The sequence below is a fragment of the Mytilus edulis genome, chromosome 10 (assembly GCF_963676685.1).
Source record: "Mytilus edulis chromosome 10, xbMytEdul2.2, whole genome shotgun sequence".
Taxonomy (NCBI): Eukaryota; Metazoa; Mollusca; class Bivalvia; order Mytilida; family Mytilidae; genus Mytilus; species Mytilus edulis.
This window is the reverse complement of record NC_092353.1, coordinates 21491096-21635274: the sequence shown is the minus strand read 5'-3', so window position 1 is coordinate 21635274 and position 144179 is coordinate 21491096. Positions and strand designations below refer to the sequence as shown.

The 144179-nt window shown below is 31.3% G+C and overlaps 6 protein-coding genes and 1 long non-coding RNA gene across 7 annotated transcripts in view; 3 read left to right on the top strand and 4 right to left on the bottom strand.

Annotated features, from left to right (window-relative positions):
• Positions 1–18138, top strand: part of LOC139490624 (isobutyryl-CoA dehydrogenase, mitochondrial-like) — a 26567-nt gene extending 8429 nt beyond the window's left edge. The window contains exons 2-11 of the mRNA XM_071277517.1: positions 230–330; positions 1728–1897; positions 4573–4682; positions 7361–7437; positions 8257–8394; positions 9584–9719; positions 14063–14160; positions 14472–14624; positions 15116–15218; positions 16710–18138. Coding sequence (XP_071133618.1) covers positions 230–330; positions 1728–1897; positions 4573–4682; positions 7361–7437; positions 8257–8394; positions 9584–9719; positions 14063–14160; positions 14472–14624; positions 15116–15218; positions 16710–16780 — 1157 coding nt within the window. The 3' untranslated portion in view covers positions 16781–18138. The remainder of the gene's footprint in view (positions 1–229; positions 331–1727; positions 1898–4572; positions 4683–7360; positions 7438–8256; positions 8395–9583; positions 9720–14062; positions 14161–14471; positions 14625–15115; positions 15219–16709) is intronic.
• Positions 18139–23013: 4875 nt separating this feature from the next.
• On the top strand, positions 23014–37084 carry LOC139490623 (uncharacterized). The gene is made up of 12 exons (XM_071277516.1): positions 23014–23094; positions 23751–23885; positions 25433–25506; positions 28582–28653; positions 29225–29342; positions 29853–29975; positions 31537–31619; positions 32147–32221; positions 32929–33127; positions 33552–33640; positions 36256–36346; positions 36824–37084. The coding sequence occupies exons 1-12, from the start codon at positions 23061–23063 to the stop codon at positions 37045–37047; spliced, it is 1317 nt and encodes a 438-aa protein (XP_071133617.1). The 5' UTR covers positions 23014–23060; the 3' UTR covers positions 37048–37084.
• A 2110-nt stretch (positions 37085–39194) lies between these two features.
• Positions 39195–42734, top strand: LOC139490622 (uncharacterized). Its single transcript, XR_011656369.1, has 3 exons — positions 39195–39308; positions 41900–41990; positions 42476–42734. It is a non-coding gene; the product is annotated as an uncharacterized lncRNA (long non-coding RNA).
• Positions 42735–46771: 4037 nt separating this feature from the next.
• On the bottom strand, positions 46772–69538 carry LOC139490621 (von Willebrand factor D and EGF domain-containing protein-like). The gene is made up of 12 exons (XM_071277515.1): positions 69295–69538; positions 67361–67458; positions 65795–65858; positions 61399–61590; positions 60421–60620; positions 59497–59767; positions 58983–59132; positions 57170–57365; positions 52814–53007; positions 52079–52342; positions 50958–51133; positions 46772–50339 (listed from the first exon to the last, which is right to left on the bottom strand). Exons 1-12 carry the CDS (start codon positions 69505–69507, stop codon positions 50192–50194), a joined length of 2166 nt encoding a protein of 721 aa, XP_071133616.1. The 5' UTR covers positions 69508–69538; the 3' UTR covers positions 46772–50191.
• LOC139490620 (uncharacterized) lies at positions 69527–84779 on the bottom strand. Its single transcript, XM_071277513.1, has 11 exons — positions 84621–84779; positions 83470–83679; positions 82954–83118; positions 82247–82486; positions 81860–82033; positions 80677–80874; positions 79082–79246; positions 76302–77261; positions 74774–75066; positions 73011–73088; positions 69527–69666 (listed from the first exon to the last, which is right to left on the bottom strand). The coding sequence occupies exons 1-11, from the start codon at positions 84766–84768 to the stop codon at positions 69544–69546; spliced, it is 2754 nt and encodes a 917-aa protein (XP_071133614.1). The 5' UTR covers positions 84769–84779; the 3' UTR covers positions 69527–69543.
• Positions 84780–85009: 230 nt separating this feature from the next.
• Positions 85010–125831, bottom strand: LOC139492635 (uncharacterized). Its single transcript, XM_071280788.1, has 53 exons — positions 125602–125831; positions 125215–125388; positions 124032–124229; positions 122993–123157; positions 122206–122457; positions 121812–121985; positions 120661–120870; positions 120145–120309; positions 119438–119677; positions 119051–119224; positions 117868–118065; positions 116830–116994; positions 116043–116294; positions 115649–115822; positions 114498–114707; positions 113982–114146; positions 113275–113514; positions 112888–113061; positions 111705–111902; positions 110667–110831; positions 109880–110131; positions 109486–109659; positions 108334–108543; positions 107818–107982; positions 107111–107350; positions 106724–106897; positions 105541–105738; positions 104503–104667; positions 103716–103967; positions 103322–103495; positions 102171–102380; positions 101655–101819; positions 100947–101186; positions 100560–100733; positions 99377–99574; positions 98339–98503; positions 97552–97803; positions 97158–97331; positions 96007–96216; positions 95491–95655; positions 94784–95023; positions 94397–94570; positions 93214–93411; positions 91965–92129; positions 91178–91429; positions 90784–90957; positions 89633–89842; positions 89117–89281; positions 88410–88649; positions 88023–88196; positions 86840–87037; positions 85802–85966; positions 85010–85266 (listed from the first exon to the last, which is right to left on the bottom strand). Exons 1-53 carry the CDS (start codon positions 125801–125803, stop codon positions 85010–85012), a joined length of 10464 nt encoding a protein of 3487 aa, XP_071136889.1. The 5' UTR covers positions 125804–125831.
• Positions 125832–126566: 735 nt separating this feature from the next.
• Positions 126567–140423, bottom strand: LOC139490619 (uncharacterized). Its single transcript, XM_071277512.1, has 4 exons — positions 140359–140423; positions 129134–129394; positions 128794–128970; positions 126567–126770 (listed from the first exon to the last, which is right to left on the bottom strand). The coding sequence occupies exons 1-4, from the start codon at positions 140399–140401 to the stop codon at positions 126589–126591; spliced, it is 663 nt and encodes a 220-aa protein (XP_071133613.1). The 5' UTR covers positions 140402–140423; the 3' UTR covers positions 126567–126588.
• Between the last annotated feature and the right edge of the window lie 3756 nt (positions 140424–144179).

The window sequence follows — 144179 nt, the reverse complement described above, 5'->3', positions numbered from 1 at the left end:
TATTTTACTTATTGACAAAGTTAAAGCTATGGTAAAAAATATTTTGTTGATAATATTTACTTATTTCTTTGTTTCTTATTAACATAGTTGTTATGAAAGGCCAATGCAATTTTCTTTATTGAATCCCATTTTATAATATACCATGTAAACTGTGCACATGTCCCTGGATTAGACTGTATTAGCTGTAGGTATTTTCAGCATTCATAATGCAAATAACATATTTTTACAGCTGCAATTGGTTTATCAGAAGAACAAATACAAATTCAGCAGTTGGCAACAGATTTCGCTAAGAATGAATTATTTCCCAACATGGCACAGTGGGATCAGCAGGTATGGTACATATATATAAATGTTTTTGAAGTATTTGTTATTTATGTGTTATCTCAAGCATATGTGACTGTCCAATCTCATTTGACTGTGGCAACTCCTCCACTACAGTACTGCTATTCCTATATTAATGTGTTACACATGAAATTAAATACATGTACATTTTAGCTTGTAGAAATGTATGAATTTAAGATTTATAAGAAATTTTGCGAAAAATTTATGAATGAGTATGAAGCTAAGACGTCAAGGTAAAACAAATTTCATACCATTTGAACACTTCAACCTGAAGGGAATTTCTTTACTTTTTTTATTTAGATTTGGATAATATCTCATTAAAATGATGTTTTTGAGGTCAGTGTTGTTTAATTTTGATTATCATGATTATGTTGTATTTTAAAAATCGACATTTGTGATTCAATTTGGCAGCTCAAGACATGTCAATTATTGATTTGATGGTTAAAATGTTAGCCAATGAAGAAATAATTTACATGCAAATTGCATTAGAACTATGTTGAACCAAGATTTTAGATTCTATCATCCACATTTACAATTATTTAATACCCAAAATTCACTAACAATACAGACTTGTATTTATGAATAACCTTTTGTGTATAATACACCTTCTTGATTAAGAAACATGTACATGTATAGATATATTATTAATTTTACTTTGACTTCACATGGGAAGATATACTTAGATTATATTTAGAATATTGATTACTGTAACACTAAATTTGATAAAATCTTATGCTTATTTCATGAAAACTGTAAATAATAACTGTCATTAATTACAAAAAATACTTTTGAATGAATGAATGAATCTTATCGTGTTTATTGCATAAACATAAACATGCTATGGAAAAATTAGCAACAAATATTACTTAATATGAAACATAGATAAACAGCAGAGAACAACAATAGAACACAATGACACATGTAAACCTGGTAAATTACAATTTTTGTCTCGCTTGACATAGATAAAAGCGAGACATAGGTATGCTGTTTTCCGGCGTCAGCGTTGGCTGTGTCAACAATGTATAAGTTTGTGATCAATAACATCTTCAATAACACACAAGCATCTACAGCAACTATTTTTTCTAGGAATGTTATTGAAAAGAATGTTAACCAGCTTCAACAATGACTTAAATATTCCGCTATGTCACTTAGTTAACAAATGAACACTACTGTTACAACTGAGATATTTTTTAATACAAAAGATTTATTTTGATCTACAATAAAAAGGAGGTTTATTAAATTTTTGATTTGTATACTCTCTTATTATTAAATTTCATATTTTTCTATTCACAGTTGTCTAGCTCAATTATAAGACTTGGAGATTGGAAAACTGGATAATTTTGTGTAAGAAGTGAGAGGAAAATGTAACTTCTTTTTTTTTACAGGAAATATTCCCAAAAGATGTCCTGAAGAAGGCCGGTCAACTTGGTTTTGGTGCTGCATATTGTAGGGAGGATTGTGGTGGAACTGGCTTGTCACGCTTGGATTCATCTCTTATATTCGAAGCTTTATCCCAGGGTTGTACAAGTACAACAGCCTTCATCAGTATACATAAGTAGGTGTGCATTTAGTGTAAGTTATGACAGACTTAGACACACATTTCTATCTATAGTTGTCACTTGAATGTAGAACACTCAGCAGTATCTACAAAAAATGGTGTATCCCCTCCCTGAAAAAAGGAGGTAAACTGATTTACCTTTAACTATCCATCTGTATGTCTGTACCAGGAACTTTGTGTAACATATTTGTCAAGAATACAAATCCTAGCTTTCAGAATTTGTCATCAGGCTTCATGTGAACATGCTATGATGTTTTCAGATTTATCCATAATCAACTTCCGGTTTACAAACACTTATACATTTAAATGCATAATCGCCATGTATGAAGGAGGGAAGGGACTTCCTGAAATGTTTTTTCATGCTTCATTTAAATATGCTTGGCTGAGAAACAATAAATACCAGTTTTACAATGGAAAAAAATAAGTTCTTTGCAATGTAGTAACTACTTGTTCAGATGTCATCTTTGCTACATGTTATATGTTTCAGAATATTCGCGATATAAAATCTTACATTGCAGTTCAAATGTTGAAAATGCAGTTTTCTTATAATGTTATATTTTCTCTCAATTGCTAATTCCTTAAAATTCCATAGTTATGCCCCATTTATGGGCACTATGTTTTTTTGTCAGTGCGTCTGTTATACTCTGTCTGTCTAGGTTCAGGTTGAAGTTTGTGGTCCAAGTAGTTTTTGAGGAAGTTGAAGTCTAATTTACTTGAAACTTAGTACACATGTTCCTTATGATATGATCTTTTTAATTTAATTTAACACTATTTTCATGGTCCACTGAACATAGAAAATGAAAGTGTGAGTGGGGCATTCGTGTACTATGGACACATTCTTGTTTTCTTTTGCAATTAGACTCTATGACTAATATCAGTCATGTATTCTATCTGCGGGTTTGGAATTTTGAACTTCCTCCTCATAATTGTTCATATTGAAGCTGTTTTACAAACCATGGTTTAAAGAATTGCTTCTTTACTTTATATTTTTTCACAGTGTGCAGCGATTAATCTTCTTTTCTTCAGTTATACAACAAAACTTCAGAATACTGAAGATTACTTGTCGTTGCGCATGCGTGGTAAAATTAAATTTTCTTTTAAATGCCAAAGAAAAAATATATACAATTTTGACAATTTGTGCATGTATATTACAAAAGACAAAAGTGAGGCTTAAATTAAAATATTGTTTGTTTGCCCTTTACCGACCGACCCTATCAATTTGTTCTGACTGAAAATCTTTTATTTGTATTTACCAGCAATTTTTTTTATTTTTTTTCCGTTCCTACTGAAAATCTTATATATGTATTTCCCGCTCAAAACTTTTTAACCGGAATCCTTGGGTTTTATCTTCCCCGTATAAGGTCAAGTCCGTTTGGTATCATGTGAGTGTTTGGCATGAACACTTGCATTTAGAGATTCAAAGCATTTGATTGAAGTCGATGTTAAAAGTATGAACATGGCTCTTTTACTTGAAGAGCAGGGTTTATTCAAAAAGGTTCGTCCAATACAAAATTATCAACGTGTGTACAAAATATTTTGTTAACGGACGTTGTTTCCTATGTAGGGATGGCCTTTGGTGATTCGTAGATCAGGATGATTATGTCAACGCTGCCTTCGACCAGCTTTGACAATTTATTTATATCTGACATGAACCAAAGTCCTGTAAATTGGAGAATAGTTGGCAGTAAAATTGCCAAGTTTTCCTTACTGACCATTTATAAATGTGATGTAAAATACATGACAATTGAGTTTCAAGTCTTTTAGATTTTTATTGATAACACTGGGACACACGAAAATTTAAACACAAATGCTTAGTTTTCGCTGTTTTAACTGGTTGCATGATGATGCTGGTGGGAAATGCACTGCCCGGCAGTGGCTTTATATTCTAGTCAATTATTATTTTTATTTCACAGATATCATCTCTGATAATTTAAGTTCAAATTTTGATAAAATTGGTAGAATTTCGGAATAAAACATGCTATAGATTGTATTGTACAGCTGTTTCATAAATCATGCTAAAGAGATATATGATATAATAATCCTTTCGGTCGAGTTAAGCGTACATGTAGTACATAGTACAGAATATCAGTGCAAGTTAAAACTCTTAAAAATACCTGGCATATAAATTTTGAAAATATGCTGCAGAGCACTATATTTTGGTATTTGAAAACAAAATAGTAGTGCATATGAATTAACTTGACATTCAACATGATATTTTTTTTTCATAACTTCCTGGGACTATTATACTAATAGTCCCAGAAACTTTAATAATTGTAAAGATCAGTAAAATCATACCTAAAACGAAAGCAAAGTTGACAAAAATGATATCATGCAGATTTTGTATCTATCAAATAAAATATTATACCTACCTAGCTACCCATGACAAAAAATGTACCAAGCCAAGTTATGTTTTGGGAAAGAAAAATAAAACATATTACCTACCTACCCTGTTTCAAAAAATAGGGTCGGAAAAGGGCAAAGAAGCAATATTTTAATTTAGGCCTGATTAAAAAAATTATATACAAAAATTTATTGTCTTGATTAAATCTGTTGACAGAGAACACCTTGTGTAAGGTGTGCTCTGAAACTGTCAACTGTGGTTGTTTAATTCTGTAATTAAAATAAAAAACTTTATCACTTCTGTTTTGTTATGGTGGTCATTTGTTTTGCAGTATGTGTGCATGGATGATTGATGAGTTTGCCAATGATAATTTGAGACAAAAATGGATACCACAGCTAGCTGGCATGGAGAAATTAGCATCATATTGTTTAACAGAACCAGGTATGTACTTTAATGACTTGTAATTACTTGTTTCTTTATTAATTTGAATGTTGATATAGATGTGATATGCAAGTCAGAGTAAGTACTTTTATATAGATAATAGATAATTGATTGATTTGACAATCATGAATCAGAACCTTATTTTCCATTATCACAGCAGATGAAATTTTGAATATATATCTCTACTGAAGTGTGGATTTGATGTGTTAAATTTTGTCCTCCCATCTGTAGCCAGGTGGGGTTATGGGTTTTTGCAATTGTAGATTAAACTCAAATGTCATGTTCCAAAATAACCCTCTCCAGAGACACCTTAGCTTACAAACTCCTATATATATATAAACTAATCTCAAGTGTTTTATTGTTGAATGAGTTACACAGGTTGAACAAAGGTTAACCTATATAAAAGAAGTAATCAAACATGTATTAGATACAATACAAAGGCAACAAAAAACAGGCCGGTAACAACCATCGGCGGATAGTTTTTGTGCACGAGTAGTCACATGCAGAAAAACTACAGCAGGTTGTTTCCTGCTTGTTTTTTTGTTACTTTTGTTTTGTATCTGACTTGTACCACATTTCAACAGAGTAGCAGGGTTTCCGCTGGCGGTCGCCATTTTCGCAATTTGCGAAAAAATAATAATTGTGGCGATAAAAATTCATCATTTGCGAAAGAATTTGGCGAAAGAAATATATAAACCGATTTATTTTCCTCCATCTTGTTTATTTACTTTTTTTTCGAGTTTCTCGGACTTTTTCATTTACGATGGTCAAGAAAAGAAAACTGTCGTTATGAAAAAATCTATCCAAAAGGCTGGGAACAACCCCTCGAATGAGAGTAACCCTTCAATGTAATGACTACACATGAAATGAGGGATCAATTTCATGTGATAAAAGCTTTTGTTTTGTTGTAAAAATTACTTCTTAGTACAAAAGGGCACAACAGGAAAAATATATTTATGTTACTTGGTGAAAAAAATAATAAAGTGGCGAAAAATATATTGTTTTGGCGCAAGAGGTGGCGAAAAAAATAATTGACCCAGGGGAAACCCTGGAGTAGTAGTACAATTTGCAAGACTGAACATTTGAGAAACTTAAATAAAGCAGTAAATGTAAGTTATAGTTTAAACACATGTTTTTTTCATTTCCCTTCAGTCAAGAGTCTTTTCTGGAAAAAAAATATCAAGAAACTCATAATTTGATAAAAAAAAAGAAAAAAAAAAATTATTTCAAGTAAAAGATGAATGTTGTACACATTTGAGACTTTTAAAAATGCAATTTCATAAAAAAAAGTAATATATTAAAGAAAGATTTCTGTGGAGAGTAAGCTAACGTTTGAAATTTATTTTAAATTACCAGGCTTGATCTTTATTTTGTTGAAAAAATGCAGGATGTGTCATACCCTCCCCCCCCCCCCCCCCTTCCAATACATGACTTTAATATTCAGTGGTGGAATGGGGGGCGAGGTTCAAGGGGTTGGACCCCCTTTTTTGCGACGATCAATGCATTTGAATGGGGGCATTTAGTTAGACCCCCCCTTTTGTCCTAGGTAAGAAATCCCTTTTTTTTAAATCGTTGGATCCGCCCCTGATGTATTTGAATTCAACTTATATATAAATTCAATATCAATATAAATGTATTAAAAGAATAAATTTCCTACTTTATTAGTAAATGAAATGTTTTGAAAATTGGATTTTGTCTTGAAGTTATTAAATATATACTTCGATTTTTTTTTAAAATCATGCTCGTCTCTGCAAGTGTTGATTGGGATTAAACACGCGTTACTATATGATTCAATCGCAGCTTAGCGTTCAAAATTGATCACTATTTGGACATGTATTACACGGACACTTTTTATTTATAGGCTTCATTGTGCAATGGTGAGTTGATAGGGATTTTATCTTTTGATAAGATTTGTTTTTATTTACATATTTCCTGTCTTTTTATTGAAATATAAACGTAGGTATCATCACATTTCTTTACTTTTGGCATTGTCCAAAATAAAATTCATGTCTATATATTGAAAAAAATGCATTTATTGGCCGATTATTTTGCTTCATCAAGGGCGGTATGTTCTTTTGAGTATGAAAATTATTTAGTTTTATAACCCCATCACTCAAATATATATATATTTTTTAAAATAAATACTATTATATATACGGTATTCGGAAAATCAGAAATCATGCAGAAGATTAATTTGTAATCTGATTGACCACAGTAAATTTTTTTGACCCGAAGGAGACCCGACCCCCCCCCCCCTTTTTCTTTTTTTAAAGTTAAATGGCTAATCCCTTCGTGTACTGATATGAATAGTATTTTACTGGATTAAAAAAAAATAATATTGATTCTAATGTACATATTTTATTTAAAAAAAGACAGGAAATATGTCGGTGAACCAAAAAAATTCAAATCTAATTGAAATTTAAAGTGCCCATGAACTCACTGATCATGCACGAGTGATTCTATTCATAAAATGTGTCCGTGTAACAACTAAAAAGAGTCTGTGTATCATCTAAAAAGAGTCCATGTAACACCCATTAATGTACTGTTTTTCTATAGATCTGCTGGGGGCAAAGTTGTACAATTTTAAATTCTTACTCTGACAAAGGAAATTTACGGGATAGTGTACAATTTGAAAGTGGTCTATAAGGACCTGCATTATCTGTAGAATTTTCTTTTAGATAATGGTAGTGATGCTGGTAATATAAAGACTTCTGCAAAATTACATGGAGACAAATATATTCTGAATGGTACAAAGGTAAGGCATAAAAATCAAACAAATACAAAGGTTGTTGACAGTTATAGAATAACTAACTGGGGAAAAATTTTCAACGAGTGTCCTAACAACACATTTTAAAAATCACGAATGCGCATATAACCTGTGTTATTTATTTATGTGGTTTGGTCACAAATTGAATAATTTATATTCTTTGTTATTTGAATTCTTTGATTATTTATTCTTTTTATCACATTGACAATGAGGTTTTTTTAATGAAAATAAAGTATAGAATACGAGGAACTATATTTATTTCAATACATAACCAATTTCTTTTGAGGCAAGTCATCAACATTGTCTTGACAAACAGGTATTGTTGTATTACATTTGAGGAGTGAAATTGTCTTTTATATAATAATGTTATTTATCAAGGATGAAAGAAAAGAGATTTTTATGTTTCTTGATAACTATAAATTCAGTAATTTATGTCATCTTTGCTGCAGAATACTTGTGATCTAAGTTATCTATCTTACCTATATTTTTATGCCCCACCTACGATAGTAGAGGGGCATTATGTTTTCTGGTCTGTGCGTCCGTTCGTCCGTTCGTCCGTCTGTCCCACTTCAGGTTAAAGTTTTTGGTCAAGGTAGTTTTTGATGAAGTTGAAGTCCAATCGACTTCAAACTTAGTACACATGTTCCCTATGATATGATCTTTCTAATTTTAATGCCAAATTAGAGTTTTTACCCCAATTTCACGGTCCACTGAACATGGAAAATGATAGTGCGAGTGGGGCATTCGTGTACTGAGGACACATTCTTGTTATTTATTAGTTCAAAGTTCAACACCTATATTTTTCAGGTATTTATAAGTGGAGGAGGGGACACAGATGTGTATGTAGTCATGTGTAGGACAGGTGAGGCTGGACCCAAAGGTATCACATGTATGCTAGTAGAAAAAGAATCACCAGGGCTGGCATTTGGCCAAAAGGAGAAAAAGGTATAAAGTTTAACATTAATGATTAATAAACAATTTCAATGTATAATGATACAAAATCAATGAAATGAAAAACATTGCAAAAAGTTTCAGTATTTGAGACAAGGGTATAAAAAGGTATAAAGTTAAACATTGACTTAAGGTTTATGACCCCGTCTGTAGCCATTTTTGTACGAACTTTTGAAACTTCAATTGTATTAGAACTACAGATATAATGAATAATAGAGATATGCCATTTTGTACATATACCAAGGGGAAACTTGATGCAAAGCATTATTATTTACTGTTTCATTGCGTTAAATAGAAAAAGAGTACTTTGTGGCAAATATAGAAAATCCACAGCCACAAAGATTTTTGTTATAAAATTTGAAACATAGATTACTCACTTGCTTTTCTATGATGTGCTAGTGTTTATTTTTTTACAAAAAGTTCTAATTAACCTGTAAATTCCAAAATACCTTGTGCTGAGTCACTAAAGTTGAGTGCACTCTAAAAGGTGTACTTGATTTGGTCCATATTTTTATTTGTTTTAACCAATAACTACATCAATAATATAAAAAAGAAGATGTGGTATGATTGCCAGTGAGACAACTATCCACAAAAGACCAAATAAATATGTAACACATAAACAAACGACAACCACTGAATTACAGGCTCCTGAACTTGTTTTAAGGAAATCAATACTAGCACTGCATGCAGTAATCCTATACCTATCAGTCATCAAATTGCCAAATATGAGAGTACAAGGATAAAGGCTGTGGATTTTCTATAAAATTTCCATATATTTAGCGTTGAATCAACACAAGGGTACATAATCCTTAAAGAAAAAAATATTTCATTGTTTGCTCATTTTAATGTATATTGATACAAAATTGATTTCAGTATTTAAGACACACTTTCATAATACCTTTAAACTCTAAATGCTACCATATCTACATATAGAGGTCATCATATCTGTATATATATAAGATAGTTAGAACCTTAAACCACTGAGTAAGCATGGTTTGTGGAAAAAATCTTGAATTCCGTACTGAGGAGATACGCTAATAAGTAAGCAAACCAATGACACAAAAAGATAAAAGAACCTAGATGTCAATAGTGGTTAATTAATTTACTTTTTTTTATTTCTAAGTATACAATGAAATTTCCCCCATCTTTATCAAAAACATTTTCTTACGTATCACTCTTTCAGCTAGGATGGAACTCCCAACCAACTAGATCCGTGATCTTTGAAGATTGTCAGGTGCCTGTATCAAATGTGGTGGGAAACTTAGGAGATGGCTTTAAAATTGCTATGAGAGGTTTGAATGGTGGAAGAATTAATGTAGGTTTGTATTGAATACTGTGTACATTTACTATTTTAACAGTCATCAATGTTCTTCATTCACTATGATTTTAGCAATGAAAAAGTGTGTTCATTGAAAACTGAAACAACAGTGCCAATATTCAGTGATGCGTGTGGACGTGCCCCCTGAGCCTATAGCGCATATCCATAGAAGTAGTAAATAAGCAGCCTGGTGAATCTCATTCCAAGTTTGTACGATCACGAAAAATAAATGAATTAAATTGGATTAAAAAATTACAGACAGTCTACCCTCTCGGTCTTAATGATAATATCATGGGAATTGGCAATATATCAAGAACCGATTCTGTTAACATTTTGGATATAGTTTCTAAAACTGTTCGTAAAAATCGTTCTCATGGACGCAGAAAAAATCACAATCAAAGAAAATTTCGGACCAACCATACAAATATTTCGGACCTAATTTCCATTTCAAAAAACAACGGCAGACATTATCTGTTAACCAAGCTTTGTTCTTTACCTATAAATAAATTAAATAAAATTTTAGAGGATTGCAACACAATTTCATATTACAGTCCTAAGTATGAAATTGTCCAAATTATAATGGCATATTGTTATTCTAAACTGTTTCCAAAAATTGATCGACCTGAAGATCATAAAAAACATTTTATTAAAATAAAGTATGTCAATAAAGGTTTTGATTTTGTAAATATTGCCGGTATTTTTAACGACCATTCTGTTAAAGACCAAATTCCTGGATATTTTGATAATACTGAACTCCCTCTCATTTGTTATATTTACAAGAAATCTACCCGAAAATATGTGTTTAATTATAGCCAATTGTGTAAAGATGTAAATATCACTGAAAATACACCTATGTCGTGTAATTGCAGTAATTCAGAATACACCTATGGACCAATTTCCCATGTTATAACAGGAGACCTTAACATCGTTCGCGACCGAGAGTTAAAATCATTCCTCAGTAAAGGACCTAAATATCGTCCCCCGTCAACTATTAACTGGAATGAGTGTCGTAATATCATCAACGACTCACTCCGCGCCTACTGTTTGAAATGGGTAAAACGGGAAAAAGCTGACAAAAAATCTTTGGACTCTTTTATTAATTCAGTAATGAAGATAGTTGATATTCGAATACAACATTTTAAAGAACATTTTACCCTCAACAAAAACTATAAAAACCCTATTTCGCGTATCAAAAATAAACTAACAGAACTAGCCAAGGAATTTGTTTTTGTCCCGGCTGATAAAGCTGCTAATAATATCATTATTGTTTGACGTAAATTTTATATAGAGGTTCTGCAAAAGGAAATCACGAATTCACCAACATTCCAACTGACTTCATTTTCAGAAAACGACATCTGTAACAAACATAAACTTTTAGCTACTTCTTTACAAGCAGAACCAAACACAATGAAAGTCCCAACTATGTACTGGCTTCCGAAGCTGCACAAAAAACCTTACAAATATAGATTTATTTCATCTTCCAGCCATTGTTCAACTACTAAATTGTCTGTTTTACTTACTAGTACACTTGGTACAATAAAAAACCTGATAATAAATTGTTCAAATAAGGCCTTTGAAAATAGTGGAATTAATTACTTTTGGAGTGTCAAAAACTCGTTGGAAGTACTTGATAAATTGCATGCATATATTGGTGATTTTGAATCTGTTCAAAGTTTTGATTTTTCTACCCTATATACCACTTTGCCTCATATTCTTATTAAGAAAAAATTCACATCCCTAATTAACTGGGCATTTAAAAAGTCGGAATGCGAGTACATATGTTCAAACTCTTTTAGATCATTTTTTAGTAGCAATAAACAAAAGAACTATGTCAATTGGACATGCTTTGATACTATTTATGCACTTGAATTTTTACTTGATAACATTTTTGTTCGCTTTGGAGATTCCGTATATCGTCAAGTTATTGGAATTCCAATGGGGACTAACTGTGCACCACTTATTGCGGACCTGTTTTTGTATTGTTATGAGTTACAATTTATGACTAAAATTAGCAAAGACCCATCAAAACAACATTTGATACAAAAATTTAACAATACTTTTAGATATTTGGATGATATATTGGCTCTAAATAATGACGACTTCAGTATGTATACTAAAGAAATTTATCCTGTAGAACTTACTTTAAATAAAGCTAATGATAACAATGACCACTGCCCTTTCCTCGATCTTGATATCTATATCATAAACGGGAAGCTTAATACAAAAATTTATGATAAAAGAGATGATTTTTCATTTCCTATTGTTAATTATCCATTTTTAGATGGTGACGTTCCCTTGTCACCATCTTATGGTGTTTATATATCTCAACTTGTACGATTCGCTCGTGTATGTAACAATGTATTAGATTTTAGCGAGAGAAATTTATGTATTACTGAAAAATTATTACACCAGGGTTTTCGATATCACAAACTGGTCAAAACATTTACTAAATTTTATCACCGGTATAAGGAAATAATTCGTAAATATAACTCAACATGCAGACATCTTATACGTTCAGGTATTTCACATCCAAAATTTTATGGAAATATTCTTTATAAAGCACAAAAATGTCAGTATTCTCCTCAGAAACTAACAAAACCTTTAAATAGACTTATTAAAAGGGGATATAGTTACGATACTGTTGTCAGGTCATTAAAGATTGCATATTTTGGCTTTAACATTGATTCACTGATAGGGTCTTTGCATCGGAACTAAACACATTTACTTCTAAAAAAAAACAGTTGTTGGCATGACACGGGTTATGTTCTTCTCATATATTTTATGATAGTATGATACTAAACCCCTAACGGGAGGGATTGTACCTGATATTCATATGATGAAGACATAATCTTTCAATCAGTTTAATTGAGGTCTGGAGCTGGCATGTCAGTTAACTGCTAGTAGTCTGTTGTTATTTATGTATTATTGTCATTTTATTTATTTTCTTTTGTAACATCTTTTGACATCAGACTCGGACTTCTCTTGAACTGAATTTTAATGTGCGTATTGTTATTCTTTTACTTTTCTACATTGGCTAGAGGTATAGGGGGAGGGTTGAGATCTCATAAACATGTTTAACCCCGCCGCAATTTTGCGCCTGTCCCAAGTCAGGAGCCTCTGGCCTTTGTTAGTCTTGTATGATTTTAAATTTTAGTTTCTTGTGTATAATTCGGAGTTTAGTATGACGTCCATTATCACTGTACTATTATGCATATTTTAGGGGCCAGCTGAAGGACACCTACGGGTGCGGGAATTCTCGCTACATTGAAGACCCATTGGTTGCCTTCGGCTGTTGTTTGCTCTATGGTCGGGTGGTTGTCGCTTTGACATATTCACCATTTCCTTTCTCAATTTTATAGACAACTATGTAATGTTCCTCCAATGATAGGAGCACCTATATATTTTTGGGATGTCTCGGGTGTTTTCCTATTGTAATAGAACCATGCGGTTTAACGTCTCGGGTGTTTTTTTATGGTAATAATAGAACCATGCGGTTTAACTGATTACTCAAAAAACCATCATTCATGATATATTTTTTTTATAAACAACTTTAAATTTGTGAAATTTGGCTAGTACAGACGAGATTTAACTAATAATAATCTCATTTAGTTTAGCTTGCTATTATTTCGATTGGAGAACCCCAAAGACTTTGTAGGAATATAGTTTTTGTCTCTTAAGTTAACTGTCCTTGTCATTTTTTGTAAACATGACTTCAGCGAATTGTTGTTTTGTTCTATCAATTAATGATACTCTCTACTGTTAGTCTTGTCATTGTCATGAAGTAATAATAATACAAGAAGTGCAGAGGAAATGCCAGAAATGTCCTCTGATACAGAACGTCTGGAATAAAGTATGGTTTCGACGAAGACCCAAATTTAATGTACAAAAAAAAACATGTGTACAAGGCATCAAAACTAGTTTGAATATTGTAAATAGAGGTAATCTTAAATATTGTCCGGTTTGGAGAAAGTTAAAATAACGTATTGTATATTCATTGAAATTGAAATTACAAAATCACAGGAACAATATCCATGATATAATTCAAAATCATAAAGGTAAGTACCACCACCTCTTTGCACCAATAGACTGATACTTTTTTTTTTCTTTTTTTTTTTTTACAGTTGTCAATTTTTATGACCCACTCATTTGACAACATGGCCCATTGAATTTATTTTTGGGGGGCCCTTGGCCCATAGTGAAAAAATCCTTCCAGATCACTGAATATATGCACCAAACTTAGTGAGAGATGTAAATTCCATAAGTAGGAAAAATGGAGTATCAACTGAAATGCATACATTATAAGGGTCAAATGAACAAGTATTATAACAGTTTATCTTATTTCAGGGTCATGTTCATTAGGAGCTGCACAAAACAGTCTACAGTTAACTAGAGATTATTTAAAAGTTCGTAAACAGTTTGGAAAAACATTAGACAATTTTCAGGTAAAATGAATACAAGGCAATACTTTACAATATAAGAAATTCATAGAGATGTTGTAATTGATGATTCTACATTTTTAGTATATAAATAATTTTTATTTCTTTAAAATAGAAAAAATGCAGTGTTGTCAGTTCCTTGTAAGCAAGGCATGACCAGTATTTTAATCAGATTGCATTAATATTGGAATTGTTTTAATATTACAATGTATACAATAATTAAGTGCAAATATATCATATCACTTAGTTATTGCTTAAACATTCAATAACCTTATATATTTCAAGTATTTATAGTGAAATACATTATTTCATTTCAGTATTTACAGTTTAAGTTAGCAGAGATGGCCACAAAGTTAGTAGTATCAAGAAACATCATAAGAACAGCAGCTATATCACTAGACAATAATTGGCCAAACAAAGTCCCTCTATGTTCTATGGCAAAGTTCTTTGCTACAGAAGAATGTTCAAAAGTAAGTCAATTATATTTCAAATCAACAACTTGAAATTGATTTAAAACAATTTTCACTTCTAAAACTTAAATATAAATGTTACATTTTTTCCCTCCTTCTTCCAGTCTGCTTTCTCTGTGTGCAAATTTATAATTGTCAATTTTATGTTTTCACATTTACTGAAAATAACATGCAAAATATGCTCCCCAAATTGATTCACATACACTTTGAATGTATCTCAATGCAATACCAACAGCACAAGCTTAATGGGTGTTCTGAATTAAATCTTGACATGGTTATATCTGTATGTTGAAGTGTACACACCAGTTTTTAAGCTAAAAGATTTGAATATCAAAATACGAACACTATATAATCTGATTGTTTTTTAATGCTATATCATATATGACCTACACATGTGTCATGGTTATTTTTGAAGTGAATTATTCTATAAATTGATAAACTTGTTTTCTAGGGTGTGCATTATTCTGTAAGTTGATACATTTGTTTTGTAGGTATGCAATGATGCCTTACAGTTACATGGTGGATATGGCTACCTCAAAGATTATGCTATAGAACAATACCTCAGAGACACAAGAGTACACCAAATATTAGAAGGTAATTTCTTTACTGTAGACTCTTTATACGCCAATTTACAGGATGTACTATGGTATACTGTTGTCTGTCCTGATTTAACCAGGCTTAAAATTGAAATTCCCTGATCTGCTGATTAACAGATAAGGCCTAAATTTATATATTGTTTGTTTCCCCAATCCCGACCCTGCCAAGCCAGGTGTGGGTAGGTAGGTAGGGAAATAATTTTATTTTTTCCAAAAAGCTGGAACAATTTTGGTCGATACAGCAAGCCTAAAAATCAGATATGAATAAAACAATATTTCACTTAATTTGAAAATAAAGTTTTATGAGTCTGACTGTTTTTGCAGGGTCGGTCGGGATTGTAGAAACAAACAGTATTTTATTTTAGGCCTAATGAAGGGCAATAGTAAATGCTCATTTTAAAATAATGTGACTGGTTTATTGTTTTTTCTTTGAATTGTGAAACTATTTATTATAGGATTAAACACATTTTTTCTAGAGGTTATTGATGTGTAAACCGGGGCGATTTACTCACAAACTGAATAAAAGTCCGAAGGACTTTTATGTAAAGTTTGTGAGTAAGAGACCCGGTTTACACATCAATAACCTCTAGAAAAAATGTGTTTAATCCTTATAATTCTTCAGCCAAACATACGCCATTATTAATTTACATTATTTGGTTGACGGCAACTATATTTACCATCAAAAGCACAATGGCATGTCGTAACTAAGCAGTACGCCGTCATCTTGACTTTCTAAAAACCATAAATGTCCGATAAATGCAACAGAATCTAAAATGAAATAGCACCTACCTCAAAAACGTCATTTTAATTAGATATTATCCGAATTTGAAGCGTACACGTTACGAAATAATCTTTCCCTTGAAAACTTTCATCCGTGTGACGTCGTGTTTTGCCATGACGTAAATTCGCCAAATCCTTCATGAAATTTCGCGGAATTTTATTAAAATTTTATTTTTATACATTTTCGAAGCTTAAGGGCATTTATTTTATTTCTTTTTCTTTGGTTATATATGTATTAGAATAGAAACAACTGGTATGCAATTGTTTTATAATCTCAATTTGCTGAAAATCCCAGTATCCTAGCAAGAATGTGTATCGCGCATGAATAGATTACGAAAGTAGTTTCGGAAACATGGTTTATCGAAGTGTAAACCAAGAGAAAAACTCTTAAGTGACCAATCCAATTCAAGTATTTATAAATATGCAAATGATATAAGAATTATTAGTTCATAAACAGATTGATTTTTCTAAAAGTTGGAGAACATCTCTCAAGAAAGTGATTGCTATTTACCATGTGAAAATCTCAAACATTTTGAGAATTATATGTTAAAATTTAGGGATAAGGCAACAATGTCTTAAACAATTGACGTTGTATCACTGGCAAACAATATCTTCACTTTGATGTTTTGAGGATTAACTTTTCCATTTTTGATTTAAAAATGGGGAAATAAATGTATAATATTTGATGTTTATATTTGATGTTTTATAGGTACCAATGAGGTGATGAGAATGTTAATCTCAAGAGATATACTGACAGATGAAGAAAGAAAATATGTATGATGAAAATAAAAGATGTAGGAACTATTGTATCTGTGATATTGTCATCTGACCTCAATCATCTGTCATTGAAGTTTGTGCATGAAAAGAAATCTTATCAACCATGTCAACACAAACTGAACCTTTAAAAGTGAAACAAGAAAAAGAATGAACTGCATCATTATCTGGGATTCTGCAACACAAGACCCAAGTTTTAGCAGTATTTGATGTGTTTTGATGTCAAACAACAATCACTGTTGCACTGCAGTGTCGTAACATTTTTATGTGAAATGTCACAATTTACAAGAATATCAGTAGTATTGAATAACGACTGCCAAATAGTGATAATAACATTAACTGTACCAATTTTCTGCACCAGATGCCCATTTTGACAATTTATAACTCGACAGTGATGCTCAAGGCCATAACATTCGAAAATCTAAATCTTGTTAAAAAATAACAAGATTATAAGCCAAAAAGGACAAAAGTATAGCCTAAGAAAGGCAAGGATTCAGAGCTTTGCATGAGAGAGATATGTTCCTTAATTTAAAATAGTTTCCAAAATTTTGTTACATCACATTTTAATAGCACAATATTTGTATTTTCATGCTAGTTAGTAGTATAAAAGTAAGAACTGCTTACTGGGCTTGAGATACCCCAGTTGTAGTAATAACATTGAAAGCAGTACACATTTTTCTGCACTATAGTTACAGTGTACAATTTTCAGTAATTAAAATACATTTTGATATATTAGCAATACAATTCCATGAGGTCTATCAATAAAAAGTAAAATCACAAATGTACTTAACTCTGAGGAAATTTAAAAAGGAAAGTCCCTAATCAAATGGCAAAATCAAACACTCATACACATCAAACTGAATTCTTACAGGTATTTTATTATGTAGAAAATGGTGGAACATCAACAGATGTTTTATGGTAAACCAGTTTATACAGTGAAAGCTCCAGGTTTTCCATTGTTTATTTATTTTATCACAATAAAATGTGTATTGAATTAATCATGAATTGTTTCTACTATTTGAAATGCTTTGATAGTAGTCAAAAGAATCATGTTTTTGTTATTTGAAAATGAAATACTCTATTATACATAAGATATTTTTTTATCATTCATTTTGAAGCTTATGTGAAAAGTGAATTTTGCTAGGTTTATGTATTTATACAAACAAGACTGAAATTCACCCAACATACTGTTTGTATTTTTTTTTACGTAAATGCTGTACACCAGTTTATACATTACTATATTCATACACTTATTTGTTCAAATTTTCAAGGGTTATATATGTGAAAGCTGTAAATCTAGCTAGTTTTTTGGCAACAATTTATAAAAGTTTGCTCTTTACTGGCAAAAAAAACATGAATTTTTGTTATTCTGATTATTTATAGCAGGTCCACATCCTGCTACAACACCCTAATATTCAGGTTTCTAATTTTGATTACCTTTACAAATTGTATCATCAATAATTCCAGAAGTTATTGGGTGTATTTATTAATGCACTTTGTGAAGAATGTACGAAAATGACCGATCAATAATTATGATTTCAGGAAATGCTCCAAACAGATCTATGCATCAAATATCAAAATCCAAGTGTTTTATTGTGATTCCTAGTCAGTTACATTATTCTTATTAAGAAAAACCTCACAATAATATCTGAATTTACTGTAATCTAAGATACGAAACATGGAAAAATTCATAATATCATAAAATTGAGGATGTCTCTCTGCTATTTACATCAAAGTAGTTACTATTTAAGGAAAACCAAGATCTACTAAATGAAAACCTAATGAAGATGAATAAAAGTGAATTTATGAAATGGAAAGTTGACATTTTGGGATGTCAAAGGAAGAAAAAAACATTGATTGTGGTTTAAACAGTTTAAATGAATTGTTTGCATTCAGATTAAATTTTTTTGGTCATCAGTAAATCATTGAGAAATCAGTTAAAATCATTAGTACAACACCAGAGGTAAAAAAAACTGTGTTTATCAATTGACTGAATTAATTTTTCAAGCTCTAGATAATTCTTAGTAAAACATCAGTCATTACTTATGAAATGTAAAACAGTAACTAATTAAGAACATTTTAATTAATCAAACAGAAATTGAGGCATTCTGTTGGAAATTATTTTGCAACTTTTCGACCAATGTGCTTGTGTTTGGAGTGATTTTTTTTTGCTTTCCTATATTGCTAAAATAGAAGTATTCTTTAGGAATAATTTTGTATAATGTTTTAACAGTTTTGAATTTGGAAAGATATATTGAGGCTGGCTGAGGTGTCCAATATTTTGAAAAATTAAGTTTTGCATTTTTCATCCAATATTAGTCGTTTAAAGTTAAAGTGGCATAACTCCGATCTAAACAGTCATATAAAATAGAAAAATTTACTGACCTTGGAATATTTCTTTCTTGTTTCAACTTTTGATAATCTCATATACATGTAAAGACATGCTTAAATGAAAGAATACACAAGGATACAAATCAATATTTTGTACATCAAGTTATATGATTGTTTCTCTGAATACATTGAGTTGAGATAAAAGTTACTTTTTTGGACTAAAATGTTTTATAAGTGTTGAACAGTTATATAGTATGCAGGAACTATTTTCTCCTTAGCTAAACTAAGGATTTTAACTACAAATCCTTTGCTAAATCTTTTTACATGACTTTACTTTTAATTCTATGGAAAACATGATTTCAAGAATTTCAATTTTCAAATGATAATATAAACATTTGAAAACGGGAAAAAAATTGATACGAACATTAATAGGGGTCTAAAACTATTCTCGTATCTGATTTACATGTGAGGCAAACAATGTATCTTATCTTCTCAGAAGCTGAAAAACACGACAGATAAACTCATACATACCGAGATTAAAATTTTGTACCTAGACATCAATTTGGCTACAGTTAAGAATTTGTTTCAGTTACTATAAATATGATTTTCACAATTTGTTATTGGTCACATCGCTGTCACTTATATCGTTAAGACATATAACTCCTATATGTTTGCTAAGAATCGATGTATCAAAAGCTTCATTGACCCCATCCTTTGATAATTTCATGAGCATTTTCGTTTTAATCCTGTCCGTTTACCATTCCTGTACACTGCTGCCCTCTTTTTTGTTACAGTCTTCACATGTTAATTGCTCTTTGCATTACTAAATTTTTTATGTTCTGACATTTTATAGAGTGTCTGAATTCTACTGATGTTAGACCGATTCACAAGCTGTTATAAGTATCCCGATATTTTTGAGTGCCTCCTTTTTCTTTATGGTCTTTAATTGAGAAAGAAAGGAGGAATCCTGACATAGAACTTCTTGTGGTTATTGTTGAAGACTTGTTCGATATTTTGAGTTCATCAGTTGCAGGTTTTGCTGAATAAATTTTGATATAAACACATAACTGTTAGGAGGATCTAGCGATGATTGACTGTGTTGCTTGTCCTCATCTGATGATTATATTGCCTTTATTGAGCTGATATCAAATGATTCAAATGGTTTTGTAAATAAAGGCAACAGTAGTATACCGCTGTTTGTAAGAGTTAGGTTATTTCTGAGAGGAATCATTACTTTTATCCGGATGACAAATTATCTTTCCCATCTCTTCTGAAGTTTGCCATCATACAGTTTGAGATTCAGCTGCTCCATCATTTGTTGCTGTGTCCAAAGTAGAAGTATGAGAGGTGTTATACCACTAAATCGTAGTACGTCACATCCGGTTGCATACGACAGAGGGTAGAAAAAAATATTCCCTTGAATTTGATAGTTGTAAGAAATTAATCATACATTTTATTTTAGTAAAACAAATCTGGGTCATAAGCATATATCTTGAATGTTTCAAAGCAACATTATTTTTTTATTTAGTGTTTCTATAGAAAAATTCTAAACTTGAGGTTACATGGTTACTAAAACTTGTACACAGTTACAAAAGGGGTAAACAGTTGATATGTTATTTCCTTATATGCAATGAAATGTTATGTGACATTTTGCCGTCTATTGTACTGGACATCATAAAACTTGACTCAAACCATTTCTTAATTTGAAACAAAGATAAGTTCTGCACATTATTTTTTTAAAGTACAAAAAAAAAGTAAAATCACAAAAATACTGAATTCGGAAGAAAATTCTAAAAGGAAAGTCCCTAATCAAATGGCAATATCAAAAGTTCATGCACATCAAACGACTGGATAACAACTGTCATCTTCCTGACTTGATACAGGCATTTTTTCTTATGTAGGAAATGGTGGATTAAACCTGGTTTTAAAGCTGGCTTATCCTCTGACTTGTATGACAGTTGCATCGAATTCCGTTATATTGTCAACGATTTGTGAAAAAAAACCCAAACAGACATAATAAGTAAAAGAGTCAAAAATGGGAGAACAGCAGTCAACATTGTGTTATAATCTAAATCACTATAAAAACAAACAAATATGAACAAAGAAGCACATAAACGCACATAGACATATATAAGAATATTAGCAGAAAATAAAGACAAGAATACAAAAATTACCACAGCACAATAACGCAATGACAGAGTACAGAACCATGCCATATGTATCAAAGAAACACAAAAAGACATTTAGACCAAGCACATTATCAAAAATGACAGATAATAGTACAAAATATTTTACAGTTGCGGAATAATTAAGCACATTTAACAAAATGGGAAATCAATGGTGGTACACAAATGTATTACACCTGAGAAACTTCGCTTAAATCAAGAGCTTTCAGGTTAAACGGATATATTCCATTTAATAATGAGATGAAGCTAGAAACTGTATGCATATGTTGACTGGTAGGTCGAACAAGATCATAGTCTGATTTTTAATAATTCTTAATTCTATACCTAGGGTTTCTACCAATTAACAGCCTCCATGTTGTAGCTTGCCTTTAGCATGTTTAGTGGTTCAAAACAATTACATATCTTTTATATAAGCTTTGGATTTCAAATATTTTGGCCACGAGTATCACTGAAGAGACATGTATTGGTACCGTTAATGTTATTACATCTTGTGGCTGAAACAGTGTTTGAAATGCACTGGAAGTATAAAAAAGATACTGTTCTTAGATTAGTTTTGGATCATGGCCATTAAGAAAGATAAGTAGAGGGTATCGAGCTTTCATGAAAAGGAAATGATTTCCAAGGTTATTCCTAAAGACCACCCATAATTAAATTATAGACCATTTGAAACCTCGGGAGAACAATTATTGTAGTTGGTAATTGTCTCATGAAAGAATAATTTGATAGGCAGTTGCTATTTTGCCGGCTCTAATTAAAATATCACTTTCAAGCCGGCAAAATAGCATATTTCTATAGAAATTGCTATTTTACCGGCACAAGAAATATAGTGAATTTGTTAATTTGTAGTTTTTTTGTTAAGAGTGAACTTTGATATTTACCTTTGAAAAGTATTTTGACAAATGTGCACTGTCAACATAAGAGAATAAAAAAATACTGATATACCAGTAGCTAGTTAAGTAAACAGCTAACAATATTTGAGACACATATAATCGTTTAAAAACATTTATCAGTCAAAGCATAAATAACTATTAAGAATGTATGACAAGAAAAAAACTAAATAAATATATTGAGCATCCATTTGCCGGCAAAATAGTCACTGCCTAATTTGATTTATTACTCACAATGTCTTCCTCCAGTATTCTTTTTTCCATAAAGTTGGCTAAACAAATCTCTTCTGGAATATTTGAATTTTGTTAAAGAACTTTTTTTTGTATTTATGTTTTTTTCCCGGAAAAATCTTGTTTCTAATATTAAAACATTTAACCTCATATTAAGAGAATTTGGATGGGAACATAGTATATTGAGGAAGTCTTTCATGATTAAATCATCTGTAAGGAAATTAACTAACGTTTACTTAATTTGATATTTGATTTAGTCATAAAAGATAATAAAAGAAAACCCTTAGACATCAATACATATCATGCCATGAAATTTTTTTATTGACATATTTTGATTTTGATGAAATTTTAGGTTGGGGGGGGGGGGGGAACTTGATCTATTTATTATTAACTGAATATGGACTTTCAGTAACTGCAAGGTTTCTTTGGTAGCTGGTTTCATTATATTTAAGAAATGATTCTTTCATGCACTGCTCTATGCTTATTTCAAAGTTACCAAAAAGCGAGAACATAAATCTTGGTATTGTGTGACATGTGCGAACTACAATTTGTGGTTATGTGGGATTATAATAAGATACGATAAAGTCAATACCTAGTACTTTTGTCCGCTAGCGTATAGATAAGACTTCGATTTGTACTAGTCAACAGAAAATGGAGTCATTCCGTCTTGTATTATCTGTCATTGGTAAGATCATTGAAATATTATATGTTGTAATGGTACACTACGTGAATACTGTTGGAACAAAAAACACACGAAATTATTTTAAAATCCATATATTCTTAATAGGATTTAGTAATAGTAACTTAAAAAAAATAATTTCTGTACAGTAAATACAGTACAGGGTAATACAATTTATGAATCGCAGGAGGAACGAGAACTCTTTGTCGAACGGACAAAATCTACAGGAAGTCCAAAAGATATTACACCGAAAACCAACAATTCCGGAGATGAACACAGATGATAAGTAGTTCTTGTTCAATTGTTGCATAATTATTACATATGTGTGATATTCAGTGATATGCAATTACACGAAATGATAAAAGATTTTTGGCTATGACCAATACACGATATTCAATTAATCAAACTTTTCCTGTGAAAATATTTTCACTTCACAATTCTTTTGAAGCGTTTGTTATGAATGACACAAGGTCAACCAACTTCATTTAAAACACAAAAATGGGGAAACTCGTCAATAGATCTTAAAACATAATGGCGTTGTTTAGAAATACTCAGACTTTATATTAGAGGCACTTCAAAGCATAAACAGCTTATATTTGTGTTGAAATTTTGAACCGTTAGAGGATCTTAGATTACTGTGATTGGTTTATTTATATATTTAGTAAGTTTGGCTCACCTCGGACTACCAGTACTAAGTGATGCAAAGTTATGTGACTATGCCTTCAAGGATAATCCATATGCCTGTCAGTATCCACATGTATACAAAAAATGTCAACACGAATGTGATGACAGACAATGTAAGTCGTACAGAATATACAAGGTTACAACAAATCTGCATACATCAGTGTCATGTTGTATAACTCTTACTTCGATACACGCTTTAATATTATAGAAAATTGAAAATCCGATTTTATACAAGTCATTGGAAAGTATAAATAAAGGGTAAAGACATTTTGCAACCAGTCTATTGTAAAAGTTAACCAGTAAACAAGACAAAATAATAATATTCACAGTACCAATTTTGCTGAATCAGTAGCACATTTCGACAGTTTAACATATTTTTCTCTTTACTGATACTAGAGACAAGACGGTGACGAACTGATAAAACAGTAAAAAGGACCAAAAGTAAATCCAAACTCGAATAAAATTGACAGCTATGCACAAGGGAGATACAAAAGGCAAGACACTCTTTGCGAGATCAATTGAGAAAAAAAAACCCCGAGAGAAACACATTAACTATAAGAGGAAAACAACGGAACAACAGTAACACTGAAGTGCAACACAAACAAACGCCAACATACATAGAATTGGATTATTTGATAACAATTGCCTTATTTCTGACTTGGTACAGGATATTTTAAGAAAAAAAGGTGGATTGAACCTTGTTTTATTGCTAACCATAGACAGACACCTTAGACGTTTTAATATAACAATTTCGACTTGAACTGTTACCTTATAAAGATAACTAAGCTATTAATATGTTTAGTTTTCACAACAGCTTTGACTGACACCGAAGACGAAGGGCGTAGCATGAAAAGCAGAAGATACTTACCCTTTATCCTAACTTAAGGACAATTGAAATAATCCGATTTTGAGCATTAATTTTCGTCTATCGTTTACACGTGCGCATATAGTTGTATTTGTATTAACGAAAATCAAGATCCTTTTACTATTCAAAATCAAAATATTTTAATCCTCCTTAGTAAAACATAGCCACTCGAGTATTTTTTTAACACAATTTTTATTTTCAAAAGGTATGCCTTAAAACGTTGATATTTAATAGTTTCATTCCTCTACTGAAATTTGTGATTTGCAACTATCAAACATATCGCAATGTTTAAAATGATATTTATGGAATACAGATGAACAGCTTTTTAAAACCATTGAATCTTTTTATATCATAAAATCTAAGAAATTATTTTTTTGTTTGTTTCAGGTCTCTTTAATGTGCATTTTCCAGCTAACTTACACAATATTCAAATATTCTTTAAAAATAAACATGTACCAATGAGCCTGTAAGTGTTTCGGTTCTCGTATCAAACTAGACATCGATTACTTTTAATTACTATGTTGTGATATATAATGCTGCCTAAACTCTACTTTTAAGTTTTTAAATATTTTTCTGAAAAAAATACATTAAAAAAGGACATTGTTATCGAATTTGAGGGTTTATTTTCAAGATTGGTATCTGCAACTTGCACGGACCAATGGATATTTTCAGACTATTAAGGAAACAACGGGAAAAGCTGTTTACTACAGTTCATTTGAAATATAATACTAGGGTACATAAAGTCAATTTGATGCATTAACTAATGATGCTAACAATGTCAATATCATCTTACAGTAAACTGCTTTAAATGTTCATCCGTTGAAGACCCAAGTCATTGTCAAACGACTACTACATGTGGACCATCTCAGGTTTGTTAAATTTAACTTTATTAGGAAATAATCGTCGAAACTTGAATTCAACATCTACATAAAATATAAATGTCTAAAACACAATTAATTTAATGTTCTATTAGGAATACCCTTTGAACAGACCACAACAATTAATACCATGTTTTATTGTGAACACGTTCATGTATAAGTTTCATTCGCACAGTAAAGGTAATATATTATTATTATTTCAGATTCAAATTCTTTATAATGTTTGATATCATATATATAGTAGTTTTTGATGCATGATTTTTCTGATTAGGAGCTTAATCATAACATGTGTAAGATAAATTGAAGCTACAGTAATGTATCTATATGTTCATTTTTCCCTACATTACATTAATTGTCCCGAATAACTGTTCAAATAACACATATGAGCAATTAAGTGGAAAGAAGTCATGCATAATGCCCGAAGCTTTATATCACTGTTTTATTAGATTTCTTATATACCTAATTAGTCAAGTTAATGACCATCTTTTTATATTTTTCACTATTAATTTGTAATATCTTCGAAAACACCGCGAAATTAAAAAAAATTTCAGCAATGCTTATTTTGTGAAAATAAAAATACATATACAGTAATTTATCGATGTTCTAACCACATAAATTGATTCAAAATATTCAAATGTTGATAACAAACAAAACCGAGGGTAATCTCATATATCCAATAAAGTAATAAAACTTCGTCGACGTCTGGTGCTATGATTACATAATCTACCATGCGAATTCAAACTCGATCAAAATGTCACAAATTGCTGATAGGACTCCATTAGTCAACTATAAATCCAGATTCAATCCACCATTTTCTACATAAGAAAATGCCTGTGACAAGTCAGGAACATGACAGTTGTTAACCATTCATTTGATGAGTATGAGCTTTTGATTTAGCCATTTGATTAGGGACATTCCGTTTTGAATTTTCCTCTGAGTTCTTAACTCGGTTTCACAAAATAACTTACGACTAAGATTAATCGTAAATCATGAACAATTCAGTATACTTACGATAAATCTCAATCGTAGGTTATTTGGTGGAACCGACTCGTATTTTTGTGATTTAATTTTTAAATTATAGATCGAAACGATTATGCTATACTAAGAGTATCTAAAGATTTGTCGATTGTTCTTTTAGACACATCGTATCGGTCAAGCATTTACAAAATTTCAGCAGGTTTTTTTTTGTAAGGTTCAAACAAAAGTTAACGAATTTTGAATACTATGAACATACACTCGGATAACATATAAATGAGTTAGGTATACGCCATGCAACGAAATAGGCGATACGTTACTAATGAGAAATGTGAAGTTGACAATTGAAAGTTGAATCGTAGATTTTAGTTCAAGTCGCACGTCTGCATAATATGATGAATAAAGGCAACAGTAGTATACCGCTGTTCAAAACTCATAAATCCATGGACAAAAAACAAAATCGGGATAACAAACTAAAACCGAAGGAAACGCATTAAATATAAGAGGAGAACAACGACATAACACTAAAATGTAACACATATAGACAAAATCCCACGAGAATAACAAATATAACATATATATAACATCAAAACCAAATACATGAATTTGGGATAGACAAGTACCGTGACACGTCTTATCGCAATGTGAATTTACACTCAAAAATAAGAGAAAACAAACGACACAACGTTATAATGTACTACACACAGAAACGAACTATAATATAACAATGACCATATTCCTGACTTGGTACAGGGCATTTTTAAAGGAAAAGTGGGTTGAACCTGGTTTTGTGGCATGCCAAACCTCGCACTTTTATGGCCATGTGAAATATAACATCAAAATGACAACACAGGACTACAATATAAATAAATTGGAGAACACAATTGACAAAGAATCACACGAACAACAGCCAACAAAAGGCAACAAGTTCAAAATTTTAATACGTGTCATTTTATGCCAGGACACGCTGAAGAGGGGTGAACGATACCAGAGGGACAGTCAAACTCATAGATCAAACAAACTGACAACTCCCTGGCTAAAAATGAAAAAGACAAACAGACAAATAATAGTACACATGACACAACATAGAAAATATAGCTTATCACAGCCATATATTATCAAAGCCGTATTTGGCACAACTTTTTGGAATTTTGGTTCGTCAATGCTCTTCAACCTCTATACTTCTTTTTTGATCTGATCGTTACTAATGAGTCTTATGTAGATGTAATGCGCGTCTGATTTTTTCAAATTATAAGCCTGGTACCTTTGATAACTATTGTGAGACAAGACATCCCTAATTGATACCCAAAATTTAAGTTTTCAAGTTGCCTTTTATTTGTGCCTTTTAGATAGATTGTATTTGTTCTACTTTATATGAGTACAAAAACAAGTCGGCAGTTCGGGGTGCACAATTAATTCCCATTTTCATGAGGAATGAATCCAAAATAAACTGTGATCATAAAGGATAAGAATGCCTTTCATATTTAAAGGCATAGTGTTTACGATATAAAGATGACTTTGGGAGCAGACACTCACACTTAAGATAAAGATGTAGAATAACATCAATGAAACAGAAATCAGACAATACCGAAACACAAAGAATCAACTCATAGATAATTCAAAATACGATCGTAAACAAAATACAACTTTAATTGTTTATACATAATATGATGCTCGCAATTATTTGATAAACAATACCCACTCGAAATGTCACAAATCAATGCATTCGAAAGAGTTTGAACCTCTGACAAATGCATTACCAAATGAACGTTTGTTTGTTCATATAGGTCAGTTTGTTTGTTCATATAGGTCAGTTTGTTTGTTCATATAGGTCAGTTTGTTTCAATTATCCAATTTTCTCAACAGATTCTTGATTCTAAGATAAAACTCAGCACGAACGGTAGATAATTGACAACCTAAAGCTCATACTAGTATATGATAAAAAAAATTAAGAAAGAAATAACAAAAAAGTTAGAATTAGGAAAGGTTTACTTGAATACTCCAGACAATGTTGATCAGCATTTCGTATGGTAAAAATAACAATAGTATCATTATTAAAGTGTTATCTCTATTTGTATTTTGTATGCATAGGCGTGCTCAATGACAGGGTTTATAGACCAAAGTTTTCATAAAAGATATGCTCTAGGATGTGCTAATACAACGGTAAGTTATCAAAATAATTTGTTTCATTAATTACTCGGTGAATAATTTTATCTCGGAATACTCAGAAATTGTATGGAAGTTAAAAATGTCTTAACAGAGCAAGAACATTGACAATTTTATATTCTCTGTTAATGAACAAAGAAACTAATGTCCCAACCCCTTTAGACAATGTTGACCTAAATGAATTTGACTATTTTTGTAAGTCCCTTTTGGTTATACACTTTCTAAATCGAAAACATCTCTTTGAATGGGACAATTATATCCTTATCTTCTTCTTAAATTAGGAAACCTTATTTAGTGAGGATAAAGAAGCAAAAGATACAAAGGTTATATTCGAAACTCTAAAGCTCTCGAGCTAAAATAAAAATGCCATGGAATAATTAAAAAATGATGAAAAGACAACAACAGATTACAAAATACTACAAAGAAAACTTAAGACAGAACACCATTAACCATGTGTAGTGATATAAACTGCACTGGCACATTAGGAAGATCCTGCGACTCATGTGGTATTTAATTTGCATCACATGCTATCATTTCTTCAATATTGTAAATTGTTTTATTTATACAGCAATGCAATATTTTCCATGAATCGCGACACACAAGGAACGAATTACATATGCCTGGATACTGCTGCAAACAAGATAAATGTAATTCCAATCTGGTCAAATCAACAGATCCCCTGTCAGGTAACTCAGCATTAGAATAATTTTGTCAAATTTGTAAACGAGGTGTCTGTACAGTTTACTTTAAAACTAAAGGAATCTTAGTACATGTTAATCAAAATTTCATTGCGTCCAAATTTACAGCAAATTAATTATGTTTTTTATACACACCTTGCTCACGCTTAGAAAAGATAAAAGTTTTAACATGGTTTTTGTAAGTGAAACAATAGAGGTATCAAATATTAGAAATAAGAAGAACTACTGAACGGTTTATCAGATGTAAACCTGAGATGTGAGACTGCCTAAATCTCTCGAAATTCAAGGCCGCTCAATATAATGACAAGTTTAATACATGAGAACCAACATTCATTTTTAATATTGATGTCCAAATATTTATTTACTAGTCAAACAACTAATTGAGGCAAATAATAAACTGGTTATATTTTCCGATGTCTACTGCTTAACATTTGTGCAAGACATATTGCAATAAAGAACATGACAGATACTCAAAGATTCTCTCGTCATCATTTTCAGTCTCTAAAGAATGCCGAGATGCGACACCATATGCATGTCAATATATGTTAGATAAAAACCAGAATATATGCGACCATCACGCTACAGCTCGCGAAATATGTGCAGCCATGTGTGGAGAGTGTCGTATGTACTATATATTATTTAGTTTTTCATATCATATTTGAAGTACCTCTTTTACGTATTATTTCGTATGATTAAGTAGAATTGATCATTATGACTATTTGTCTTTAGATTTTATAATATCCTATATATTAATTTGATACTATTAGTCTTTTGAATTATAGACCAAGATCACTCGTTCCCGTTCACCATATCGGACGATTGTGTGAATCTCAGAAAAAAATTACAAATTCTGAAAATTATGACAACATCCTGTTACTGAGTTAACGCTTAAGTTTTTTTTTTAGACATTTGGAAATGAGTTTTGAAAAATGAATATTTGCTGTCAATGTATTGTACCAAAACCAAAATGCCTTTGATCTAATATCTTGAAAAGTTTCTGGATCCGTACTCGTCTTCTTTTACATTAGCAAACACATACAAACAATCTGGCATATGAATCCTTAGTTAATTGCATTGTGTTTGTGGCATTGTTTTAATTGATTTCCTTTTGTCAATATGATTTTTCGGGGAATTTCTATAAGCCAAATATTGATTATTCCAAGTTTTGCAATAAATGTTGTACAATTTTCATAACTAATTGAATCGAGTTACAAAAGTTCTCAGAGCTGGTTTGCAGTAGTACGGATGATAAGAACATGAATGAGAGTCAATGAGACTTCAAATCGACTACAAAAGTCAGCAAAAAGAGTTACAAGCATTTGCTAACCCATGTCAACGTTTTTACTGTGATTGTGATATAGAGAACAGCAATAAAAGCACTGGACACTTAGGTGTTAAGGGAGTGTATCAATTTTGTGTATTACTTTGTGTCGTGAATTTATAAAAAATAAAAAATATCTTTCCTCTTTATGTTACTCAGTGTTTAAAAAGACTGATAAATACATTTTAAAATTAAAGTTTGATCTCTGGGCGGAGGGAATTTCAGTACATTAGAAGGATGATTTTCATCCTCCAGCATGTCGGACACACTGACAGAAATTTAAACTAGAATTGATACTTTTGTGGCTACGGTTGGTGAAAGTTGCTTCCGACTTCAAATGACCTTGACTTGTAAATCAATCTGCATGAATCTTTTCGGTTTATCTGTTTCTTCTGATTAAACCGTAATAACATACTTCGCGGTGTCCAAACATTTTATTGACGTTATGATAGGATTGTTGTATAATTGGTTATACATAAGTAAGTAAAACATCTCCATCATTGAAGATGGGGGTGTACAATGAAACCTCTCAGCTCTCTTGGATGCTCCGATAAACTACGGGATTTCAGTACATAACTTTTATTACTTTCTTTTTCTGTATTGCTTTAATTGTATGTTTTTCTATATACCAGTCAAGTGATATTGTAATTCCCTAATGAAAAGGTGTTACTATGAATCTATTGAATATCATTAGTTTTTCAAGGTAATGTTGCTTATGAATTTTCATTGCTTGGATAATATAAAAATGTCATATTCTTTGCGTTTTTTGTAAAACTTTTATAATTTGTTATGCTATTTGGTATGCTTATATTTTGAGTTGTTTTTTTAAATACTAGTTGACATGATTTGTTATATTTACAGATGGTCCACTGAGTTGTCTAAACTGCACTGATCTTGGTGAGAATGAGATATGCAAGACATTTGAGTCATGTGATAATGGCAAGGTTTGTGACATACAAATAATCTGTCTCGTTCACAATATGCTACTTAAGTCATGTCCCGTTTAAATAAGAAAGTTGATACGTGTTACGATTTCATCTGATTTCGGAGATAATTAATACTAGTGACATAAAAGATGTAGGTCATCTAATTATCCTGTAAAACATGATTTTGGTTCATTCCAATCTTCGTGGCCATAAAAAATGAGAGTTCGCAATTAATGGAGGGAAACTAGGACGGTAATAATGTTGGCCCTGTTGTCATAAACTGTTAAAAAGGTGTGTATGAAAATGAAAATAAACGTTCCAGACAAAGAGCCAGGGTAACGACTTACAGACACAACCAATAATGTAAAATATAAAAGACATACAGGCACATTTCCAACTCATTTAAGAAGGAGTGCATTGTTTCACTACAAATAAATACTAAAACAGGTATGCTTATGTCATATTTCATGTTTGTTTCGCCATTCATTTGTTTTGTGGTCCGCCAGACACTAAATTTAACCAATTTTTGCACATTTTACTTTCAGAAGTGCATTATTAACCGAGAAGTAGACATTCAGACTCTTGCAGTTAGATACAGGATGGGATGTTCCACTGAAAATGTAACCATTATTTAATAGCAATTCATTTAAACCGTCATATCTAGTGATTGATATACACTTTTTTGTGCTTTAAAAACATATAATTCTGTAATGCCATGTTGTTTGCTGATTTTAACCTGTGTATGAATAATATTTGTTAATATCTTTATACCCAGAGTAATCAAAGGAAGAGCATCACTTTATAATAATGCTTTCTCGAAATGTTTTTTTTTATATCGCCAACAAATTCACTGTTTACATACTACATTGAACTATTTATGATTTGTGCAAATGACGTTTAATTTTTATCCCAGGCATAGATTACCTTAGCCGTATTTGGCATAACTTTTTGGAATTTTGGGTCCTCGATGCTCTTCAACTTTGTACTTGTTTGGCTTAATTACTAATCTGATCTGAGCGTCACTGATGAGTCTAGTGTAGAAGAAAAGCGCGTCTGTCGTATTAAATTATAAGCCTGATAACTATGTGATTTTATGTTTTAGTGTAATTTCCTTACAAAAATGAAAGCAACACGAATGGATTTAATTCGTCTGATGCGCTTTTCTTGATTACCTTCACAAGGAGCTCTCAAACCCGATAGTTTAAAAGCCAAGGATGTCTAAAAACTATATAAAATAAAGAGTTACGCAAAAATTCTAGAGAAAAAACAACACACTTTTTTGTAACTTTTTTAAATGTGAATTTAAAGAATGAAATTCCTTTAATAGGTTTGTTCTGCAATGGCGAATGCTCATGACGCGGTTTGTTGCAATACGAATTCATGTAACAACCAAGTTTTGCTGCTGTCAAATCTGTCTGCTAAGACAACAGTTCCAAGTACGATAACAACAACACCAACAACGACAACACAGCCAACCACGACAACTCAGCCAACAACAACAACAATCAGAGTGACTTACCCAGCGCGTATGATATATACTTATTTTCTATTGATATCTTTCCTGATGTTCTGTAGGAAGTGTTTTCCTCCCATCGAATATTTTCAGTAAAGGTGAAATCATTCGAAATTTTGGGTTCTTAATGCTCTACATCTTCAAACGCTATTTTGCCTTTTTTACATTTTGTATTCGAGCATCACTGATAAATCTGTGTAATCGCAATGGGTACCTGACGAACACAAACACATATTTTTATCTGTATTAAATCCTTTACATCTTAATTGTAAACCTTTCCTTAGATGAAATTGAAAAAAGATTGACTGCAGTCTTTTTCTATTGAACAGTTATACATAACTATGGTTCTAAACATCTTTCATTCCTTAAAGTAAAATAAGCGATCATTTCTTATAAATAAGAGTAACCTGTTTGTTTAGCTATCTTTATATTTTCAGTGAACTGTGGAGTAGATTTTGTCCAAGTTGGTGGGACATGTTATTATCTAAATCCGGAAGGCAGGACAGAGATATGGGAAGATGCAAAGGTATAAATTGTATGGTTATTGATCTGGAATACTATGTTTGTCTTGTTATATCAAAGGCAAATAATAAATGTGTATCAATGCAATGAAAAAGGTTATGGTGAAATTTGGTTGCCCGAAACATGTTTTAAGAAGAGCGGAAGATACCACAGGGATATTCAAACTCATAGATAAAAAAATAAACTGACAACGCTATGGCTAGAAAAGAAAAAGACAAACAGAAATTTATATACAGTATCCAAGAACACAACATAGAAAATAAAAACAAATATGCCACATTCGATGTGTGTCTACTCAAAGGCAGAAGCATGTAAAAAGATGATGACACAACCGGTGGACCTTTCATCCCTAATCAAGGGTGTCACCGGATATATACACGTAGTAGGCATTTAGGTGTAAAAGTGAAATATATTTAACGCGTTCGTTTTTTATTTGGCTGTTTATGAATTGTTGAGCAATGATTTTCTAATACTAGGTATACATGGACAGTATTATTTGGTGTATCGATTTGTAGTGGTATGATCTATCCAGAATGTTTTAAAACTTCAGATTTTTTATGGCATTGTAAATGTGTCGATTTGAGCACCAAAGACGACTCTTCCGTTGACGAAACGCACGATCGGCGTACTTAAATATACGCCTTGTATATCTGATGAGTATTGACAAACCCTGGGTCGAGGCCACTGCTAGTGGAAGTTTCGTTCATGAAAATATTATCAGCCAAGATTTTAGTACTTCTGGGTTGAGATAAAATATTACTGATACATTCATTTTTGGAAAATGTAATGTTCATAAAATGTTGAATTATTCGAAGCATTTATATTTTTCTATCTCTAAGCCTTATATGAATTTTGTCAGATTTGTTTTAATTTTTGTTTCAACGACCTTCAATTGTATACTTGTTTTGGCTTTACAACATTCGAGCTAAATGCAAGTGCGACATAAGACTATGAAAATATATAAAACCAGGTTTAATCCATTGTTTACATAAGGGAATGCATGTAACAAGTCAGGAATATGACTACTGTTATCCATTCGTTTGATGTGTCTGAGCTTTCGACTTTGCTATTTGATAAGGAACTTTTCGTACTGAATATTCCGTGGAGTTCGGTGTTTTTGTTATCTAATTTTGCCATTATGTGCAGTTATTCTTGTAAATATTTATTGTGTGCACTTAGTTCTATTTTTTTTTCGTCTTATGTGTATTTTTACCAGTTGCGTCACATTCTCGATGGTGAGATAATGACTGAATGTGAATTCGGATGGCGGGTGATTCGTGTGTTACATAGGACACTTACCCTTTCGAAACATCGGGTGCACTCCTTTTGAAGTTTTATGTAATTCCCTCATTCCGTATTTGTTTATTAGTTTTGGTATTTCCTAATTTGTAGTATTTGTCAAAAATGTATTTTATATCACTTGTTCTTAGTTGTTTTATTTTGTACAGATTAAAAATAATAGGATAATTTTTGTTGTAAAAAAAGAAAACTAAACGATAGAATTTTGATATTAGAGAAAACAAGAAAGCTCTAATAATACGCTTTCAGAAAAAAAGGAAATATTGGGTTTGGGGTCTTGTCTTACAGGTTCACAGTCCTGTATATCTGAGTTAGTTTACCTTTTAGGGCTAAGTTGGGCAAAAATTGAGTCAAACAAATAATATTTCTTTTTTTTTAAAACGGCGGTAGCAATAAGAACATGATATTTACATATTTAGAAAAAATTTACTCTAAGGATAAAAGTTATAGAACGATTTTTTTTCTGCATTTTTTCAATTCAAGATTGCAGAAAACACCAAATCTACATTTAGTTAAAAAAAACAAAGTGGAATACACTGGTGCGGTAGCGTGAAATAACACTTTATGGTGGTACAAAACACCTACACTAAAATTAATTTGGCTCGTTTAATTTTTATGAAAATTTGGAAAACAAAATATTTTGTCCATATGACAAAAATATAAAAATGTCAAAAGACTTGAATCGCACACTTTTATCGGAAATTTTTCGTTGGACAAATAGCAGTGATTAAAACAATGAACTGATTTTTTTTCAGAGTTATCTCCCTGTAGTGTTATGTACCATCTTTATCATTTCTACGAATGAATAAATGCAAACACCCTTACATCCTGTTTACTCTTTAAGACCGTATATTGAACTCTAGGTGTCTTTTGGGTATCTTTTATCGGATTCCTGCTTCATTGAGTATACCCAGCATTTCCTTTCAGTTTTGTATACTTAAGACTTTTCTTAAGAAAACAATAACAATCAAAACCAAGGAGTAAACAAAGACTCATAAAACCAAAGGAGATTTACATCAACCGTTATAAATAATAAATAAGAAACAACACGAACTCCACTAAAAACCGGGAGTGAAATCAGGTGCTGCGGAAGGGTAAACATTCATATGTCTCTTGTTTCCATTCGTTTGATATATTTGAGCTTTGAATTTTTAACTTTGTTATTTGTAAAGAGACTGTGCGTTTTCAATTTACTTTGGTGTTCAGATTTTTTTGCTATTTCACTTTTTTTGGTAACAAGAATACGAAAATTTTCATGATACTTCTGTCTTTTTTGTATGGCAGTTTTCATTAAATCTCTTCTGGAATTTCTTTTTTCAGGTTATCTGCATGGCGTTAGATAGTCAGCTGGTAGAATTTGAGACAGAAAGAGAATTAATGGAAATGAAAAATTATCTTATATCCAAACACGGTACAGTTTGATTATAAAAGTTACAGTTACATAACAATAGCCATAGTAGGCAAATATCTAGAATTCACTTCACAATATAAATTTTACATGACATGATGAGCAGCTAGAATTTTCATATTCAAATGTAAAACTCTATTAAAAAATAAAAGTTCTTTGTGAGAAAATCCACGTACAATTATAAAAGTTTAAATGAAAATAAAACACCATTTGTATCAAGTGATATAGCTTAAACAGTTATTAAACCAATATTCTATAAAGTAACCATTCGAAAAATGTCATCGACAATTTTTTTTAACTAAATGCAAAAGTAAATTTATAAAATTTCCGAAAAGTGCCTAAAATATTCAGGAAATATCAAAATCTTAAGAACAGACAGCATTTAAAGGCAAGGTGAGATCTAGTGGTCCCTTTTTTGTTGATATTCTCATTGACACGATTAATTTTTATTTTTAATTCACGATGGTGATATTTTTACAGGTTATGACCGACATTATTCATATTGGATTGGTGGGAAGAAAAACCCTCAATCATCAAGCTGGGAATGGGATTCTAGTAATTCACCTATTTTAACAACTGCATGGTTCGGAGACAAAGACAGTAACACACAAGGAGAATGTTTAGAATACGGAGCAATGTATGATTTTAAGTGGTATGGTGGACGTTGTCACCTTCAATCTAATTTCATCTGTGAAAAGAAATAATTCTCCGTTTCGGCATAATAAAATACAGTAAAACTTTGGGATTTTTGTTTGATGAAAATACAAGTACAATTAGCTGTTTGATGCATGGTTACTTTGTGACTTGACTAGTTCAGATACATCCCTTACTATACACTACTGTTTCAAGTAAAAGTCAAGGTTGTTATCTATTTAAACGTTTAAACCTGCTGCATTTGTTTACACCTGTCCTAAGTCAGGAACCTGATGTTCATTGGTTGTCGTTTGTTGATGTGGTTTATAATTTCTCGTTTCTCGTTTTTATATAGACTAGACCGTTTGAATGGTTTTACACATGTCTTTTGTGATGCCTTTTATAACTTGTTGCTCCGTGTGAACCAATGACCCGTGTTGAAGAACGTACTTTGAACTATAAGGGTTTAGTTTTACATACAAATTGTGACTTTGATGATGAGATCTTCTTATATATAAAAAAAATCATAATTTTCTTCCTTGAAAATTGCCTATAACAAGTCAGGAATATGACAGTTGTTATCCATTCGTTTGATGTGGTTGAACTTTTGATTTTTTCATTTGCTAGGACTTTCCGTTTTAAACTTTTTTAACAACCAATTCTGTTTTGGATTCTTAGACTTGTTTGTTAGTTTTGAGTTTTTTTTTCTTGTGTGTTGTTAAGCTATCCTTTTGATATCCTTCTCCTGTTGACCTCTAAATAGTCAAACGTCTAGAAAAGTTGTGAATAAAATAAACAAAATCTACCAAAGTCCCGTATTCAACACCCGATTCTTTAAGACTATGACATATAACAAATCCGAAACAAGTTTTTAGCTTTAATCAGGTAAATCATCATGTGACTGGATATCACAATCTATTCACTTTTTCAATCTTGATTCATTTTTTGATAAGTAGTTATCTCATTGACAACCATCTCAAATTCAGGTCTTCAATACTCTTCAACTGCGTACTATATTTGAATTTATATTTTTTTGTAAACAAAACGTGTTGCTGGAGTACGAAAATTTCCACCAGGTATCTCTAATGAAGTTTTTTGAAGGTTGTTAATAAACAATGACGTTACATCGTTTGGAAGTTTGCGTTTTTTTTTATTAAAGGATTATGGCTATATAATGAAGACAAAATATATCTTCAAATTGTACAAGCTCGACTTATCAGACCGACATTCCAAGCTTAATATTTCACGTTCTAGCTTTAAATGCAGATCCAGTTCACATGACATACAATGCTATATAAAGGTAACAGTAGTATACCGCTGTTCAAAACTCGTAAATCCATGGACAAAAAACAAAATCGGGGTAACAAACTAAAACCGAGGGAAACGCATTAAACATAAGAGGAGAACAACGACACAACACTAAAATGTAACACACACAGAAACGGACCAAGCATCAGACAAAATCCCACGAGAATAACAAATATAACATCGAAACCAAATACATGAATTTGGGATAGACAAGTACCGTGACACGTCTTATCGCAATGTAAAATTACACTCAAAATAAGAGAAAACAAACGACGCAACGTTAAAATGTTACACACACAGAAACGAACAATAATATAACAATGGCCATATTCCTGACTTGGTACAGGACATTTTTAAAGGAAAAAATGGTGAGTTGAACCTGGTTTTGTGGCATGCCAAACCTCGCACTTTAATGGCAATGTTAAATATAACATTTAAATTACAACATAATATTACAGGACTACAATACAAATAAATAGGAGAACGCACTAGACAAAGAAACACATGATTAATGGATAACAAAAAGCATCAGGTTTAAAATTCAATACGCCAAAGACGCGCCTCGTCCACACTAGACTCACCAGTTACGCCCAGATATAAAAGATCGAAAGTGAAAAAAGTACAAAGTTGAACAGCACTGAAGATCAAAAGTTGAAAAAGGTTGTGTTAAATACGGCTATGTTTTTTTTTATAAATTATCTCTATAATTTGCAACAGGCCACTAAAGGATCTCTATACACGGTATTAAATCCTTTACACCTTAATTGTAAACCTTTCCTTAGATGAAATTGAAAAAAAATTGACTGCAGTCTTTTTCTATTGAACAGTTATACATAATTATGGTTCTAAACATCTTTCATTCCTTAAAGTAAAATAAGCGATCATTTCTTATAAATAAGAGTAACCTGTTTGTTTAGCTATCTTTATATTTTCAGTGAACTGTGGAGTAGATTTTGTCCAAGTTGGTGGGACATGTTATTATCTAAATCCGGAAGGCAGGACAGAGATATGGGAAGATGCAAAGGTATAAATTGTATGGTTATTGATCTGGAATACTATGTTTGTCTTGTTATATCAAAGGCAAATGATAAATGTGTATCAATGCAATGAAAAAGGTTATGGTGAAATTTGGTTGCCCGAAAACATGTTTTAAGAGGAGCGGAAGATACCAGAGGGATATTCAAACTCATAGATAATGAATAAACTGACAGCGCCATTGCTACAAAAGAAAAAGACAAACAAACAAACAACAGTACACACAACACAACATAGAAAATAAAAACAAATATGCCACATTCGATGTGTGTCTACTCAAAGGCAGAAGCATGTAAAAAGATGATGACACAACCGGTACACGTAGTAGGCATTTATGTGTAAAAATGAAATATATTTAACGCGTTCGTTTTTTATTTGGCTGTTTATGAATTGTTGAGCAATGATTTTCTAATACTAGGTATACATGGACAGTTATATTTGGTGTATCGATTTGTAGTGGTATGATCTATCCAGAATGTTTTAAAACTTCAGATTTTTTATGGCATTGTAAATGTGTCGATTTGAGCACCAAAGACGACTCTTCCATTGACGAAACGCACGATCGGCGTACTTAAATATACGCCTTGTATATCTGATGAGTATTGACAAACCCGGGGTCGAGGCCACTGCTAGTGGAAGTTTCGTTCATGAAAATATTATCAGCCAAGATTTTAGTACTTCTGGGTTGAGATAAAATATTACTGATACATTCATTTTTAGAAAATGTAATGTTCATAAAATGTTGAATTATTCGAAGCATTTATATTTTTCTATCTCTAAGCATATATGGCCTTATATGAATTTTGTCAGATTTGTTTTAATTTTTTTTTCAACGCTCTTCAATTTTATACTTGTTTTGGCTTTACAACATTCGAGCTAAATGCAAGTGCGACATAAGACTATGAAAATATATAAAACCAGGTTTAATCCATTGTTTACATAAGGGAATGCATGTAACAAGTCAGGAGTAGGACTGTTGTTATCCATTCGTTTGATGTGTCTGAGCTTTTGACTTTGATATTTGATAAGGGACTTTTCGTACTGAATATTCCGTGGAGTTCGGTGTTTTTGTTATCTAATTTTACCATTATGTGCAGTTATTCTTGTAAATATTTATTGTGTGCACTTAGTTCTATTTTTTTTGTCGTCTAATGTGTATTTTTACCAGTTGCGTCACATTCTCGATGGTGAGATAATGACTGAATGTGAATTCGGATGGCGGGTGATTCGTGTGTTACATAGGACACTTACCCTTTCGAAACATCGGGTGCACTCCTTTTGAAGTTTTATGCAATTCCCTCATTCCGTATTTATTAGTTAGTTTTGGTATTTCCTAATTTGTAGTATTTGTCAAAAATGTATTTTATATCACTTTTTTTAAACCTTCAGGTTGTTCTTGGTTGTTTTATTTTGTACAGATTAAAAATAATAGGATAATTTTTGTTGTAAAAAAAAAAACTAAACGATAGAATTTTGATATTAGAGAAAACAAGAAAGCTCTAATAATACGCTTTCAGAAAAAAAAAGAAATATTGGGTTTGGGGTCTTGTCTTACAGGTTCACAGTTCTGTATATCTGAGTTATTTTACCTTTTAGGGCTAAGTTGGGCAAAAATTGAATCAAACAAATAATATATTTTTTTTTTTAAACGGCGGTAGCAATAAGATAAAACATAATATTTACATATTTAGAAAAAATTTACTCTAAGGATAAAAGTTATCTGCTTTTTTTCAATTCAAGATTGCAGAAAACACCAAATCTACATTGAGTTAAAAAAAAACAAAGTGGAGTACACTGGTGCGGTAGCGTGAAATAACACTTTATGGTGGTACCAAACACCTACACTAAAATTAATTTGTCTCGTTTAATTTTTATAAAAATTTGGAAAACAAAATATTTTGTCCATATGACAAAAATATAAAAATGTCAAAAGACTTGAATCGCACACTTTTATCGGAAACTTTTCGTTGGACAAATAGCAGTAATTAAAACAATGAACTGATTTTTTTTCAGAGTTATCTCCCTGTAGTGTTATGTACCATCTTTATCATTTCTACGAATGAATAAATGCAAACACCCTTACATCCTGTTTACTCTTTAAGACCGTATATTGAACTCTAGGTGTCTTTTGGGTATCTTTTATCGGATTGCTGCTTCATTCACGTATACCCAGCATTTCCTTTCAGTTTTGTATACTTAAGACTTTTCTTAACAAGACAATAACAATCAAAACCAAGGAGTAAACAAAGACTCATAAAACCAAAGGAGATTTACATCAACAGTTATAAATAATAAATAAGAAACAACACGAACTCCACTAAAAACCGGGAGTGAAATCAGGTGCTGCGGAAGGGTAAACATTCATATGTCCCTTGTTTCCATTCGTTTGATATGTTTGAGCTTTGAATTTTTAACTTTGTTATTTGTAAAGAGACTGTGCGTTTTCAATTTACTTTGGTGTTCAGATTGTTTTGCTATTTTACTTTTTTTGGTAACAAGAATACGAAAATTTTCATGATACTTCTGTCTTTTTTGTATGGCATTTTTCATTAAATCTCTTCTGGAATTTCTTTTTTTCAGGTTATCTGCATGGCGTTAGATAGTCAGCTGGTAGAATTTGAGACAGAAAGAGAATTAATGGAAATGAAAAATTATCTTATATCCAAACACGGTACAGTTTGATTATAAAAGTTACAGTTACATAACAATAGTCATAGTGGGCAAATATCTAGAATTCACGTCACAATGTAAATTTTACATGACATGATGAGCAGCTAGAATTTTCATATTCAAATGTAAAACTCTATTAAAAAATAAAGTTCTTTGTGAGAAAATCCACGTACAATTATAAAAGTTTAAATGAAAATAAAACACCATTTGTATCAAGTGATATAGCTGAAACAGTTATTAAACCAATATTCTATAAAGTAACCATTAGAAAAATGTTACCGACAATGTTTTAACTAAATGCAAAAGTAAATTTATAAAATTTCCGAAAAGTGCCTAAAATATTCAGGCAATATCAAGTAACTATCAAAATCTTAAGAACAGACAGCATTTAAACGCAAGGTGAGATCTAGTGGTCTCTTTTTTGTTGATATTCTCATTGACACGATTAATTTTTATTTTTAATTCATGATGGTGATATTTTTACAGGTTATGACCGACATTATTCATATTGGATTGGTGGGAAGAAAAACCCTCAATCATCAAGCTGGGAATGGGATTCTAGTAATTCACCTATTTTAACAACTGCATGGTTCGGAGACAAAGACAGTAACACACAAGGAGAATGTTTAGAATACGGAGCAATGTATGATTTTAAGTGGTATGGTGGACGATGTCACCTTCAATCTAATTTCATCTGTGAAAAGAAATAATTCTCCGTTTCGGCATAATAAATACAGTAAAACTTTGGGATTTTTGTTTGATGAAAATACAAATACAAATAGCTGTTTGCATTGATGCATGGTTACTTTGTGACTCGACTAGTTCAGATACATCCCTTACTATACACTACTGTTTCAGGTAAAAGTCAAGGTTGTTATCTATTTAAACGTTTAAACCTTCTGCATTTGTTTACACCTGTCCTAAGTCAGGAACCTGATGTTCATTGGTTGTCGTTTGTTGATGTGGTTTATAATTATTTCTCGTTTCTCGTTTTTATATAGACTAGACCGTTGGTTTTCCCATTTGAATGGTTTTACACATGTCTTTTGTGATGCCTTTTATAACTTGTTGCTCCGTGTGAACCAATGATCCGTGTTGAAGACCGTACTTTGACCTATAAGGGTTTAGTTTTACATACAAATTGTGACTTTGATGATGAGATCTTCTTATATATATAAACAAAAATCATAATTTTCTTCCTTGAAAATTGCCTATAACAAGTCAGGAATATGACAGTTGTTATCCATTCGTTTGATGTGGTTGAACTTTTGATTTTTTCATTTGCTAGGAATTTCCGTTTTAAACTTTTTTAACAACCAATTCTGTTTGGGATTCCTAGAAATGTTCATCAGTTTTGAGTTTTTTTTTCTTGTGTGTTGTTAAGCTATCCTTTTGATACCCTTCTCTTGTTGACCTCTAAATAGTCAAACGTCTAGAAAAGCTTTAATCAGGTAAATCATCATGTGACTGGATATCACAATCTATACACTTTTTCAATCTTGATTCATTTTTTGATAAGTAGTTATCTCATTGGCAACCATCTCAAATTCAGGTCTTCAATACTCTTCAACTGCGTTCTATATTTGAATTTATATTTTTTTGTAGACAAAACGTGCTGTTGGAGTACGAAAATTTCCACCAGGTATCTCTAATGAAGTTTTTTGAAGGTTGTTAATAAACAATGACGTTACATCGTTTGGAAGTTTGCATTTTTTTTTATAAAAGGATTATGGCTATATAATGGAGACAAAATATATCTTCAAATTGTACCAGCTCGACCTATCAGACCGACATTCCAAGCTTAATATTTCACGTTCTAGCTTTAAATGCAGATCCAGTTCCCATGATATACAATGCTATATAAAGGTAACAGTAGTATACCGCTGTTCAAACCTCGTAAATCCATGGACAAAAAATCAAAATCGGGGTAACAAACTAAAACCGAGGGAAACGCATTAAATATAAGAGGAGAACAACTACACAACACTAAAATGTAACACACACAGAAACGGACCAAGCATCAGACAAAATCCCACGAGAATAACAAATATAACATCAAAACCAAATACATGAATTTGGGATAGACAAGTACCGTGACACGTCTTATCGCAACGTGAAATTACACTCAAAATAAGAGAAAACAAACGACGCAACGTTAAAATGTTACACACACAGCAACGAACAATAATATAACAATGGCCATATTCCTGACTTGGTACAGGACATTTTTAAAGGACAAAATGGTGGGTTGAACCTGGTTTTGTGGCATGCCAAACCTCGCACTTTAATGGCAATGTTAAATATAACATTGAAATTACAACATAATATTACAGGACTACAATACAAATAAATAGGAGAACGCACTAGACAAAGAAACACATGATTAATGGATAACAAAACGCATCAGGTTTAAAATTCAATACGACAAAGACGCGCCTCCTCCACACAAGACTCACCAGTGACGCCCAGATATAAAAGATCGAAAGTGAAAAAAAGTATAAAGTTGTACAGCACTGAAGATCAAAAGTTGAAAAAGGTTGTGTCAAATACGGCAATGTTTTTCATAAATTATCTCTATAATTTGCAACAGGCCACTAAAGGATCTCTATACACGGATATAATATTTTGACTCCGAGCCAGTTAGTTTTTATTGTTATTCATAGTGATCCGTTTTAATCGTACATGACAATCATTGATTGATGATTGATTCTTGGTCGGTTGTTTAATGTCTGGTGGCAAATATTTGATACCTGTTTAGAACGAGAACAAATTAATAATTAAAACAATAGGTAGGTTTTGTAAAAAAAGTCTTGTGAGGGGATTTGTACTGCCTTTAAAAATTCAGGTTATGTAGAGAGGGACAGACATTTTGCCTTGCAACAGGCCACCAAAGGATCTCTAAATGAGTTGTTTCAAGGTTTTTACGAGCAAAGATCTGATGTATTTTATTTCGTTTGAAATTGTTTTTTTTTCCCGTTTGCTATTTGTAGTAATCATTTATAGATGGGAACTAGTTCTGATACTGGTTCAGCCAGAGTTTGTACTATTTATAAATGTTTTGTTAGGTGCATAAGGCACGAGGAAAGTTTTGGCGGTTTCTACGGGTGAGGTTTAATGGTACTATATAAAGTTTGGCATTTAAATGTACTAGTTTCGAAGGTGATCGCAGTTACGTCGAATTGAAGTTGGTCACACTGGTATATATGCAGTTGCTGCTATGTTTATTGTACGTACAGGCGTTGGAGGTATTAGCAGAGAAAAAAGAAACGATGCGAAAGAGGAACAATGTTATATGTCATGTATTTATATGTTGTTTCAATCAGAGAAATCTGTACAATAAAGTAAAATAAAATATTGTATCGCAAGAGAAAATGACATGTTTCTGCGAGCAACTAATCCTATATCGTGTTTGTCTTGTTTGTAGCCTTTTGAATTTAGAGATAAAATACTTTAAATTCGGGCGACGAGGCGAGAGAGAATTTAACACACTTTCTTTACACCAAGGCGTTGATTTAATGGCATTAAGAATCATTCCAGTGTAAAGGTCTTTTAATAGGGGTGTTTTATGATTATTAAGACTGCCTCTGTGAATTCAGTTATACCAGAGAGGGACAGACAGTGTGCCTTGCAACAGGCCAATAAAGGACCCCTCAAGAAGATGATTTAAGGTTTTTATGTTTCTAAAGATAAAAACACGCGGATTTGAGAAAACGATTTGGAATATCTCTTCACAAAGATTTTTTTTATTTGTATAACAATCCTAATAAACTTTTATCAAATGTTCATGATTTTCGAACAAAAAACAGTAATTTTTGCAGTTTATTTAATTATATCTAATTAAAAATAATCAACGGTTATTTCTTCATAAAATTAGAATTAATTATCGTCATACATTACCAAGCAAAACGACATGATCAAAAAGAGAGGTTCATGAATTCGTTTTAAAGTAAGGATCTGAATCACTCAAAAACGCAAGTTTTCCCGATATGTCGCACTTACCAAACGAAAGAAATAACGGATGAAGATTGAGAGTATATATATATATATATATTTCAATTTAGAATCGTATATATAAATATTGTATATGGCCTTCCAAATACCGTTTCGATCTCTAACATCACTGAAGAGACATTTATTGTCGAAATCCGGATCTGGTGTACTAAAAATATATTGACACCGTATGTGTGTGGCATAACATCGTGACCACAAGTTAAAAAATGTTCTGTTTAGTATTAAATTTATATTAAGATCCATTTTGTTACATCTTGTGATCAATTTTATTTGGCAATCGCCAATGGCAGTCAGCAGGGTTAAAGAACATCAGTTGTTCGACCTGTTAGTCAAATGCGTTTTGTTTAAATATACTTTTTCACTTTTTTGGTCTTTTGAAATATGTTGTTTGTGCTGTTTTTAGACCCTTCTACAACGAAATTTGTTTTACATGCACACGTATAAAAAATGCGGTTTTTATCCAACGCAATCATAGGTTTGAACGTAGTTTTCAATTTTTTTCGTTTGGGCTTATATCATATTTTCCCTTCGGTTTATATGATCCGTTCATCCTATATTGACTCTTAAAATTCAAGAGTTTATCTAAAAATGAGGGTACTTTTTTTCTAAAAATGAGGGTACTTTCACTTTCAAATGGACGTCAAGTTACGAGAGAGTTCGTGGTCTCGAGACTCAAAATATGCAAATATTTATATTTTTCACCTCCTTTATAGGAGATCGATGATTCACATTTAGAAACAAACCATGATTTTGCACCTCCTTTACAGGAAATCGGTATGAAGCATTTAGTTCCGACCATGTTACAATCGGAAGCTCTCGGACATTAAGATAACTTGCATCATAAATGAACGAGGTGTTACATTATGGTCATTTGCATAAATCATCACTGTTTTCTCGTGGTCATGTGATAATCTTTGAAAATGAAAGGCAAAATGCCGAAATCGATGGGTCACTGTGAAAACTGTCTAATGACGAGAAAATAAAGGTTTGCAGGTAGGTGAAACTTACATAAATGAAGAGATAAATGAAAAATGAACAGATTGATGCCCGATTTATATAATTCCAAGGCCGTCAGTCGGCACCAGAAGCGACGAAGCAGCGCATCTATTTTGGGTGGGCAAATATCCACTTTTTGATATGGGACGAGCTCTGACGTCCCACGGACCCAGCTTGTCTGGCAAAACAGCCGTTGGGCGTTGGTATGTTGACTTATTGACAGTTGAATAACAAAAAACGAACTCCAAGGAAAATTTAAACAAAATTCCTTTATCAAATGACAAATTCAAAAGCTCGAATACATCAAACGAATAGAAAACAACAGTCGTATTTCTGACTAGGGTCATGCGTTTCATTTTGTAGTTATTTTTCGCAGGTATGTTATAGTTAATCTCAACAATTGTTTCAAAACAAGTTTATATAATATAAAAACTAAATATAACCCTTATATATATTAAAAAAGATCGTTTAAGGACAATATTTGAGGACAACTATAGTAGAATAGAAATCCCAAATTGTTTTAGCAGAAAAATAGGAATAGGTTAGTTAATCAGGTCTGTTGTACTGTCTAATATATTTGTAAATTCATTAGAATTTGATGTCATATGTTTTCATTAAAGGTTTCTGATATCGAAAATAAATTTATTCTCAAATACACTCTAAATCTCTTAATACACAATTATCTTTTTTTTACAGAACTTTTTACTCATATACATATTGTTATTTATTGCAGGTATATAATAACAAATTTTCAGCAATTATTTCAAAACAAATTAATAAAAATATAAAAACAAAATATGATACTGTTTTATGTTAAGTAAAAAAAAAACATTTCGGGTCAACTGTCAATAAAAACATTTTAAATAAATCAAATAAAAACATATTGTTTTAACAGTAAATTATAATACAAACTGATCCATGGACGCTTTGAGACATTTTTTTTAAAGAATTTACTAATTTACAGAAGATAGATAAGGTATAAATAAATACTTGAATTTACTGTTAAAAAAATCCAGTGTAAAAATACAATCATACAGCTAAATTGAATAAGGAATTAAGCAAGGATTATTTGCACTATATTTGAAATAAAAATCATATCTTACATTAACTTGTCTATGTTGTATTTTTCGTTGCTCTTATTAATAACTAATTTACCGAAATAAACACAACAGTAAAACACCGGTGTTGCAAAGTCATAGCTCGATTGAGAGAAAACAGATATAAATGTAGTTTTTCTCTGCTCCTGAGATGATCTTGGATCAAATTTAACAAAGCCAACATTCACAATTTGCGTAACATCTTTTCAAGAATCAAACCATCGTATAAAAAGTTCTTATTTTTGGAGTTGATGCAACATCCAATTTCAATTCTTTGCCAAAAGTTCTAAAATATTATTAATAAACCAAGCTATTATCTTTTAACATTAAAAATTGAAACAATGTTGAAATTAAATCTTTATCGTTATAAAATATCATTAAACTAGCATGACCAGTCAAAAACCGAAGAAGATTAGATACAACACCGGAAATAGTTTCAGAGAGGTCGTATTTGCTCTGTAAACAACACACACTCTTCTTTTATCGGATAACCTCGTGGATATTTGGAGGATGACAGAATAATCACACAGATGTTATACACTTCTATACAAAGTCATTAGTTCTGACATAGATTTTCACAGATTTCACAGTTAAGGTGGTACCTAACACTTTCACTAAAATTAATTAGGCTCGTTTAATTTTCATGAAACTTTGACAAAGTATTTACTTTGACCCTTTGACAAAAATATAAAAAAAAATCAAAATATTTTAACCAACCAATTTATCAGAAAAAATACACTGGTACATACCAGTTTGACAAACACTAATTTTGATCATTGAGAAGTTTAATATTACCTTAATAACTCGACGTAATTTAAACGTTTAGCTGATTTTACAGAGTTATCTCCCTGTAGTGTTAGGTACCACCTTAATTATTAATCAATACATGTATATATAGGTACACTACAAAAACATATCATTGCAAATAGAATATCACTCACTACAAAAGACACAAATAAAGGTTGGTAATAGTAACGGTAGCTGCGATATAACTACTTTACAAAGAAAAATATAAAGGAATTATTAAACTATCAGTTTGCTTGCGGACTGTTTTACGTCATTACTAATTTATAGATAATAAAACTAAATGCTAGCAATATTCTACAGCATGTAAATATAAACAAAAAACACATTCTGTTTCGCACTTAGGACGAATTAGATCTTTAATTATCATTTATATGCAATTTATCAGTTTTAATACTAAACAGTTTTTACAGTTTAGGAACAGTCGGTTTATATTTAGATATGTACACAACTAAAAGTGCACATTTGATACCACTAATTGAAATCACATTTTTATAGTTCGAGGACAATATTTGAGGACAATTTTTTTTAACAAAAGACCTGCTTTACAGAAACAAAATATTGATAAAACTACAAATTTTAAAATAAAAAGAGTAGGTATGATTGCCAATGAGACAACTCTCTCAATCAAAGACCAATCTGCATATAATTAAACAACTATACGTCATAGTGTGTTCACTGAAGAAATGCAATTAAGAATAAAATCATGCAACCATTTCTGATTCTCATATATATACATTGTGTAAGACAATTAGTTACGTTTATGGTAAAATCCTAAAAACTCTTATTGTAGGCATATCTTTAACGTGTTAGATAATTGAAAAAGTAAAGGCTGGCAAAGTTAACAAGTAATCAGTAGGTGCTTTGGTGTCAATTGCTACTTTTAAAATTTCACAATAAAATGTCTTATATGAAAAAAAGTGTCAGTAAACAAGAAAAGAATAAAACAATTATCCCATTTCCCTTTTATCAAAGTTAAAACACACAACCAGGCAGCATGAACATAATATTAATCACAAAGACACATGTATATATTCCTGTAATTCAACATTCGATTATCATATGCACAAAATTAAATTACACGGACAACTTATTTTAGCATAGCATTACTTGTTGAGATTCAATTGTAGCTGCATCTTTAAACTTTAACATAGGTAAATTATTTCTAATTGCTTTTTTTTAACAATAAATCGTAAAATATTGTAACAAACATCTATAAATTTATATATCGCTACTATAAAAAAAAATATATATTAATAAAAAAAAACAGATATAAAAGGGAATGTCGATACTTTTACCATGGCTTAACATCTATTTCGACGGGATTTGGAAGATCTTTTCTGTTTGGGCAACTGCTATGTCCTTGACTGAATGTGCTATCCTGATTGGAATACATTTCAGTTTGTTCGTCTGTGTAGTAATCTAGTGGTGCAACTGATCTCCTAAAATAAATCCATCAGATGCAATATATAATATATATTTATATATTTGTAGATTATGATATTAAAATAATAAATTATCTTAATAAGTCGATTAAGAAAATGCAAAGCAAAACCACTCACGGAACTAAACAAAACAAAAACGGAGCGAGATTAATTGCTGCCACAAGGTTTGTTCTCCTGCTATCCAGGAATGGTAGAATACATCTTGTTTATTACTCATTTCTAAGTCAGCAATTGACTAAAATTGTACAATGAATTATGTGTTATATACACCTAACCCACAATGTTCATTTTCAAATCATTTTGTATACGCCTCTTGCGTGATTATGTTGAGGGAGGGTTCTTGATACGTCAAAATACCAAAGATAGCTAACCAAAAGACTCAAAGATTTGGTTTGCGATTTAGATATGTCTTGAATTTAATATTTGTTTCTTGACGTGTAAAACCAATTTATCATCATCAGCGCCTTTTAAATTTTTCTCTCATATCCTTGGTGAGCTGTCCTCTTTTTTTTGGAGTACCACATATTTTTTCTGTTTAACAATAATAAAGATAATAATTTCAGTTTTGAAAAATGTAACTTCTAGATTTTAAACTTAGTTTTATGTATTGCTTACTTGTTCTTTCCACACCATTTGATCATTAAGAGGAAAATAATAATCAGAAGAAGAACGCTGATAACTACTCCAATGATCCAGAGTTTTGATGCATCAGAATTTGAAGTATCGGAACTAACATTACATTGTGAGCTGCTTTCGGAATAGCATGCCCCGTTCAGAACACACACATCAGACTACAGGAAAGAAAAGGTTTATATATTATGTAGAAAATGTATTGAATAAATATATATATATATATCTAGTCATTATTATATCATATTTAAGCTTTAAAATTCCGAATGTCAATTGATATTCACAATTTAATTTGCTGCATTCTCCGTGTCATTTATCAGTATGAGGCGTCCACAAGGCTATCCATATTTGCTTTTTGGTGCCGCGTTGAAGGCTGATACAAGGTTCGATTTTGTCATTGAGGGTAGTCTACCTCTCACTAAAATAGCTTGCCGAAGTAACATCAGATGTTTGAAGATTGTTTAGCGTCATGCACGTTTACATTTCATTTTGTAGATTGTGAAAAGAAAAGACCAAAGTCACCAAAACTGCATTTTTCAACTTAAGCTTATTTTCTGTATAAAGGCACCAGCATTTTTTCGCATGATTTTGTCCCATTCTAACTATTTTTTTATGATCCATTTCGTTGATTGATTGGCGGTTAACGCCAATTTTAACACTAATGTGCTATTTCGTGGCGATAAAATTTTAGTCGTTTGGGAAGCTTATTGCCCGGAAAAAACAACCGACTTTCGGTAAGAAAACTAACAATCTTAGTCAATTAAGATGGAAGTCGACTGCTCTTTCCCCGTGTCGGATTCGAACACAAAACTGTTGACTGGCTAGTGAACTGCTTAAAACTCTCGGCAACCGATGCCCTTGTAGATAATTGATGTATAAAAAAGAAGATGTGGTATGATTGTTAATGAGACAACTCTCCAAAAGAGACCAAAATGACACAGATATTACAACTATAGGTCACCGTACAGCCTTCAACAATGAGCAAAGCCCATACTGCATAGTCAGCTATAAAAGGCCCCTCAATGACAATGTAAAACAATTCAAACGTGAAAATTAACAGCCTTTTCTATATAAAAAAATTAATTCTATGAACTTATTGTACCTACCCGTAACTGACAAAATACATATGTATCCGTTGTGGTACAAGTATTGCAAGTTGAATCAAACATTACCACTGGAACCGAATCACTGAAATCAACGCCGTTGTTTGTGACTGATACTAGGTAGACATTGATGCTTGTTGTACTTGTTGTCGACCTCTTTCGTCGTCGTCGATTGGCTGTCGTAGAACATCTTATTTCTCCCATATTTTCCATTATAGCAGTTGTCAAAACATGTGAACCAGAGGATGTTATCGAATTGTCTATGATCTGAAAATCATGATAAAATGAAAACCATAAGTATATTGAAGGTTTTCCTCCTTTTTTCTTTTATACTAAACCGACATGTTTAAAGCTCGAACATCTTCAGTTCGGGATAAAGTTTTACACTATCAATTAAGATACCTACCTTGTATCAATTGCATTCTTCTACATAATTAAAAAAAGTGGTATGATTGCAAATGAGACGGAAGCCACGTATTGAGCAAGAATTAACTACCTTTTCTTAACACTTGCTCTGTCAAATATTCAGTTGAGTTAGTGTTGCTTAGTCTCTTATTTTCTATATTGGATGTTTTACTGTTATTTGTCTGTTTGTTGTTTTACTTCTTTTATCATGACATTGTGAATCTGTGTCTCGGAAAAAGATTTTCCAAAATAAAAACGACTAAAAGATTAACCCTGGGCCTATATTTTTATACCTCTATATTTTGAAAAGGTCAATGTTTGTAAAATGTTTACCTCAGCATTTTCTATCCGACATTTCGTATCGTTTGATATATAGAAATTTTCTCCAAACACTGATATGTAGTTACAGGCTCGGCTTCCAGTATCACACAATGAATCATTAGACATTTCTGTAGCAACAACAGGCGGTGCAGTCATGTTAACACGGCAATCTTCTCCAGTAAAGCCAGTATAGCAATTACAAAAACCTGTACCATGCAAAATATAAAACAAAGCAATCAGAAAGTAGATTGTATCTTTATAGTTCCATTTCAAAAGAGGAGATTTGATATAGCCGTTATTTTGCCATTGATTTCAATTATGATAATATTATACAATCCTTACAAAAGTATTTTAATTAAAGTCATAAGAAACCTCAAATTAAAAAAATAATGCATATGTTTTTTTATAACTCAATAGATAGTTTTTATTATTAAACCAAGGACAGTTGTGATATCATTATGACGTCATTTACATTTTGAATATGACACACTTAACCTAAATTTACCATTTAACGTACACTAGTAATGCATAGTTATTGTTGTCAAAATCAAATAGTAGTCAAGACTACACAATGTTATTTCTAAATTATATACAAGAAGGAAAACGACAGATAGAAAGGGATATTGCAGAGTTATTTCTAAATTATATACAAGAAGGAAAACGACAGATAGAAAGGGATATTGCAGAGTTATTTCTAAATTATATACAAGAAGGAAAACGACAGATAGAAAGGGATATTGCAGAGTTATGTCTACGTTAACGTCTGTAATGAAAACACCGTGCAGCAAATTTTGATTAGGCCTTGGTCGATCTAAATTGTTATGACAAAATTGACTTTTGCATTTTGCGATACAAAAAGAATTCTTTAATTAAACATTCATAAAAAGACAAGTGATACACGTCTGTCTCCAAAGATTTAAAATCAATGTAGTTTGATAGATCTGTAATACTCTTTAATTTTTGTTTTTAAGGGGCAAAAATGGTATTATAATCGCTTCTCCTTTATGCATTGAATCTTTTATAAATTGTTATGTAAGTAAGATTTGTCTTTAAAACTGTCTGAATTGATAAATCTAGATATAAGCTTTTGGGCTCTGGGTCAGTACACGGAAAACAAAAATTAGGCTCCAAACATCAAATCCGGTGTTTTGATTGGTTTATGTGGATTGAATATTTTTACATCTGTTTATCAATTATATGCCTTTCTACGACATAGTTTTATAATCATTTAAATGTATTAAAAAGTTAACTCTTAACTATCCTACTGCCTTTCGATACTTTATTTGGCATTGCACAAGACTTGTCTACGTTGACTGTCCATGCCATCAAAGCACCAAATCCCAGGGATTTGTTTTAGTTGATCAAGTCTCTGATGCATGCTTCCTTATCATTAATGGCTTCGAGCTTTCAGTAAATGTGAGTACTCTCAAATCGTACTTTCGTTTATTTTGATATGTTGATACAATTTGTAATGCATTTTTGTTATTGACTGTTAACTTATTTAAATAAACAAGTCTCACTATTTTTAAAATTTTCTAGATTTGATACGTGTTCGGTATGACGATAAATTTTTACTTCTGTTCTCGTACTATGAACAACTAAATTATATATTTTTAAATATTTATTTTCGTACTCTAGTGATACCTTACTGTACAATTATTTGTATTAACCTATTAAAGTTATTTTCATTTGCGGTATTTTGTCCAAGGTTGTGGCTGTCTTTTTTATATTGTTTTATTTATTATGTATTTATATTGTGTGATTGATCAAATTTTCGTTCAGAATATGTTGACTCGTTTTCGTTAATATGTCTTTAGATTGAGTAAACCCATTTGAAAATTTCAACAGAAGTTCAACTGGACTTCAGCTGGACTTGAGACGTATTCCAGTCTGACTTTGAAAAGTCCAGTCTGACATGAGCCGTACACGTACTTTTTCTTATACTTCGGTTATTTGCCAGCCGGTATTTTCTTAAAAGTCCAACCGCACTTTTTGTAATTCTGACAAGAAAATAAACACGGCTGGACTTTTGAGGGCAATTATTCTTTCTGTAGAATGATCAGCAGGATGTTTGTCTTAGAAAATTTTACAGTCATTTATGAGCAGGAATTAAGACTTAGAAAATTTTCATCAGCCAAATCTGCCCTTACAGAAATAAAAACGTTTGTCACTAGGATTCTGTTCTTTGAAAGGAACAATTTCATTCAAAATGGAAAAGAGTTATAAATCAAAATTTGCAAGTTATAATAATGATATCATATTTTTTACAATATACTCTAAGATCAAACTATAAGATGTGATCTTTTCCCCTAAATTTTTCAATTCCATTATAAAATATTTAAGATAGACTGTAAATGGAAAGTTTAAATTTAATATAGGACATAATTTTGATTGAATTATATCCCAGTTAATATGTTTTCAACAATTATTTAACATTTTTACTTTTACATGAAATAAAACCCCCGGCAAAATTACATCTATTAATAGGTTAAATTTATACATTTTCTAGTATTTATATTTAATAAGATGAATGCATAAAATAAATAAATTATCATCATTCTTTAATATCATTAGAAACTTGAGCCATTAACAGTGATTTAATAGCAGTAGTCTTGTAGAGAGTGCCATCTGTTTTCAATAAACCTCAGTCTGGACAGGTCACAGGAAGTAGCATCTACACAGAGGTTGATCATGAGGCCATTTGAAGGAAAACACATTTCTAAATACATATATCTGCAATAACTATCACTTTTATTAAACATTTCATTACTGAAGAAATTAATAATTGATTTTCTTTTTTCTAATATATCACATATTCAAAATTAAGACATATGCAAGAAGTCATAAGATAAAAACTTTTCACAGCTCCTCAAACAACCTCATTTATTGCAATACAACAAAATTTGAATTTGGAAATAAACAGGAAGATGTGTCTTCTTTCTTTAACAAAATGAGAATTTAACTTTGGATGTAAAGCAAATGTTTGGAAGTAGTTCTTTTCACATTAAATAGAGAAGATTGATCCTTATGACTGGTATCCATGGCAATTTAGGAAGATTGCTGTTTGCTTGTAGTTTGGATTGCATATTCTGATAAGTACAATCTGATATGCTCTTTTTTCTTCAACATATTGATGAAATGATTACAACATTATAAATAGCTTAATTTTTATTTTTGAAGAGTAAAAAGAATTAAAAAAACTACATTAAATACTTAATTATGCAAAATATTTCAGTTTGAGTGATTTTCAAAGCTTTACTTTATTTTATGCACTTTAAATTTATTTAGTCTAAAATATATTCATTATAATTATAACCACACATTTTTAGGAGTAAGCATTTGATTAGCTTCACAATTCCCCGTTTCTTGATTTTGCCAGTAAGACAGTAGAAAAAAGAAAAAGAAATAAGCAGAATATGCATAATGCCATCTGTTTTATTTTTATTTTCAGATTATAACAAGGGATGCATATCAAATCAGAAGAATCCACCATCTGAAGAAAAACTAAGCAGTAGTAATCAAGAGGGAGGCTTCTGCAGGGATGGAACCCCCCTAATTTTTTGTGGATCAGCCCCTGCTGAGATGATCGTTAAAGGTCAAACAGAACTTTTTGAAGTCCAGCTGAACTTTTATGAATTCAGCCGGACTTTGTAAAGTCCAGCTGAACTTTATAGAGGCCAAATTTTTGACAGAAATGCCGGCTGGATTTTTTCAGACGTACTTTTATGAAAGTCCAGCTGGACTTTCTGAACCGGACTCCTGCTAATTTAAATATTTCGAGCCGGTTTATGGCTAATTTTGCTGAAAGTCCAGCCGGGTTATCCATTATAAGACATTCAAAGAAAAGTCAAAATGATTATTATAAGTACGGTTCTCAGTACGACTACTGTCCAACTGGAGTACGTGTCATGTTTTTCGTACGGGAAGCCTTTTCAATAGATTTTTTTATAGTTCGTCTTTCTATGTTGTGATGTTACTCTATTGTATCAGGTTTGACCGAAAGTTGGAGCATATTAAAAGTTTAAACCATTTGTTTTCAAGTGTACTAAGTCAGGAACCTGATGTTCAAATTTTGTCATTTTTGGATGTGGTTTATTAGTAATTATCGTTCTCGTTTTTATATAGATTAGACCGTTGTTTTTCCTGTTTAAATAAATTTACACTAGTCATTTTTTGTGCCCTTAATAGCTTTCTGTTGTGTGAGCCAACGGTCCGGTCCGTCTTGAAGGAGGTACTTTACCCTATAATGGTTAACTTAAATTACAAATTGTGACTAAGATGGAGAGTTGTCTCATTGGCACTCATACCACATCTTCTTAAATCTATATAATATTGAAAACAAATTTAAGATATTTGTCTGAAACGTACCTTCTACACAGTCTCCATTTTTCACACCATTGTATTTACATTCAAATGGACAATCGTTTTCAGTGATCAGTTGAGCAATACTAGTTCCATTAGCACTCATTTCTGAATATAGGCTATTGTTAGTACGGACCTCGTTTATACATTGAGTCTTAAACAATTCAAAGGAATCAGCCATATATTCATCTGTTCCAGCAATCTAAAAAATGGAATCATTTTCTTATTATTAATGTTATTTTTTTAAATATCGGAACTGTAATGAATGGTACTGTCGGTTATTTTGTATTAGATATGAGACATATTTAACTAATTTCTTTCTCACAGTCAGCACGAATATTCCACTCAAATATTTCCCTAAATAATCTTAATTTCACAGACAATAATCTCTAAACGAAATTCGAATTAAGGCTAGTATATATTCATGCTACTAGCTTCAGTGCATGTACAATTCATACGGCAGTTTGTTAAGTAATCTACATAAGTTTAAAGGTCGTTACCATTAATTAGTTGACATATATTATGTGTCATGTTCAGCTGATGAAAGACATTATTTCGCCATCTGATATCTTAAGTAACATGGACATAATGAGACGCTTTCTCTGTCAATAAACCTAATCTATGTCCGTTTTTAGTAAATACCATTCCTGAAATAGTTATCTTTTGATTTGTTAATTCCGGATGGATTTGTGCAATGGTATTCTACTTTTACCGCTGACGTTGTTTTTATATAAAAAAAAAATATCTATGTACTTTCAGGAATTGTAGCTTTCATTATTACATTGTAGTAACAATGACATGTTTTCCATTTCTCCAATGTCAACCGTCACATGCTCGAGTAGTAACACATCCTCAGCTTTTGTTTTGTTGTATTTGTTTCTCAAGGACTAATACCTCCATGAATTTATCCAAAAATAAGCCGATATCAATAATTTTGAAGATTTCTAAATCACGTGACTTATTGATACATAAGGCCAGATTTATGATTTTTATAGAAAAATGAATATGACAGATAGAAAAGGATATTGCAGAGTTATTTCTAAATTATATACAAGAAGGAAAACAACAGAAAGAAAGGATATTGCAGAGTTATTTCTAAATTCTATACAAGAAGAAAAACGACAGATAGAAAGGGATATTGCAGAGTTATTTCTAAATTATATACAAGAAGGAAAACGACAGAAAGAAAGGGATATTGCAGAGTTATTTCTAAATTATATACAAGAAGGAAAACGACAGGAAGAAAGGGATATTGCAGAGTTATTTCTAAATTATATAGAAATGGAAATTTGAAACATGCAGTACCTCTATATATATTTCATGTGTACGGATAAAAATGATTTAGCAATTATAGTCTTTGTATGAGGATGATATGAGGTTGATACGAGGATATATATTAACATGAAAAAGTATATACCCCGATTTGATCTGTAGTCAATATACTACTCTCTGTTGTTGATATATTCTCGTATCGACCTCATACAAAGGCTATGATCGTATAATGAATATTGGTTTGATCTTATAAACGAAGAGAAAAAATAATGAGGGGCATGACCTTTTTCGGGACGTCCGGATCGGGTAATTTTGAGCTCGGGATTTCGGGAATGATCCTTTCGGGATCCGGGATTTTTTTTTCGATTTATGGATGTCGGGATATAAGGTTTTTTAAATTCGGGACCTCGAAATTTCATGTTTTTAAGCCTAGGATTTCGGGATCAGGACCCTCCGACCTTCTCCCCCTTCAATAATCACTGAAGAGACATTTAATGTCAATATACACATCTAGTTCAGAAAAAAATGGAACTATTAATGTTATTACCTTAATATTCACAAAACAATTCAAAATTGCAGATGAAACATTGACATTAGATAAAGATGAACAGGCATCAAATAGAATAGAATCGGTGAAGAGACTGTTACAGGCATCTTCAGCGAGTGTTTCATTCCAACCATTCTTCCAACCTGGGTCCTGTAAATCAATAAACATTGCTTTCATATGCTTTTAACTCTATAGGTTGTAACTTGTCTTCATGTGTGACATTTTACAGCACATCATCATTGATTTGATTATAGCGTTAAAGGAATCGACAACATAAATGACGACAAACGTTATTGGTCAAATGTACAATAGAAATGTCGTTTATGAGTAGATTAGTTTGGTGCAATATTGTACAAGCATGTATCATTGTATATTTTGTAAACCTTTTAAAAATGTTCGATTTTCAATGATCTTCCACATCGTTATGCAGACGAAACGTACGTCTTTTGTTCTAAATTATAAACCTGGGATCTTTGTTGAGTTTTTAACTCATGGTCTATATGATTGTACTTACTACTACTGGTTCTTCAATATATGCTACAATGTCTGGTGAAACATCAATTGTGACATCATCATCATCGTCTGCGGAGCGTTTGCTTCGAATGGAGCATGGTTCTCTTCCCCAATTTAACGGCGGACAGGTCGGCATAGTTTCTTTCCAAGAACAATCTACATTTGGCGACAGTCCATCTTGGGTTGAGTTCATACAGGAGCAATACATAAAAGACTGACTTAGTTTTTCTGTTCTTTTTTTCTCAATAAATAAACTGTCATTTGCAGGAACACTGTAACAAAATCATATTGAAGAATCAATAATTTTGTCTGAAGGCATACCATTAAAGAAATTAATCACCATACATAGAAATGAACCAAATTCAAACAAAAAACATTCAAAAGTTACATAAGCCAGTTGGTTTTGACTTTGAAAAAAACGCAACATTGCAGAGGGGTTAAAGATATTTACCAATAAACAAACGCACAGCATTTCACGATAGAAAATTTAACAGAAGAAACTACGCATAATGATAATGATACACAAATTGACAAACTTAAGGACTATTGGCACTTACTAGACTAATAAATGAAAATAAACCTGTTATAAATATCATGTGTCCGAAGCGATTTCTGAATTTTCCTTCATCACAGACGCGCAAACCAAAACATTGAAATCTAAGGCTGTATATTTACATAGCACTCGAAGAGATAGAGGGAATATAAGAAATATTACAAATAATTAAATGGAACAGCCAAAAGCTCAAACACATCAAATGAATAGATAACCACAGGCATATTCCTGACTTGGTAAAGTTATCGTTTGGTTTTATATTTAAAAGTTCAAAATCTGTTCTGTGTTTATATCCATCTCATAGGGCATTTCTTCCAAGATTTTTTTGGTACTTTTTATATTTTTGTAAGAATATCTTTGAATTAAATTTACCTCCAAGTCCTGGCAAAGGTCGTTGCATTATCATACACTACTCCATCTCGTCCAGTGTAGTCGTCTTCGTAGTTTCTATTCCACGTTCCACATAAACCTTCTGTTTGGTATCTATCGGTTCGAGACATGGTTAAATATGCATTTATACGTCTATTTAAAGATATCCATACATAAACTCGAGATCCCGTTGGGAGAACGATCTGAAAATTAACTCATCGACAATATTATATATTAAAACAAATACAATCAAATACAAGTTTATTTATAATATAAACTTTCAAAATCAATATGAGTTTTGAAACACTGCAAAACGTTTTACCAGTTCAAAATAGAAAGAACAAAGTAGAAGCTGAATGAGACAATTACAAAGGAGTGATGTTACCGAACAATTGTTTTTGAAGAACATATATTATTCATTACACCTTTCGTTATCTTTGTTAGGGAAGGGTTGCTGTCCAGTGTCAACTCTCTACACTTTGCGGATTAAGAGAGAATTTCAGATCCACAAGGTAATGATTTTCATTGGCCGTAGTCGTACCTGGGTGCATCAAATAAAAAAAAACGCCTTTAACATGAACACGTGAAAAATGAAGGTAAACAATTGCCACGTGCTGATAATGCAACAAGTCTTTACCCCCAAAACCATACGACGATATTTGCCTGAGTATCTTTTTGCACAAATGTTGTAATGTTAACATATATTTTCGTTTCCTGCTTCACTAAGTTTGTAAATTCTAAATGCTACCATATGCTTGTTTATACCTCCACACTGCAGAGTGAAAGTACTACCATTGGTCAAGAATAATTTAGAATGGGCTTGAACTTAAATCAACTGATAGATGGCACTACATTGCTATCACCAAAATTAGTGTTGGCCTAATCTGCTAAAGGTAGAGAAGAAGAGACTGGATCGTAACTCTTGGCTTGCGAAATGATCTTTTGGGAAATACATTTAATAAATATCTTCGAACAAATTACCTCATATCCACCCCAGCGACTGTATACTTCTAAATACTCATTTCCGATTCCACAATTCAACCTGCGAATGATCCACTTTGTTGGTCTTCCACATCCATAGATAATAAAAACATCAGATGCAGCACGAACGGCTATGGCGCAATTTTCTGTCCAAGTATGATGGCTTTCATATCTTCGTTGGATAGTATGAACCTTAATAAATATTACATCAATTTTTTTCAATTCCTACTCGTCTAGAGTACCCCTTATATGTTGGTTATAACAAAGTCGATAATTTAGAGGCTTTGATAAATTAAACATATTAATACATGAATGCCAGTGTAGTTAATATGTGTGTGATGTGATATACAAATTATTGTATTAAAATCTGTTTTGGTAAATATGTTCATAGTTATATGATTAAATTTGATAAAGGTTGATAATGATTACATCATTCAAGACAAAACTTCGAAACAGTTAATTTAACAAGTCACATGATTACATATTGATAATAAACAGCTGCGCCATGAGCGCATGATACGCCCGACGTCTTGTGTGGAAGTTTAATGCAATAATCATAAATAGTTTCTGTGAAAGTTTTAAGCAATAACCATATATTGTTTTTGAGACACGGTGGGACATGTGAAACCCCCAACCCTGTTTTTTTTTTTTTTTTACAAAAAACTAAATATCACTAAAATAAAATTTTGAATCGAAACCAAAAAGTATACAGATCTTTAGATTAATATAACAAAGAAGTGTGTAAAGTTTTAAGCAATAATCATAAATTATTTTTGAGATACGGCGCGACATGTAAAAAAAACCCTCCCCTGTTTAACAAAATACTCAATTACTCCAAAATAAAGTTTTGAATCATCAACAAAAAGTATACAGATCTTTAGATTAATATAACAAAGAAGTGTGTAAAGTTTTAAGCAATAATCATAAATTGTTTTTGAGATACGGCACAACATGTAAAAAAAGAAACCTCCCCCTTTTTTACAAAATACTCAATAACTCAAAAATGAAATTTTGAATCATCACCAAAAAGTATACAGATCTTTAGATTAATATAACAAAGACATGTGTAAAGTTTTAAGCAATAATCATATATCGTTTATGAGATATGGTGCGACATGTAATAAAAACCTCCCCCTTTTTTTTACAAAATACTCAATAACTCAAAAATATAATTTTGAATAATCATCAAAAAGTATACAGATATTAAGATTAATATAACTGAGAAGTGTTTAAACTTTTAAGCCATAATCAAGAATCGTTTTTGAGATACGGTGCGACATGTGAAAAAAACACACCCATGTTTTAGTTACAAAGTGCCGTAACTTAAAAAGTTTAAATCTTATTTTCACCAAAAAGTATACAAATCATTTGACCATCATAAGAAACAACTATGTTAAGTTTCATGAAATTTGGATAAGTCGTTCTCAAGTTACGGTGCGACATGTTTACGCCGGACAGACAGACGGACAGACGGACAGACGGACAGACAGACGGACGGACGGACGGACACCGGGCATTTGTATACCATAATACGTCCCGTCAAAATTTTGACGGGCGTATAAAAACTAATTTGTTCTATTTTTAGTTTTAACTATTAATGTAAGCACATTTATCAGTTTGTCAATCATATTATAAGTTAAAAGTTATTAAAAGTTTTCGTTAAAAGTAACTTGATACAAAAATTCTTCATGTACAGATAACATAGTTTGCAATCAGCCTGATCGTATTTACACTATTTCACAAATGAAATTCTGCATTTTGTTTCGTAAGAAGAATTGACCTTTAATTAGTCAGAACTATCATAGGGAAATCAGTTTCCTTCACGTTTTTCAATATCAAATATTTAAGTATTTGAAAAAAAACGTGAACAAATTATTACAATCTACGTGGTTTTTTTCAACTCGAGTTTTGTTTTTCCCTTAATAGTTTACCTTGTTCATTATACGCAGCAGATATTAGTTTTGTTTTTGCATTTGCCTTGTTGTGGTTTTGTAGTTAAGGAGACAATGTTACTTTTGAAGAAAAAAAAAGAAGTCACCTCTTCTTTGAAAGTGTTTATAAACAGATGACCTCTGATATGAAGAAATGAAGTCATTAACAGAGCAGGAACGCACGATCTTGTACGTTCATACTAGAAACCACAAGAAAAAACAAAAAAAATATTGTAGTAGCGCTGCAAGTGTATTGGACTGTTGGTGCTTTAACAAAATGGCAAAAAATAGTTTTAAAATGATGGAAGTTTAGTTGTCCTAGTCATGTGGTACTTGTAAAATATCTGAAAAGTTTCTGAAAATAATTGCGATATCTATCGAGGATCGTTTGAAAAACTTTAACGAAGATCTCTCGGTTAGACTTTTATTAACTTAAAAATACGTTACGTTTTATTTTATTTAGGCACTTCGTATAGTAAGAATAAATAAAAATGCAACAACACATGTATTAGAAATGCAGAATTACTACTACTATCACTAAAACTTTTCAAACTTTATTATAAGGTAGAATGTCAATGTCGAAATTTCAATATACAAAACTTTACGTCAAGCTTCAAACCTTCAATATGGCTTAAAATACGAATTATTGGTAGACCTATGGCAAGCCGTTGTGGAATTTATTCGCTATTTATTAATATTTATATATCGAATTTTTAATATTAAATAATACGCTGATTTTTTAATATTAATAAATGAATATTTAATATTAAAAAATCGTTTATTAATATTAAAAAAATCATTTTTTTATATCAAATATTCAGTCTGATTTTTTAATATTAATAAATGATTTTTTAATATTAAAAATTAAAGGAAGTGCACTTACAGTGGTCAATAAGAAACCAGATTCTTTAAGAAATATATAAACTTGGACTTCGGCCTTTTTTTATTTTTATTTACATGGCAATTCTATTAGAATAATGTCCTATAACAGAGAATTTGAAATATATGCAAAGCATTTGATTAGCGTCGTCTATGGGTACTAATAATGGTTGGGCCGTGTACGATGAACAGTACCAACTCAATAAAGAGCGCTTTTAAACTTCTTCCTGGGGTGGCATTGATCAGGATTTGTGCGTGTTGTGCGTAGTGACAGGGCATGTCAATCAATCATCGTCTGTAGCAATAATTTTCCTTCCTCCGCCGGTTCATTACTTTTACCAGTTTTGAAATAATTTTTATCCTGCGAGTACCTGGAATCGTTATTCAAGTTATGGCATAGCGTCAGTGTTGAGTCACGCTCCTCGTTCAGGCGGTTTATATCGTCTTGCCATACCTGGTTTACTGTTTTTCCCCTGCGGCCAATGTTATTCCACAAATGATTTTTTTGAATTATTTAAATCTTTGTTTAGTATAAAGGGGTTGGGGAACGATCGCATATGAGACAACTCAACTGTACAAACAACGTTGGTATTAGTAACTAAACTTAAAAGGTGACCGTACAACCTTCAACAATTACCAAAGCCCATGTATACTTTATTCGGCTAGTTTTATTCCACACAATAATTCTTGAAATATCTTTCTCTTTAATTAGTAATGTTTATCGGTTTACTTATAGTACAGATTAAATAAAAGTTATAATTCCGTATTATTCTTGAGTCCCCTTTTTTCTTTTCATTCTTAACTTTGACCGTGTCATTCACGTGACGTACGTGTATTTTGAGGTCACTTCTAGAATTACTAACGCTTGAACGGGAAGCTTGCGCAATACCACCCACCTACCCCGACATTCTCCTATTTTGGATTATTTTTCAGCTGTTGTTTTTTTTAAATGTTTTCATGTATATACTTTGTGGAGATTAAGAAGACCAACAACGGATCAAGCTGGAGATAACTGTTTTTCGGACTAAATGGAGTATGGCAATTATTGGAGAGGATACACTTTTCTACTTGTCTAAAATAACATAAATATTGAAATGGTTGTGTCCAGTTATATCGTTAACTGTCATTGCGATTACACGTTTTACCTAATGCTTTTAAATAGAGGATGGAACATTTCATATGAATACTTAATACTGATTTGAAACACACAGTGCTAGTTTTTTACCCATTCTGTAGTCAGCTGATGTCTTGATGGTGGACGTTTATTAATTAAGAAAGGAGAACACTTTAATTTCTAGAATTTAATTGTACATACATATAGATGTATGAATTTCCAAAGAAGGATTTATTTTTCAAAATGACAGTAGTGCGGTCATGACCCTATAATTTTGCATAAGACGATATGCTACAATATTTTCCTGAGGTACCACAGGGAAGTTGTGCTTTTTATAAATGGCTGTCTCTTATTTACCAGAGCGACTTGTTCAGTAGTATCGACAAAAGCAAAATCCATACCATATGCGGTCGGTTTTTATTCCACACAATATTTCTTGAATCATCTTAATCTTTAATCTTTAATCAATTACCTCTATTGGTTTAGTTTTGTGTCTGTAAAGGACAAATTCGCCCTGGTCATGAAAATCGTACCATCTAAAACAGAACGTAAGTAATTAGTTGTAGGTATGAAAAGTGTTCAGCTCTTTGCAATATTATGTAAATATATATTACAGAAAAAATATATGCGTAAAGACAATAGTTTAAAAATAATATAATATACAAACCAAACTAACACCTAAATTATTGAAATCATATCTTTTGTTGTCTGTTAAAATTGATAGGTATAATACAGATTGTTGCAAAACAAAAACTGCTGTAAGAGGACATTACCTATTAAATCGAACAAGAATTCAAAAAATAATAAATGCCCGCATACAAACAAGTTAATGAAAAAGGAACACAGTTGGTGTCAGTGGGACTTTCGCTTAAAAAACGAACTAACAAAACGTTTAAAAAACGATGTCAGTAATAACTAGTCATCTTGCTGATGTAAGTTTCAAAACTTTCGGTTTGTTTTACTAAGTATAAATAGTTATCAAAGGTACCAGGATTATAAATTAATACGCCAGACGCATTTCGTCTACATAAGACTCATCAGTGACACTCAGATCAAAATAAGTATAAAGCCAAACAAGTACAAAGTTGAAGAACATTGAGGACCAAAAATTCCCCAAAATTGTGCCAAATACGGCAAAGGTAATACGATTTCTTTTCTTTTGTATTTATCATTATGAATTAATTAGATATAGGAAGATGTGGTGTGAGTGCCAATGAGACAACTCTCCATACAAATAACAATTTAAAAAGTAAACCATTATAGGTTAATGTACGGCCTTCAACACGGAGCCTTGGCTCACACCGAACAACAAGCTATAAAGGGCCCCAAAATTACTAGTGTAAAACCATTCAAACGGGAAAACCAACGGTCTAATCTATATAAACAAAACGAGAAACGAGAAACACGTATATATTACATAAACAAACGACAACTACTGTACATCAGATTCCTGACTTAGGACAGGTGCAAACATTTGGAGCGGGATTAAACGTTTAAATGGATCCAAACCTTCTCCCTTTTTCTGAAACAATAGCATTTAAGTATTTAAATGAAAAATATCCTATCGAAGTGTGTAAAGGATAAAGGTTTGTGATATTGAATGTTTCTGTGCGAGAAAAGGGACTCATATTGTAAAAGATCTTAGAAATTCAAAGTATTCACGTCTAATTCACACCACTTCCAATGTTTTTTCTTGGTTTTCAGACGTTGATTACTTGTAGAAGAAATGATAGTTTCTTTACAGTAAATTACGTTCAACACTACGTAGCCTTAGTTGTGACCAAATACACTTTGTGTATCGATATCAGAAGAATGAAATGAGATTCTATTTAACAGTGTTGGTTAAAAGTCCGAAAGAACACTTAATAAACAGATGATAGTTGCAAAATTCCTCATCAGGTATTGTCGTTGTAGTATATATAGTTTCCAAGTCGAGACTTGAAAAAAAACATAGCCAGTTTTGACACACATAAATCTATTGTGGCATTTTTTCTGGGAAAAACAATTCATTATTACTAAAGGTCTAATACAAACTTACTGCCAATCAAATGTAGAAAACCAAGGATCAGTTCCAGAAGAACACGACCCATACCACCACCAGTAATCATCTGTTACATTGTCGTTAACTACATGTACCTGTGAAAGAAATTTGTTTTAAGAGTTGCCTTTTATTTTGTAGTATTATAATTCAAATAATCTTACGAAGAAGTATATAACAATTAAAGATAGTCACAGATTATAAACGTTTGTGTATATTTTCTGTAAGTATAAAAAAAGAAGATGTGGTATTATTACCAATGAAACAACTCTCAATAACAGACCAAATGGCATAGAAACTAACAAATATAGGCCAACGTACGGTCTTCAACAATGAACAAAGCCCACCACGCATAGTCAGCTATAAAAGGCCCCGAAATGAAAAAAAGGTAGACAAATTCAACCGAAAAAACTAACATCTTATTTAAGGTTCTTCCAGAATTCAACAATAAATCAAAGCCACACTGTTCCAGTTAAAATTGCATATAAATAGTTTAAAATAACAAGATAAAGAAATTAAACAAGCACGATGCACTCACTTGTAATTTTGTGCTTAAATCTTGTATCAATAATTATTATTTTAGCTTCTCAATAAAAATTAATAAGGGGCTTCTTTTTTTTTATATATATATATCAGTCTTTTCTTCAAAAGCCAAAAAAAAAACCAAATGCATTTTACCCATAGTGGCTATGTTTCCTGACGAACAAGGAAATAAAGTTAAAAACTGATACAAGATACTCTGAAACTCGTTCAGCCCAAGTTTGGCTGAAATTGATTAGGCAGTTTCAAAGGAGAGGATTTTTTGAATTTAGCAAATTAGTTCAACAAATTGTGAAAAAAATGTCTTGAGAGGTCATTTACTCCTTAATGGTTCAATAAACAATTATGGTTATACAAATCATAGTTGTAGACCTTACTTTGCTGCACTTTGCTGAACAGTTTTGCTGTAATGATATTTAAGATAATAACGGAAATCTGCAAAATTTCCATTTAAATCTTTAATTCAGGGGCATTAACCTAAAAATCTTAAGCTCGATTTTGGCTGATTATTTCAGAGCAGGTAGAAATGACCTAATGCATACTTAAACGTTTTGTCTGATTTGCTCCAAATGCATTAGTTCTAGAGATATTGGTAAAAACACTGCATGTTCCCTATGTACTATTAGACAAGGTGGACATGTTTTCTAAGAAAACAAAAAATAAAAAATAAACTTTGCAAAAGGTAATCTATATCTAAGACATGTAATGATTTTAAGATGTACATGTCTGTCTGACAGGGTTCATCTGACCGTGGCCTTATTGTCATGGTCCAAAGATCAATGTTAAGTTTTACTGGTTAAGTCTGTTTCTTAGATATGCAATAGGTCAACTATATTTAAAGTGTATTTGGTTTATGGAATGAGTGCAAGGTGTAGATGTATTTCCACTTTGGTTTATCTGACCTTGACCCATTTTCTTGTTTCATGTTAGGTTTATGTCATAGTTGTAGTAAAGCTTTATAATAAGAACTATCAACATAATATCCGTGGTTAGTAAAGAAGGCGAGAGTTATCAGCGTCTGCACTCTTGTAACCTTATAATGTTGTTGTACATTGAAAAAAATAGCTGGGTTTTTTAGTACTTGTAGCAGTAAAATTGTAAAATATTTCGAGCATGGCTTTGGATGTATAAGCATTACTATTGTAAGGTGATGAAGTATATCAAATAAGGACAAGACATATCCACATTTGTTAAAAATTATTATAATATTAATAAGATGATAACCAAATACTGAAAATAATGATTAATATATTATTATTTAAATAACCATTGACAGAAACTGCAACGTCAGGTAGTTGATAATTAAACCGTAACATGTCATTATCAGCCTCTGATAGTTTTTGTTTGGTATTATATCTTTAAATACTAATAACTATAAAAGTAATGACACATACCGTGACTTCCGGTAGTTGATAATTGGACCAGATCGGGTCATCGTCAGCTTCTAAAACTCTTAATTTAATCTTTGCTTGGTACTCCTGATCTGCTGCAGTATTTTCAGGGAGGTTTACGTCTAAAGTTTGCCACGCCCACTGTTGCCATCCATCAAGTTCCAATCCACACATTGACGGTTTTGTCATTTCGGTGACAGAATTATTACAGTACATTGGAGCTCCAGCTGTAAATTGTTCATTAAAGTCAAATCAATCTAATTTGACTTTACATGAGTATGTTGTGTCGTTATATCGACAAGCTATAGGAACGGTTGTCCATACATATAATGTTGCTGATTCTCCACTTGATATTGACAGGTGATGCGGCCACATCTATTTAAAAGTATTTCACATATAAAATTTAAGAATATGTTCAAATATAATTATTAGGAAAGTTTATTCATTTGTGATATAGTTTTAAAAAATGATTCTGATTTTTCATTCTCCAATTCAGTATGTCGACGACAAAGGTCATAGGAAAGCAGCAATTTATAAAATTGCCGCTGATGTTTCATACATTTATTTCTAACGGTTGTTATGTCCATCAAGGATGTACATCTATGAGGAGTCAAATATTTCTGGAATTAAAGTTTTTTTCCTAACCTAATTTTTGGGTTTATATGACTGTAAAAAAATAATTGGCAAAGATAAAGTCATATGGGGGTGCACTTCTTTTTATTTTGCAACAACCTTTCGAAAATACCCAATTTTGATGATTTTCACATTTTTTATCAATTTTTACCTATTTTTGGGCTGTTTTCGCCAAAAAAATCACAGTTCCACGATTAAACTTTTTTTCATACTTTCAATAAAGATGAGGTAAACCAATCTGAATAAATTTAACTTACAAAAACTTTAGGTAGGTGTTGATAAAAGAAAGTTTATCCTATTTTGATGTTTTTTAGTGTCAAATTTACCATGCTGTCAATTTTGTAAATATGTGATTTTTCTCTGTTTTAAGAATAAAATGCATATTATTTCAACTTTTTTGTTATAAATGATTGAAAAAATACATATCTACGAAATTTTAAAAGAAAAAAATGATATGGGATGTACATGTTTCTGGTAAAATTATTTCTTGTAACCCTCATCCATTTTCTCGAATATTTGGCTAAAAAGACTGACTTGATTGGTAATAAAAGAAAAGTTAATTACTCAAAAACTACTAATTGTAAGTACACAATTTTTCACAGAGTCAAGTTTAATTATAACATTTTTTTTAAAATTTCATTGATTTTTTCCACTTGTATCACATATTTTGGAAATAATTCCAGAACGAGATTTTAACGTGACTGAAACTTCAGAAGAATTATATAATAGTTCTTGCAAAACTGGTCATTATCGTGATATATGGACTGCCCACAGGACAGTGGTATTGACTAAGATAGTGATAATGACTGAGCCGAAGGCGAGGTCATTATCACTGTCGCAGTCAATACCACTGTCCTACGGGCAGTCCATATATTACGATAATAACCAGTTTTCAAGAACTATTATGTTTATTTCATGTTTTGGAAAATTCTGATAAATTCAAAATGCCTACAGCGAACTCGAGTAGTTGTACGATTTCTATGGCAAAGAGTGAAGACCAGTCGACGTAATACTGCCATTCATTTTAGTGCAATTTTTCAGTATATAAATACTTAATCCGGTTATCTTTGATTTTATAAGTTAAGAAAACATATAATAAACAATTCAACAACTTAAATATAATATTAAAAACAGGAACATGTTTTATAAAAGGTACATCTCTCTAAACAGAGAAACCACGCCCCACCGGTTATTAACAGATAAATCACGCTCCAACGGTCATTATCAGACGAAAACCACGCCCCAACGGTCATAATCAGACGGAAACCACGCCCCACCGGTCATTTTCATGTCAAAGTTCGTTAACGACCGGTTTTCTGGTCCGTTTTTTTTTTCTGTTAATGACCGATGGAATTTATGACTGAAGAATAATGAATGTCATGTGACCCCTTTTAATCCAATAAGAGAATCTTATTCTCAACCGATATGACATAATACATCCTTAATGCACAAAAATATATGATGAAATCAGAGACTGAATTCCAAGAGAAGCTTGCTACGGCAATGAAGGTATCTGCTGCAATGCATCAATCATCCGTCTTGAGAATATAGATATATATTACACGACAATATACGGGTACAAATGTATCTAAACTTTTAAGACGGTGAAAAAATATTGCTTGAGTTGAGACATTGACGCATTATATCGGCCAACACATTCGTGATGGTGAACATAAAACGTTTGCTGTATCGAATGTAGTCTTTCTTTCTCATAACCCTTATACAGCAGCTTAAATGAAAGGAAATCCCTGTTCCTTAGAAATACCAATGGGGTTTTACTGTTACAAATGAGAAGTTGACAACTGGAAAGTGGAAATCATCTCGTATGTCATAGATTTTAGTTTGTAATATTTGTCACTAATATCGAGTAAAATGTCAAAATGTGATATAGGGTTAACATGGGGATTATAATAAGTCAAATACACTGAAGTTTTCTCAGAACAAAGTCTGTGCATATCTTAATTAGGTTGTTGTAAAAAAAGTAATGAGCTGAGATGACAAGATGAAAAAAAAAGTATAATCACAAAAATACTGAACTCAGAGGAGAATCCAATCGGAAAGTCCATAATCACATGGCAAAATCAAATGACAAAACACATCAAAAACAAATGGACAAGAACTGTCATATTCCTGACTTGGTACAAGAAACCATCTAAATAATAATAAAATATGCAAGAATATGCTTAAGACAACAGTTCTGATTAAATAGTTTCATGTAAGAACTTAAGCAGAGATTTCCATGGAGTAAAAACTGAGCATATATTCTACTTATGATGAACAGAACTAGGGAAAAATGTATAATACAGTAATAATTGTGGACTATGAATTTAGGAAATTAGAAATTATTAATAATAATAATTTATCAATATCACAAGACATCAGTTTCTCAGATACATTGTATCAGTATTCACAGACTTTTTTGTCTCATATAATCAAGAGTATTTAGAAAAAAAACTCTTTAATACTGCCTCATTTTCAGATAGTTAAAAGTTAAATAGTAGGATATAAGATGAAGGCTTTCCCAAAAAGATTTTTGCAACAATATACTTTGATTCTAATGCGAGTGAATTAAGCGCTTTGAAAGAGTTTGACTCGTATCCAATTTTACCCAAAACTATGTGTACGATGGATCTTTCATGTCAAATATGTCAATATCATCATGTTTATAAATATATTTAACTCTTCCGTATTTGTACAAGATCGGAGATAAGATAGCTGCTATAAATTATCTGATCTAATTCGTCAAATAACAATAAATTGCAAATATCTTCATAACCATAACTAGGATTACATCCATTTTGCCACACTTGTAATCAAAATTAAACTACCTACTACAGAATTTAATATAGTAACAGTACCAACCAAAAGAATTTATATAAAGATTGCCAATGAGAAGCTAAAGACACACAAAGAAGATACCATATTTCCTGGCAGATAGAGTTGTTTTTTTTTGTTTTTTTTTTTAAATTACAAAAATGAAAAATTCTTCAATATTCTGTTCTTGTAGATATTGTATTCGAAAAAGATATCACATGCTTTTTTCTTTGACCGTGTTATCTTCCATCATAAATTGATATTTTACTTACATCTAAGCCAGCGTAGTAGTTCCAGCTCTCCATAAAAGCCTTGTTTGACGATAAATGAAATCTAATTCCACATTTAATCTATAAGTATTTTAAATTAAGATGACATGTTAAAAACAATAGACTTTTTTTTCTTCTATTCATATAACTATAATTGATTTGAAAACTTTTGAAATAAGAAAGTTCTGCGTTAGTCAACTTATACTGATATATTGAACCCAACTCCGCCACATGAAAACTTCGTCAGTGATCAGAAGATAGTAAACAAGTATATCAAATTACCGCGATAAAGGTAGTATTATTTCATTCCATGTTTATCTTTAAAAAAAAGTATCGTTTATATTATCCGCTCTTGTGTTTGATTAAGATTTTTTGTTGGAACTCACATGGTTCGCTTAAATATAGTTCATAAAAATATAACTGAACTAATAAAATTGAGAATGGAAATGGAGAGTGTGTCAAAAAGACAACAAACTGACCATAGAACAGACTTCAATGCAGCGAGAAATACCCGCACCCGGAGGCGTCCTTCAGCTGGCCCCTAAACAAATGTATATTCTTGTTCAGTGATGATGAACGCCATACAAAATTCCAAATTGTACACAAGAAACTAAAATTTAAAATAATACAAGACTAACATAGGCCAGAGGCTCCTGACTTGGGACAGGCACATAAATGCGGCGGGGTTAAGCATGTTTAGGATATCTCAACCCTCCCCCTATAATTCTAGCCAATGTAGAAAAGTAAACGCATAACAATACGCACATTAAAATTCAGTTAAGAGGAGTCCGAGTCTGATGTCAGAAGATGTAACCAACGAAAATAAACAAAATGACAATAATACATAAATAACAACATACTACTAGCAGTTAACTGACATGCCAGCTCAAGACTTCAATTAAACTGATTGAAAGATTATGTCTTCATCATATGAATATCAGTCACAATCCTTCCTGTTAGGGGTTTAGTAACATACCATCATAACATATATATGAGAAGAACATAACGCGTGTCGTGTCAACAACTGGCTTCTTAAATAAATGTGTTTAGTTCCGATGCAAATACCCTATAAGTGAATCAATATTAACGCCAACATATGCAATCTTTAATGACCTGCCAACAGTATCGTAACTATATCCCTTCTTAATAAGTCTATTTCTTAGGTTTTGTTAGCTTCTGAGGTGAATACTGACATTTTTGTGCTTTATAAAGTATGTTCAAATACGATTTTGATATGTATTTTGTGCTTTCTTGAATACAAAAAAAATCATCTTTATGAAGCGTATTTGCTTTTTTAATAAAATATTCCGTAGAAATTTACGGTACAATCTTTCTTTTGAAATAAACACGCAAATAAGAATTAAGATATTTATAGAGATATATACATGTCTGTTGTAGTAATTACAACACACATTTGGGTTAATAATTATTTTGCCGAAATCAAACTAAATGATTTTCTAAATTCTACCATTTTCCACTGCCTACTTTACTCCTTAACATTTTACGTTAAAATTCTTTTGCGAATACTGCAATTTCACTTGTTCATAAAATTGAAGTCTAAAAATTTATTTTTAACCCCTGTCAGGTGACTGTTATTTGTAATCAATACAACAAAAGATTAAAATTATTGATTTACAACATGTTCATAATAGCAAAAATGTTTTCAATATAAAATGTAAAAAGTTTACTGCATCAAATGGACATTCCGACAATAAATGTCATGACTTCAAGTTTACACCACCCTCTGTAACATAATAATTACTCACGTTGATTCCTATTTTTTTCTCTCGATGCATCCAATCGGTACTCTTTAATCTGCCCTCGGTTTCAATCTTGTCGTATGCAATTTCTGTCTTTGTAAGAAATTCTTCATTGTCAATGTACCATTGAATATCGTACGTCATTGAATTTAAGATAGAATCATAACTGTTATAGTAGTAGTACCCAGAATAGACGTAGCACTGGAACATCAACTGGTGATCTTCTGAGTTCAAATCATACGTTGGAATTGTAGGATATGCATCAACCCAGTAAATGTAGTCTGTTATATTTAAGTCAACTATGGAAATGAAAATAAGATCAAACCATGCTTTATTTACGTCCTCAATAATGTGAATAGAAACGTACTTTACAATTAAACATGATTCTTCCCTGAATCATGAAAAATTTGTAATTGTTTTGTCTTTGTTCTGATTTTAAGATATTTTTAACAACATTTTTATAAACTGCCCTTAAAAAATAATTTGTGACGACAAAAGTCTTGTTTGTACCCTTTCTTACCATTTGTTGTAAACAAAACAATATGTTTGACATCTTATATATATAGGGATTTTACACTTACTTAACATCAACGATTTCATAGAGAGATAAAACGAGAAGGTAAACAAAAAATAAAACAATCGGTATTTTCTTAAGCTTTGATATGATCTTTGTATGCTTCCCAAATGATATGAGTTTATAAGTCGAAAAGGAAGAGCACATATGACTTCAAGATCCTACGTCAGAGACGTTGCATAGGAAACAGCGACATTGTTCAGTAGTTTGTTGATGTGGTTAATAAGTGTTTCTCGTATTTCGTTTTTTGATATAGATTAGACCGTTGGTTTACCTGTTTGAATTGTTTTACACTTAGTAATTTTTGGGGGCATTTATAGCTTGCTGTTAGTTGTGAGCCAAGACTCCGTGTTGAAGACCGAACTTTGACCTATACTGGTTTACTTTTAAAAATAGGGACTTGGATGGAGAGTCTAATTGGCACTCATCCCACATCTTTTTACGTCTATACATATAGTATCAAGGCTTTCATCCTTTAAACATGTTAGAGCTGAAAAACATTCTCTCGTTTGAAAAACCATCGATAGTACATGTACATAATTCAGCAGGTTTTGTTTAACTGTATATTATTTGATTACATTTCTATATATAAACTATTCGGTTTTATTGCATTGTTGTATCTACAAATAGCAGCCGCGGTGTTCGAGTTGGCTCAGTAGTCAAGCTCCTTTATCACTAGTCTGTAGACAATGAGATTGTGAGTTCTAATCCGACAAGTGGCCAGGTCTCCAGATTGATTGAGATTGTCAGTATTCCTACCGAAGGTCGATGATTCTCTTCAAGCACTTCCGCTGCCTCCACAAATTAAAACCTAATGCCACGAATCGCGTAATAGTGCTGAAAATAAGATTAAACAACAAGCAATCAATCAACAAATGCATTTATATATCATATTTAAATTGTTGCTTCGTTAATTGTTTTCTATGAATTTATACAATATACGAATGAAAATATAAATACCATAATAAGTATCGGTAGAAGTCATCAAGGATGTGTGTGTTGAAGAAACTTCCTGCCAATTAAAACTCTGTGTTGTCTTCATATCTGATACTTGAGTTTCTAAACTGGTACTTTCTCCCTGTAATGTTGACTGATAATCAGATATGTCTGATGGCACGAAACTAGCACCAGAAGACATGGCTGTTGAATGTTTTGTTTCAAACAAAGAATTTGTAGTATATAAAGGTACGTTTGTACTCATTTCATTCGATGACTCCAGTGAATTAAAGGCAATGGCCGAAGATGTTGGTTTTACAGTAGTGTCTATTGTATTCCAGCTGTCTGCTACTGATGATTTACTGTTGTCATAATTTAGTTTATTCCAATTATCATCAGAGGAAGTTGACTTAAAAGTCTCAGAATTTGAAATTTTTGTAGTGTCTATTTGATCCAAATTAAATGATGAGGACAATGTCTTTACAGTTGTCTCCATGTTGTACCAATTCTCGTTAAAGGAAGACGGACTGCTTGTTGTTTTGGTTGCATCGACATCAATTTTCGAAGAGATCGAAGCTAAAACTGTGTCCAGTTCATTTGGGATATCCGAAGTAGAATACAAATCATGAGTCAAATATGAAGAAGTCAAAATTGTGGTTTTATCATATTCATTCCGATAAATCCATTCCGAAGATGACTGTACTATAATCTCCATTGTATTCCAGATTTCTAAATCAGATGTCAAACTGTCCGCAAGATCACCTATACTCATGTCAGTGTCTTTGGAGGATGAACTTATATCCATGTGTACTTTATCCCAATTTTCAGATGATGATAGACTATCTGTTTTATGTGATTCAAATAATGAGGAGGATGGATAAATAGAAGTTTCAAGTTTATCCAAATTATCAGATAATGTCACGTGGTATTTGGATGATGACATATGAACTGTGGTTGGTGCCATACTAGAATCTTTTGCTGTTTCTATAAGGACGATAAGTTGGTAAATACATGAAATAACATAACACTTTATTCGTATATTTATAACATTATTACGTATTTTTTAAGCAAGCACCATGCATTGGCGACAGAAGTAAGAAAGAAATATAATATATAAAAGTATAAGTTTATCTTTTCCAGTTCAAACATATTTTGCTAATTGGTGCTATATTGAAGCAAAAAAAAAAAACAATGCTCAAAGAATTATATAGATGAAAATCAAACAATACAATTACTAAACATAAATACTTAACAATTAATTGTTTTCATTGCAAAACTGTCCCATTGTCAGCCATACTATATGTCCTTATTGTAATAGGATATTTAATTAAAAAATCATGAACATCATACTTGTCATACTCTTCGGAAAAAAAGCGAACACAAAAGAAACGCCATATAAAAAATATTACTAGAGGCCGTTTATAAGACCTGAAGAATTACCACAAAATAACTATTCAAATTATGTACACTTTAACAATATATTTAATACAAACTTGCTATAATAGTTCGAGTTCTTCAGATCTAATTCTGTGAAAGCATGAACATTAGGCATTTTCAAATAACTACTTTAATATCATCAATAATAAGTATTTATTCTACTTGAAAGTCTTGAAAAACTATTATACCTTGAATTTAAGGATATTCGTTGATTATACTTGATTTTCAAATGTTCGTTATAGCATTAGTTGAATCGATATTGTACCATTTAAATTTGATCATCTAACTCCTACGTTACTTTTCATCATAAAATTGAGAAACGATATTTGATAACTTTATTGCATATAGTTTGAACAGCCAATTGGGAAAATTGTATACACTCCATGTTATCTTCAGAGTTTTTCAAAGAAATAGAGATAATTATACGAAGTTAAATGTATGATAAATCGAGATACAATAATTGAATACAAAATTGTCAATAGCTTGATTCCCCAAAACAAGGACTGAGACCTCTTTTTTTCTGCTCGTTTTCTGTATGTGTTACATTTTAACGTTGCGTCGTTTGTTTCTCTTAATTTTGAGTGTAAATTCACATTGCGATAAGACGTGTCACGGTACTTGTCTATCCCAAATTCATGTATTTGGTTTTGATGTTATATTTGTTTTTCTCGTGGGATTTTGTCTGATGCTTGGTCCGTTTCTGTGTGTGTTACATTGTAGTGTTGTGTCGTTTTTCTCCTCTTATATTTAATGCGTTTCCCTCAGTTTTAGTTTGTTACCCCGATTTAGTTTTTTGTCCATGCATTTATGAGTTTTAACAGCATTATACTACTGTTGCCTTTGTGTAGTATATTTATTTAAGCACAAATATATATATATATACATATGACTCTTTAAACTAAATTTTGTGTTTCTTCGTTTTTTCTTTCTATAATTTATTTGACTTTTAATTTTATTTTCAAGCCAAAAGTTTTTATATGTAAAGTTCCTTTTCGAATTAGTTTGTTTTTCTTTAAAAAAAAATGAAATGGTAGTTAAACTTTAATGAGACACCGACAAACACAATTGTTGACAGCAATGTACATATATTCCAAGATATATATTCCCAATGGATTAATTTGAGAAAATTATGTCGTAATTATGGAACTTTTTATTTTTCTTTTATCTGAAAACACACAAAGCATTGTGATAAATAAATAATTTATAATACTTGTATGATAATATCTAAATTTATCAATAACAGTCTAAAAGTAAGTAATGCTTATTTTATGTTTAAATGTATGATAATTATCTTCTAAATCATACTTTGGAATAGACTTTCATAAAATGGTATGTAAACTTATGTAAAACAATATACAAGTACCAACCTAAACAAAATCTGCCACACATTCCTTTCTGTCTAAGATACATTATGTTTTTAGTTCCACATTTCATAGTTGGTATGCTCCAGGTGTAAGCACAATCGGACGCATAACCTACTTCACATGCTCTGAGATATACCAAATTTGTGTCATCTGTCTGTTCTATTGTTTCTATTATGTAAAAATATAAAACAACACGTTTAATAATTTATTGCGTCCGAAGCGCTTTTCTGGATTTACCTTCATCAGGAACGCTCAAAGCCAAACATTTGAAATCCGAAGATGTATAAGTACCGAAAATCGTTGAAGAGCTATATGTTAAAAATACCTAAAATAAATAGCCAAATTCATCTAAAGCCAACTTTGCCTGAGGGAGTTGAAACCTTAGTTTCATACTAATGTAAAATATTCAAATCATTTGTAAATTTTTCCATTCCCTTCATGTTACACGCTTAGATGAAATAGCTTCCAAAAAATCTTTTGTTTTAAAAAAACTTTATGGAATTTATCAAGGCATTAAAATGTAAGCTATTTACTTTAACATTTAATTCGTTTGATAAATATCGTGTGTTGTTGCCAATCGTAGTTTTACTTTTTAAAGTGACATCTTCGAGAAGTTTAAGGAATAGACAATCCTGCTTCGTTTTATTAGATATATATTTCTAAAATCGTAGTTTGAATCAAAAATGTTATGTTCTGTTAACTTACGGCTACAATAAAGAGATATCATACATTGACCCACGGATATTCGTTTGTTATCAAATATTCATATTTTCTATAGAATAAAAATCGCGTACGTTATAAAGATAGAGGAGTTTAATAATCAACTCTGTTTACCAGAATAAAAAAGGGCCAGACAAAAGAGAGAAACCAATTGATGAAAAAATAATGTCTTGAAATGAAAAAAGAAAAATAACATAGCATCTCCCTGTCATAATCTGGGATGAAACAATAAATTACCCCCAAAGTGTCTTGTATTTTTAATACACCGTCACAATTCATTTGTCTTGTTTAATGCAGTTACAGATATATGTTTATTGTAACTAGATATTCACTTTTACAGACTATATTTGGATAAAAAAAGTGATTTACATTTTAGATGATAAATTAGCAGAAAGGCGTTTTAAAATCTAAAATTGAAAATAGAAGTGGTATGCATAAAAAAAAATGTAATATTTAGTGTTTTTGGTAAAACATGATGAAAATCATACTTATCATTGAACAAAAAATATTATTTTTGGACTGTATAAATAGTCATAAAATGCATATCTGAAGGTTTTCATATCTTATAACGCACTTCGGGGTGTCAGGATTGCATTGTCTATAACCTAATTATTTAGAGATGTACATTCTAGTTTTACGCACCATATGCATATTTCGAAAACATGTTTTCTTTAAATGAATCTTGAAACCAGACATTTGAAATCAAATGAAAAGACACAATTTGATGCAAATGCAGCGTATGAACATATCTTTAACAGTAGAATAAAAATGGTAATGAATATATAAAATGAAATAAAAACATTGTTTCATGAGAGATAATGTAAAACAACCTCTCTAGAAAGTTTGGCAAAATGCATTGTTTATTCGACAATTCTCACCATTAATCCAAATTGGATATTGCGTTCCACACTGGCCGGACGATGCCCGACTTGTTGCCAAGTTATAACCATCTTCAAAATAATACCACCCTCCTGACCAAAATGAATCACAATTGGGTGACTCATCGTAGAAGTCTAGATGTCTTGTAGAGTCATAGTCTATAACGCTGTAGTTAGAGCAAGGATCATTTGTGTACTCTGTAAAACAAAACAAAACAAGACGACATGTATGTATTACTATTATACTGAACACCGATGTATTTATGGTACTTTATCTTGTGTTTATAGTTTTAAGCAGATGAAACTCATCGTCAAAACAAAGAAGTAATTACAGGGCAATGTACCAATCATGATTTACCTGATGAACCAATGTAGGTAAAATATGTTTTCGTAAAGCGCGATTCACAGCTTAAATGATTAAGACAAATATAACAAGTGAAAGTGTGAGCTTCTGCTAACTGATGAGCCCCGCCCAAATATTTTCGGTTTACCGGAAGTTCTAATGAAATGAATCTGAAAACAAATCACACGGTGTAACTGACTTGTATAAAACCTGAAACCAAATTTCAGAAATCCTCGTATTGTTATTCCTGTGAAAGATGTGACAAAAATTTTCAACTTGGCTATCGTATGTAAAATGATACAAGTGTTCGGTAAACATGAAATTGTTGAGTGATGAACCTGAAAACGCATCACAAGGTATAACTGACTTATATTAACCATGAAACCAAATTTCAGAAATCCTTATGATGGAATTCCTGGTGAAAATGCGACAAAAACAATCCACCGGATGGACGGACGGATTGATTGAATGACGAACAGACAGAAGTATAACAGTATAGCCAACTTTGTTGAAAGCGGGGGTATAATGATAACTGTTTGTGTTTCGATGTACAAATGGCAGTTATTATACTATTATGCTAGCGGTTGTTACCTCTCTATATAATATATCAAAATATATAAAAATGAGTATTTATTCAAATATTTGTGTATGCCATTTTCGTTTCTTATTTTCCTAAACATATATAGATATATATCAATGAGATTAATTTTAAATATTATAATATGTCCATTAAAACATATTTAATCTGTTGTCGCTACAGGTGAATTGAAGATCGGCAATTGTAAATTCGTTTTAACAATTAAAATTTCTATAAGAATAGTGTTTATATGGTCTGCTTACCCATACAATATTTCCCACAGCTATGCATGTCATAATATGTAGGTTTCAGTTCTGCAACATTGAATCCGTCACAATGCATTACATTCATACTCCAACTGTTTTCACATTCGGTATCATTTCCTACCATGCATGCTGTCAGAGAGGCAATTTCACCATAAGAAGTCGGATACAAACCTAATAAGGAACAAATTTGAATATGAAAATTCTCAAGTAATTTATTCATTTACAAGAATGAATGTATTTAAAATTGTCATTAAAAGCCTTGATTACATTATATTTGGTATTGATTAATTCAAATTTATTTGATTCTGATAAAATCGTTACCATTAAAACATTTCTTTTTCAAATAACCTTCAAATATGTCATAAGGGAATAATGATTATTCACCATCTAGCCAGATAGGGGAAGATGAACCACACTGTCCTTGCTTGGGAGGATGTGTTGGTATGCTCTCGTTTCCACTAAATCTGTACCATGCTTTCGTGTGGATCTCCCAGTCGTAACAGTCTTCATACTCTCCACTTTGCAGTGTATAATTGACAGATCTTTCAAAATTACTCGTAACTATATTATGCCAATGACAAGGCATATCCCACACATACGATGGGTCAGATGAATTTCTTGATTCTACAAGCATAAAAAATCTTCATTTTATTCAACTCCCTCTTCGGACTGATATAACAGCTGTACATAGACGAAAGCCTAAAACTATCCATTTATATGTTTTCAATTTTCTCGAAAAAAAAGTTTTAAAATGCCAATGAAGTACGAAATTGAACAGGATAGGACCAAAACACTCTAAAAGTTTAGAATCAACTTGTTTTCCTGATGCTTTCTCGAATGATGAACATATGTCAATGAAAAACTAACAAACACATTAAGTGACTGCAATATACATATATTTAGTCAGTGATACAGATATATTTATATCTTTGAACATTTTGACAAAATCATGCTATACTTATGGACTGAAAACAAGCTGATTATTATGTACTTGCAGAATCATTAACGAATCTACAATATACCTACTTTTAGGTATGAAATTTTCATTAAATGATATTTAAACATATGTAAAATGATATGTAAATGCCAACCTAAACAGAATCTACCACACATTCCTTTCTGTCTAAGATACATAACGTTTTTATTTCCACATTTCATAGTTGGTATGCTCCAGGTGTATGCACAATCGGACCAATTATCTCCTTGACATGCTCTCATATATACCAGATCTGTGTCATATGTCTGTTCAATGGTTTCTGTTATATAAAAGAAATATCAAACCAATCTGTCAAATGTTACATTATATTTTTGTACACGCTAAGATTTCGAAATAACTTTGCTGGTAATAATTCTCAGATATAGATTCTTGTTTTATGCACCATATATACGTTTAGAAAAGTAATTTCTTCAAAATAGAATCGAAACAAAATATTTGAAATCAAATTTTAAGAGACATTTTAAACAAAAATAAAAACAGAAAATTAGTTTATGAATATAATTGTCTACAACAGTAGAATAGAAAATAAATGAATAATATGAGCTGACGATATTAAACAAATTCTCAAAAAAGTTCAGTTTATTGATATATTTTATGTGCTAATTCTCACCATTAATCCATATTGGATAATGCGAGCCACACTGGCCGGACAATGGCGGAATGGTTAACAAATTATAACCACCTTCAAAATAATACCACCCTCCTGACCAAAAGGAATCACAGTTATACATGTACATGTTTGACTGATTGTAGTAGTCTTGGTGTCTTGTGGAGTCATAGTCTATAACGCTGTAGTTAGAGCAAGGATCACTTGTGTATTCTACAAAACAAACAAGCCAAGTCTGTATGCATGTATTAATATCATAATGAACCCCGAAATATTTAGATCGTGTCCATGTGTACTTCATTTTATTATCCAAACATAACAAATTTTAATGTTGCCTATTGACAAGACAAAATCAAAATAAAAAAATACCAGAGAGAAGAAATAAAATTTAAGATTCAACCTTTAAGTTAACGAATTGACTTCAATTAATGAATTTCTTTTTTCTTTTCCATTAGCGTTCTTCAACAGCTTATAAATATAATTTACTGCATTTCGATAAATAAAGAGCAGGTAACTATATATCTCTCTTTCTCTCTTATAAAAGTGTATTGAATTTAACTATAACTTCACATGATTTGTGACTTCTGCACGGTGTGTCTACTTTTTGTCTATTTTCTCTATGAACCTGTAAAGCTTAAATACTGTTCATGCATATCATTATTTACATTTCTTATATTTTGACAAAACTTCAAATAGATGAATAGTTGTGTTTTATAACTTGACATTGCTGACAATAATAAAAGTAATCTTCCATTTTGAAGAACTCATATTTTTCTAATGGACACATACATAAATAATTTTTTTAGCGTTGGGGTTTCACGACAGTCTCCTAAAAATCTTTTAAAAAACCAAACTCCACATTTTTCGTAATTTCCAGTCAGATTATTGATAACAGATAAGTATTTAAACATATTATTGCAGCTAAATTATCCACAAATATTTATTGAAAGATATATGTTAGTTTATTTGTTCATGTCATTATCATTTTATATTTTCGTAAATCATATAGATATAAATATTATTATTAAAAGTATGTAAATAATATAAATTTTAAAAACCCGTTGTCCCTACAGCTTAATTGGATGGTCGGCAATTGAAATTTGTTGTACAAATTTTGATTTATACCAGAATAGTGTTTACAGTTATCTGCTTACCCATACAATATTTGGCACAGCTATTCATGTCATAATATGTTGGTTTCAGTTTTGCAACATTGTATCCATCACAATGCATTACAGTCACATTCCAACTGTTTTTACAATTGGTATCATTGCCTACCACGCATGCTGTTAGGGAGGCCATCCCACCATAAGTTGTCGGATACAAACCTGATAAGTATACAAAAATACATATTCAAATTGGCAATTACGTTTTATATTTAGATGAATGAATATATTTTCAAAAGTCGTTACAGGAGTTGATAGCCTTATATTTTGGTATTTATTAATATCGATTTGTTCGATTCTTATAAAATAGTTCACATGAAAACATTTCTTTGTCAAACACAAACAATTTATATTTGTCATAAGGGTATAATTTATTATTAACCATTCAGCCAGATAGGAGAAGATGAACCACACTGTCCTTGCTTAGGAGGATGCGTTCGTATGCTCTCGTTTCCACTAAATTTGTACCATGCTTCAGTATGGATCTCCCAGTCGTAACAGTCTTCGTATTCACCACTTTGCATTGCATAACTGACAGATCTTTCAAAATTACTTGTAATTATATTGTGCCAATGACAAGGTTCATCCCAGACATACGATGGAGTGGACGAAACATCGTAGGAATTTTTCGAATCTACAAACAAAAGAGAAACAAAAACCTATTTTAATTGAATTACTTGTTTGTGTTGATATAGTTCCAATATATATTGGTAAATATAGATGACTCATATGCCTGGCAGTTTGTGAGGTTCATGTTCCTTTCTATTTTGGACTGGACTTTTAGTTGTATTTTCAAGAAGTAAATACGTAAAACATATTTTAAAACAACGAGCTTATTCTGACTGTTTTAGATGCATATTTTGCTTTCAAATTATTTGGTTTTCCATATATTATCTCAAATGCTGGTGCAACGTCAATGAAACACGGACAAACACATTGGTTGAAAGCAATGAATATATATTCAGTCAGTGATACAGGTACAAGTTGTTGGAATGATTTAAGAACATTATCTTGTAGTTAAGGACTGAAATACATGCTGCTGTTTATCTACGGATTCGACTTTCCACATTTTCAGAATCATTAAAGAATCAACAAAATACCTTCTTTTAGTTGTGAAATTGTATCTTAATAAAAATTAAACACATGTAAATTAGTATATGAATACCAACCTAAACAAAATCTGCCACACATTCCTTTCTGTCTAAGATACATTATGTTTTTAGTTCCACATTTCATAGTGGGTATGCTCCAGGTGTAGGCACAATCGGACCCATATTCTACTTCACATGCTCTGAGATATACCAGATTTGTGTCATCTGTCTGTTCAATTGTTTCTGTTATATAAAATATTTTCACATAATTTGTCCATTGTTACATTATCTTCATATTACACGCCTAAATGAAACAGCTTCCAAAATAACTTTATCCTTATATACCTGTATTGAGTCATAATCTTTTAGAACGATTGGTCTGTCTTTTTTAAGAAATCAACACGAACGATACCAATTTCCAATGAGATTTATAATATGAACTGTGTAAGGTCATTTTTTCCAGGATTACAATTCAAACTATGAATCATTTAATCATTTAAATCGTTTGATATAAATCGCATGTTGAAGTCAACTAGTGATTTGCCATTTAATTATCCGTCTTGGACAGGTTTAAGGCAGATACAATTCCTTCCATCTCCTATTTAATTGAAATACTAAAAATCGTGCAAATAATGTGAAATTATGTTTGTTAATTGCTACAATAAAGGGAAATCATACATTGACTCTTGAATTTTCGTTTTTCACGTCAGATTACACATATTGTATTACGATATCGTGCTCTTATTGTGCGACGATCAGTTCTTAGCTTTCAATATCTATATTTACCTTTTACTCTTTCAAATGTGCAAATGACCACATATACTCTTATTTTCTATAGAATAACAGTCACAATCGTTATAAAAGTGGGAGAGTGTAATAACTAAATTTTGTTTCCAAGTTAAAATGAAATATTAATTGGCAACTACTAAATATTTCGTAAAATGTTGAAAACTATTATGCTTTTAAAAATCAAAATGTCTTAAAAAAAAACAAAACCCAAAGCATCCCCTTTCATAATGATGAAAATATGAAGGAGAAAAATTATCTAGGAAAGAACACGTGTAACAATTTTCTAATAAGTTAAGCAAAATGCATTGTTTATTCGACAATTCTCACCATTAATCCAAATTGGATATTGCGTTCCACACTGGCCGTACGATGCCCGACTTGTTGCCAAGTTATAACCATCTTCAAAATAATACCACCCTCCTGACCAAAATGAATCACAATTGGGTGACTCATCGTAGAAGTCTAGATGTCTTGTAGAGTCATAGTCTATAACGCTGTAGTTAGAGCAAGGATCATTTGTGTACTCTGTAAAACAAAACAAAACAAGACGACATGTATGTATTACTATTATACTGAACAGCGATGTATTTATGGTACTTTATCTTGTGTTTATAGTTTTAAGCAGATGAAACTCATCGTCAAAACAAAGACGTAATTACAGGGCAATGCACCAATCATGATTTACCTGATGAACCAATGTAGGTAAAATATGTTTTCGTAAAGCGCGATTCACAGCTTAAATGATTAAGACAAATATAACAAGTGAAAGTGTGAGCTTCTGCTAACTGATGAGCCCCGCCCAAATATTTTCGGTTAACCGGAAGTTCTAAAGAAATGAATCTAAAAACGAATCACACGGTGTAACTGACTTGTATAAAACCTGAAACCAAATTTCAGAAATCCTCGTATTGTTATTCCTGTGAAAGATGTGACGAAAATTTTCAACTTGGCTATCATATGTAAAATGATACAAGTGTTCGGTAAATATGAAATTGTTGAGTGATGAACCTGAAAACGCATCACAAGGTATAACTGACTTATATTAACCATGAAACCAAATTTCAGAAATCCTTATGATGGAATTCCTGGTGAAAATGCGACAAAAACAATCCACCGGATGGACGGACGGATTGATTGAATGACGAACAGACAGAAGTATAACAGTATAGCCAACTTTTTTGAAAGCGGGGGTATAATGATAACTGTTTGTGTTTCGATGTACAAATGGCAGTTATTATACTATTATACTAGCGGTTGTTACCTCTCTATATAATATATCAAAATATATAAAAATGAGTATTTATTCAAATATTTGTGTATGCCATTTTCATTTCTTATTTTCCTAAACACATATAGATATATATCAATGAGATTAATTTTAAATATTATAATATGTCCATTAAAACATATTTAATCTGTTGTCGCTACAGGTGAATTGAAGATCGGCAATTGTAAATTCGTTTTAACAATTAAAATTTCTATAATAATAGTGTTTATATGGTCTGCTTACCCATACAATATTTCCCACAGCTATGCATGTCATAATATGTAGGTTTCAGTTCTGCAACATTGAATCCATCACAATGCATTACATTCATACTCCAACTGTTTTCACATTCGGTATCATTTCCTACCATGCATGCTGTCAGAGAGGCAATTTCACCATAAGTAGTCGGATACAAACCTAATAAGGAACAAATTTGAATATGAAAATTCCCAAGTAATTTATTCATTTACAAGAATGAATGTATTTAAAATTGTCATTAAAAGCCTTGATTACATTATATTTGGTATTGATTAATTCAAATTTATTTGATTCTGATAAAATCGTTACCATTAAAACATTTCTTTTTCAAATAACCTTCAAATATGTCATAAGGGAATAATGATTATTCACCATCTAGCCAGATAGGGGAAGATGAACCACATTGTCCTTGCTTGGGAGGATGTGTTGGTATGCTCTCGTTTCCACTAAATCTGTACCATGCTTTCGTGTGGATCTCCCAGTCGTAACAGTCTTCATACTCTCCACTTTGCAGTGTATAATTGACAGATCTTTCAAAATTACTCGTAACTATATTATGCCAATGACAAGGCATATCCCACACATACGATGGGTCAGATGAATTTCTTGATTCTACAAGCATAAAAAATCTTCATTTTATTCAACTCCCTCTTCGGACTGATATAACAGCTGTACATAGACGAAAGCCTAAAACTATCCATTTATATGTTTTCAATTTTCTCGAAAAAAAAGTTTTAAAATGCCAATGAAGTACGAAATTGAACAGGATAGGACCAAAACACTCTAAAAGTTTAGAATCAACTTGTTTTCCTGATGCTTTCTCGAATGATGAACATATGTCAATGAAAAACTAACAAACACATTAAGTGACTGCAATATACATATATTTAGTCAGTGATACAGATATATTTATATCTTTGAACATTTTGACAAAATCATGCTATACTTATGGACTGAAAACAAGCTGATTATTATGTACTTGCAGAATCATTAACGAATCTACAATATACCTACTTTTAGGTATGAAATTTTCATTAAATGATATTTAAACATATGTAAAATGATATGTAAATGCCAACCTAAACAGAATCTACCACACATTCCTTTCTGTCTAAGATACATAACGTTTTTATTTCCACATTTCATAGTTGGTATGCTCCAGGTGTATGCACAATCGGACCAATTATCTCCTTGACATGCTCTCATATATACCAGATCTGTGTCATATGTCTGTTCAATGGTTTCTGTTATATAAAAGAAATATCAAAATAATCTGTCAAATGTTACATTATATTTTTGTACACGCTAAGATTTCGAAATAACTTTGCTGGTAATAATTCTCAGATATAGATTCTTGTTTTATGCACCATATATACGTTTAGAAAAGTAATTTCTTCAAAATAGAATCGAAACAAAATATTTGAAATCAAATTTTAAGAGACATTTTAAACAAAAATAAAAACAGAAAATTAGTTTATGAATATAATTGTCTACAACAGTAGAATAGAAAATAAATGAATAATATGAGCTGACGATATTAAACAAATTCTCAAAAAAGTTCAGTTTATTGATATATTTTATGTGCTAATTCTCACCATTAATCCATATTGGATAATGCGAGCCACACTGGCCGGACAATGGCGGAATGGTTAACAAATTATAACCACCTTCAAAATAATACCACCCTCCTGACCAAAAGGAATCACAGTTATACATGTACATGTTTGACTGATTGTAGTAGTCTTGGTGTCTTGTGGAGTCATAGTCTATAACGCTGTAGTTAGAGCAAGGATCACTTGTGTATTCTACAAAACAAACAAGCCAAGTCTGTATGCATGTATTAATATCATAATGAACCCCGAAATATTTAGATCGTGTCCATGTGTACTTCATTTTATTATCCAAACATAACAAATTTTAATGTTGCCTATTGACAAGACAAAATCAAAATAAAAAAATACCAGAGAGAAGAAATAAAATTTAAGATTCAACCTTTAAGTTAACGAATTGACTTCAATTAATGAATTTCTTTTTTCTTTTCCATTAGCGTTCTTCAACAGCTTATAAATATAATTTACTGCATTTCGATAAATAAAGAGCAGGTTACTATATATCTCTCTTTCTCTCTTATAAAAGTGTACTGAATTTAACTATAACTTCACATGATTTGTGACTTCTGCACGGTGTGTCTACTTTTTGTCTATTTTCTCTATGAACCTGTAAAGCTTAAATACTGTTCATGCATATCATTATTTACATTTCTTATATTTTGACAAAACTTCAAATAGATGAATAGTTGTGTTTTATAACTTGACATTGCTGACAATAATAAAAGTAATCTTCCATTTTGAAGAACTCATATTTTTCTAATGGACACATACATAAATAATTTTTTGAGCGTTGGGGTTTCGCGACAGTCTCCTAAAAATCTTTTAAAAAACCAAAATCCATATTTTTCGTAATTTCCAGTCAGATTATTGATAACAGATAAGTATTTTAACATATTATTGCAGCTAAATTATCCACAAATATTTATTGAAAGATATATGTTATTTTATTTGTTCATGTCATTATCATTTTATATTTTCGTAAATTATATAGATATAAATATTATTATTAAAAGTATGTAAATAATATAAATTTTAAAAACCCGTTGTCCCTACAGCTTAATTGGATGGTCGGCAATTGAAATTTGTTGTACAAATTTTGATTTATACCAGAATAGTGTTTACAGTTATCTGCTTACCCATACAATATTTGGCACAGCTATTCATGTCATAATATGTTGGTTTCAGTTTTGCAACATTGTATCCACCACAATGCATTACAGTCACATTCCAACTGTTTTTACAATTGGTATCGTTGCCTACCACGCATGCTGTTAGGGAGGCCATCCCACCATAAGTTGTCGGATACAAACCTGATAAGTATACAAAAATACATATTCAAATTGGTAATTACGTTTTATATTTAGATGAATGAATATATTTTCAAATGTCGTTACAGGAGTTGATAGCCTTATATTTTGGTATTCATTAATATCGATTTGTTCGATTCTTATAAAATAGTTCACATGAAAACATTTCTTTGTCAAACACAAACAATTTATATTTGTCATAAGGGTATAATTTATTATTAACCATTCAGCCAGATAGGAGAAGATGAACCACACTGTCCTTGCTTAGGAGGATGCGTTGGTATGCTCTCGTTTCCACTAAATTTGTACCATGCTTCAGTATGGATCTCCCAGTCGTAACAGTCTTCGTATTCACCACTTTGCATTGCATAACTGACAGATCTTTCAAAATTACTTGTAATTATATTGTGCCAATGACAAGGTTCATCCCAGACATACGATGGAGTGGACGAAACATCGTAGGAATTTTTCGAATCTACAAACAAAAGAGAAACAAAAACCTATTTTAATTGAATTACTTGTTTGTGTTGATATAGTTCCAATATATATTGGTAAATATAGATGACTCATATGCCTGGCAGTTTGTGAGGTTCATGTTCCTTTCTATATTGGACTGGACTTTTAGTTGTATTTTCAAGAAGTAAATACGTAAAACATACTTTAAAACAACGAGCTTATTCTGACTGTTTTAGATGCATATTTTGCTTTCAAATTATTTGGTTTTCCAAATATTATCTCAAATGCTGGTGCAACGTCAATGACACACGGACAAACACATTGGTTGAAAGCAATGAACATATATTCAGTCAGTGATACAGGTACAAGTTGTTGGAATGATTTAAGAACATTATCTTGTAGTTAAGGACTGAAAAACATGCTGCTGTTTATCTACGGATTCGACTTTCCACATTTTCAGAATCATTAAAGAATCAACAAAATACCTTCTTTTAGTTGTGAAATTGTATCTTAATAATAATTAAACACATTTAAATTAGTATATGAATACCAACCTAAACAAAATCTGCCACACATTCCTTTCTGTCTAAGATACATTATATTTTTAGTTCCACATTTCATAGTGGGTATGCTCCAGGTGTAGGCACAATCGGACCCATATTCTACTTCACATGCTCTGAGATATACCAGATTTGTGTCATCTGTCTGTTCAATTGTTTCTGTTATATAAAATATTTTCACATAATTTGTCCATTGTTACATTATCTTCATGTAACACGCCTAAATGAAACAGCTTCCAAAATAACTTTATCCTTATATACCTGTATTGAGTCATAATCTTTAAGAACGATTGGTCTGTCTTTTTTAAGAAATCAACACGAACGATACCAATTTCCAATGAGATTTATAATATGAACTGTGTAAGGTCATTTTTTCCAGGATTACAATTCAAACTATGAATCATTTAATCATTTAAATCGTTTGATATACTGTGGATTCATTTATTTTCGTGGGTACCAATTTTCGTGGTTTGAGGAAAATTTGCATATTCGTGGATATCTAATTTCGTGGTTTTGGCAAAGTCTACACTCATTCCTTTAGAAAATTTGTCATTCGTTGAACATTTGAATTCGTGGTTCTCTTGTATCAACGAAATCCACGAAAATTGGTATCCAACGAATATTAATGAATCCACAGTAAATCGCATGTTGAAGTCAACTAGTGATTTGCCATTTAATTATCCGTCTTGGACAGGTTTAAGGCAGATACAATTCCTTCCATCTCCTATTTAATTGAAATACTAAAAATCGTGCAAATAATGTGAAATTATGTTTGTTAATTGCTACAATAAAGGGAAATCATACATTGACTCTTGAATTTTCGTTTTTCACGTCAGATTACACATATTGTATTACGATATCGTGCTCTTATTGTGCGACGATCAGTTCTTAGCTTTCAATATCTATATTTACCTTTTACTCTTTCAAATGTGCAAATGACCACATATACTCTTATTTTCTATAGAATAACAGTCACAATCGTTATAAAAGTGGGAGAGTGTAATAACTAAATTTTGTTTCCAAGTTAAAATGAAATATTAATTGGCAACTACTAAATATTTCGTAAAATGTTGAAAACTATTATGCTTTTAAAAATCAAAATGTCTTTAAAAAAAAACAAAACCCAAAGCATCCCCTTTCATAATGATGAAAATATGAAGGAGAAAAATTATCTAGGAAAGAACACGTGTAACAATTTTCTAATAAGTTAAGCAAAATGCATTGTTTATTCGACAATTCTCACCATTAATCCAAATTGGATATTGCGTTCCACACTGGCCGTACGATGCCCGACTTGTTGCCAAGTTATAACCATCTTCAAAATAATACCACCCTCCTGACCAAAATGAATCACAATTGGGTGACTCATCGTAGAAGTCTAGATGTCTTGTAGAGTCATAGTCTATAACGCTGTAGTTAGAGCAAGGATCATTTGTGTACTCTGTAAAACAAAACAAAACAAGACGACATGTATGTATTACTATTATACTGAACAGCGATGTATTTATGGTACTTTATCTTGTGTTTATAGTTTTAAGCAGATGAAACTCATCGTCAAAACAAAGACGTAATTACAGGGCAATGCACCAATCATGATTTACCTGATGAACCAATGTAGATAAAATATGTTTTCGTAAAGCGCGATTCACAGCTTAAATGATTAAGACAAATATAACAAGTGAAAGTGTGAGCTTCTGCTAACTGATGAGCCCCGCCCAAATATTTTCGGTTAACCGGAAGTTCTAAAGAAATGAATCTAAAAACGAATCACACGGTGTAACTGACTTGTATAAAACCTGAAACCAAATTTCAGAAATCCTCGTATTGTTATTCCTGTGAAAGATGTGACGAAAATTTTCAACTTGGCTATCATATGTAAAATGATACAAGTGTTCGGTAAACATGAAATTGTTGAGTGATGAACCTGAAAACGCATCACAAGGTATAACTGACTTATATTAACCATGAAACCAAATTTCAGAAATCCTTATGATGGAATTCCTGGTGAAAATGCGACAAAAACAATCCACCGAATGGACGGACGGATTGATTGAATGACGAACAGACAGAAGTATAACAGTATAGCCAACTTTTTTGAAAGCGGGGGTATAATGATAACTGTTTGTGTTTCGATGTACAAATGGCAGTTATTATACTATTATACTAGCGGTTGTTACCTCTCTATATAATATATCAAAATATATAAAAATGAGTATTTATTCAAATATTTGTGTATGCCATTTTCATTTCTTATTTTCCTAAACACATATAGATATATATCAATGAGATTAATTTTAAATATTATAATATGTCCATTAAAACATATTTAATCTGTTGTCGCTACAGGTGAATTGAAGATCGGCAATTGTAAATTCGTTTTAACAATTAAAATTTCTATAATAATAGTGTTTATATGGTCTGCTTACCCATACAATATTTCCCACAGCTATGCATGTCATAATATGTAGGTTTCAGTTCTGCAACATTGAATCCATCACAATGCATTACATTCATACTCCAACTGTTTTCACATTCGGTATCATTTCCTACCATGCATGCTGTCAGAGAGGCAATTTCACCATAAGTAGTCGGATACAAACCTAATAAGGAACAAATTTGAATATGAAAATTCCCAAGTAATTTATTCATTTACAAGAATGAATGTATTTAAAATTGTCATTAAAAGCCTTGATTACATTATATTTGGTATTGATTAATTCAAATTTATTTGATTCTGATAAAATCGTTACCATTAAAACATTTCTTTTTCAAATAACCTTCAAATATGTCATAAGGGAATAATGATTATTCACCATCTAGCCAGATAGGGGAAGATGAACCACACTGTCCTTGCTTGGGAGGATGTGTTGGTATGCTCTCGTTTCCACTAAATCTGTACCATGCTTTCGTGTGGATCTCCCAGTCGTAACAGTCTTCATACTCTCCACTTTGCAGTGTATAATTGACAGATCTTTCAAAATTACTCGTAACTATATTATGCCAATGACAAGGCATATCCCACACATACGATGGGTCAGATGAATTTCTTGATTCTACAAGCATAAAAAATCTTCATTTTATTCAACTCCCTCTTCGGACTGATATAACAGCTGAACATAGACGAAAGCCTAAAACTATCCATTTATATGTTTTCAATTTTCTCGAAAAAAAAGTTTTAAAATGCCAATGAAGTACGAAATTGAACAGGATAGGACCAAAACACTCTAAAAGTTTAGAATCAACTTGTTTTCCTGATGCTTTCTCGAATGATGAACATATGTCAATGAAAAACTAACAAACACATTAAGTGACTGCAATATACATATATTTAGTCAGTGATACAGATATATTTATATCTTTGAACATTTTGACAAAATCATGCTATACTTATGGACTGAAAACAAGCTGATTATTATGTACTTGCAGAATCATTAACGAATCTACAATATACCTACTTTTAGGTATGAAATTTTCATTAAATGATATTTAAACATATGTAAAATGATATGTAAATGCCAACCTAAACAGAATCTACCACACATTCCTTTCTGTCTAAGATACATAACGTTTTTATTTCCACATTTCATAGTTGGTATGCTCCAGGTGTATGCACAATCGGACCAATTATCTCCTTGACATGCTCTCATATATACCAGATCTGTGTCATATGTCTGTTCAATGGTTTCTGTTATATAAAAGAAATATCAAAATAATCTGTCAAACGTTACATTATATTTTTGTACACGCTAAGATTTCGAAATAACTTTGCTGGTAATAATTCTCAGATATAGATTCTTGTTTTATGCACCATATATACGTTTAGAAAAGTAATTTCTTCAAAATAGAATCGAAACAAAATATTTGAAATCAAATTTTAAGAGACATTTTAAACAAAAATAAAAACAGAAAATTAGTTTATGAATATAATTGTCTACAACAGTAGAATAGAAAATAAATGAATAATATGAGCTGACGATATTAAACAAATTCTCAAAAAAGTTCAGTTTATTGATATATTTTATGTGCTAATTCTCACCATTAATCCATATTGGATAATGCGAGCCACACTGGCCGGACAATGGCGGAATGGTTAACAAATTATAACCACCTTCAAAATAATACCACCCTCCTGACCAAAAGGAATCACAGTTATACATGTACATGTTTGACTGATTGTAGTAGTCTTGGTGTCTTGTGGAGTCATAGTCTATAACGCTGTAGTTAGAGCAAGGATCACTTGTGTATTCTACAAAACAAACAAGCCAAGTCTGTATGCATGTATTAATATCATAATGAACCCCGAAATATTTAGATCGTGTCCATGTGTACTTCATTTTATTATCCAAACATAACAAATTTTAATGTTGCCTATTGACAAGACAAAATAAAAATAAAAAAATACCAGAGAGAAGAAATAAAATTTAAGATTCAACCTTTAAGTTAACGAATTGACTTCAATTAATGAATTTCTTTTTTCTTTTCCATTAGCGTTCTTCAACAGCTTATAAATATAATTTACTGCATTTCGATAAATAAAGAGCAGGTTACTATATATCTCTCTTTCTCTCTTATAAAAGTGTACTGAATTTAACTATAACTTCACATGATTTGTGACTTCTGCACGGTGTGTCTACTTTTTGTCTATTTTCTCTATGAACCTGTAAAGCTTAAATACTGTTCATGCATATCATTATTTACATTTCTTATATTTTGACAAAACTTCAAATAGATGAATAGTTGTGTTTTATAACTTGACATTGCTGACAATAATAAAAGTAATCTTCCATTTTGAAGAACTCATATTTTTCTAATGGACACATACATAAATAATTTTTTGAGCGTTGGGGTTTCGCGACAGTCTCCTAAAAATCTTTTAAAAAACCAAAATCCATATTTTTCGTAATTTCCAGTCAGATTATTGATAACAGATAAGTATTTTAACATATTATTGCAGCTAAATTATCCACAAATATTTATTGAAAGATATATGTTAGTTTATTTGTTCATGTCATTATCATTTTATATTTTCGTAAATTATATAGATATAAATATTATTATTAAAAGTATGTAAATAATATAAATTTTAAAAACCCGTTGTCCCTACAGCTTAATTGGATGGTCGGCAATTGAAATTTGTTGTACAAATTTTGATTTATACCAGAATAGTGTTTACAGTTATCTGCTTACCCATACAATATTTGGCACAGCTATTCATGTCATAATATGTTGGTTTCAGTTTTGCAACATTGTATCCACCACAATGCATTACAGTCACATTCCAACTGTTTTTACAATCGGTATCATTGCCTACCACGCATGCTGTTAGGGAGGCCATCCCACCATAAGTTGTCGGATACAAACCTGATAAGTATACAAAAATACATATTCAAATTGGTAATTACGTTTTATATTTAGATGAATGAATATATTTTCAAATGTCGTTACAGGAGTTGATAGCCTTATATTTTGGTATTCATTAATATTGATTTGTTCGATTCTTATAAAATAGTTCACATGAAAACATTTCTTTGTCAAACACAAACAATTTATATTTGTCATAAGGGTATAATTTATTATTAACCATTCAGCCAGATAGGAGAAGATGAACCACACTGTCCTTGCTTAGGAGGATGCGTTGGTATGCTCTCGTTTCCACTAAATTTGTACCATGCTTCAGTATGGATCTCCCAGTCGTAACAGTCTTCGTATTCACCACTTTGCATTGCATAACTGACAGATCTTTCAAAATTACTTGTAATTATATTGTGCCAATGACAAGGTTCATCCCAGACATACGATGGAGTGGACGAAACATCGTAGGAATTTTTCGAATCTACAAACAAAAGAGAAACAAAAACCTATTTTAATTGAATTACTTGTTTGTGTTGATATAGTTCCAATATATATTGGTAAAAATAGATGACTCATATGCCTGGCAGTTTGTGAGGTTCATGTTCCTTTCTATTTTGGACTGGACTTTTAGTTGTATTTTCAAGAAGTAAATGCGTAAAACATACTTTAAAACAACGAGCTTATTCTGACTGTTTTAGATGCATATTTTGCTTTCAAATTATTTGGTTTTCCAAATATTATCTCAAATGCTGGTGCAACGTCAATGACACACGGACAAACACATTGGTTGAAAGCAATGAACATATATTCAGTCAGTGATACAGGTACAAGTTGTTGGAATGATTTAAGAACATTATCTTGTAGTTAAGGACTGAAAAACATGATGCTGTTTATCTACGGATTCGACTTTCCACATTTTCAGAATCATTAAAGAATCAACAAAATACCTTCTTTTAGTTGTGAAATTGTATCTTAATAATAATTAAACACATTTAAATTAGTATATGAATACCAACCTAAACAAAATCTGCCACACATTCCTTTCTGTCTAAGATACATTATATTTTTAGTTCCACATTTCATAGTGGGTATGCTCCAGGTGTAGGCACAATCGGACCCATATTCTACTTCACATGCTCTGAGATATACCAGATTTGTGTCATCTGTCTGTTCAATTGTTTCTGTTATATAAAATATTTTCACATAATTTGTCCATTGTTACATTATCTTCATGTAACACGCCTAAATGAAACAGCTTCCAAAATAACTTTATCCTTATATACCTGTATTGAGTCATAATCTTTAAGAACGATTGGTCTGTCTTTTTTAAGAAATCAACACGAACGATACCAATTTCCAATGAGATTTATAATATGAACTGTGTAAGGTCATTTTTTCCAGGATTACAATTCAAACTATGAATCATTTAATCATTTAAATCGTTTGATATAAATCGCATGTTGAAGTCAACTAGTGATTTGCCATTTAATTATCCGTCTTGGACAGGTTTAAGGCAGATACAATTCCTTCCATCTCCTATTTAATTGAAATACTAAAAATCGTGCAAATAATGTGAAATTATGTTTGTTAATTGCTACAATAAAGGGAAATCATACATTGACTCTTGAATTTTCGTTTTTCACGTCAGATTACACATATTGTATTACGATATCGTGCTCTTATTGTGCGACGATCAGTTCTTAGCTTTCAATATCTATATTTACCTTTTACTCTTTCAAATGTGCAAATGACCACATATACTCTTATTTTCTATAGAATAACAGTCACAATCGTTATAAAAGTGGGAGAGTGTAATAACTAAATTTTGTTTCCAAGTTAAAATGAAATATTAATTGGCAACTACTAAATATTTCGTAAAATGTTGAAAACTATTATGCTTTCAAAAATCAAAATGTCTTAAAAAAAAACAAAACCCAAAGCATCCCCTTTCATAATGATGAAAATATGAAGGAGAAAAATTATCTAGGAAAGAACACGTGTAACAATTTTCTAATAAGTTAAGCAAAATGCATTGTTTATTCGACAATTCTCACCATTAATCCAAATTGGATATTGCGTTCCACACTGGCCGTACGATGCCCGACTTGTTGCCAAGTTATAACCATCTTCAAAATAATACCACCCTCCTGACCAAAATGAATCACAATTGGGTGACTCATCGTAGAAGTCTAGATGTCTTGTAGAGTCATAGTCTATAACGCTGTAGTTAGAGCAAGGATCATTTGTGTACTCTGTAAAACAAAACAAAACAAGACGACATGTATGTATTACTATTATACTGAACAGCGATGTATTTATGGTACTTTATCTTGTGTTTATAGTTTTAAGCAGATGAAACTCATCGTCAAAACAAAGACGTAATTACAGGGCAATGCACCAATCATGATTTACCTGATAAACCAATGTAGATAAAATATGTTTTCGTAAAGCGCGATTCACAGCTTAAATGATTAAGACAAATATAACAAGTGAAAGTGTGAGCTTCTGCTAACTGATGAGCCCCGCCCAAATATTTTCGGTTAACCGGAAGTTCTAAAGAAATGAATCTAAAAACGAATCACACGGTGTAACTGACTTGTATAAAACCTGAAACCAAATTTCAGAAATCCTCGTATTGTTATTCCTGTGAAAGATATGACGAAAATTTTCAACTTGGCTATCATATGTAAAATGATACAAGTGTTCGGTAAACATGAAATTGTTGAGTGATGAACCTGAAAACGCATCACAAGGTATAACTGACTTATATTAACCATGAAACCAAATTTCAGAAATCCTTATGATGGAATTCCTGGTGAAAATGCGACAAAAACAATCCACCGGATGGACGGACGGATTGATTGAATGACGAACAGACAGAAGTATAACAGTATAGCCAACTTTTTTGAAAGCGGGGGTATAATGATAACTGTTTGTGTTTCGATGTACAAATGGCAGTTATTATACTATTATACTAGCGGTTGTTACCTCTCTATATAATATATCAAAATATATAAAAATGAGTATTTATTCAAATATTTGTGTATGCCATTTTCATTTCTTATTTTCCTAAACACATATAGATATATATCAATGAGATTAATTTTAAATATTATAATATGTCCATTAAAACATATTTAATCTGTTGTCGCTACAGGTGAATTGAAGATCGGCAATTGTAAATTCGTTTTAACAATTAAAATTTCTATAATAATAGTGTTTATATGGTCTGCTTACCCATACAATATTTCCCACAGCTATGCATGTCATAATATGTAGGTTTCAGTTCTGCAACATTGAATCCATCACAATGCATTACATTCATACTCCAACTGTTTTCACATTCGGTATCATTTCCTACCCTGCATGCTGTCAGAGAGGCAATTTCACCATAAGTAGTCGGATACAAACCTAATAAGGAACAAATTTGAATATGAAAATTCCCAAGTAATTTATTCATTTACAAGAATGAATGTATTTAAAATTGTCATTAAAAGCCTTGATTACATTATATTTTGTATTGATTAATTCAAATTTATTTGATTCTGATAAAATCGTTACCATTAAAACATTTCTTTTTCAAATAACCTTCAAATATGTCATAAGGGAATAATGATTATTCACCATCTAGCCAGATAGGGGAAGATGAACCACACTGTCCTTGCTTGGGAGGATGTGTTGGTATGCTCTCGTTTCCACTAAATCTGTACCATGCTTTCGTGTGGATCTCCCAGTCGTAACAGTCTTCATACTCTCCACTTTGCAGTGTATAATTGACAGATCTTTCAAAATTACTCGTAACTATATTATGCCAATGACAAGGCATATCCCACACATACGATGGGTCAGATGAATTTCTTGATTCTACAAGCATAAAAAAATCTTCATTTTATTCAACTCCCTCTTCGGACTGATATAACAGCTGTACATAGACGAAAGCCTAAAACTATCCATTTATATGTTTTCAATTTTCTCGAAAAAAAAGTTTTAAAATGCCAATGAAGTACGAAATTGAACAGGATAGGACCAAAACACTCTAAAAGTTTAGAATCAACTTGTTTTCCTGATGCTTTCTCGAATGATGAACATATGTCAATGAAAAACTAACAAACACATTAAGTGACTGCAATATACATATATTTAGTCAGTGATACAGATATATTTATATCTTTGAACATTTTGACAAAATCATGCTATACTTATGGACTGAAAACAAGCTGATTATTATGTACTTGCAGAATCATTAACGAATCTACAATATACCTACTTTTAGGTATGAAATTTTCATTAAATGATATTTAAACATATGTAAAATGATATGTAAATGCCAACCTAAACAGAATCTACCACACATTCCTTTCTGTCTAAGATACATAACGTTTTTATTTCCACATTTCATAGTTGGTATGCTCCAGGTGTATGCACAATCGGACCAATTATCTCCTTGACATGCTCTCATATATACCAGATCTGTGTCATATGTCTGTTCAATGGTTTCTGTTATATAAAAGAAATATCAAAATAATCTGTCAAATGTTACATTATATTTTTGTACACGCTAAGATTTCGAAATAACTTTGCTGGTAATAATTCTCAGATATAGATTCTTGTTTTATGCACCATATATACGTTTAGAAAAGTAATTTCTTCAAAATAGAATCGAAACAAAATATTTGAAATCAAATTTTAAGAGACATTTTAAACAAAAATAAAAACAGAAAATTAGTTTATGAATATAATTGTCTACAACAGTAGAATAGAAAATAAATGAATGATATGAGCTGACGATATTAAACAAATTCTCAAAAAAGTTCAGTTTATTGATATATTTTATGTGCTAATTCTCACCATTAATCCATATTGGATAATGCGAGCCACACTGGCCGGACAATGGCGGAATGGTTAACAAATTATAACCACCTTCAAAATAATACCACCCTCCTGACCAAAAGGAATCACAGTTATACATGTACATGTTTGACTGATTGTAGTAGTCTTGGTGTCTTGTGGAGTCATAGTCTATAACGCTGTAGTTAGAGCAAGGATCACTTGTGTATTCTACAAAACAAACAAGCCAAGTCTGTATGCATGTATTAATATCATAATGAACCCCGAAATATTTAGATCGTGTCCATGTGTACTTCATTTTATTATCCAAACATAACAAATTTTAATGTTGCCTATTGACAAGACAAAATCAAAATAAAAAAATACCAGAGAGAAGAAATAAAATTTAAGATTCAACCTTTAAGTTAACGAATTGACTTCAATTAATGAATTTCTTTTTTCTTTTCCATTAGCGTTCTTCAACAGCTTATAAATATAATTTACTGCATTTCGATAAATAAAGAGCAGGTTACTATATATCTCTCTTTCTCTCTTATAAAAGTGTGCTGAATTTAACTATAACTTCACATGATTTGTGACTTCTGCACGGTGTGTCTACTTTTTGTCTATTTTCTCTATGAACCTGTAAAGCTTAAATACTGTTCATGCATATCATTATTTACATTTCTTATATTTTGACAAAACTTCAAATAGATGAATAGTTGTGTTTTATAACTTGACATTGCTGACAATAATAAAAGTAATCTTCCATTTTGAAGAACTCATATTTTTCTAATGGACACATACATAAATAATTTTTTGAGCGTTGGGGTTTCGCGACAGTCTCCTAAAAATCTTTTAAAAAACCAAAATCCATATTTTTCGTAATTTCCAGTCAGATTATTGATAACAGATAAGTATTTTAACATATTATTGCAGCTAAATTATCCACAAATATTTATTGAAAGATATATGTTAGTTTATTTGTTCATGTCATTATCATTTTATATTTTCGTAAATTATATAGATATAAAAATTATTATTAAAAGTATGTAAATAATATAAATTTTAAAAACCCGTTGTCCCTACAGCTTAATTGGATGGTCGGCAATTGAAATTTGTTGTACAAATTTTGATTTATACCAGAATAGTGTTTACAGTTATCTGCTTACCCATACAATATTTGGCACAGCTATTCATGTCATAATATGTTGGTTTCAGTTTTGCAACATTGTATCCACCACAATGCATTACAGTCACATTCCAACTGTTTTTACAATCGGTATCATTGCCTACCACGCATGCTGTTAGGGAGGCCATCCCACCATAAGTTGTCGGATACAAACCTGATAAGTATACAAAAATACATATTCAAATTGGTAATTACGTTTTATATTTAGATGAATGAATATATTTTCAAATGTCGTTACAGGAGTTGATAGCCTTATATTTTGGTATTCATTAATATCGATTTGTTCGATTCTTATAAAATAGTTCACATGAAAACATTTCTTTGTCAAACACAAACAATTTATATTTGTCATAAGGGTATAATTTATTATTAACCATTCAGCCAGATAGGAGAAGATGAACCACACTGTCCTTGCTTAGGAGGATGCGTTGGTATGCTCTCGTTTCCACTAAATTTGTACCATGCTTCAGTATGGATCTCCCAGTCGTAACAGTCTTCGTATTCACCACTTTGCATTGCATAACTGACAGATCTTTCAAAATTACTTGTAATTATATTGTGCCAATGACAAGGTTCATCCCAGACATACGATGGAGTGGACGAAACATCGTAGGAATTTTTCGAATCTACAAACAAAAGAGAAACAAAAACCTATTTTAATTGAATTACTTGTTTGTGTTGATATAGTTCCAATATATATTGGTAAATATAGATGACTCATATGCCTGGCAGTTTGTGAGGTTCATGTTCCTTTCTATATTGGACTGGACTTTTAGTTGTATTTTCAAGAAGTAAATACGTAAAACATACTTTAAAACAACGAGCTTATTCTGACTGTTTTAGATGCATATTTTGCTTTCAAATTATTTGGTTTTCCAAATATTATCTCAAATGCTGATGCAACGTCAATGACACACGGACAAACACATTGGTTGAAACCAATGAACATATATTCAGTCAGTGATACAGGTACAAGTTGTTGGAATGATTTAAGAACATTATCTTGTAGTTAAGGACTGAAAAACATGATGCTGTTTATCTACGGATTCGACTTTCCACATTTTCAGAATCATTAAAGAATCAACAAAATACCTTCTTTTAGTTGTAAAATTGTATCTTAATAATAATTAAACACATTTAAATTAGTATATGAATACCAACCTAAACAAAATCTGCCACACATTCCTTTCTGTCTAAGATACATTATATTTTTAGTTCCACATTTCATAGTGGGTATGCTCCAGGTGTAGGCACAATCTGACCCATATTCTACTTCACATGCTCTGAGATATACCAGATTTGTGTCATCTGTCTGTTCAATTGTTTCTGTTATATAAAATATTTTCACATAATTTGTCCATTGTTACATTATCTTCATGTAACACGCCTAAATGAAACAGCTTCCAAAATAACTTTATCCTTATATACCTGTATTGAGTCATAATCTTTTAGAACGATTGGTCTGTCTTTTTTAAGAAATCAACACGAACGATACCAATTTCCAATGAGATTTATAATATGAACTGTGTAAGGTCATTTTTTCCAGGATTACAATTCAAACTATGAATCATTTAATCATTTAAATCGTTTGATATAAATCGCATGTTGAAGTCAACTAGTGATTTGCCATTTAATTATCCGTCTTGGACAGGTTTAAGGCAGATACAATTCCTTCCATCTCCTATTTAATTGAAATACTAAAAATCGTGCAAATAATGTGAAATTATGTTTGTTAATTGCTACAATAAAGGGAAATCATACATTGACTCTTGAATTTTCGTTTTTCACGTCAGATTACACATATTGTATTACGATATCGTGCTCTTATTGTGCGACGATCAGTTCTTAGCTTTCAATATCTATATTTACCTTTTACTCTTTCAAATGTGCAAATGACCACATATACTCTTATTTTCTATAGAATAACAGTCACAATCGTTATAAAAGTGGGAGAGTGTAATAACTAAATTTTGTTTCCAAGTTAAAATGAAATATTAATTGGCAACTACTAAATATTTCGTAAAATGTTGAAAACTATTATGCTTTTAAAAATCAAAATGTCTTTAAAAAAAAAAAAACCCAAAGCATCCCCTTTCATAATGATGAAAATATGAAGGAGAAAAATTATCTAGGAAAGAACACGTGTAACAATTTTCTAATAAGTTAAGCAAAATGCATTGTTTATTCGACAATTCTCACCATTAATCCAAATTGGATATTGCGTTCCACACTGGCCGTACGATGCGCGACTTGTTGCCAAGTTATAACCATCTTCAAAATAATACCACCCTCCTGACCAAAATGAATCACAATTGGGTGACTCATCGTAGTAGTCTTGGTGTCTTGTAGAGTCATAGTCTATAACGCTGTAGTTAGAGCAAGGATCATTTGTGTACTCTGTAAAACAAAACAAAACAAAACGACATGTATGTATTACTATTATACTGAACACCGATGTATTTATGGTACTTTATCTTGTGTTTATAGTTTTAAGCAGATGAAACTCATCGTCAAAACAAAGAAGTAATTACAGGGCAATGTACCAATCATGATTTACCTGATGAACCAATGTAGGTAAAATATGTTTTCGTAAAGCGCGATTCACAGCTTAAATGATTAAGACAAATATAACAAGTGAAAGTGTGAGCTTCTGCTAACTGATGAGCCCCGCCCAAATATTTTCGGTTAACCGGAAGTTCTAAAGAAATGAATCTGAAAACGAATCACACGGTGTAACTGACTTGTATAAAACCTGAAACCAAATTTCAGAAATCCTCGTATTGTTATTCCTGTGAAAGATGTGACGAAAATTTTCAACTTGGCTATCGTATGTAAAATGATACAAGTGTTCGGTAAACATGAAATTGTTGAGTGATGAACCTGAAAACGCATCACAAGGTATAACTGACTTACATTAACCATGAAACCAAATTTCAGAAATCCTTATGATGGAATTCCTGGTGAAAATGCGACAAAAACAATCCACCGGATGGACGGACGGATTGATTGAATGACGAACAGACAGAAGTATAACAGTATAGCCAACTTTTTTGAAAGCGGGGGTATAATGATAACTGTTTGTGTTTCGATGTACAAATGGCAGTTATTATACTATTATACTAGCGGTTGTTACCTCTCTATATAATATATCAAAATATATAAAAATGAGTATTTATTCAAATATTTGTGTATGCCATTTTCATTTCTTATTTTCCTAAACACATATAGATATATATCAATGAGATTAATTTTAAATATTATAATATGTCCATTAAAACATATTTAATCTGTTGTCGCTACAGGTGAATTGAAGATCGGCAATTGTAAATTCGTTTTAACAATTAAAATTTCTATAAGAATAGTGTTTATATGGTCTGCATACCCATACAATATTTCCCACAGCTATGTATGTCATAATATGTAGGTTTCAGTTCTGCAACGTTGAATCCATCACAATGCATTACATTCATACTCCAACTGTTTTCACATTCGGTATCATTTCCTACCATGCATGCTGTCAGAGAGGCAATTTCACCATAAGTAGTCGGATACAAACCTAATAAGGAACAAATTTGAATATGAAAATTCCCAAGTAATTTATTCATTTACAAGAATGAATGTATTTAAAATTGTCATTAAAAGCCTTGATTACATTATATTTGGTATTGATTAATTCAAATTTATTTGATTCTGATAAAATCGTTACCATTAAAACATTTCTTTTTCAAATAACCTTCAAATATGTCATAAGGGAATAATGATTATTCACCATCTAGCCAGATAGGGGAAGATGAACCACACTGTCCTTGCTTGGGAGGATGTGTTGGTATGCTCTCGTTTCCACTAAATCTGTACCATGCTTTCGTGTGGATCTCCCAGTCGTAACAGTCTTCATACTCTCCACTTTGCAGTGTATAATTGACAGATCTTTCAAAATTACTCGTAATTATATTATGCCAATGACAAGGCATATCCCACACATACGATGGGTCAGATGAATTTCTTGATTCTACAAGCATACAAAATCTTCATTTTATTCAACTCCCTCTTTGGACTGATATAACAGCTATACATAGACGAAAGCCTAAAACTATCCATTTATATGTTTTCAATTTTCTCGAATAAAAAAACTTTAAAAGGCCAATGAAGTACGAAATTGAACAGGATAGGACCAAAACACTCTAAAAGTTTAGAATCAACTTGTTTTCCTGATGCTTTCTCGAATGATGAACATATGTCAATGAAAAACTAACAAACACATTAAGTGACTGCAATATACATATATTTAGTCAGTGATACAGATATATTTATATCTTTGAACATTTTGACAAAATCATGCTATACTTATGGACTGAAAACAAGCTGATTCTTATGTACTTGCAGAATCATTAACGAATCTACAATATACCTACTTTTAGTTATGAAATTTTCATTAAATGATATTAAACATATGTAAAATGATATGTAAATGCCAACCTAAACAGAATCTACCACACATTCCTTTCTGTCTAAGATACATAACGTTTTTATTTCCACATTTCATAGTTGGTATGCTCCAGGTGTATGCACAATCGGACCAATTATCTCCTTGACATGCTCTCATATATACCAGATCTGTGTCATATGTCTGTTCAATGGTTTCTGTTATATAAAAGAAATATCAAAATAATCTGTCAAATGTTACATTATATTTTTGTACACGCTAAGATTTCGAAATAACTTTGCTGGTAATAATTCTCAGATATAGATTCTTGTTTTATGCACCATATATACGTTTAGAAAAGTAATTTCTTCAAAATAGAATCGAAACAAAATATTTGAAATCAAATTTTAAGAGACATTTTAAACAAAAATAAAAACAGAAAATTAGTTTATGAATATAATTGTCTACAACAGTAGAATAGAAAATAAATGAATAATATGAGCTAACGATATTAAACAAATTCTCAAAAAAGTTCAGTTTATTGATATATTTTATGTGCTAATTCTCACCATTAATCCATATTGGATAATGCGAGCCACACTGGCCGGACAATGGCGGAATGGTTAACAAATTATAACCACCTTCAAAATAATACCACCCTCCTGACCAAAAGGAATCACAGTTATACATGTACATGTTTGACTGATTGTAGTAGTCTTGGTGTCTTGTGGAGTCATAGTCAATAACGCTGTAGTTAGAGCAAGGATCACTTGTGTATTCTACAAAACAAACAAGCCAAGTCTGTATGCATGTATTAATATCATAATGAACCCCGAAATATTAAGATCATGTCCATGTGTACTTCATTTTATTATCCAAACATAACAAATTTTAATGTTGCCTATTGACAAGACAAAATCAAAATTAAAAAAATACCAGAGAGAAGAAATAAAATTTAAGATTCAACCTTTAAGTTAACGAATTGACTTCAATTAATGAATTTCTTTTTTCTTTTCCATTAGCGTTCTTCAACAGCTTATAAATATAATTTACTGCATTTCGATAAATAAAGAGCAGGTTACTATATATCTCTCTTTCTCTCTTATAAAAGTGTACTGAATTTAACTATAACTTCACATGATTTGTGACTTCTGCACGGTGTGTCTACTTTTTGTCTATTTTCTCTATGAACCTGTAAAGCTTAAATACTATTCATGCATATCATTATTTACATTTCTTATATTTTGACAAAACTGCAAATAGATGAATAGTTGTGTTTTATAACTTGACATTGCTGACAATAATAAAAGTAATCTTCCATTTTGAAGAACTCATATTTTTCTAATGGACATATACATAAATAATTTTTTGAGCGTTGGGGTTTCGCGACAGTCTCCTAAAAATCTTTTAAAAAACCAAACTCCACATTTTTCGTAATTTCCAGTCAGATTATTGATAACAGATAAGTATTTTAACATATTATTGCAGCTAAATTATCCACAAATATTTATTGAAAGATATATGTTAGTTTATTTGTTCATGTCATTATCATTTTATATTTTCGTAAATCATATAGATATAAATATTATTATTAAAAGTATGTAAATTATATAAATTTTAAAAACCCGTTGTCCCTACAGCTTAATTGGATGGTCGGCAATTGAAATTTGTTGTACAAATTTTGATTTATACAAGAATTGTGTTTACAGTTATCTGCTTACCCATACAATATTTGGCACAGCTATTCATGTCATAATATGTTGGTTTCAGTTTTGCAACATTGTATCCATCACAATGCATTACAGTCACATTCCAACTGTTTTCACAGTCGGTATCATTTCCTACCACGCATGCTGTTAGGGAGGCCATCCCACCATAAGTTGTCGGATACAAACCTGATAAGTATACAAAAATACATATTCAAATTGGCAATTACGTTTTATATTTAGATGAATGAATATATTTTCAAATGTCGTTACAGGAGTTGATAGCCTTATATTTTGGTATTCATTAATATCGATTTGTTCGATTCTTATAAAATAGTTCACATGAAAACATTTCTTTGTCAAACACAAACAATTTATATTTGTCATAAGGGTATAATTAATTATTAACCATTCAGCCAGATAGGAGAAGATGAACCACACTGTCCTTGCTTAGGAGGATGCGTTGGTATGCTCTCGTTTCCACTAAATTTGTACCATGCTTCAGTATGGATCTCCCAGTCGTAACAGTCTTCGTATTCACCACTTTGCATTGCATAACTGACAGATCTTTCAAAATTACTTGTAATTATATTGTGCCAATGACAAGGTTCATCCCAGACATACGATGGAGTGGACGAAACATCGTAGGAATTTTTCGAATCTACAAACAAAAGAGAAACAAAAACCTATTTTAATTGAAATACTTGTTTGTGTTGATATAGTTCCAATATATATTGGTAAATATAGATGACTCATATGCCTGGCAGTTTGTGAGGTTCATGTTCCTTTCTATATTGGACTGGACTTTTAGTTGTATTTTCAAGAAGTAAATACGTAAAACATATTTTAAAACAACGAGCTTATTCTGACTGTTTTAGATGCATATTTTGCTTTCAAATTATTTGGTTTTCCAAATATTATCTCAAATGCTGGTGCAACGTCAATGAAACACGGACAAACACATTGGTTGAAAGCAATGAACATATATTCAGTCAGTGATACAGGTACAAGTTGTTGGAATGATTTAAGAACATTATCTTGTAGTTAAGGACTGAAATAAATGCTGCTGTTTATCTACGGATTCGACTTTCCACATTTTCAGAATCAGTAAAGAATCAACAAAATACCTTCTTTTAGTTGTGAAATTGTATCTTAATAATAATTAAACACATGTAAATTAGTATATGAATACCAACCTAAACAAAATCTGCCACACATTCCTTTCTGTCTAAGATACATTATGTTTTTAGTTCCACATTTCATAGTGGGTATGCTCCAGGTGTATGCACAATCTGACCCATATTCTACTTCACATGCTCTGAGATATACCAGATTTGTGTCATCTGTCTGTTCAATTGTTTCTGTTATATAAAATATTTTCACATAATTTGTCCATTGTTACATTATCTTCATGTTACACGCCTAAATGAAACAGCTTCCAAAATAACTTTATCCTTATATACCTGTATTGAGTCATAATCTTTTAGAACGATTGGTCTGTCTTTTTTAAGAAATCAACACGAACGATACCAATTTCCAATGAGATTTATAATATGAACTGTGTAAGGTCATTTTTTCCAGGATTACAATTCAAACTATGAATCATTTAATCATTTAAATCGTTTGATATAAATCGCATGTTGAAGTCAACTAGTGATTTGCCATTTAATTATCCGTCTTGGACAGGTTTAAGGCAGATACAATTCCTTCCATCTCCTATTTAATTGAAATACTAAAAATCGTGCAAATAATGTGAAATTATGTTTGTTAATTGCTACAATAAAGGGAAATCATACATTGACTCTTGAATTTTCGTTTTTCACGTCAGATTACACATATTGTATTACGATATCGTGCTCTTATTGTGCGACGATCAGTTCTTAGCTTTCAATATCTATATTTACCTTTTACTCTTTCAAATGTGCAAATGACCACATATACTCTTATTTTCTATAGAATAACAGTCACAATCGTTATAAAAGTGGGAGAGTGTAATAACTAAATTTTGTTTCCAAGTTAAAATGAAATATTAATTGGCAACTACTAAATATTTCGTAAAATGTTGAAAACTATTATGCTTTTAAAAATCAAAATGTCTTTAAAAAAAAAAAACCCCAAAGCATCCCCTTTCATAATGATGAAAATATGAAGGAGAACAATTATCTAGGAAAGAACACGTGTAACAATTTTCTAATAAGTTAAGCAAAATGCATTGTTTATTCGACAATTCTCACCATTAATCCAAATTGGATATTGCGTTCCACACTGGCCGTACGATGCGCGACTTGTTGCCAAGTTATAACCATCTTCAAAATAATACCACCCTCCTGACCAAAATGAATCACAATTGGGTGACTCATCGTAGTAGTCTTGGTGTCTTGTAGAGTCATAGTCTATAACGCTGTAGTTAGAGCAAGGATCATTTGTGTACTCTGTAAAACAAAACAAAACAAAACGACATGTATGTATTACTATTATACTGAACACCGATGTATTTATGGTACTTTATCTTGTGTTTATAGTTTTAAGCAGATGAAACTCATCGTCAAAACAAAGAAGTAATTACAGGGCAATGTACCAATCATGATTTACCTGATGAACCAATGTAGGTAAAATATGTTTTCGTAAAGCGCGATTCACAGCTTAAATGATTAAGACAAATATAACAAGTGAAAGTGTGAGCTTCTGCTAACTGATGAGCCCCGCCCAAATATTTTCGGTTAACCGGAAGTTCTAAAGAAATGAATCTGAAAACGAATCACACGGTGTAACTGACTTGTATAAAACCTGAAACCAAATTTCAGAAATCCTCGTATTGTTATTCCTGTGAAAGATGTGACGAAAATTTTCAACTTGGCTATCGTATGTAAAATGATACAAGTGTTCGGTAAACATGAAATTGTTGAGTGATGAACCTGAAAACGCATCACAAGGTATAACTGACTTACATTAACCATGAAACCAAATTTCAGAAATCCTTATGATGGAATTCCTGGTGAAAATGCGACAAAAACAATCCACCGGATGGACGGACGGATTGATTGAATGACGAACAGACAGAAGTATAACAGTATAGCCAACTTTTTTGAAAGCGGGGGTATAATGATAACTGTTTGTGTTTCGATGTACAAATGGCAGTTATTATACTATTATGCTAGCGGTTGTTACCTCTCTATATAATATATCAAAATATATAAAAATGAGTATTTATTCAAATATTTGTGTATGCCATTTTCATTTCTTATTTTCCTAAACACATATAGATATATATCAATGAGATTAATTTTAAATATTATAATATGTCCATTAAAACATATTTAATCTGTTGTCGCTACAGGTGAATTGAAGATCGGCAATTGTAAATTCGTTTTAACAATTAAAATTTCTATAAGAATAGTGTTTATATGGTCTGCATACCCATACAATATTTCCCACAGCTATGTATGTCATAATATGTAGGTTTCAGTTCTGCAACGTTGAATCCATCACAATGCATTACATTCATACTCCAACTGTTTTCACATTCGGTATCATTTCCTACCATGCATGCTGTCAGAGAGGCAATTTCACCATAAGTAGTCGGATACAAACCTAATAAGGAACAAATTTGAATATGAAAATTCCCAAGTAATTTATTCATTTACAAGAATGAATGTATTTAAAATTGTCATTAAAAGCCTTGATTACATTATATTTGGTATTGATTAATTCAAATTTATTTGATTCTGAAAAAATCGTTACCATTAAAACATTTCTTTTTCAAATAACCTTCAAATATGTCATAAGGGAATAATGATTATTCACCATCTAGCCAGATAGGGGAAGATGAACCACACTGTCCTTGCTTGGGAGGATGTGTTGGTATGCTCTCGTTTCCACTAAATCTGTACCATGCTTTCGTGTGGATCTCCCAGTCGTAACAGTCTTCATACTCTCCACTTTGCAGTGTATAATTGACAGATCTTTCAAAATTACTCGTAATTATATTATGCCAATGACAAGGCATATCCCACACATACGATGGGTCAGATGAATTTCTTGATTCTACAAGCATACAAAATCTTCATTTTATTCAACTCCCTCTTTGGACTGATATAACAGCTATACATAGACGAAAGCCTAAAACTATCCATTTATATGTTTTCAATTTTCTCGAATAAAAAAACTTTAAAAGGCCAATGAAGTACGAAATTGAACAGGATAGGACCAAAACACTCTAAAAGTTTAGAATCAACTTGTTTTCCTGATGCTTTCTCGAATGATGAACATATGTCAATGAAAAACTAACAAACACATTAAGTGACTGCAATATACATATATTTAGTCAGTGATACAGATATATTTATATCTTTGAACATTTTGACAAAATCATGCTATACTTATGGACTGAAAACAAGCTGATTCTTATGTACTTGCAGAATCATTAACGAATCTACAATATACCTACTTTTAGTTATGAAATTTTCATTAAATGATATTAAACATATGTAAAATGATATGTAAATGCCAACCTAAACAGAATCTACCACACATTCCTTTCTGTCTAAGATACATAACGTTTTTATTTCCACATTTCATAGTTGGTATGCTCCAGGTGTATGCACAATCGGACCAATTATCTCCTTGACATGCTCTCATATATACCAGATCTGTGTCATATGTCTGTTCAATGGTTTCTGTTATATAAAAGAAATATCAAAATAATCTGTCAAATGTTACATTATATTTTTGTACACGCTAAGATTTCGAAATAACTTTGCTGGTAATAATTCTCAGATATAGATTCTTGTTTTATGCACCATATATACGTTTAGAAAAGTAATTTCTTCAAAATAGAATCGAAACAAAATATTTGAAATCAAATTTTAAGAGACATTTTAAACAAAAATAAAAACAGAAAATTAGTTTATGAATATAATTGTCTACAACAGTAGAATAGAAAATAAATGAATAATATGAGCTAACGATATTAAACAAATTCTCAAAAAAGTTCAGTTTATTGATATATTTTATGTGCTAATTCTCACCATTAATCCATATTGGATAATGCGAGCCACACTGGCCGGACAATGGCGGAATGGTTAACAAATTATAACCACCTTCAAAATAATACCACCCTCCTGACCAAAAGGAATCACAGTTATACATGTACATGTTTGACTGATTGTAGTAGTCTTGGTGTCTTGTGGAGTCATAGTCAATAACGCTGTAGTTAGAGCAAGGATCACTTGTGTATTCTACAAAACAAACAAGCCAAGTCTGTATGCATGTATTAATATCATAATAAAACCCCGCAATATTAAGATCATGTCCATGTGTACTTCATTTTATTATCCAAACATAACAAATTTTAATGTTGCCTATTGACAAGACAAAATCAAAATTAAAAAAATACCAGAGAGAAGAAATAAAATTAAAGATTCAACCTTTAAGTTAACGAATTGACTTCAATTAATGAATTTCTTTTTTCTTTTCCATTAGCGTTCTTCAACAGCTTATAAATATAATTTACTGCATTTCGATAAATAAAGAGCAGGTTACTATATATCTCTCTTTCTCTTATAAAAGTGTACTGAATTTAACTATAACTTCACATGATTTGTGACTTCTGCACGGTGTGTCTACTTTTTGTCTATTTTCTCTATGAACCTGTAAAGCTTAAATACTATTCATGCATATCATTATTTACATTTCTTATATTTTGACAAAACTTCAAATAGATGAATAGTTGTGTTTTATAACTTGACATTGCTGACAATAATAAAAGTAATCTTCCATTTTGAAGAACTCATATTTTTCTAATGGACATATACATAAATAATTTTTTGAGCGTTGGGGTTTCGCGACAGTCTCCTAAAAATCTTTTAAAAAACCAAACTCCACATTTTTCGTAATTTCCAGTCAGATTATTGATAACAGATAAGTATTTTAACATATTATTGCAGCTAAATTATCCACAAATATTTATTGAAAGATATATGTTAGTTTATTTGTTCATGTCATTATCATTTTATATTTTCGTAAATCATATAGATATAAATATTATTATTAAAAGTATGTAAATTATATAAATTTTAAAAACCCGTTGTCCCTACAGCTTAATTGGATGGTCGGCAATTGAAATTTGTTGTACAAATTTTGATTTATACAAGAATTGTGTTTACAGTTATCTGCTTACCCATACAATATTTGGCACAGCTATTCATGTCATAATATGTTGGTTTCAGTTTTGCAACATTGTATCCATCACAATGCATTACAGTCACATTCCAACTGTTTTCACAGTCGGTATCATTTCCTACCACGCATGCTGTTAGGGAGGCCATCCCACCATAAGTTGTCGGATACAAACCTGATAAGTATACAAAAATACATATTCAAATTGGCAATTACGTTTTATATTTAGATGAATGAATATATTTTCAAATGTCGTTACAGGAGTTGATAGCCTTATATTTTGGTATTCATTAATATCGATTTGTTCGATTCTTATAAAATAGTTCACATGAAAACATTTCTTTGTCAAACACAAACAATTTATATTTGTCATAAGGGTATAATTAATTATTAACCATTCAGCCAGATAGGAGAAGATGAACCACACTGTCCTTGCTTAGGAGGATGCGTTGGTATGCTCTCGTTTCCACTAAATTTGTACCATGCTTCAGTATGGATCTCCCAGTCGTAACAGTCTTCGTATTCACCACTTTGCATTGCATAACTGACAGATCTTTCAAAATTACTTGTAATTATATTGTGCCAATGACAAGGTTCATCCCAGACATACGATGGAGTGGACGAAACATCGTAGGAATTTTTCGAATCTACAAACAAAAGAGAAACAAAAACCTATTTTAATTGAAATACTTGTTTGTGTTGATATAGTTCCAATATATATTGGTAAATATAGATGACTCATATGCCTGGCAGTTTGTGAGGTTCATGTTCCTTTCTATATTGGACTGGACTTTTAGTTGTATTTTCAAGAAGTAAATACGTAAAACATATTTTAAAACAACGAGCTTATTCTGACTGTTTTAGATGCATATTTTGCTTTCAAATTATTTGGTTTTCCAAATATTATCTCAAATGCTGGTGCAACGTCAATGAAACACGGACAAACACATTGGTTGAAAGCAATGAACATATATTCAGTCAGTGATACAGGTACAAGTTGTTGGAATGATTTAAGAACATTATCTTGTAGTTAAGGACTGAAATAAATGCTGCTGTTTATCTACGGATTCGACTTTCCACATTTTCAGAATCAGTAAAGAATCAACAAAATACCTTCTTTTAGTTGTGAAATTGTATCTTAATAATAATTAAACACATGTAAATTAGTATATGAATACCAACCTAAACAAAATCTGCCACACATTCCTTTCTGTCTAAGATACATTATGTTTTTAGTTCCACATTTCATAGTGGGTATGCTCCAGGTGTAGGCACAATCTGACCCATATTCTACTTCACATGCTCTGAGATATACCAGATTTGTGTCATCTGTCTGTTCAATTGTTTCTGTTATATAAAATATTTTCACATAATTTGTCCATTGTTACATTATCTTCATGTTACACGCCTAAATGAAACAGCTTCCAAAATAACTTTATCCTTATATACCTGTATTGAGTCATAATCTTTTAGAACGATTGGTCTGTCTTTTTTAAGAAATCAACACGAACGATACCAATTTCCAATGAGATTTATAATATGAACTGTGTAAGGTCATTTTTTCCAGGATTACAATTCAAACTATGAATCATTTAATCATTTAAATCGTTTGATATAAATCGCATGTTGAAGTCAACTAGTGATTTGCCATTTAATTATCCGTCTTGGACAGGTTTAAGGCAGATACAATTCCTTCCATCTCCTATTTAATTGAAATACTAAAAATCGTGCAAATAATGTGAAATTATGTTTGTTAATTGCTACAATAAAGGGAAATCATACATTGACTCTTGAATTTTCGTTTTTCACGTCAGATTACACATATTGTATTACGATATCGTGCTCTTATTGTGCGACGATCAGTTCTTAGCTTTCAATATCTATATTTACCTTTTACTCTTTCAAATGTGCAAATGACCACATATACTCTTATTTTCTATAGAATAACAGTCACAATCGTTATAAAAGTGGGAGAGTGTAATAACTAAATTTTGTTTCCAAGTTAAAATGAAATATTAATTGGCAACTACTAAATATTTCGTAAAATGTTGAAAACTATTATGCTTTTAAAAATCAAAATGTCTTTAAAAAAAAAAAAACCCAAAGCATCCCCTTTCATAATGATGAAAATATGAAGGAGAACAATTATCTAGGAAAGAACACGTGTAACAATTTTCTAATAAGTTAAGCAAAATGCATTGTTTATTCGACAATTCTCACCATTAATCCAAATTGGATATTGCGTTCCACACTGGCCGTACGATGCGCGACTTGTTGCCAAGTTATAACCATCTTCAAAATAATACCACCCTCCTGACCAAAATGAATCACAATTGGGTGACTCATCGTAGTAGTCTTGGTGTCTTGTAGAGTCATAGTCTATAACGCTGTAGTTAGAGCAAGGATCATTTGTGTACTCTGTAAAACAAAACAAAACAAAACGACATGTATGTATTACTATTATACTGAACACCGATGTATTTATGGTACTTTATCTTGTGTTTATAGTTTTAAGCAGATGAAACTCATCGTCAAAACAAAGAAGTAATTACAGGGCAATGTACCAATCATGATTTACCTGATGAACCAATGTAGGTAAAATATGTTTTCGTAAAGCGCGATTCACAGCTTAAATGATTAAGACAAATATAACAAGTGAAAGTGTGAGCTTCTGCTAACTGATGAGCCCCGCCCAAATATTTTCGGTTAACCGGAAGTTCTAAAGAAATGAATCTGAAAACGAATCACACGGTGTAACTGACTTGTATAAAACCTGAAACCAAATTTCAGAAATCCTCGTATTGTTATTCCTGTGAAAGATGTGACGAAAATTTTCAACTTGGCTATCGTATGTAAAATGATACAAGTGTTCGGTAAACATGAAATTGTTGAGTGATGAACCTGAAAACGCATCACAAGGTATAACTGACTTACATTAACCATGAAACCAAATTTCAGAAATCCTTATGATGGAATTCCTGGTGAAAATGCGACAAAAACAATCCACCGGATGGACGGACGGATTGATTGAATGACGAACAGACAGAAGTATAACAGTATAGCCAACTTTTTTGAAAGCGGGGGTATAATGATAACTGTTTGTGTTTCGATGTACAAATGGCAGTTATTATACTATTATACTAGCGGTTGTTACCTCTCTATATAATATATCAAAATATATAAAAATGAGTATTTATTCAAATATTTGTGTATGCCATTTTCATTTCTTATTTTCCTAAACACATATAGATATATATCAATGAGATTAATTTTAAATATTATAATATGTCCATTAAAACATATTTAATCTGTTGTCGCTACAGGTGAATTGAAGATCGGCAATTGTAAATTCGTTTTAACAATTAAAATTTCTATAAGAATAGTGTTTATATGGTCTGCATACCCATACAATATTTCCCACAGCTATGTATGTCATAATATGTAGGTTTCAGTTCTGCAACGTTGAATCCATCACAATGCATTACATTCATACTCCAACTGTTTTCACATTCGGTATCATTTCCTACCATGCATGCTGTCAGAGAGGCAATTTCACCATAAGTAGTCGGATACAAACCTAATAAGGAATAAATTTGAATATGAAAATTCCCAAGTAATTTATTCATTTACAAGAATGAATGTATTTAAAATTGTCATTAAAAGCCTTGATTACATTATATTTGGTATTGATTAATTCAAATTTATTTGATTCTGATAAAATCGTTACCATTAAAACATTTCTTTTTCAAATAACCTTCAAATATGTCATAAGGGAATAATGATTATTCACCATCTAGCCAGATAGGGGAAGATGAACCACACTGTCCTTGCTTGGGAGGATGTGTTGGTATGCTCTCGTTTCCACTAAATCTGTACCATGCTTTCGTGTGGATCTCCCAGTCGTAACAGTCTTCATACTCTCCACTTTGCAGTGTATAATTGACAGATCTTTCAAAATTACTCGTAATTATATTATGCCAATGACAAGGCATATCCCACACATACGATGGGTCAGATGAATTTCTTGATTCTACAAGCATACAAAATCTTCATTTTATTCAACTCCCTCTTTGGACTGATATAACAGCTATACATAGACGAAAGCCTAAAACTATCCATTTATATGTTTTCAATTTTCTCGAATAAAAAAACTTTAAAAGGCCAATGAAGTACGAAATTGAACAGGATAGGACCAAAACACTCTAAAAGTTTAGAATCAACTTGTTTTCCTGATGCTTTCTCGAATGATGAACATATGTCAATGAAAAACTAACAAACACATTAAGTGACTGCAATATACATATATTTAGTCAGTGATACAGATATATTTATATCTTTGAACATTTTGACAAAATCATGCTATACTTATGGACTGAAAACAAGCTGATTCTTATGTACTTGCAGAATCATTAACGAATCTACAATATACCTACTTTTAGTTATGAAATTTTCATTAAATGATATTAAACATATGTAAAATGATATGTAAATGCCAACCTAAACAGAATCTACCACACATTCCTTTCTGTCTAAGATACATAACGTTTTTATTTCCACATTTCATAGTTGGTATGCTCCAGGTGTATGCACAATCGGACCAATTATCTCCTTGACATGCTCTCATATATACCAGATCTGTGTCATATGTCTGTTCAATGGTTTCTGTTATATAAAAGAAATATCAAAATAATCTGTCAAATGTTACATTATATTTTTGTACACGCTAAGATTTCGAAATAACTTTGCTGGTAATAATTCTCAGATATAGATTCTTGTTTTATGCACCATATATACGTTTAGAAAAGTAATTTCTTCAAAATAGAATCGAAACAAAATATTTGAAATCAAATTTTAAGAGACATTTTAAACAAAAATAAAAACAGAAAATTAGTTTATGAATATAATTGTCTACAACAGTAGAATAGAAAATAAATGAATAATATGAGCTAACGATATTAAACAAATTCTCAAAAAAGTTCAGTTTATTGATATATTTTATGTGCTAATTCTCACCATTAATCCATATTGGATAATGCGAGCCACACTGGCCGGACAATGGCGGAATGGTTAACAAATTATAACCACCTTCAAAATAATACCACCCTCCTGACCAAAAGGAATCACAGTTATACATGTACATGTTTGACTGATTGTAGTAGTCTTGGTGTCTTGTGGAGTCATAGTCAATAACGCTGTAGTTAGAGCAAGGATCACTTGTGTATTCTACAAAACAAACAAGCCAAGTCTGTATGCATGTATTACTATCATAATGAACCCCGAAATATTTAGATCGTGTCCATGTGTACTTCATTTTATTATCCAAACATAACAAATTTTAATGTTGCCTATTGACAAGACAAAATCAAAATTAAAAAATACCAGAGAGAAGAAATAAAATTTAAGATTCAACCTTTAAGTTAACGAATTGACTTCAATTAATGAATTTCTTTTTTCTTTTCCATTGGCGTTCTTCAACAGCTTATAAATATAATTTACTGCATTTCGATAAATAAAGAGCAGGTTACTATATATCTCTCTTTCTCTCTTATAAAAGTGTACTGAATTTAACTATAACTTCACATGATTTGTGACTTCTGCACGGTGTGTCTACTTTTTGTCTATTTTCTCTATGAACCTGTAAAGCTTAAATACTATTCATGCATATCATTATTTACATTTCTTATATTTTGACAAAACTTCAAATAGATGAATAGTTGTGTTTTATAACTTGACATTGCTGACAATAATAAAAGTAATCTTCCATTTTGAAGAACTCATATTTTTCTAATGGACATATACATAAATAATTTTTTGAGCGTTGGGGTTTCGCGACAGTCTCCTAAAAATCTTTTAAAAAACCAAACTCCACATTTTTCGTAATTTCCAGTCAGATTATTGATAACAGATAAGTATTTTAACATATTATTGCAGCTAAATTATCCACAAATATTTATTGAAAGATATATGTTAGTTTATTTGTTCATGTCATTATCATTTTATATTTTCGTAAATCATATAGATATAAATATTATTATTAAAAGTATGTAAATTATATAAATTTTAAAAACCCGTTGTCCCTACAGCTTAATTGGATGGTCGGCAATTGAAATTTGTTGTACAAATTTTGATTTATACCAGAATTGTGTTTACAGTTATCTGCTTACCCATACAATATTTGGCACAGCTATTCATGTCATAATATGTTGGTTTCAGTTTTGCAACATTGTATCCATCACAATGCATTACAGTCACATTCCAACTGTTTTCACAGTCGGTATCATTTCCTACCACGCATGCTGTTAGGGAGGCCATCCCACCATAAGTTGTCGGATACAAACCTGATAAGTATACAAAAATACATATTCAAATTGGCAATTACGTTTTATATTTAGATGAATGAATATATTTTCAAATGTCGTTACAGGAGTTGATAGCCTTATATTTTGGTATTCATTAATATCGATTTGTTCGATTCTCATAAAATAGTTCACATGAAAACATGTCTTTGTCAAACACAAACAATTTATATTTGTCATAAGGGTATAATTAATTATTAACCATTCAGCCAGATAGGAGAAGATGAACCACACTGTCCTTGCTTAGGAGGATGCGTTGGTATGCTCTCGTTTCCACTAAATTTGTACCATGCTTCAGTATGGATCTCCCAGTCGTAACAGTCTTCGTATTCACCACTTTGCATTGCATAACTGACAGATCTTTCAAAATTACTTGTAATTATATTGTGCCAATGACAAGGTTCATCCCAGACATACGATGGAGTGGACGAAACATCGTAGGAATTTTTCGAATCTACAAACAAAAGAGAAACAAAAACCTATTTTAATTGAATTACTTGTTTGTGTTGATATAGTTCCAATATATATTGGTAAATATAGATGACTCATATGCCTGGCAGTTTGTGAGGTTCATGTTCCTTTCTATATTGGACTGGACTTTTAGTTGTATTTTCAAGAAGTAAATACGTAAAACATATTTTAAAACAACGAGCTTATTCTGACTGTTTTAGATGCATATTTTGCTTTCAAATTATTTGGTTTTCCAAATATTATCTCAAATGCTGGTGCAACGTCAATGAAACACGGACAAACACATTGGTTGAAAGCAATGAACATATATTCAGTCAGTGATACAGGTACAAGTTGTTGGAATGATTTAAGAACATTATCTTGTAGTTAAGGACTGAAATAAATGCTGCTGTTTATCTACGGATTCGACTTTCCACATTTTCAGAATCAATAAAGAATCAACAAAATACCTTCTTTTAGTTGTGAAATTGTATCTTAATAATAATTAAACACATGTAAATTAGTATATGAATACCAACCTAAACAAAATCTGCCACACATTCCTTTCTGTCTAAGATACATTATGTTTTTAGTTCCACATTTCATAGTGGGTATGCTCCAGGTGTATGCACAATCTGACCCATATTCTACTTCACATGCTCTGAGATATACCAGATTTGTGTCATCTGTCTGTTCAATTGTTTCTGTTATATAAAATATTTTCACATAATTTGTCCATTGTTACATTATCTTCATGTTACACGCCTAAATGAAACAGCTTCCAAAATAACTTTATCCTTATATACCTGTATTGAGTCATAATCTTTTAGAACGATTGGTCTGTCTTTTTTAAGAAATCAACACGAACGATACCAATTTCCAATGAGATTTATAATATGAACTGTGTAAGGTCATTTTTTCCAGGATTACAATTCAAACTATGAATCATTTAATCATTTAAATCGTTTGATATAAATCGCATGTTGAAGTCAACTAGTGATTTGCCATTTAATTATCCGTCTTGGACAGGTTTAAGGCAGATACAATTCCTTCCATCTCCTATTTAATTGAAATACTAAAAATCGTGCAAATAATGTGAAATTATGTTTGTTAATTGCTACAATAAAGGGAAATCATACATTGACTCTTGAATTTTCGTTTTTCACGTCAGATTACACATATTGTATTACGATATCGTGCTCTTATTGTGCGACGATCAGTTCTTAGCTTTCAATATCTATATTTACCTTTTACTCTTTCAAATGTGCAAATGACCACATATACTCTTATTTTCTATAGAATAACAGTCACAATCGTTATAAAAGTGGGAGAGTGTAATAACTAAATTTTGTTTCCAAGTTAAAATGAAATATTAATTGGCAACTACTAAATATTTCGTAAAATGTTGAAAACTATTATGCTTTTAAAAATCAAAATGTCTTTAAAAAAAAAAAAAACCCAAAGCATCCCCTTTCATAATGATGAAAATATGAAGGAGAAAAATTATCTAGGAAAGAACACGTGTAACAATTTTCTAATAAGTTAAGCAAAATGCATTGTTTATTCGACAATTCTCACCATTAATCCAAATTGGATATTGCGTTCCACACTGGCCGTACGATGCGCGACTTGTTGCCAAGTTATAACCATCTTCAAAATAATACCACCCTCCTGACCAAAATGAATCACAATTGGGTGACTCATCGTAGTAGTCTTGGTGTCTTGTAGAGTCATAGTCTATAACGCTGTAGTTAGAGCAAGGATCATTTGTGTACTCTGTAAAACAAAACAAAACAAAACGACATGTATGTATTACTATTATACTGAACACCGATGTATTTATGGTACTTTATCTTGTGTTTATAGTTTTAAGCAGATGAAACTCATCGTCAAAACAAAGAAGTAATTACAGGGCAATGTACCAATCATGATTTACCTGATGAACCAATGTAGGTAAAATATGTTTTCGTAAAGCGCGATTCACAGCTTAAATGATTAAGACAAATATAACAAGTGAAAGTGTGAGCTTCTGCTAACTGATGAGCCCCGCCCAAATATTTTCGGTTAACCGGAAGTTCTAAAGAAATGAATCTGAAAACGAATCACACGGTGTAACTGACTTGTATAAAACCTGAAACCAAATTTCAGAAATCCTCGTATTGTTATTCCTGTGAAAGATGTGACGAAAATTTTCAACTTGGCTATCGTATGTAAAATGATACAAGTGTTCGGTAAACATGAAATTGTTGAGTGATGAACCTGAAAACGCATCACAAGGTATAACTGACTTACATTAACCATGAAACCAAATTTCAGAAATCCTTATGATGGAATTCCTGGTGAAAATGCGACAAAAACAATCCACCGGATGGACGGACGGATTGATTGAATGACGAACAGACAGAAGTATAACAGTATAGCCAACTTTTTTGAAAGCGGGGGTATAATGATAACTGTTTGTGTTTCGATGTACAAATGGCAGTTATTATACTATTATACTAGCGGTTGTTACCTCTCTATATAATATATCAAAATATATAAAAATGAGTATTTATTCAAATATTTGTGTATGCCATTTTCATTTCTTATTTTCCTAAACACATATAGATATATATCAATGAGATTAATTTTAAATATTATAATATGTCCATTAAAACATATTTAATCTGTTGTCGCTACAGGTGAATTGAAGATCGGCAATTGTAAATTCGTTTTAACAATTAAAATTTCTATAAGAATAGTGTTTATATGGTCTGCATACCCATACAATATTTCCCACAGCTATGTATGTCATAATATGTAGGTTTCAGTTCTGCAACGTTGAATCCATCACAATGCATTACATTCATACTCCAACTGTTTTCACATTCGGTATCATTTCCTACCATGCATGCTGTCAGAGAGGCAATTTCACCATAAGTAGTCGGATACAAACCTAATAAGGAACAAATTTGAATATGAAAATTCCCAAGTAATTTATTCATTTACAAGAATGAATGTATTTAAAATTGTCATTAAAAGCCTTGATTACATTATATTTGGTATTGATTAATTCAAATTTATTTGATTCTGATAAAATCGTTACCATTAAAACATTTCTTTTTCAAATAACCTTCAAATATGTCATAAGGGAATAATGATTATTCACCATCTAGCCAGATAGGGGAAGATGAACCACACTGTCCTTGCTTGGGAGGATGTGTTGGTATGCTCTCGTTTCCACTAAATCTGTACCATGCTTTCGTGTGGATCTCCCAGTCGTAACAGTCTTCATACTCTCCACTTTGCAGTGTATAATTGACAGATCTTTCAAAATTACTCGTAATTATATTATGCCAATGACAAGGCATATCCCACACATACGATGGGTCAGATGAATTTCTTGATTCTACAAGCATACAAAATCTTCATTTTATTCAACTCCCTCTTTGGACTGATATAACAGCTATACATAGACGAAAGCCTAAAACTATCCATTTATATGTTTTCAATTTTCTCGAATAAAAAAACTTCAAAAGGCCAATGAAGTACGAAATTGAACAGGAAATTTTCATTAAATGATATTTAAACTTTTGTTAAATGATATGTAAATGCCAACCTAAACAGAATCTACCACACATTCCTTTCTGTCTTAGATACATAACGTTTTTATTTCCACATTTCATAGTTGGTATGCTCCAGGTGTGTGCACAATCGGACAAACTATCTCCTTCACACGCTCTCAGATATACCAGATCTGTGTCATATGTCTGTTCAATGGTTTCTGTTATATAAAAGAAATATCTAAATAATCTGTCAAATGTTACATTATATTTTTGTTCATGCTTAGATTTCGAAATAACTTTGCTGGTAATAATTCTCAGATATAGATTCTTATTTTATGCACCATATATACGTTTAGTTTTTTCAAAATAGAATCAAAACCAAATATTTGAAATCAAATTTTAAGAGACAATTTCAACAAAAAAAACAGAAAATCAGTTGATGAATATAATTATCTACAACAAAGAATGGAAAAGGAAGTAAATGACTAATATGAGCTGAAATGAATCGATTTGGGTAAAACAAACTCTCAAAAAAGTTCAGTTTTCATGTTTTAATTCTCACCATTAATCCAAATTGGATAGTGCGAGCCTCACTGGCCGGACAATGGCGGAATTGTTAACAAGCTATAACCACCTTCAAAATAATACCACCCTCCTGACCAAAAGGAATCACAGTTATACATGTACATGTAGGACTGATTGTAATAGTCTTGGTGTCTTGTAGAGTCATAGTCTATGACGCTGTAGTTAGAGCAAGGATCACTTGTGTATTCTGTAAAATAAACAACCAAAACAACATAAATTGCTATTAAAATTTGTATAAATACTGTATCATAACAAACCTATCTATCTCCCTTTCTCTCTCTTTAACACATATTATTATTTACATTTCTTGTATTTTGACAAATGGTATAAAAGTTTTTGAATACGAAATGAGTTAGTAAAAAGGTAAAATAACTCCGCCGCATTATGTATGTACACTACATGCTTGTTCCAATAAGGGATCCTGTACTTCGGTGTGTGTCGTTTGTTGCTTTGTTACATATTCGTGTTTTGATTATTTTTTGTAGATATTTTTAGGTCGTTTTCTCGTTGGAATTGTTTTACATTTGTGATTTCGGGGCTTTTAATAACTCAACTGATTATGCGGTATGGACTTTTTTCGTTATTGAATGCCGTCTGGAGACCTATAGTTGTTAGGCTCTGAATGTCTTTCGTGAAGAGATGTCTCATTGTCAATCATATCACACCTTCTTTTTTGTAAACATAATAGGTAATAATGTCAAAAATAGGGGTACAGCAGTAAACATTGTGTTATAATCTTAATCACTGTAAAAACAAACAAATAAGTAACAAAGAAACACAAAAAGGCCTAAAGACAAAGCACATTAGCAACAATAAAGACAATTATATACAGATTTATTATAGCACGATAACACAATGACGGGATGTAAAAGTAACGACCCACGTCAAATAAATATCACCATGAATAATCTTGAATAAAATTTATATTCATAAAGACAAACAAAAGAACACTGTAAGATGTTATTTAAATGATAAACAACGTCAGTACCCAGAATCTATACTACAAGACCATGTTGTAATGTGTATTATTTGTGAAGTTGATACGGAATATTTATCAACAATCAAAGTAGCAGCTGCAAGCTCTTGAATGCTGAACAAATTGTGAATTATATATCCCATTTGTAGATCAAGTTGGTTAATTGTTACTTAGATGGAAAAATTGATAAATTAAAACTGAAATCGTCTCGCCTTTGTCATAGATTCTGGGACAAATATGACCGCGTTGTTAAATTCGAGGTACAAGTCTAAAAATGAGGCAGAGGAAGCCTAGTCTGTCGTTTCTTTAATTTCTAGTTCTTGGAGATATATCAATAGAAACCAATCAGAAAAGTTTGGATTCTAAATAGAGAGATCATCTTTTAATTTTTTTTTAATTGATTTTTGATATTAATTCTGAATGTTAAATAAAATTTGCTGGTCTTTCTGATATTCTTATTTTGTGTCTGAAGTTTCTCCGACTCCTATGAAACTAAGAAGATTACGACAAAAAGAGGCACACAGTTCGTTCCCAAAGGAATGCCGACAATTTGTTGAAAAAGTCTACCTCCAAATTCATTAAATATGTTGTCAATAAGAATTTCCAGCATACTGATTGTCTGTCCCTCTGTGGAACATGTTTTACCTTTTTGTTCACTATTAACAAAATGTGCCGTACGGTTTTCCAAAGTAATAAACTTATAGCGTTTGCTACCAATTTTATATTGAAAAGCATTGTGAATTATTTCTTTAGACGATATTTTAATTTCACAAACAGTGTTGAAAAATCCAAAGTTTTGATAGAACTAAATTTCAGAAAAAGATCGAGATTTTAAATTATCCAGAAGTTCTTTACCCACATATGGTCAATACCACTACGCGAGTAGACAGTTTCACAGTATTTCTGAAGACCCTCATTCCCTGCGGACAGAATTTTTGTCAATCTAATGGACAATACTTAGGTAAAACATGCAGGTAAGCACGGAATGTTGTGAAGTTGAGGTAGCCAATACAAGTAAGGTAAGGAAATGTTGGTAGAATTGATAATTTCAAAATTAAAATCGTCTCGTTTGTAAAGACTTGAATAAGTTGAAAGTAAATTGTTCCGCAGTGAATTACCTACGGAATACTGAGAATCATACTGACCCGATTCTTATACCGCGACCTCTCAAAAGAAACTGACACGGATAAGTCAGTACAAATCATAGAAAAATTGCAACAATGCAAATATTTACCCATACAGTATCTTCCACAGCCTGAGTTGGTGTAATATTGAGGCGATCCATAGTATGCAACATTATATTTCTCACAATGCATTACAGACACATTCCAGCTGTGTTCGCAGTCTGTATCATTTCCGACTACGCAAGCTGTTACTGTTAATACTTCAGCATAACTCGTTGGATATTGTCCTGTTAAAGTATAGAACAAATTAGACGGATGTGAAAACATAAATACATATTGGAGTAATTGATATAAATGAACTGTTTCAAATTCAAAACGTTGCAACAAATATCTATTGATTGACTAACTGTCGACTTATCATTCAAAGACTAAAAAAAAAAAACACGTTACCATCAAACCATATAGGTGTAGAAGACCCACACTGTCCTGGTTTGGGGGGTTTTGTCAAAACATTCTCATTTCCACTGAATTTATACCATCCTTCTGTGTACATCCCATACATATCGTCACAGAACTCATGTTCTCCATTTTGCAGTGTATACTTCACAGTTCTATCAAATTTACTTTCGATTACAATATGCGTATGACAAGGTTCGTCCCACAACGGCGTTGTTGGTGGCTGTGTTGATGTCCAAGCATTGGTAAGTATGACTTTTATTGTAAAAAGAAGAAAATTATTAAATGAAGATACATTTATATCTTTTTATTTAGCATAGTAAATTTAAAATAAAGGCAACAGTACTAAACTGCTTCAAAAATAAAGGTCTACATACATAGAAACAGACTATATGATATTTTGTCTTAAATGTAATAAATTTGTTCTTGATTTTTCAGTAAATTCAGTAATTTGTGATTAATTGTTATGAATTTTGTATCCGGTTGCTCAATCAATATGACAGATAGTGGCGTGCTATTTCTAATATGCTTATGCTTATATTTCTGTATCTTATTTTCTAAACATATACGATTATTTCGGTATTTTTTATTATTTATTTGTTTCCTCTAGTTAATGTTTCATGCTAATCATTTTAGTATCTAAAACTGAGAATCATATAAAGAAAGATTTTGTATAAATGCCAATGAGACAACTATCCATCAGAGATCCAGGATCGAAAAGTAAATATCCAGACCCAAACGACGATCAAAACTCATACCCTGTTATATAATGACTAATCGAAATATGAACGAATTGAAGAGCAAACAGCATTTAATGTATGTTTAAAAAATACGAAAACTAAATAAGGTAAGAACCAACAAACGACAACCTTTGAATTATAGGCTCCTGCACTAGGGTAGACTCATAAAGATAAACATGTTAATCTAATTATCTGTGAGCGTTTAATCTCCGTAACGTTATGAATAAGTGTGTTCAATTTCAATTATTCGTTCGTATTTTAGCACCATAAGGACAATAAGAGACAAGCCTTTTTGGTAAAGGCTTTCATGCTATAATGTAAAGATTTTAAAATTAAAATTAATATATTAAAGGAAACAAATGAGTTCTAAGAACAAATCACTGACCTTGATTACCTTTTATACTTAAATGTAAAACTAGAATATCGTTTTGCATGGAAAGATCCTTATCAAATACAAAGTATATCATAATGACAAGATTTCAGAAAAAAAAAATAATGGATATGAAAGGAGTTTAGTCATTAACTAAAACTGTGACGTTTATTTTTTAAGTATATAAATATAGATTTTAAAATAAAATAATTTGACGTTTGAGGTAACGCGTCTTTTGATTGGCTGAGATTGTTTTGTTTATCAGCTCATAGGCATTATTTGGTCATGTGACTGCGATGTTATCAACAAGGGTAATGAGTATAAACGTTTTTTCATGGTTTACACCGACTTAAATGGAATTTAGAATTAAGTTATAATAAATAACTATCTATTTTTCTGTCTATTCGAAATGACATAGAATATGTGGTTCATTACGCTGGTAATTTAGTGTGCACCACATTTTTGATGTTATTTCTTCCTTCATAGACAGAAAAAATATTACGCTACAAGTCATTCCTTAATTCTTTTAAAATATTTCAAGCAATTATCCACATAGCTTCAGTTTACAATATAATCATTAATCATTTTTGCAAATCTATTTAAATTTCTTTCTAGTAGCCACGATAACGATACAAATGTACGTATCCGCGATGTCTTTTAAATGAATATATATTTTACTATTCTTAACCATTTTTACGAACTAGTCTTATCGCATCGATCATTTAGTACAGATTTATATCTACATGAAAAGAAAATAGCTATGCCAGTTCGTTTCCTTTTGATGGAAATGTGTATTGAGCATGTTGATTATGGGTGAACCAGTATAACAATAGCTCCTTGTTTGATTACACAGTTCATGATGGGATATCGTGTTTCTTTTAAATAACCTATAGAATAAACGTCAGATTTGTAGTGGAAAAACAATATCCTGTTATTGGTGTTGAAATCATTTAAATCAATTTGTCATTTGGTGGGGTTCTTTTGCTTAGTCTTTATTTATTTTTTTGTGTCTGGTGTACTATAATTTGTCTGTTCGTTTTTTTTATTTTTTAGCCATGGAGTTGTCAGTTTTTTCTTATCTATGCGTTTGAATGTCCCTCTGGTATCTTTCGCCCTCTTTTATCAGTGTGTATTAAGAAATAAATACAGTGTTTTTATAAATCAAGATATTACTATTAATAGAATAGGATAGAATTGATCTCTATGATTTTTCTTTATCATTTTATATAAAAATTGTGTAAATTAATAATATCCGTGATGTAACCCGTAGTTATTCACATCTTCACCTTTACATATGACTTTCTCATTGACAACTATATCTCGTCCCTTTTTGACATGAATGGGTAAAAAAGTGTTAAAAGCTTATGTTTAATCTAACACGTTTGTCTGTGCAAATAACATGAACATAAAATGCACAGGCATATATTTGACGAATTGGAGAATATACATATTTTATAATCAAACAGATTACAATTTATTAGAGCGCTGCCTTTAGATCCCGAGATTGAGGGATCGTACACTGCTGGTACCATCCAACTATTTTAACAACACTGTCAAAATTAAACTTCGAGGTTTGATTTTCGCAACAACAAAAAACCCGTAAAAATATATGATTTCAAAGGAATCGACGATTTCATTCACAATCCATAGCAAGACTAAATGCAAAACTATGGTAACAAACTCAATTAAAGTTAAAAAAAAAAAGGTATCTGGTTTGGTAACTTTATTGAAATTTCATTCTTCGTATTTATGTAATATATGTACATTACCAACAAATTCTAATCATAAGTGATTCTGGTCACGATGTTTTTCTATGGGACTGATATTATCGAAGATTAAAAGTGGTTAATCATGATTCGACAATGTATTCTATTTTGTTTTATTGTATTATGATAAAAGAGGGATTTTTCTGGACCAGAAGAAGAAAGATATTTTAAATGTTGGTTGTTCAAGTCTAACGTTTGATTTTGTCAGTTTTTATGGACTTCCCCCTTTCTTAATTTTCTTTGGATTTTTTTTTTATTCTTTTAACCATTCTTGAAGAAAACCCCTTTAATCAGAATACGAAGATACTTTATTTAAATTAAGAACGAAACATAACGTCAAAGGCTTTGATGTTCTGGCAACAATAAATTCATAGCATGAAGTTAGAGTGTTCAAAATCTCTACCTCAATTTATGTTATGTATAGTCACTAATTTGTCTGAACCGGAATACTTAAAATACATTACTTAATATTTAGTCTATCTTGTTGCTTTGGAAACTGTTTTGTACCCTCAATTGTTTGAAGTAAATTATATCAAATAAATAACCAGACGTTTGGTTTGTTATTATTTACTTCACTATGTTTTTCGTTACCGTGTGCAGATTGCGTCCAAAATTGCGCTGTGGATTTCTTAACCGTTGTAGAATATGTTACTTTTTAAAGATGTCAAGGTCTATGAGTTTTAGTTTCGTTAAGGTAATCCGATCGATCTGCGATAAGGTTCACTGTAAATATTGGAATTTATATTTAAAGATTCAAAACTCGACACGAGGTAATTGCATGCTAATATATCACAAACACTACATTTATCTCTTATTGGTCTGCTGAAGAAATTTTAAAAAAGTTAACTGGCTAATATTTACACTTCTACTCCTAAAATGAAGCAATTTCAATTATTTTGCCATTAAAGTCAAATAAAAAGTGTGGTTTTTTTTCCATTAAAAGACATTATTTAATTTTACTTCTAAGAATTAGACTTAGGGAGACGGATTTATAAAAGTTTTTCCAAATTTGTTTCCGAATCCCATATTTAAACTTTATGTAACATTGTATATTTATCTTGACATTTTTCATTAATAAATACTGTTTAAACTAAGAATTAGACTAATTTTCAATTCGTTTAATAACATACACATAAAGATGTTTGATAATCAACAGATTACAGTTACCACGGTGGGTATGGTTGTCCTGCGAGAGAACGTACTGTGCTGGTGATTTGGTCCTGACGGGTGCTGGTGGGTCCTGATTCTGTGCTGGTGGGTTTGTAACCAAACACAATGAAAGTCCCAACTATGTACTGGCTTCCGAAGCTGCACAAAAAACCTTACAAATATAGATTTATTTCATCTTCCAGCCATTGTTCAACTACTAAATTGTCTGTTTTACTTACTAGTACACTTGGTACAATAAAAAACCTGATAATAAATTGTTCAATAAAGGCCTTTGAAAATAGTGGAATTAATTACTTTTGGAGTGTCAAAAACTCGTTGGAAGTACTTGATAAATTGCATGCATATATTGGTGATTTTGAATCTGTTCAAAGTTTTGATTTTTCTACCCTATATACCACTTTGCCTCATATTCTTATTAAGAAAAAATTCACATCCCTAATTAACTGGGCATTTAAAAAGTCGGAATGCGAGTACATATGTTCAAACTCTTTTAGATCATTTTTTAGTAGCAATAAACAAAAGAACTATGTCAATTGGACATGCTTTGATACTATTTATGCACTTGAATTTTTACTTGATAACATTTTTGTTCGCTTTGGAGATTCCGTATATCGTCAAGTTATTGGAATTCCAATGGGGACTAACTGTGCACCACTTATTGCGGACCTGTTTTTGTATTGTTATGAGTTACAATTTATGACTAAAATTAGCAAAGACCCATCAAAACAACATTTGATACAAAAATTTAACAATACTTTTAGATATTTGGATGATATATTGGCTCTAAATAATGACGACTTCAGTATGTATACTAAAGAAATTTATCCTGTAGAACTTACTTTAAATAAAGCTAATGATAACAATGACCACTGTCCTTTCCTCGATCTTGATATCTATATCATAAACGGGAAGCTTAATACAAAAATTTATGATAAAAGAGATGATTTTTCATTTCCTATTGTTAATTATCCATTTTTAGATGGTGACGTTCCCTTGTCACCATCTTATGGTGTTTATATATCTCAACTTGTACGATTCGCTCGTGTATGTAACAATGTATTAGATTTTAGCGAGAGAAATTTATGTATTACTGAAAAATTATTACACCAGGGTTTTCGATATCACAAACTGGTCAAAACATTTACTAAATTTTATCACCGGTATAAGGAAATAATTCGTAAATATAACTCAACATGCAGACATCTTATACGTTCAGGTATTTCACATCCAAAATTTTATGGAAATATTCTTTATAAAGCACAAAAATGTCAGTATTCTCCTCAGAAACTAACAAAACCTTTAAATAGACTTATTAAAAGGGGATATAGTTACGATACTGTTGTCAGGTCATTAAAGATTGCATATTTTGGCTTTAACATTGATTCACTGATAGGGTCTTTGCATCGGAACTAAACACATTTATTTCTAAAAAAACAGTTGTTGGCATGACACGGGTTATGTTCTTCTCATATATTTTATGATAGTATGATACTAAACCCCTAACGGGAGGGATTGTACCTGATATTCATATGATGAAGACATAATCTTTCAATCAGTTTAATTGAGGTCTGGAGCTGGCATGTCAGTTAACTGCTAGTAGTCTGTTGTTATTTATGTATTATTGTCATTTTATTTATTTTCTTTTGTTACATCTTTTGACATCAGACTCGGACTTCTCTTGAACTGAATTTTTAATGTGCGTATTGTTATTCTTTTACTTTTCTACATTGGCTAGAGGTATAGGGGGAGGGTTGAGATCTCATAAACATGTTTAACCCCGCCGCAATTTTGCGCCTGTCCCAAGTCAGGAGCCTCTGGCCTTTGTTAGTCTTGTATGATTTTAATTTTTAGTTTCTTGTGTATAATTCGGAGTTTAGTATGACGTCCATTATCACTGTACTATTATGCATATTTTAGGGGCCAGCTGAAGGACACCTACGGGTGCGGGAATTCTCGCTACATTGAAGACCCATTGGTTGCCTTCGGCTGTTGTTTGCTCTATGGTCGGGTGGTTGTCGCTTTGACATATTCACCATTTCCTTTCTCAATTTTATTACATTGTATCAGAACGGCAATAAAACGACTGTTTTGTTGCTTAATTTTTCTCTGATGCGTCATAAGTACCATGCAAAAAGTAAAATCACAAAAATACTGAACTTAGAGGAAGATCAATTGGGAAAGTCCATAATCACATGGCAAAATCAAATAACAAAACGCATCAAAAACGAATGGACAAGAACTGTCATATTCCTGACTTGGTACAGGCATTTTCAAATGTAGAAAATGGTGGATTAAACCTGGTTCTATAGCGCTAACCCTCTCACTTTTGTAATGACAGTCTCATCAATTTCCGATATTTTTACATTGATGCGTTAAATAAACAGACACAATAAATATAATAGTCAAAATATGGGTACATCAGTCATCATCGTTTAACAATTTTAAAAGGAACAATTTAACAGAACACAAAAACATCTACTATCTACGAACACATTTATTGAGTGTCTGACGTCAGAAAATTTTATACGTCACATAAATTTGTCGTTCAATGTGCGTACAAACAATTTTAAAATTTTCATGGGAATGTTAGCATACAGGGTTAAAAAATCAAAAGTATGTAAGAATAAATTTAAGAAATAGACCGAGATTTAAACTAGTCCAAAAGTTATATATAGAATTTATAAGAATCCAAAAATAGTTAATACCACTACGCGATTGAATGATTTTGACGTTTGTGGTTCAACGTATATTGTAATTCATAATAGAAATATATCATAATGACATATAATAGAACAATATCATACTGACGGGATCTTTTAAAGTACAGAGTCACGTTATAAGAACAAAAGAAATACAAAAAGTCGCAAATACAAAACAAACCACAAAAAAATGAAAGCCAATACAAACACATTGACGAGATGTATAAGTACCGAGCCACGTGAAACGGATATCACATGAAACCATTTAACAGTAAAAGTAATATTAATAATAGAACAAAGACAAATGAAAGAACTATAAAACACGTTGTTAAGATGATAAACAACATCAGTACGAAGAATCTATACATCAAGACCATCGTGTATTATTTGAGAAGTTGATACGGAATATTTATCAACAAGGTCTTGGTACCTTCCGATGAACTTTTTTAGAAAAAGAACGAGACGTTCTTTGACATACCCCTGTTTCATCAACTTTCTACTCAGACATATATTACAACAATATAAAATTGCAAAAGTCGTGCACGTTCGTTAAACGGAATTGTCCTGACGATGTGCTGGTGATAAGAAAAACGGTCCTGGTTCTGTGCTCCTATGTCCTGGTTCTGTGCCTATATATTTTAGTTAAAAGTGGCAAATATTCAGTCAAGATCATTGATGCTGTACTGTTATTGACTACTAGTAATTAACTGTTGTCTGCTTTCTTGAAATTGACATTGTTATGAACCTGTTTACTGTTATTATGAGAGAAAAAACACCTATTTTTTATTCTTTTTATAATTAACTGTGATTTTATTTATTGGCCTGTTAATGGAACCCTTCTTGCCCCCTTTTAAGATAAGAAAATATGTTTACGATTTTCGGGATTACGATCATTTTGCAAGATCGCCAAAATACGTTGTAATTTAAACAATACTTATATAAAGTAGATGATGTTGTATGTTTGTTGTCAATGGACAAATTTCCATAAGAAACCAAAGAAAGTATGTGTTAACAACCATTCGTCATTGTACGACCTTCAACAATAACCCATAAAATAAAAATGTAAAAGTTTTTGTATAAAAATGGAGAGCAAAAATATATAAGAAAGGACTTTCTGAGCGTTTGAATCATATGTCTTTAGCAGCTTAAAACACATTTGTTTGTGAAAAATTGAGTGCTGACTATAAGAATGACAATAGTATTGCGGGTTTGTTTGTTTGGTTTTTTTTGGGGGGATGGGGGATAAGTTAGAGAGAGGTTACAGTGAAAGTGTTAAGCTTGGAATAGTTTCCCGTAAGATTTAAAAGTTGTATTTTAAAAGAAAAATGTATCTTACAGCTATTAAGAATCACTTGCTGTATCTGTAAGATTTTTTCAACATATTTTTTTTGTCTGAACGGTTATCAGGTATTTTTTTCGAAAGTTCGATAGAACACTAAAAAAAATCACTATTTTATGAAAGGGCAGACTAGAATATGTCAGAGAATATGTCAGAGAATGAAGACGAGATAACCTAGAGAACATTAACAAAACTAAGATTTCTTAGCGTTTTCATTTCAAAATTCCAAAATAAATAAATATTTTTGATAAAGAATTACAGGGGAGGAAGTGAACAATGTGTCCTACTTTTCTATATTTAAATATTTTTATGAATAAAAAATCAAATGTGCCTTAATTATGATTGAAAATGAGTAAATGGAAAAACTACCAAACTAAAATACATTTTTATTTTAATATTGGTAATATCACTAAGCTTTTAAGTTTTGTGTGTCAAACACACCATCTCTGTAGTAATGACTCCTTATTAAGATATTTCACATCTCCATTTTTTTTCTGCATTTTTTTATATTGTGAATTCTTAGTATTATTATATTAAAATGTAGACTTAATTTATATTTAAAAAAACTGAATCTAAAGCCCGATAAATCAAACATTTTTGTTTCTATCTATCCGTTTTCAGGACTTTAACAATCAACGTAAAAAAATACTCTTAAAGTAGGGTAGTTTACATAACCTAACAATGACTTTTCTGTTCAGCAAGCAAGATAACCAAAGATATTCCCTTTGTCTACACACTAATTGAAATCGGCTTTAATATTGCAAATGTTCAAGCAATTAGGGCAAAACTTACCGAGTAAAAAAAATCAAAATGTCTATCACCTTGCACATTTCAGAAAATTCAGATCAGATAACGAAACTGGGTCCAGCAACATTTATAAGCAATTTAAGATTTTGACCCTCACAGTTTCCATTCACCACAAATATTCTCGTTACAACGAATCAAATACCAGTTGCAGCCTTTTGTTTATCTATTAATATATATATACGGATAAAGTTATGAAAGGCAGCAGGGTCACCAGGGTGAGGAGTCCATGTCATCTGGAATAAATACTAAGCATAGATCTAGAAAGCGGCAGATAATCATGGCATTAAAAAAACTCTCTTCTTTTCGACTTTTTTCGAACAAATTGACACATAAAATGAATTATATAGTATTATGGAATTTTTAACTTTTGTTCAATTCATTGGTTACACCTTTTACTAGGATAACAGTCCTGTCAAGTATGAGCTGGGTAAAATATTTCAGAAAAGAAGATGGAAATGTGAAAGTTTCCGTGGGTCAGGTGCAACAGCATACGAACAGCTAACATGTCTCGTCAGGGTGGAAGCTAAAAAGTCCACGAAAATTTGATTTAAAACCTTTATTCGTTCCAACAAAGATATTGTGATTTTGTTGAGGATTTAACCATCTACGACAACAACATTTCTTTTTTTTTTAAGAATTTACAGCTCTTCTATAAATATATGCAAAGCAAACCATTGATTAAATTGCTTGCTATGATTGTTTGGATGTTTGTAAACGACAGGTAAGTAGTCTGTTTACTATATACTACAATTTATTGGGAAAATAAACATTAACTTCAATTCCTGTCAGTTTGTATTTGTCCAATCAAATCCCAGTATGTATTGAAACTCCGCCTACCTATTGTTTGAAAACATCCAAGCAAACATAGCAAGCAAGTCAATCAAAGTTTTTTTTTGCATGCTTTTATAGAAGAGCTGGTCTATATAATGCAAGGAAGCGTTTAAGTCTTTCGCCAAAAAATACTATCAATTTCTTTTTGTCCTATGTAAACTTACGTACCATTTCCTTCCATTCATGATCATTAAATTGAACTGTAAAATATTGCTTGGTACCTTCTTAATTCCTTTATGAGTCTTATGTAAACATAATTATGACAATAACTGTTGTGAGAACAAGATTCACTGCACACTTTAAAAGTTCTGCTTCATCAAACATTAAAATGTGAACTTAAGTTTTGAGACTTTTTTAATCTACACGATTGGGATTTTTGTATATGAGAACATGGTTTATCTATTAGTTGAAAATGCGGCTTTGAACTAGCTTTCAGTACCTGCAAGCATTCGTTATTCAATAATGTGTGTCTTTGTGTTATTATTTTATGTAATAAATTGTTGTGTTGGTACACCACTGTAACAATGAAGGAGGAAATGAGGAGGGTTGGTTGGGTGGAAGTGGGGAGGGGTATGCGGAGCGCTAACAAACATGTCTGTGCGGCATTGGCTTTGATCATTGTTGAAGCATCAATGTAAGGGGCATTTAAAATATCTTAATAAAACTATTCTTATTTTAGATACTATATATTGTTATCTGATATTGGACGAAAGATGTTGCCCTTTTATGTAATTATTTAATACAAGTTACGATCATTTCAAAACACATATTAAACAGCCAAATGGATGCACAAGAGCTAAAATAGGAGTCATAGATCCTATTGACAACAAATATCTGCCCAATTTTATTGATTTTGTAACATTTGTTTCAAATATGACCAACTTCTTATCCAAAATCACCAGCACCGTATCAGGACCCACCAGCACAATGACAGGACCCACCAGCACAGTATCAGGACATGAATAAATTGAGAAAATGCTAAATGTTAATAAATTGCAATGTTTTTTCACAAAATAGTTTTGTCGCGTGGATTGCGGTATAGAAAGCGGACTCTATGAGCATTTTTGTTTTATTTTTTCAGTTCGAGATTTTCTGAAAATGAGCATTTCTGTGTTACGCTTACTGAAAAAGTTTAGAGGGTCAACTTTTTAATGGTTTACATATGAACCCATAAGAAACAAAATTGAAAAATCTCAACCGTTTTCTTCCATTTTTTATGAGTGAAAACGTCAAAAATCATTATTTTCGTCTTTGTTTACATTTTTTCATTGATCACCAGCACCCGTCAGGACCAAATCACCAGCACAGTACGTTCTCTCGCAGGACAACCATACCCACCGTGGTTACAGTGAAATGAGACAAATGATCAAAGTTCTTTATGCCCTTATTTACATGAATCAATAACGTGCTTTAATCAATCACTGCGCATACATACCATTTTTCGTTTGAAGTGAGAAAAAATTAAAGATAGTATTAGAATAAAAATTTTCAACTCACAATAATTCAGAAGAATGATTTGAAAAAATATTCCAAAAAACATTCTGTACAAACTGGTTACATGCTGAGCTATTAAATGGAAATGATTGAAATGAAAAACATAAGAAACGGTTTTGGGTTTTAAATATCGTGCACGTATATCATAACAAAAGAATTTTGCAGTTCATCGGGTTTTCACAGAGTTAAATATAAACATTACGTCTACTGCTGCTCATTTTGATTTTTATATATCAGCCTTCCGGATTTTGTGTATACTGGTTATTGATAATGAATAGTTTTAAGTTCAAAGGCTTGGAATTGAATTGCTGAAAATTTTCAGGGTTTTTTTGAAATTGAAAGAGTACTTAATTTAGGACAGCATTTTTATCCAGACAAATCAAGATATATGTGTGAACTGCGGGTTTTTTTTTTACTTTAGATAACTTGCGTTGGTTAGAAGATTGTTGTTCCACGAAAATGTTCACGGTAGGTATATTGTCCAAGCACAATAGTTGTTCTCATGACTATTCATCTAATTCAGAATACCCATCATGATTCAGCACAAGCGATTAACAAGTTGTTTGTATTTCACTAAAATTAAGTGTTTTACAATGTCCGGGTTTTTTTTTCTACAGTAACATTTATAATGTTCTGTTTTTCACAAAAGGTCCGTGTTAAAATAAATATTTAAACATGTGAATAAAAAAGAATGCATTTTTTGCCTAAAAAATACTTTTCTATTCTATAACTGTTAAAAGTGGAGGACAATATTATTTGTTATACCGCAGTATGTTTTTTTCTATTAAAAAAATAATGCAATATCTGTGCTATTTCCTTCCACAGACTATTTGCCAGTCAATAGTTTCAAAGACTATTACCCCGGTTAATAGTTTCATAATCATATTTCCCGTACTTTTTCATACTTATTTTTCATTGGACAATAATGATGTATTCAACTAATCTGGTTGGTTTTGTGTGCTAGGCAATGCCAAACTCTGATATCGTAAACGGTATAATCTATCTGTGTTTGTCGTTTTTTCAAATCAATATATCACTTTAATATACATGTACCAGAAGCAATTAAAAAATTGAAATCTTTACAACACATTTTTAAAAGATTTTAAACATAGTAAATGTATACTTTGGTTTATTGAGGCCTTCATACACTGTGATGGCTTTGGTGTACAGCACTTAAGCTAGACTAGTAGAATTTATTATGTGCACAGGAATGTTTAAACAAGTATTGATCACAGTACATATTTACAAATCCAACACGTACTATAAAAATAACAAACTTACAGTTCATATTGTGCATGTTTATGATAGCGGATATGTTCCTTATGTCGTAACTACAATACCTCTTTCCCTTTTTACGAATGTGACCTACCGAATTAGACTATTTATAGGATTTGTAATATCATATGCAACACGACGGGTGCCACATGTGGACCAGGAACTGCTTACCCTTCCGGAGCAGCTGAAATCACCCCTAGTTTTTGGTGTAGTTCGTGTTGCTTAGTCTTAACTGTTCTATGTTGTGTAGTCTGTACTATTATTTGTCTGTTTGTCTTTTTATTTTTAGCCATGGCGTTGTCAGTTTATTTTCGATTTATGAGTTTGACTCTCCCTCTGGTATCTTTCGTCCCTCTTTTATGTGAATTTTTTTCTTTTCTTTCAGATATCGTATGTAGACTTTTAAGAAAGTTGGTTTGTTCAGTATAATAAAACACTTATTGACTGGTTATGAGGGTAATATCAAGTTTGTTGTCCCTTTGATACTTACTTTATTTCAAATATTTCTCCATACAGTTTAATCGTGTGGGTCATACTTTCACTTCTCTATAAATGTAACTTACAAATGTATGTAAAGAAGCGTTGTATAATGTCAACACTATTTTCGGTTCATGATGGGTTGATTTTAATACATTTTCCATTCAAGATATCCTTTTGAAAATTGTGGCTAAGTTTAATTCTATTAGAGCCAGTAAATTAACAGAGAACATGTTTGTTACAAAAAAAATGTGAAAATTTACAATAAGGGGCAATAACTCCTGAAGGGGTCAATTGACCAATTTGATCATGTTAACTTATTTGTAGAGCTGACCTTGCTTATCATTTTTGCTGTTTACAGTTTATTTCTATCTATTATAATATTCAACATACTAACTGGAAACAGAAAATGTTCTTAAAATTACTAATTCAGGGCAGCAACCAAACAAGGGGTTGCCTGATGCGTCTGAATATTTCAGGGCAAATATATCTTCATCTGATGAACATTTATACCAAGTCATGCGTTAGTGATTTAAGTCAAAGGTTGCATGTTATCCCCATGTTCTATTTTACTTGATTGGGGGAGCCATTGGATACAGTTTCAAACTTGATATTCTAAGGATGATTTAGGTTTTTAGTTTAAACATATTAATTATAGTGGATTGGGAAACAAGTTTTGCAACTTATATCAATCCCTTTCCACTTTGCGGGGGCGAGTGCTGCCTTGTAGCAGCATTAGCCTGCTCTTTTTCGAAATCTACAAGGGTGTCTTTAACGTGCAAGAGATGTGGCTCTCTCTTAACACGGGTCAACCATTATCGTCCCCTTCCGACGGACTATCATCGTTTTCTCAATACCCTACTCGTAAATGGTGTCAAGGGAGCGCCGAAAATTCAGTCCCTGAAATTTTTATCCCAGACTATTAAATCAAGGATTCCAAGTGGTGAAGTTGAAGTCATCCCTTCGAAAATCTTACGAACGCCTTCACGAGATAACGAGGAATATGTTCAAATTGTCATAAGCGCAATCCCGTTCTATTTTCCTCGAATGATTAATCACTATTAAACTTATCACAGATTTTATACTGGTTGAGCAACACGACAGGTGCAACATTTGGAGCAGGGTCTGCATACCCCTACGTAGCTCCTTAGATCACCAGTGACATTTCGTTCGGTTCGTGTTGCTCAGTCTTCAACTTTTTTGTTGTGTTTTGTATATTGGTTCTGTCTTTTTGTCGTTTTTCGTTTTATTGTTAAATGTATCTGTAGTATACTCAGTCGACTTTGGCTAACTTCATATCTCTATTCCATAGCACAGTTGGTTACTTTTAATTTTTTTATTTCTAATTTCATAGGTTTATTTATTATTCCAATGATGTAAATATGCTTAAAATGCTGAATTTAAATGTACTCATATTAAATGTTGTGTTTCTTTGGTAAGTATCATTTTGGCAAAGAGACATCCTTTTCTGAAAACTCCTGTAGTTCATAAACTATTTTTTTAACCAACTGTGTTATACGCGCAAAAATGATCTGATTATATTCGCGGATTCGTGGAAACAGATTATTCGTGTCAATTACAATTTACATATAATCATTAATCTGATAAGATCGTAATACGTACATAAGTTTTAAGAACTTATTAAGTCGTGTCCTACATACACAATGATAATAATACTGCTATTGAGAAATTTGAGAGCATGAACATACAAAATTGATCACTTGTAATATGGGTTTATATATAAAGAACAAGTTATATGATTTTAAAAAAGTACAAAGGAAGAAGCGAAACAGATGAAATGTGATACTCAATTTAATCAATAAGTCCATAAAACAGATCGCATACATGCATTCTAAGTAAAGATTTAATGAATAATTTGAAGGTTCTTTAACTATTCATTTATTTTCTACGAAACAAAATAATTTGAACATTCAAAGTAATCTTATAATGTTTTTGTAAACCTTTTATTTTTCATGATGAAATATACGAAATTCAATAATACACGGCTAGTATAAAACCCCAGTCCAACTAAACCACGATTGCACCACGCTCACCGCGATCTAAAATAAATT

Excerpts from the sequence above, each read along its gene's own strand:
- LOC139490623 (XM_071277516.1), top strand. The coding sequence starts at position 23,061 with ATGGAGTCATTCCGTCTTGTATTATCTGTCATTG. Across the intron at positions 23,886-25,432 it reads CGAATGTGATGACAGACAAT|TAAACTGCTTTAAATGTTCA; the intron begins GTAAGTCGTACA and ends ATCATCTTACAG. Across the intron at positions 29,343-29,852 it reads ATCAACAGATCCCCTGTCAG|TCTCTAAAGAATGCCGAGAT; the intron begins GTAACTCAGCAT and ends CATCATTTTCAG.
- LOC139490621 (XM_071277515.1), bottom strand. The coding sequence starts at position 69,507 with ATGTACTGTAATAATTCTGTCACCGAAATGACAAAACCGTCAATGTGT. Across the intron at positions 67,459-69,294 it reads ATCAACTACCGGAAGTCACG|GTACATGTAGTTAACGACAA; the intron begins GTATGTGTCATT and ends TTTCTTTCACAG. Across the intron at positions 51,134-52,078 it reads ATGTATTTTGTCAGTTACGG|TCTGATGTGTGTGTTCTGAA; the intron begins GTAGGTACAATA and ends TCTTTCCTGTAG.
- LOC139490620 (XM_071277513.1), bottom strand. The coding sequence starts at position 84,768 with ATGGCCTCCCTAACAGCATGCGTGGTAGGCAATGATACCAATTGTAAA. Across the intron at positions 77,262-79,081 it reads GTGTGGCAGATTTTGTTTAG|AAACAGCAAAAGATTCTAGT; the intron begins GTTGGTACTTGT and ends TCGTCCTTATAG. Across the intron at positions 69,667-73,010 it reads ACTACTACGCTGGCTTAGAT|ATGTGGCCGCATCACCTGTC; the intron begins GTAAGTAAAATA and ends ACTTTTAAATAG.
- LOC139492635 (XM_071280788.1), bottom strand. The coding sequence starts at position 125,803 with ATGCCTTGTCATTGGCATAATATAATTACGAGTAATTTTGAAAGATCT. Across the intron at positions 105,739-106,723 it reads CTGTGGGAAATATTGTATGG|AGTACACAAATGATCCTTGC; the intron begins GTATGCAGACCA and ends TTTGTTTTACAG. Across the intron at positions 92,130-93,213 it reads ATATCCAATTTGGATTAATG|AAACAATTGAACAGACAGAT; the intron begins GTGAGAATTGTC and ends TTTATATAACAG.
- LOC139490619 (XM_071277512.1), bottom strand. The coding sequence starts at position 140,401 with ATGTTTTTTGGAATATTTTTTCAAATCATTCTTCTGAATTATT. Across the intron at positions 128,971-129,133 it reads TACACCTATATGGTTTGATG|GACAATATCCAACGAGTTAT; the intron begins GTAACGTGTTTT and ends ATACTTTAACAG. Across the intron at positions 126,771-128,793 it reads CTGTGGAAGATACTGTATGG|AATACACAAGTGATCCTTGC; the intron begins GTAAATATTTGC and ends TTTATTTTACAG.